At 44.3% G+C, this 144,179-nt stretch overlaps 2 protein-coding genes across 6 annotated transcripts; one reads left to right on the top strand and one right to left on the bottom strand.

Annotated features, from left to right (window-relative positions):
- The first annotated feature begins 4,931 nt into the window (after positions 1–4,931).
- Positions 4,932–66,877, top strand: LYPLA1 (lysophospholipase 1). 4 transcript variants are annotated; one of them, XM_069957588.1, is made up of 17 exons: positions 4,950–5,190; positions 7,514–7,545; positions 9,125–9,190; positions 10,387–10,434; positions 14,565–14,635; positions 17,769–17,842; positions 19,522–19,623; positions 20,758–20,934; positions 45,097–45,159; positions 51,129–51,234; positions 52,524–52,611; positions 53,563–53,711; positions 57,353–57,409; positions 57,851–58,005; positions 60,953–61,099; positions 65,802–65,873; positions 66,287–66,877. In XM_069957588.1, exons 1-17 carry the CDS (start codon positions 5,122–5,124, stop codon positions 66,293–66,295), a joined length of 1,485 nt encoding a protein of 494 aa, XP_069813689.1. In that variant the 5' UTR covers positions 4,950–5,121; the 3' UTR covers positions 66,296–66,877. The 4 variants fall into 4 exon arrangements, with proteins under 4 accessions (XP_069813690.1, XP_069813689.1, XP_069813688.1 ...); XM_069957587.1 differs by lacking the exons at positions 4,950–5,190; positions 7,514–7,545; positions 9,125–9,190; ... (3 more) ...; positions 19,522–19,623; positions 20,758–20,934 and adding an exon at positions 42,226–42,414; XM_069957586.1 differs by lacking the exons at positions 4,950–5,190; positions 7,514–7,545; positions 9,125–9,190; ... (3 more) ...; positions 19,522–19,623; positions 20,758–20,934 and adding an exon at positions 42,227–42,414 and having other exon boundaries at positions 53,560–53,711.
- Positions 66,878–74,576: 7,699 nt separating this feature from the next.
- Positions 74,577–118,723, bottom strand: RGS20 (regulator of G protein signaling 20). Of its 2 annotated transcripts, none has more exons than XM_069960037.1 (5): positions 118,082–118,723; positions 85,093–85,241; positions 80,954–81,040; positions 78,706–78,940; positions 74,577–75,515 (listed from the first exon to the last, which is right to left on the bottom strand). In XM_069960037.1, the coding sequence occupies exons 1-5, from the start codon at positions 118,184–118,186 to the stop codon at positions 75,315–75,317; spliced, it is 777 nt and encodes a 258-aa protein (XP_069816138.1). In that variant the 5' UTR covers positions 118,187–118,723; the 3' UTR covers positions 74,577–75,314. The 2 variants fall into 2 exon arrangements, with proteins under 2 accessions (XP_069816138.1, XP_069816139.1); XM_069960038.1 differs by lacking the exon at positions 118,082–118,723 and adding an exon at positions 110,708–110,782.
- Between the last annotated feature and the right edge of the window lie 25,456 nt (positions 118,724–144,179).

Genomic DNA, 144,179 nt, shown 5'->3' on the forward strand with positions numbered 1-144,179 from the left:
GAGATTTTATTGTAATCCAATATTTTTCATATTTATAAACTTATTACCAGAGAAATTCACCCCAATATTGATTGCCCCATTTCTGCAGTTTATAGATATACCCCATATGTGGCCCTATTGCGCTATTTGACACAACCACAAGCCTCAGATATAAGGGAGCGCCTAGTGAATTTCAATGGCTCCGTTATATTTGGTCATTTCTGACTGTACCACTTCAGGTTGGCAGAGGCTCTGGGGTGCCAAAACGTAAAAAACACCCCTAAAGGGACACCATTTAGAAAACTACACCCCTCAAGGAATGTAACAAGGGGTGCGGTGAGCATCTGGACCCCAAAAGGTGCTTCACAGATTTTCCTAACAATATGGCGTGAAAAAAGAAAAAATTATTTTTGACACTAAAACGTTGTTCTAGCCTTCAATTTTTCATTTTCACAAAGGGATGAAAGGAAAAAAAAAAACACAAAATGTGTAGCGCAGTTTCTCCCGAGTACGGAAATACCCAACATGTGGACATAAAGCGCAATTTGGGTGCAGGGCAAGCCTCCAAAGGAAAGCGCCAATTGGCTTTTGGAAGCTGGATTTCACTGGAATGGATTTCAAGGGCCATGTCGCATTTACAGAGCCCTCGTGTTGCCAAAACACTGGAAACCCCCCACAAGTGACCCCATTCTGGAAGCTACACCCCTCAAGGAATCTAACAAGGGGTGCAGTGAGGATATGGACCCCACTGGTGACGGGCAAAAATGTAGAAAAATGTGATGTGAAAGTGCAAATTTTAATTTTTTCACTTTCACGGCACATATGTGGCCGTCATCCCGGGGTAAATATCCTCACTACACCCCTTGTTAGATTCCTTGAGGGGTGTAGTTTTCAGAATGGGGTCACTTGTGGAGGGTTTCCAGTGTTTTGGCAGCACGAGGGCTCTGTAAATACGACATGGCGTTCATCATCCATTCTGGCCAAATCCAACCTCCAAAATCCAAATGGCGCTCCTTCCCTTCGGAGGCTTGCCCTGCGCCCACATGGCGCTTTATGTCCACATGTGGGGTATTTACGGACTCGGGGGAAATTGCTCTACACATTTTGTGGCTTTTTTTCTCTTTTAACCCCTTGTGAAAATGAAAAATTCAAGGCTAGACCAACATTATAGTGTAAAAAATGTAATATTTCATTTTCACGCCACATTGTTCCACATTGGTACCCGTCACCAGTGGGGTCCATATGCTCACTACACCACTTGTTACATTCCCTGAGGGGTGTAGCTTCCAGAATGGGGTCATTGTGGGGGGTTTCAACCCCCTAGAAGTCCCTAGGGGACTTCTAGTATAAGTGCACTGATCTCTCATAGAGATCTCTGCAGCATATGAGATAGGCACTCGTTTACTTCCGGCTGCTGCAGCCGAATACAAACGAGTGCCGTGCCAGGGACGGCGCCATCTTGGAGCAGTCCCCGGCCGGCTTCAGTTACGGAGATCGCTCCTCCGGGATAACATCCCGGAGGAGCAATCTCCCCACTAGACACCAGGGATGACCTCCGGTAATCGGATGCAGCTGTCAACTTTGACAGCTGCATCTGATTACTGTATTAGCGGGCACGGCGATCGGACCGTGCCCGCTAATACCTGGGGTCCCGGGCTACAAGCGGCACCCGGGACCGCCGCGGTTCAGAGCGGGGTCGCCGCGCGGCCCCGCTCTGAACGTCCCTAACGGCATCAGGGCGTAAATATACGCCCTATGTCGTTAAGGGGTTAAACTGGCAGCCCTGTGCCCAACGGGAGTGGCCTAGATTGTGTATGCATTAGGCTGGCACAACCTCTCTGTCCCTCCTACCCGCCCTCCTCATCATTAGGAATGCTCCAGGCAGATTGCTTCCTATTCCCCACCTGTTTCAGCCCGGCATATGGGCTGGATCGTTATGACACCTGTGCAAATGTTCAGCATGGAGAAAATGTTCCAGTGGAATTCCTAATGATGAAGAGGGTGAGGAGGAGGGACGGAGGGGTGGTGCAAAGTTAGGGCACGGGGCTGTAGCCTTAAAAGTATTTTTTTAGGACAATAACTGCCTCACCTGCCAAACGGACCCCAGGACAGATCTTGGATTAAAAGCAGCTATCCAAAGGTACAAGTGGTTTGGGGGGGGGGGCAGTTGCTTTAATGTTGCCTTAACATGTACAGTTTGATCAGTCCTCTAGCTCTGGAGGTGTCACTGGGGCTGGAACGGCCAGCCCCCATTTCATCCATAAGGCTGCCTATTGTTCAACACACACACAGAAGTGTAGATGATATTGTGTTTATGAAAATCAAAACAAGAGCTCCTGCACGTTGTGCCCAGCCGGCTCTTGCTCTCTCGCTTGCCTTGCACTGACTGACAGGTAAAATAAAAAAAAATAAGTTAGATTCCTCCTGATAAGGGGGATGGGAGAGGAGTGACAGTGCTGAGAACTGCTGCTCCTTGCTGCCATATACCTACAGCTGCCCCATTCATGGCACATATACATTAGCAGACTGTCAGAATGGGCGCTGACCTATATGTTCCATGGGCAGGCACAGGCCCCACTGACTTCAGGACTGAATGTAGTCAGCTAGTGACTAAAAGTACAGCGTGCTGCCAAAACACATACAGTACATTTGGGAAGATAGAGATAAGTGAATCTAGAGCACACTCTGGTTCATCTGAGCCATAGACTATATCCATGTTTCCAGGACTCCCTAGGGCTGCATCCAACTTCTTCAGCCACCAGTAATCAAATGCTGAACATTCAATTTTGGACGAACCAGAGCATGCTCGAGATTCACTCATGTATGTTCTCTCCGTGTTCGTGTGGGTTTCTGGGTACTTCGGTTTCCTCCCACACCCCAAAACATACAGATAGGTGAAGCGCTGAAGAACTGACCCATAGCCATTGGCTAACTACACTGGGCTGCAGCTGCAGAGACGTAGGTTAGGAAACACTAGGAGATAAAGGATAGCTAAAAGACTTGTATTTGTTCTGTGTTTTAAACCCACCTAAAAGCTCCCTGTGTTGGGTATAAGGCTGCGTGCACACTACGGAATTGCCGTGTATAACCCGCGGCGTATTCCGTCGCTCGTCCCCGCACGCGGCGGCGCGCTTTTCCGCCGGTGCCATAGACACTGTTCTGTGCACGGGCGGATTCCGCGTTCCGTCGAAAGAATTGACATGTCAATTCTTTTGGCGGAACGCGGAATCCGCCCGTGCATAGAATAGTGTCTATGGCACGGACGGAAATGCGCACCTCCGCATGCGGAGACGAGCGACGGAATACGCCGCGGGTTATACGCGGCAATTCCGTAGTGTGCACGCACCCTAAGTCAGTAACCATCCAGCAGCTGTACCTGCACCCCGTCTATAGAGTTCAGAGAACTGTATGACTTTAGGAATGGACTTAAGTTCCAATTAATCTATTGCACCCTATGTGTACTGCCAGTTAGCAGACCTTTACCACACATTCGCAGTGAAGTGGTAGATGTGTTTAAGCGAAATTTCAAGCGGAGTCTGTGCTGTGGACTCTGTGGAAATTTTGCACAGATTCCGCAGTGTGAATGGCCCCTTAAGAATACTGGTGCATAGAAGCAGGATTCTGCAGTCATTGTTTAGCTGCACCCACATGATTCATCTTTTTTCATGTCACAGAACAATAGGAGTTGACTAAAGGCCCTATTCCACAGGACGACAAGAGGAGCAAACGAGCGCTGTCAGCTATTCCACGCGGCTGCAGCGAGCGGGTGAGTGCGGGAGGGGGCGCGGGGAGCTGCCCGGGTGATCACTAGATTGTCCAGGCAGCCCATAGAGGATAGCCGCCGTCTGCTGCAGCTCCTATTCCACGGAGCAATGACCGCAGTTCGCTGCTGTCCCAGTCGTTTGTCTTTCAACATGTTTGATCTTTGCCTTAATCGTTCCATGGAATAGAGCCTTAAGACCCCAATAATACAGATATCTATGGTCTTTTAACAGGGAGTGCAGCCTGAAGGCCCTATTCCACGGGTCGTTTAGAGGAGCAATATCGTTCGTATTCGGCCGATATCGGCCGCTACGAACGATATTCGTCCCGTGGAATAGAGTGCAACGATCAGCCGACATCGTTCATGTCAGCTGATCGTTGCAGTCGCTTGTTTTTCAACATGTTGAAAAACAAGCGACTGATATAGCAGCGATCTGCTGCCGTCGCTCCGTTGAATAGTACCGTCGGCAGCAGATGCTGCTATATCCTATGGGCTGCCCGGACGATCAGCGATCCCCCGGGCAGCCCCCCCACCCCCTCCCGCACTCACCCGCGAGCGGAGAACGAGGAGCAAACGAGCGCTAATAGCGCTCGTTTGCTCCTCCAAACGACTTGTGGAATAGGGGCATTAGTGAGCGACCACAGAACACCAGGGAAGACCACCAGTATCCTGTAGCACAGCCAGTCCATGCTATGGCCCATCCACATTCCCGGGTTCTCCCTGCTCTGGGCATTCTTCTATGTGGTGACGTCACTGTATGCTCTCCTGCTATGCCTGTAGTAGGACATCACTATGAGGACAATGCTCTGCACCCCCTGCTTGTGCTGTATGGGGCATTAGACCTGCACCATAGACCAGTCCGGATCCCAGCAAGTTCATACTTGCCCACAGGGGCTGTCCCGCCGGCATACTGTGCGCAGCATCACTATAGTTCCCCACCGCCCTGCCGGAGCGCACAGTGCTGTAATCCGAGCAGCGCCCGACTGCTGTGCACTACTGCCGGGCTCACCCTCATCCATCACACGCTGCACCCTCGTGTCTGCTGACGTCACCCACCATTCCGTCTCCTCACTCCCCAAACTAAAAGGTCGAATGTGGCCCGCTTTGACTCCGCCCACAAAGACACTTCATCCAATCGCAGCCAGCCGTGTGGTGACGCGACGTCCCTGCCGTTCCGCCCACTCGCTGTAGTTCTGGGCTTAGCTCGCAGTTGATTGGCTGGCGGTTAGGGGGCGTGGTTGTCCTGGAGATACTGACGATAGTGACACGCCCCTCCTTGCGCGGCTTAGCTCCGGGTTATTGAAGGATAAGGGCTACGCAGCCGCGTACAGTCACAGATCACCCGGCACCACGAAGACGGCTCTGTGCACACTCGGTGTATGTGCGGCAATAACATGTCCGCACCTCTGCCTGCCATAGTGCCCGCCGCCCGCAAGGCCACAGCCGCGGTGAGTCAGTGCCCGCACCCCCGCCCCCCGCTCCCACCCTGCAGTCCTGCCTCACTTTCCTGCATGTGATCCCCAGCTTGTCCTGCCCTTCTGCCGGGCACCGTGCATGTCATAGGATCAGCCCTGTACTCCATGCTGCTTCTGTCTGTATCACTGGTCCCCAACCTGTGGACTCCCAGCTGCTGCAGAACTACAACTCCCAGCATGCCACAGGTTGGGGACCATTCACCTGTGTGCTGGGTCCTAGAGCCAGCTGCTGCAGAACTACAACTCCCAGCATGCCACAGGTTGGGGACCATTCACCTGTGTGCTGGGTCCTAGAGCCAGCTGCTGCAGAACTACAACTACCAGCATGCACTGCTCCTGGGGTATGATGATTGATGGGTTGTAGGGTCATGGCTGGGTCCATGTGATGCCTCAGTGACCGGCCGTCTCTGATTACCTGGGCTCGTCCACAGACAATGAACGGCCAGGACGTCGGCGCTGTCACCCAGCTATGTTATAATAGTTACCCCCGGGTGGTTCCATCCTTGCTGGCCACACAGCTGCAGATAGGATAGGTGGATGTGGGGTAGGGCACAGACAGGATGCTGCAGCTCGGCCTCACATATATAGATATAGGTTTTGTTTCTCAAAAATTCATTACACATTTGGATGAAGACAAATCATGGCGTCTTACTCTATGGCGATGTTCTGTCCTAGCCGTGTTACGTCTTGAGGAGAATACGGTGCAGAACGTTGGGAATGTGTTCTCTTGGATTGAAGGACCATAGGGACTGTGTGCACTAGACTCTTCTCTCACCAGTACCAGACCATCTCCTATCCACAGACCAAAGCAGGGATGGGGAACCTTCGGCCCTCCAGCTTCACTTTGGCTGTCCAGGCATGATGGGAATTGTAGTTTTGCAACAGCTGGACGACTGAAGGTTCCCCACCCCTGGAATAAAGGATAACCAGATGATGATTGGGGGTCTGGTGACTGGAGCCCCTGCTGGTCACAGGAATGGAGGAGCCTGGTCACCGCTCCGTTCATTCTCTATGGGACTATTGGAAAACCCACCCTATGCCTGGAGAGGGGGTCGATCATGTGTGTCACTACTCCATTTGCTTGGGACAATTGATCTTTGTTTTTGTGACTGGTGGGGGTCAGTCAGTGGTCAGACCCCTAGCAGTCATCTACTATGTGGGTCTCCAAACTTCAGCCCTCCAGCTGTTGCAATACTACATATGCCATCATGCCTAGACAGCCAAAGCTTTAGCTGTCTGAGCATGTTGGGAATTGTGGTTTTGCAACAGCTGGAGGCCCGCAGTTTGGAGACCCATGGGATACCGGATAATGTATGGTCTTGGCACAATCCCTTTAAAGGGATATTCAGGGAAAAAAATACAAATGAAGTATGGGAAGGTTGCCCTGCATCTTTAGCATGCAGTGTTCTTCATTGTTTCTTGTTTAGCCAATAAGTCCAGAGCTATATGCTTAGATACATATGTATATGAGGGGTCTCCCAATGCACTAGGCCAGAAAGAAGAATTGGGCAGGTTATATTTCCACACCATGGAGAGGTGTCTGGCAGCAGCTCACTCTCCACTCCCTACTGGAAATACATACTCTGCCATGAGGAGCGGGTGTGAAATTCAGGGTAAGGAGCGACAAACATTGTTGAAGGTGTCTGGCCAACTTCTCTGCTTGGAATGGTTTTGTTTTTCACAACTCTTTTACTTTGAGGATTGAATCCCAGGACTGTGACTCCATTGAGGACCACATGTCCTTCATGTCCTCAAAGCCATCAATAAGTGAGCTGTGACTCGGGTCATATGCCTTGCGTTATGCCATTCATTCCTATGCTGTTATGGCCACCATTGTCCTATAATGCAGTCCCTCGTGGAGGCTTTATTACACGCTATTACTTCCCTGCAGACCTCTATGGCTGCTATGCTCCCATTTCCTGCTGGAGGTGTTAGCTGTAAAAGCCGCCTAGGATGTCACCCCTGTCCCTGTGTCACATATTCTCCTGTAACGTAACTAATCTGCCGTCACACCCTGACGTTTCTTGTGAATATGTCTAAGGGCCCTATTACACCAATAGATATCTGACAGATTTTTGCAGCCAAAGCCAGGAATGGGTTTGAAAAGAGGAAAGCTATCAGTCTTTCCATTATGACCTGTTCCCTGTTTATAGTCTGTTCCTGGTTTCTGCTGGTGTAATAGGGCCCCTAGCTGGCAGTTCTCAGGTTACCATGTTATTGTGCTGTGGGCACTGCTCAGTTTTACTATAACATTGTGTGTTTATATGGATTAACCCTGTTCTCTTCTCTGCCGTAGGTTATATTCCTACACGGGTTAGGAGATACTGGGTAAGTATTCATGGATCAGTCCTCTCCTATGTGTCTACAGGTATATGTGTGCACCCCTCCCCCGGACTCACTCAGGAATGCTGCTTTGCTGATGCACCTTAGGGGAAAACCAGTGTGGTAGAAATGCTGCTGGTGAAATCAGTCTAAGCCCTGGTCACATCACATACCTACAATTAAAGGGCTTGTCTGGCTTAGGGTGGTATTACACGGGCCGATGGGGGCCCGATAATACCTGTAAACGAGCAGCAATCTGCTAGATCGTCGCTCGTTTACTGGGCCTATTACATCGTTTAACAAGGGCTGCAAGGACATTGTTACGGATGTCCTTGCAGCCCTTGTTTAAACTACATACATTACCTATCCACACTCCAGGGCTTCTCCTGCGGTCCGCTTCTCCACAGGTCCCGCGCGCTCTAGCTTCAGAGTGGCCACTCAGCCAATCACAGGTCGGGACTGCCGTGGCCTGTGATTGGCTGAGTGGCCTGTCAGCTGACAGCCCGCTCTGAAGCTAGAGCGAGCGGGACACGGGGAGAAGCGGACTGCAGGAGCAGCCCTGGAGCGTGGATAGGTAATGTACATTGCCAGTCGCCGGCCGCGCATGGCTATTACACATAAAATAGGTCAGAACCTATATCAACGATCAGCCGATGATCGTTGTATTATCGTTCCGTGTAATAGTACCCTTACAGTTATTTTTCCTAGTGCTTGGTACTGTGCTAAAATAATTATTAAAAAAAAAAAAAGATAAAAAGCAATACCTGCATCTGTTACCCTTACTGGTTTGTTTACCTGGCTGCAGTGAGGACATGACCATATACCTACATCACTGTTACCTGATGGAAGGCCATGGAGAAGTCTCTCGGTGAAACATATAAGCAGACAATATTAAATATTTTATAAAATTTATAAAAAAAAATTGTAATTATTTAAACTGTACATGTTTTATATATGCAAACAAAAAGCATTGCATTTGCATATGTCTCATATATGCTTTATTGCATTTGCATATATGTTTTCCTTGGAGTACAGTATAGTATGGTTGATTATGCCATTTTATACAAGAAAATAGTTTTCAGGTGGTAGTCAATAGTACACCAGAGAATTACCATAAGGTGAACAGGGCCTCCGTCACCTCCATCTAATATAGAGCTGTGTAGCGTTCAGTATTTAACACCTACAGTTTGCTTTTACGTTAGAATAGTCTTTTTGGCTTTGAGGACTTCTCAACGTCTGTTGCTACATTTGGGCAACACCAGATGGGCGTCTGAAGCTCTTGGCATGCACACTTGTAGGGACTGGCACTTGTGTACTGGGTAAAGCATGCACACAGGGAGCAATGTAATTGCAGGATTGCTGTAAGACTTTCTGTATAATAATCTCAGAGCATAGTACTGTAGTACCTGGTCATAATATAAGCCACAGTGCACAGGGCTACCTGCAGATCACCTTTACCCTCTGTATGTCATAACTGGGTGCTAAGCATTCATGTACCATATATATATGTGTGTGTGTATAATAAATATATATAATCACTGTGTGTGTGAGTTTATTATTATTATTTTATTTTTTTACCCCCCAGGCATGGCTGGGCAGAAGCTATGGCAAGCATCAAAAGTCCCCATGTGAAGTATATCTGTCCACATGCGTAAGTTTATCAAAAATAAGCTTGTCATTTAAAAAAAAAAAAAATCTACATTGAGTAATTCTATGCTTGTTCCATAACCGTAACTTTGTTGTAGTCATAATCTTATTATTCATGCTTGATCTTTATATTGCCTTCAGGTATACTCCCTTTACTTTCTGGCACAGATTCCCTGAGAAAGTTATCATAGCCTGTCATTTTCAGCTTATCTGCTATGATATAACAATTACATGCGTGTCTCTGCTTTAATGCCAGTGTTCAGCTTGCTGATTTCTGCCAGAAGTATCTTGTAACATCTTGGGGGGTTATATGCCTATAAAGCGTATCTCCTGTTATAAACCGATTTCTGTAAATCAGTAGTGCTGGAGCTCATAATATATCTTATTAGAGAAAAATGCCCTTTTCTCCATTTATCAGGCTCCCCTCCCCTGCCTCTCCCCAGTGCTGCTCATTTACAGTTTACTGATAAAATTCATACATTTTAGGCAGAGAGGAGATGGGTTTTGTGTTTAAATGATAGATAAGTTTATAGCTAATGCTAATAGAAGTCTATGGAGATGGAGGGGGGAGGAGGCGCCAACTGCAGAGAGAGAGACACACACACAAACAAACAAAGATACTACTGTTTCTACTGTCTCACCAAAGTGCCAGTTTCTAAAAGAAGCTGTACTCATCATCACTGCTGTATAATGTCCACCATGCTGCTGCCTGAGCATGACAGCAGCAGCTGCCTTTTGTCTGTGTGCTGCTCCCTCTTCTCCCTCCCCTCTCCATAGACTGTTATGGTCAGCAGCAATGATCTGTGAGCCGGAAAATCTTTCTCCTCTGGACCCTAATGCTCAAGAGGAAAGACACTTAAACGGGTTATCCAGTTTTAGAAAAATATGACCACTTTACTCCAAAGACTGCATCACTCTAGTCTCTAGATATGTGTGATTTGCAAATAAGCTCTATTTATTTCAATGGAGTTGCAGCCCCCCATCCAAACTGGAGACAAGTGGTGCTGTCTGTGGCACAAAGTGGCTATGTTTTCTGATGCTGGATAACCCCTTTAATTACCCTGCAGTGCCACCACAGGAGAAGTGCGGCATTACAACAGTGACCAGTCACATCAGTGAACTGTCTGTAATAGAGGACAGTTCCCTAGACGATGCACATAGAAATGCAGTCAGTATTTAACCAGTTATTTCTGCTTTCAGGCCCATCATGCCAGTGTCACTGAATATGAACATGGCCATGCCCTCATGGTAAGTAATTATATGCTGAGCCTGTGCAATGTCTTCATTTATTATTATGCTATCTTCCTATCTAGGTTTACAATTGTAGGAGCATATAGTTATATATGAAGAATAAGAATGACATGCAGCAATAGTAATCCTAATCCGCCATTAAACTATAATTCTGCTTTACAAGCGTCTCCTATTTGACAATTGGGCAGTGGAGACTAAGTCTGATTCCGTATAGTTGTTCTGCAGCCAGTCAGCAGAATGCAGGCTAATGTTACTGGCAGTAATAAACACCTACACCTCAGAAGAAAAACCTATCCACTTATAAGGTGGGAACCACTAAGCAATATAACACCTGCAATAATCCCACCATTAACTTTAAAAAAGAGATTCACAAGAGTTTTATGTCACATCAAATACTTTATTATAGATGAAATATTGCCCACAGTAAAAAAAACTCCAGATGGAGCAGTGAGGCGAAACTCACGTTGTGGTGACCTGGGGTCCTGTGTATTCTGCATAAATTTGGGGTGATATTTACAGGGTCCATATGACTCAGATTTATTTGCTCAACAATATATTGTACTGCATTTGCACTTTATACTAATGATGTCTTTGGGCATATGGCTGCCTAACTAATATGGGATTTATTACAGAGGCATCACAGGGGCATGTTTTGGTGTGTGCTTACTGAATTGTGCAGTTAAATTGATCTAGAAATGGGGGGAGATTTATCAAACATGGTGTAAAGTGAAACTGGCTCGGTTGCCCCTAGCAACCAATCAGATTCCACCTTTCATTTTCCATAGAGTCTGTGAGGAATGAAAGGTGGAATCTGATTGGTTGCTAGGGGCAACTGAGCCAGCTTCACTTTACACCATGTTTGATAAATCTTCCCCATGGTGTATATCCCTATTTTTCATGCATACTTTTTTAATTGTATTGCATTGTGCACTTTATATATTGGCAGCCATCATGGGACCCCAGTCCACGAGTTATTTTAATGGGTATTTTTTATCATTTTTAATGTGGACAATTTCTTGGTCTAAATCTTCGTAATCCACATTACTGTAAAATGTCATACTTTTGAACATTCTTTTTTTCTGGTGCTATATTGTATTTGGTTTTTCTAGATGCGCACACATTGATGTAGAAAATTTAGGCTTTTTTTATCTAGCTGCACAGCCCATGTCTGTATACAGATAATTCGGCAATGAATTGATGTTATGGGCAACATACATTATACTATGTATAACATGGTCATGCCAAGTCCAAGGGGGAGTCTCTCTATGCATCAGTTCTCTGCTCTGTCTTAGGGTGCCATTACACATCTGACAGATTTTTGAAGCCAAAGCCAGGAACAGACTATAAACAGAGATCAGGTCATAAAGGAAAGACTGCGATTTTTCCTCTTTTCAAATCCATTCCTGGCTTTGGCTTCATAAATCTGCCCGATAAATCTCTCTGTGTAAAGGCACCCTTAGAGGGAGGCTCTTCTGACATCTGTATGGTCTGCAGCTATTATTATTATTATTATTATTACGTTTTGGCCCATTGTGATCTGAAGGAAAAGCTGTGGCTTTCAAATCGCTGTATTAACCACAGTGACATCTCAATAATGTCACTATAGACTGTGTGGATACAATTTGCAGCACGATGAGTGGAGCTTTGTTTTTCAGCTCTCCTATCCAAATGTAGGCCAAGTATTAGTGATCCTTTCTTTTGGCTAGCTTAGGAGGTGTCGCCATATGCCACTGTATTAGATTGGCTGTTACTCTGGAGTCTCTCATAGATAACGCATCTGCCCAACAGAGAAAAAAAAATGCTGTATGTGCTTAAGTCCTCTTATAGCTGTCATGGTGTGTAATGCTGTCGAAAATATAAAAAAAAGACAAATGTTACGTTATTCAATGTTACTTTAGGATCCCCACTTGCATATGTTTTCTTTAGCTCTCATTCAGCTTTAGCCTTTCTGTTAATAACTTTGATCTTTGTGGACTTTTTCTCTTTTCTACTTTATAGGGGAACAAAAGTTAATTTGGTTAGAAGTGTAAACAGGATGGGTGAGATGGGGTTAGTCATACTGGGCCTGCCAAACTGGTTCTTAAGAGTGGAGTCATTGAAGCTGGTCTAGTGGTTTGCATATGGTCGTAAAAAGGGACAGTGACGACAATGCTGAGTGCAGACTGAGAGCCGTCACACTCCGCGTTACTAAAAGCTTTAGTGTTGTCAAAGCAAAACACGGCAGAAGCCTCAACTATTAACCTGTTGACATACAAGTAGATAGGGGATAACAAGCTCTTTGGTGGAGATCTAACCACTTAGAATGACTGGAAGATAACTGAGCACATGGTGGGCTCCATTTGGAAAATGATTTCCCCGTTCTAAAGATCACTGGTGGTCCCCCACCGATTAGCTTATTATCCCCTATACCAGGGGTGTCAAACTCACCGCCCTCCAGCTAAACGCAAAGCTTTGGCTGTCCAGGTATGACGGGAACTGTAGTTTGTAACAGCTGGAGGGCCACAAGTTTGACACCTGTGCCCTATCCTGTAGCTTAAAGTGACTGTACCACCAGGCCCAGGCAGAAGGGACGACCCACCCTTAGTGGGAAGAAACTCCAGCCCCTCTAAGGGTGGGTCGGCGAAATTTTTTATTAAAGTTTTGTATTGCCCGCTAAAACTTATACACATTACCAATATACACTTATTACGGGAAATGCTAATGAAGTGTTTTTTTCCTGCACTTACTACTACATCAAGGCTTCACTTCCTGGATAAAATTGTGATGTCACGACCCGACTCCCAGAGCTGTGCGGGCTGTGGCTGCTGGAGAGGATGATGGCAGAGGGATGCTCAGTGTCCCTCCAGTGCCCTGTGTCCCCCTGCCATCATCCTCTCCAGCAGCCACAGCCCGCACAGCTCTGGGAGTCGGGTCGTGACATCACCATGTTATCCAGGAAGTGAAGCCTTGATGCAGTAGTAAGTGCAGGGAAAAAAAGCACTTTATAAGCATTTCCTGTAATAAGTGTATATTGGGGATTTGTATAACTTTTGGGGAGCAATACAATACTTTAATAAAAAAAATTGCCGGACTTCTCCTTTAATGAGATGGAAATACATAGATAAATTTATAGATTTTTTTTTTTTCCACTCTTGGTGATAAGTGTATATGCCAGGGATGGGGAACTTGTGACCCTCCAGCTGTTGCAAAACTACAATTCCCATCATGCCCGGACAGCCGTTGGAATTCCCGTTGATGGGAATTGTAGTTTTGCAACAACTGAAGGGCCAAAGGTTCCCCATCCCTGGCATATGCCAATGTCCTTCTACCATAATCCTGTTTGCACCCCCTGACGCCTCTGTGACATGTCGGAATATGTAGCAGGAGAGTGTCTATTAACACCAGTGTCTAGATTTGCCTCTCATATAAAATCACTCCTCAATTTTAGTAATCCCCAGATATAAGGAAATGTTCCCTTTGTTATTACTTTATTGTAGTCCCTCCCGCTGAAGGTTTCCCTGTGATGATCTGCACTGGTGGACTTTGCAGTATAATAAATTGAATGTAGGGATAGTAAATGGATTAGATAGAACGGAAATGTTTACTGTCACAAAGAGATTAAGATGGAGTCTGCAGAATGAATTGGTCCGGTGCTCCTACAATCACCATAACTTGGCGAGGGAGCGTAATGGTTGGTAATGCGCTGACAATCTCTGCTATCTTTATAACCTATTTGTCTTGCATTGCTGCCATGTATATTTCCGCCTGGATGTATTAGGTGTAGCCCCCTATTTGCAGATACACCAGGTTGCGGAGCTCTCTGTGCTGCAGCAGCAGCTCAGGGACTCTGCACAGATCGGCTTCCTTCTAATTAATTTTTAAATGACAATGTAATTAAATATTCAGCGTCCACAGGGTGAAGCCGCTCAGTGTTGTCTGGAAACAACGGGACAGAAAATTAATGGTTCCTTAAGGCTTTAAGAGCAGCACTGCTCCGCTGGATCATATTAATGTTGCATTCACTTGAGATGTTTGCAATTGTATTAGGAAATATAATGATGGGCAAAACGGTGTGTCTCCTCTCTAAATACAACGAGTACCTGGGGCATCTGTAGTAATGACCTGTGTTTTATATGTTGTTGTTTTAGGTTTGACATAATTGGATTGTCTCCTGATGCACAGGAGGATGAGACTGGCATCAAGCAGGCGGCAGAGAATAGTAAGCTGGTTTCTTCTCATTGTACTTTCTAATTCATGTCTGTGCAGAAAATATTGCAAGCAAGTGCCTAGTGCACCTATTATTTTTGGGAAAAGGTGATTTCCAAATGCACAATATTTGAATTTGCACTTAAAGTAGAAGTACCAAATTTCTGCGGGGTCTTCTGTTTCATCACAGCTCTGCTGAATCTGATTTATTACTGCCTCTGGGTCATGTGACCTCTGATCAGCCATCATTGTGACTTTCAGATTGCAGTCTGCATCCTCTCCCTTCCATTTCTGCTATCCATCCCATGATGCATCTGTACAGCATCACATGGGTGTAATAAGTTTCTATGAACACACAAATGTATAAAAAATAAGCCATTTAATACATAAATAGCTGCAGTTGCAGATGTTACACATGAGTAGTTCCACAATTAAATGGACAGTCCCTTGTATATTATGCACTAATACACCCCCATCTCCTTTGATGGTGACCAAAATGGTGTTAGGTACCTTCCAGTCATGGTCTCAGCTGAGGCTAGCGAGAAGCAACATACCCCAGGCTTTTATGGTTTGGGTGGGGGTGTTGTGCTTCCAGAAATGTTAGTGTAGACATGGTCTAATGACCATGAATCGTATTGAGCAAAGTCTCCCAGGACATTTGCACATGGTAATCAAGCACAATAGGTACCCAAGTTTGGACAGCTGTACACAGTAATAAAACAATAAAAGTGACTTCTAATGTTGACGTATTGGGGGCGAAGGGGGTTATGGCTGTCATTGGTCAAATTAACAGTTGTTAAAAGAATGTGGCTATAGTTTGATTCCCACACACATAGGATTTATTTATAGACTGATTCTGATACACACAGCTAAGCATTCATGGACCATGTGTCTAGGGGTGTGTGTGTGTGTATATATATGGTGTGTATATATGGTGCTGAGACCCCCAGCTGACCTTTTCAATATACTCTGCTTCACTGGTTCCAGTGATCAGTGGAGGTGGGGAAGGGGGCTGTGTGTAGGTTCTGCCTGTAGGTTTTGTGGCTAGAAAGCCGTCAGTACCTTTTTCTAGCACTGATTTATATTTGTAGGCAAATATCTTTTAAAGTGATACCCCCCCCCCTCTCCTTTTCTTTAAGGGAGTAGTCTGGCAACATTTTTTGTTGTTTTTAAGTATTGTATTGCCCCCCAAAATTTATACAAATCACCAATATAAACTTATTACAGGAAATGCACATAAAGTGCTTTTTCCCTGCACTTACTACTGCATCAAGGCTTCACTTTCTGGATAACATGGTGATGTTGATGTCACGACCCAACTCCCAGAGCTGTGCGGGCTGTGGCTGCTGGAGAGGATGATGGCAGGGGGACACTGAGGGACACAGGGCACTGGAGGGACACTGAGCATCCCCCTGCCATCATCCTCTTCAGCAGCCACAGCCCGCACAGCTCTGGGAGTCGGGTCGTAACATCACCATGTTATCCAGGAAGTGACATCACCATTTTATCCAGGAAGTGAAGCCTTGATGCAGTAGTAAGTGCAGGGATAAAAGCTCTTTATAAGCATTTCCCATAATAAGTGTATGTTGGTGATTTGTATAACTTTTGGGGGGCAATACAATACTTTTAAAACATTTTTTTGCCGGACTTCTCCTTTAAGTTACTGATGAGAAAACTTGAAGAAAGTGAAGAAAGTCTTCCTTCACAGCAAAACCAAACATTTGACATTTGAATCCCACTGCCTGGAAAACATGGATGCAGCCTATGGCATCCAGGGTTCAAATGCCAATGGTTCGTCTTTCTGCATGTTCGCTCATCTCTACTAATATGACATAGATTTGATGCTCATATTTTGTAACCCCCTTTTAGCCCTCTGAGGATCTCGGTGTCTCCATGGCATCTTTTACCTGTGTTGAGGTGATCTTTAGACATCTGGCACTTTTCTAGGGCTGGAGTAAATGTAATAGTAATGACAATATGCAACAGAACAACAGAAGCACAGTGGGGGGAACTTTTCATTGTTTTCACCAGAAAACTAGTGTATAAAAAGTTGCACATTTTTGTTCAATTGATTACTTGTGCAAACATTTTACGCATTGGTAAATCCCCACAAAGTCTGTATAAAAGAACCCATAGAATCTCTGTAATTCCCTGTCTCGGTGGTGAAGCAGAGGGGAATGGTTAGTATCCAGCAGTCTATTATGAGTCACAGACGGCTCCTTCCCTGATCCATCTGCACCACAGAGGCCGTAATGAGATTCTAGCTATACCGGCTATGACCGCCTTCCCTATTAGATTATAAAGCAGCCGATCGACTGTAGTTACTGTTCAGAAGAAGCCGTCACTGGGTTAGTGAATTCACTTAGTAGTTGGCCCTTTTAACAACTGTGAATGGAGGACGGTGAATAGATTCATACATAGATTTATTTTAGCGTTGCCATCTGAGGGTGGGTTCACATTGTAACTTGATAGTATGGTGCACATATACGTTGGTACGTTGGTATAAGGGTTGCCTTCAAGTTAGCCAGTGACTACATTCAGGTCATTCCTAAACATTTACATTATTCTATGGGTTATCTATATGTTCCATACACAGAGGCTCAAAACTTTATTTTATCGATTCTTTGATCTTCAACATTTTTCTATATATATTGGTCTGAAATTTCCTATACAGTATGTTCGTTGTGAAGTGAAGAATTCCATTCCGTATCTAGTTTTTCCTAGTTTCCCACACTTTGCAGATGCCAGCCATGCAGATTGTGATCCTACATATGAGCACATTCTGCCGCCTGCGCTTTAGGCCTCTGCTTGCAGAAGTTGCTGTGCAATCCCTGATATTTTAGCAATGCTTCTCAAGCATATTTCTCCAGCTTGCAGTGTATTTATTCTGCCTACAGATTTGTCTATTAAAATCAATTGTGTAACTTGCAGCTTTACCACACAGTGGTTTCACATGCACAGTGAATCCCGCAGTGCGGAGATATGTGAGCAGATCTGGCTGTGTGTATGGTTCCTGTGATATCACGCCAAATGCGTAAATGACATAATGACATACATGCTGATTTAGTGTTAATGTTGTTGAATTATCATCCATACTAGTCCCAGTATGTTTTCCTGTATAACCACTGTTTATTTTTCCCCAATAGTTAAAGCACTAATAGATCAAGAAGTGAAAAATGGCATACCCTCAAACAGAATCATCTTGGGAGGATTCTCTCAGGCAAGTGTGGAGGGTCTTACAACTATTGTATTAAAGGGTTTTCTAAATTAACCAAAAAAAATTGCCTGCAAGCTGGAATTAGTGCTGTTGGTGTCTATCATGTGACAGATCTGGTTCCTTGGACAGAACAGAGCAACAGAAATAATGCAAATGTGAACAAAGCCCTATAGAGATATTGTCATTTTGTTTTGAGGGCTGTTTCAGCTGAGATTACAGCATGTGAAGCCGTAATAGTTAATATCATTGAATTAGCTTCTCGGAAACAAATGATCTACTTTCCGTTTGTCAGCATGGTCTAACAATAGCAAAAGTGATGATTCACGGCAAAGCAGATTCTAAGGTGACAGCTTATATGTCTACAGTTCTTCTTGCCAAAAGTGCCACCATAATACTAGAGAAAATGCTGATATCTCAGTGTGTAAACCAGACTTTAAAGGAACCATGTTAGCAGTGAGGGTAAAGTGCTCCCCTGCTCCCGCCGACTTCTGGTCCCCACTGCTCCCCAAAAGTATCCAGTACACGTGCCAAAAGTGCAGATAGGGACTAATTGTAAAGAATAACAAAAAACACAAGTTGCTGTAGCCCTATAGGGTGAATCAGTATGAAAATCCACGCGTTCTGTCTCCCAGAACTTCCTCATGGTTAGGTAACATAACCCATGATCATATTTTTATAGAGTTCATAGTCAAATTAGATAACATACACTTGGTACAGAAATGGAATACCTACAAGATGTGTAAAAGCTACTTGCTCTGATTGTGGTCACTCTCTATAGAAATCTATGAATGTCTCAGAGACTAACATGAGGAAAGTTACTTTGGCTATGTGAATTGTCAGTGCAGCAGAGACCAGAGCCATTAGCACAATGGGGAAACACACTAGGAACACCCAGTTAGGATGGGAAGCAGGGCAGCCTTATGCAGAGAGGGTCAGTACAATTACATGGTCACTTGAGTGCTTCTTTAACTCCACTGTCTTACTTGATAATTTTTACTTTTGGCTTGAAATGCTTTGTGAATAAACACTTGGGGGGAGATTTATCAAACATGGTGTAAAGTGAAACTGGCTCAGTTGCCCCTAGCAACCAATCAGGGGCGTAGCTAAGATTCATGGGGCCCCATAGCAAAAAACTGTATGGGGCCCCATAAATCCTCAAAGGTCCTTCATCCCTCTCCTGTGCCGTCTGGCAGGTCCTGCTCCTCTGTTCAGCCCGCTCACCCGGCACTACAGTGAGGGGGCTGAACAGTGCAGTGGGGGTCCCTCTTCCTCTGGACCCCTGGGGGAGCGGGGTACCTACCATGAAGGCAGGGCAGGCTTCCTCGGGCCCCCTTCATGCAGGGGCCCCATAGCAGTCGCCTTCCCTGCCTTCATTGTAGCTACGCCACTGCAACCAATCAGATTCCACCTCTCATTCCTTACAGACTCTTTGGAAAATGAAAGGTGGAATCTGATTGGTTTGTGAATAAACACAATCTTGACATGAGCTTTAGATCTATAATTGACTAGAGGGCAAAAGTTATTATGGGAATACCCCTTTAAATGTATTTCCAGGCATACACCTTACTGCATCTAACAGGGATTGGTGGTTATTACTGTATGTTTAGTCTCCTGTAATGTCTTTATACTGTTATCTTGTCTTCCATGCTCTCCATTATAACCTGTGCCTGTGTTTTCCATAGGGAGGAGCCCTGTCGCTGTACACTGCTCTAACATCAACCCAGAAGCTAGCAGGTGTTGTTGCTTTAAGCTGTTGGCTGCCGCTAAGAACCTCCTTTCCTCAGGTAATATAACACCGGCCATATGTTGTGTGTAGACAGTTCACCACTACCTACATTTTCAGAGGTAATCTTAAAACCTGGGTGAATTTTCATTACGAGTAGGAAAAAAATTGCACTTGTTAGGGTTATTTAAAGGGATAGTCCAGTAACACAACTGGGTAGTTTTGAAAATAAACACAGCATACTCACCTGTTCTGATCTCCCGCAGCTGTCATTTTAATGGTACTTGGTCCCAACTGCCCCCTGCTTCCTCTGATGTGTTGACCTTACAGCCAGCAATAACCCACCTCAGGCCAGTAACTGGTAAGCAGGCGTTTTCCTTTAGGGGACCCATTGCCATTAGAATGGTGGCTGCAGGGGATCAGTACAAGTAAATATGCTTTGTTTTCTTTTTTTATTAACAAAAAAAAAACTATAATCACTTTCTATTGCCACAATACCTTTTTAACATAACAGGGCCTTAAATTCTGAATTCTGAAGATGTCTGAATAGGGCTGCTAGTCTCTTGGTGTGCAGGAACAAACTCGAAGCCCATTTGGCAATTTATTCATAGATTTCTAAAAGTAATTACACAGAAACGGCAAAATACAGAGCTCAAAAAAAAAAAAAGACCAGTCAAAAAAGATGCTCCAGAATTCTTGTTTTATGAGGAACATCTAAACTCTCCTTGCCCATTTAACAAAACACTTGACTAAGTGTTTTGTTAAATGGGCAAGGAGAGTTTAGATGTCAACTTAGATATACAGATATCTTTAAGAGCAGTACTCCTGTTACATCTAAACTCTCCTTGCCCATTTAACAAAACACTTGACTTCCTCATAAAACAAGAATTCTGGAGCACCTTTTTTGACTGGTCTTTTTTTTTTTTTTTTTTTTGCAATGAATTGTTGTGTAACTCCTGCTTTGTTGGCATTTAATGGGTTATAAAGGTGGTCTGTCTGTCTAAACGTTATTTGTTATGTCAGACGTATTGGATTACATCAGTTGGGTAGCTTGGACAGTTGTCATTTTTTAAACATATTGGTCATCAATAGCTCAGAGTTTGATGCAACATTCCTACCAAAGGACCATTCAGATCTATAGTTTTACTTTATGCATGCACAGTAACTAACATGGTTTTATTTGCTTACATGCCAGGCTGCTGCTAATAGTGCCAACAAAGAAGTACCCGTTCTCCAGTGCCACGGGGAAAGTGATCCACTAGTTCCTCCTATGTTTGGTGCTATGACTTCAGAGAAACTGAAAACGCTAATAAACCCAGCAAATATCAGTTTCAAGACTTACCCAGGTTTGGCACACAGCTCATGCAACCAGGTGAATGAGTATTCATTATTATACTGATAAACTGACTTGTTATATAAATGAATGGCATGTTTTTTATTACTAAAAAAATTACTTCCCGTGCTCCAGCGTTGGTGCCTGCATACCTACAGTCTTGTCCCCGGACACTTCCTGGTTTGATAGAGTATCTGGGACTCTCAAACCAGGAAGTAACTTGGGGACCAGACTGTCGGTATGCGGCATTTGTTTGTATCACAATCTTTTTCCTCCTCGTCTTCGATCTATAAGGGGAGAGAAATAGTGAAGCAGTAATCACTCTAGCTTTCATTTTTCGGAGGTCTTTTTAATGAAAGAAGCAATTATTTTATGGGCAACTGCACCACTGTTTACCCATGTTAAGTTTCATAAATGTCACCCATGGAGATCCATGTGTCTCTATGCAAGTCTTAAATTGGTTGTCTGGTGTAAACTACTAATGATGCTGCAGGGGACATAGCAGTGTTGTATACTTACCTGTCCCTCTCTGACACAGCTGCCAGTTCCTGGGCAGCCTGCTGCTGTCCTCTTCACTTTTTCCGCAGCCGTGCCATTCTGACAGGAAATGGCTGCACAGCATAGACAACACTGTACTGTCTATGCTGAGTGGTCATTTCCTGTCGGATCGACACGTCTGCGGAAGTTGTAAAGATGATGGCTCGAGAACTGGCATTTGCAGTGGAGGAGGACGGATAAGTATATAGCACTGCTATGTCCCCAGTAGCATCAGAAATTAATAGTTTACGTTGGACAACACCTTTAACTAAATTCCTGGCCGTGTGTCCCATGCAGTCTCTGAAATCTGAAATATTTCACCTTGAATAATACATCATGGTAAATTGGCACGGGAGGAGACTATGCCCTCTTTACACCTGGCCATGCCCCGCCACCTGCCTACCCAACAGGCAGAGATTGGCGAAAACATTTTTTAAAAATTGTACAAACCAGCCAGCACAGGTATAATGTTTATATTTTTAGTCTACAGAGCTGTATTTTATTTTTTTTTTATTTGCATTATCTGTAGTTTTTATCAGTACTACTTTGAGGTACATGGGAATTCCTGATTGTTTTTTATTTTGTCAACTGGGATATGAGTTGACCAAACAAACTGCCTTTACTATGCGGGATAATACATTCACACACCCTCACACTCTTCATTCTTCAGTACTATTATGTCGCAGTGTACCTTAAAGGGAACCTGTCACCCCCCCCCCCCCCCCATGCCGGGGTGAAGGCCGCCTGACCCCCCGCTAGAGCCCCGGATACTTACCCCATCTCGCCAAGTCCCGCTCCTGGAGCTGGTTCCGGGAAAGAGACATCCTTGTCGGAAGCCCGGCGAGCGCGCTGCAGAAATGAGTCCGATGCCCATAGAGAATGACTGCTCCATTAATTCTCTATGGGCATCGGACTCGCCTATGCAGCGCATGCGCTAGGCTTTCGACAAGGATATCTCTGTCCCGGGGCTGGCTCCAGGAGCGGGACTTTGCAAGATGGGGTAAGTATCCGGGGCTCTATTGGGGGTCGGGCGGCCTTCACCGCGGCACGGGGGTGACAGGTTCCTTTTAATTTCTACAATCTACTCTTACTGCCGGCCAATGGCAGGCTGTAGCAAATATAGCAGCCACATAGCCCAAGGCTGCCATCCATGCCTTCGGCTGTAGTCTGCACCCACCAGGTATAAAGTGGCCTTGACTTCTGAGCCTCAGATCAGTTGAATATAACCAAATGCTGTAACTCTAGCACAATACTGTTGCCTATGACAGGGACTTATGAGGGTAACATTTTGTATAATACAGATTTTGTTTTTTCCCCACTAGGAAATGACAGACATCAAGCAATTCATTGAGAAGCAGCTACCTCCCTGTTAACTGAGAATGATGCCTTCTGGGATAGTACACCAGCAGCAGTCACTAGGCTCCTTTTAATGTCAAATGTAAAAAAAAAAAAAGTTTGATTTTTGAGAAGCTGCACATGAGGGTCGAAGAACTCAACCAGATTATTAAGGGGCTGGTTGATTTGGTTTTTGGTTAAAACAAAACAGGATATTTAAGCCCATAGCAAATGCAGACAATATTCCATGTAGTAGACTGATTGCTATATTATTTATAGCAGTGTAAGGGCTATATAAGTCATATAAACAAGGTTGTGTTCACATTAGAGAATCACAATCAGCATTGAAAGGTCTTCTCTACCTGTATGCCACTTGTACTTATTTCCATGTTATCCTGTTGACTGACAGTACAGATCCTTTTTATCTATTAGGATTTTAACCATTGTAACTTTATAGAATAAAGTCCTACGTAGCTGTTAGCAACTTACAGCATACATCCCATTTCATCTGTCTGACATTCACTGTCTTCTTACATTTTGTTTAAAAAAAACAAAAATCTGGAGCTGACTGATGACATAGGTGAGGCACTGGGTATAGGACTACAGATGACCGCTATGTTATAGCTCTGTTCAATCTAGATCACCTGTGGGTGAATGTTTTTCCGTTTCTCAAACAGTACAGAAATGGTTAAGATGTTAAAGGACCACTAATGCGACATATGCACAGTGTCAGTATAGGCTTTACAGTGTGTGTTGGGATTCGTTAGACTATTTCATTAGTTTATTGGTTGATTCTGAGGTCCATTTATGCTGTTGTATACTTGGGAACGCAGGAAGTTTAAATGGGGTTGGAAAAGTAAAGAAAATATTTACTGCTTAATTTGCCACTACTCCGGTGTCCCCCAAGGGTCGTAAAATTTTTTCAATAACCAGAAGTGAAAACCCTTTACTGTTATAAAACATATTTACAACATTCTACAATTAAAAGCCCTTAACCTTTTAAAGGGGTTGTCCAGGCTTAGAAAAACATGGCCATGTTTTTCCAGAAAAAGCACTACTCCTGTGCTTCGTTTTGGTGTGGGTTTTGCAGCTCAGTTGTATTTAAGTGAATGGCACTAAAATGTAATACCACACACAACCTGGAGGCAGAGGTGGCGCTGTTTTTGCAAAAATGTAGCTGTGTTCTTTCTGATCCTGGATAACCCCTTTTAAATAATTTGGCTGAACAGTTACATACTTAATTTTCAGTATATAAATGGCAGCCTCCCACTTCGGGACTCTCTTATGAGCAGGAAGCAGCTCCAACGAGCATCTCCTTGTATATCCTTCATTATAAGGACAGCTCTTTAAGGGGATTTTTCAGGCAAAAACCACTTTATAGGCCATCAGCCACTGATCTGTGGGGTGCAGACACCCCCACCATTAAGCTGTTAAGCATAGGCACCACACAGTGAATGGGTTCAAAAGCAGTTGCCTCCTATTGCTGTGTAGTGGCTAAATAAAGCTGCAGTCACATGTCTCCACCACTACACAGTAAACGGAGCCAACAGCTTCCAGCCTAGTTAACTGTGTAGTATGAGTGTTGTACAGCTGATTGGTGGGATGCTGTATGTCTGCACCCTGCCACTCAGTGATTGATTACCTATTCTTTGATAGGAAAACCCCTTTAATTTTAATTGTTTAATGCTCTCATTTCTCCTGGGGCGGCATTGTGGCATTAACACTTGCTGCCAAATTCCTTCACAAAATGTAGTTGATTATTGAAGGCCCCAGAGGCTGGAGATTCTATTAAAAGGAATGTATCATCAAAAATTGACCTATTTAAATCAAGTTTTTATGATAAACATTTTTTTAAGGATTTTGGTTTTAGTTTTCCATTGTAAAAATTATATTATAAAAAAAACCTGAAATCGAAATTGTGCAGTTTTCATTCTTACCACTAAGCCTGAAACTAGGCTGAGACATCCTTCTTTGTCTGTAATGATATAGAGGATGCTGCTGGAACGTAAACTCTACAGTATTGTAGTGAAAGGTGACACCAGTAAATAGAGAAGGCAATAGATGATGATCACAGCTCAGCCTCCCCTTCCCAGAGACATAACCTATGCAAAGGTCCAGGAAATGCCTCAACACTTTTTAGGTGCATGTCAATAGGGCAGCTCCTGTCATTTGGTGCTTGTATCTGTGAGGCTTGCTGTAAAACACATGCAGGACAATGGTTACCCCCATAATAATGAAAAAAACAACCAGAAAATATTAACGGATTACAACAAAAGTCTTTGGCTCTAATCGGTAAAAATTTTTGTCATACTTGTCTACTAAGAAACTTTTTTTTTTTTCCATCTGTGAAAAAAACCAAAATGTACCTTGTTGTCATTACACAATAAAGGAAAGCTATTTACAAAGCTACTTGACAGTTTATGCATTTATACTTGTAAGGAGAAGGACAGATAAATCTTCAAATTTAAAGAGCGGTGAAAAATACAACCAATAAGTAATGACTGTTAGAGTGAGCCATGAATATTATAAGTATCGGTACAGTACAGTCCTGCTATGGTTCCCTAACTTCTTCCATATACATAGAGAGAAACCTGCTAACAAGTAAAGTATTGGATCATTATAACGATATGAACAAACTCCAGCAGGAAAACCCCTCTCCAGCATATTAACCTGTGATTTATAGAAATTATTTGTAGCATTTCCTCATATCTCTTGGAATATAGGGGCTTTGCTTCTTCCTTTAGAGCAGGACACTATTTACCTATTTTACAAATTGGACCCCTGGTGTTACGGATATGCATCCCAGGTTATAAGATGTGGGGACATGGGAGTGGTGCTTTGTATTGATATTGTGAACTATGGCCATCCATGTGTTCTTCAGACTATTTATGCTGCTAGAGTACTGGAGAAAAAATACAATAGTATTAGACATGCGGGTGGCTGGTATCCATATACATTGGATACAGTTGAGTTGCAATAACTAATGGCCGCCTAGTGCCCCTCACATGTTACAGGACATGAAGGAATTTTTCCAGAGCCTCCCATTTCAATATTTACATGGCATTAACATGGTAAAAAGTGCAATCTACAATGCTTTGCTGTCTGGTTGGTCCCCCAGCTTTAAACCCGGCATGGCATTGCTATCTGCTAACATGGACTAGGCCAGCTGTTTCAGCCAAGCTAGCAGGTTAGATTTCTTTGATTGTCTCTTAGCAGCTTCAGCTTTACTCTGAACATTCACACATTTCAGATGAACATGTCTGTGTATAGCGTGTGTATTACAGCTGTCTTCTGATTTACTGGTTGTCTATGAGATTATATGTAAGTATGAAGTTATTTCGTATTCTAATTTATGCATCATTTCTTTAGTTGTTAAGATCTCTGCTTGCAGTCTTTGAATTGGTTTGGATAAAACTGTATCCACGTCATGTGCTAATGGTGCAGGTTCCTTACAGCAAAGTGGGCTCCTATTCACATCACACATTGCCCATATTATAACATCACTAGTACACATTGCCATAAAGATAAAAAGGTATGCTGATTCATGTATTGCTGCATACTCGGCTCAGATGTCGACTGCTGAGAGTGTCTGATTTATTTCCTGTATACTTTTCTTTTTTGTGCAGGACTCAAAAGCATGCTGTCCAGATGGGAAAAAGTATAGTTTCAGCAAGTAGACATAATGGGGGGGATTTATCAAACATGGTGTAAAGTGACACTGGCTCAGTTGCCCCTAGCAACCAATCAGATGTCACCTTTCATTTTCCAAAGTGTCTGTGAGGAATGAAAGGTGGGATCTGATTGGTTGCTAGGGGCAACTGAGCCAGTTTTACTTTACACCATGTTTGATAAATTTCCCCCAATGCGTGCGGACTTCTGACTCATTCTCCTGATCGGTCGCAGTCTGAACACTCAGGCCTTGACCGATCATGACTGTGCCCCTTTAATTTATAAAAGTAATTTATAAATTTACTCAATGTATAACCATGAGAACAGATCTTAGAACTCTGAGGGACTGATGCACAAAGTATATCGGAAAATTGTAGAACTCATTATACAATTCATTTAATCCAAAAGGAGCCAGAACACAATGTACTAGGTAAATAGAGAAGGCAACTATAGGAATATTGTGGAGTATAATGACTCCTGCATATGTGATGGTAAGTCATCTCATTGTACAGTTTACCAAGGTGGTACGGTCCATTAAATTGTTACTGTCACTTAAAAAAAAAACATGTCACAGACGTGTCAAATGTTTTAATTAGTCAGGGTCTGGATATTGAAATCCCCAATCCCCCCCCTCCACATGAATTTACATGAGCCCCCAAAAATAAGAGCCGGAATCTGGTTCCCATAAGCAAATCCTTCACTCATGTATATAACTTGTACTTCCCATATCCCCATTAGGAAGACTGCAGAATTGTACTGTATTACTGCTGTCCCATTTCCAAAGGTTTGCAGGAGCAATATGCTCAACGTCAGCTTTATTACAAATTAATTCCGACTATTTCCATCCTCGAATGTAAACCACACTATCAATATGCATATTTATGGTATGAAAGAACTTGTACGTTTCTCCTCATTTTGTAGACAGAACACAACTGCATATCTTTCATGTTTTATTAGATGTCATCAATGTTTCAAGATTAGCAATTCCCTTAAGCCATATGTTTTTATCTATAATGTTACATATTCCGAGTATAGTCTCCAGAATTCTTTCCTATTTTGTGTTTTATTCTTTTAATGTGAAAGGATACGGTGTCTATATTCTCTATCAAAATGCAGTTGTTATTTATACGAGCAGCTTTTTTTTTTTCTGTCGGAAGGTTTGGTATTAGTTAAAGGTGCAAATGTAGAATGGATGCGGTTATTCTGGTCGTGTTAAGAATATGTTTTAAATTGCAATTCTTTTTTTTTTTTTTCTAAACCAGATGTGAATTGGCTTACTCTAGGGCTTTTATATGATCAAGCTAATGATGAAAATAAATAACTCTTAAAGTAAGTTTTTGCCTTAATTTCTGACTAATTTGCCTTTTTTTGCATTGTTGTTATCTGGTACCATGTTCCTTGAGGCTGCCTTTATGTCTTTCATACAATATGGAGGCTGGATTCAGCAGATTGCAAGCCGGTTACAATTAAGACACAGCCTAAGGCCTTATTTACTTGTCCCGCAAAGTTTCTAACGTACTATCCACACGTTCCACTTTTTTCCCATATCCGCAATCTGGTCCATGAAAAAATAGGACATGTCCTAGTGCGGACCATGATAAGCCAATACAAATCTATGGGATCCATGTTTTTCTTTTTTTTTTTAAATTGTAAGTTTTTATTAATTTTTCCAACAATATATACAAACAGTCAAACAGACTAGACAGGTCATAAAAATTTCCCTGGAACAATTATAGTAGGACCGGATTTAAAAGGCACTTAACAGAGTCCAACTAGAGTACCGCCGGGGGATCCATGTTTTTCATGGATGTGACATTTACACTTGATGTGTATGAAAAACATGGATTAAATCTAGACAAAATAATATATATATGTATATATATTTTTTTTAACAGTTCCAACTTTTATACTGTTGCAGCTATTGACTATTTTTCATGGACCATAGAGTAAAAATAGACCTATATGTGGACCTGAAAAATCACTGAATGTGTGAATAAGGCTGAAGTAATGTTGCTATGGCTGGGTGTTTGACCACTGGAAGCTTCACTAAAGAGAAGCACAGGGAGGCCATGATCTTTTGAGCAAATGATCACTAAGTGATGACATATCCTAACATTTTGCATTTACACTCACCGGCCACTTTATTAGGTACACCATGCTAGTAACGGGTTGGACCCCCTTTTGCCTTCACAACTGCCTCAATTCTTCGTGGCATAGATTCAACAAGGTGCTGGAAGCATTCCTCAGAGATTTTGCTCCATATTGACATGATGGCATCACACAGTTGCCGCAGATTTGTCGGCTGCACATCCATGATGCAAATCTCCCGTTCCACCACATCCCAAAGATGCTCTATTGGATTGAGATCTGGTGACTGTGGAGGCCATTGGAGTACAGTGAACTCATTGTCATGTTCAAGAAACCAGTCTGAGATGATTCTAGCTTTATGACATGGCGCATTATCCTGCTGAAAGTAGCCATCAGATGTTGGGTACATTGTGGTCATAAAGGGATGGACATGGTCAGCAACAATACTCAGGTAGGCTGTGGCGTTGCAACGATGCTCAATTGGTACCAAGGGGCCCAAAGAGTGCCAAGAAAATATTCCCCACACCATGACACCACCACCAGCCTGAACCGTTGATACAAGGCAGGATGGATCCATGCTTTCATGTTATTGACGCCAAATTCTGACCCAACCATCCGAATGTCGCAGCAGAAATCGAGACTCATCAGACCAGGCAACGTCAAATTTCGATGAGCTTGTGCAAATTGTAGCCTCAGTTTCCTGTTCTTAGCTGAAAGGAGTGGCACCCGGTGTGGTCTTCTGCTGCTGTAGCCCATCTGCCTCAAAGTTCGACGTACTGTGCGTTCAGAGATGCTCTTCTGCCTACCTTTGGTTGTAACGGTTGGCTATTTGAGTCACTGTTGCCTTTCTATCAGCTCAAACCAGTCTGCCCATTCTCCTCTGACCTCTAACATCAACAAGGCATTTCCGCCCACAGAACTGCCGCTCACTGGATGTTTTTTGTTTTTCGGACCATTCTCTGTAAATCCTAGAGATGGTTGTGCGTGAAAACCCCAGTAGATCAGCAGTTTGAAATACTCAGACCAGCCCTTCTGGCACCAACAACCATGCCACGCTCAAAGGCACTCAAATCACCTTTCTTCCCCATACTGATGTTCGGTTTGAACTGCAGGAGATTGTCTTGACCATGTCTACATGCCTAAATGCACTGAGTTGCCGCCATGTGATTGGCTGATTAGAAGTTAAGTGGTAACGTGCAGTTGGACAGGTGTACCTAATAAAGTGGCCGGTGAGTGTGTATGTGTATGTATATATATATATATATATATATATATATATATAATAGATACACACACACACATCACCATAAACAAAAAGCAAACTATATTTTCCTTCACTAGTCCCCAGCACTGTCATGGAGCTTCTTCCCAATCCTTTGTTCAGGGTTGGTGTGTGCACCAGCCTGATCAGCCAATCAACGGCCGCAGCAGTTGACCAGCCACTAACTGGTTCTTGGGATTAACTGCCACCCACTCTGAGACCACACGTGTGGAGCGACCTGGTGTCCGTCCTCTAGCCACAAAACTCCAAACTACAGTTAAAGGTAATAGTGTGCAGAGAAGTGAATGCATACAATGTCACTAAACTAATAACACAATTGTCTTTTTCACTTTTAAGAGCATCCATAGAACATGTTGAAATTTGCAACAGTGAAAAGTGCTCAGTCATCCTGCCTTGTGGTCGCAGGCAGCTTAATGTCTGTGGCCACAAGAAGCTAGGAGTGGCTCTTCCTTCCCCATTTATAGCAGAGAAACACACAGAAATGCAGACTGAGCTCTGCACAGGAGTCAGGAGAGCAGGTAAGTATGGGTAGTTTTTTTTCTTTTCACCATGAAGAAGGGGATCTAGCTTCTATCTAATGGGGAAACCTAATTACTGGAGGAGACTACCTATAGAGGACATCTGGCTAATGGGGAAATTATGTGTAGGGAGGATCTTGCTATTGGGGAAGCTAGGCAGTGGGGATGCTGGCTAATGGTGAAAATTATAAATGGGATAACCTACTTAATGGGGGAATTTACACCTACCCCCTCAACCCACTTTACTGTGCGAGACACCAAAGGGGGGGGCATTATTAATGTTTGGAGCACTATAGGTGGGGTAAGATGAGGTGGCCGCTATAAAAATGCAGAGCATAAGATGTTTGACAGGTTCTGCGGAGATGAATTATGGCTTAAAGAAATTGTTCTGGTGGTCTGGGCCAAAAACTGAAGTGTACAACTCTGATCAGAGAAGACAACCCCTCAGTGGATTTAACATTACTGTAATCTCATAGGTTCTATATGGTCTGAAGTGGTAGTGATAGCATTCATGATGGGGCAGTATTATGTGAGGATATTCTTTCTGTACTGGGCGTTATGTGTAGTAGCAGTATGGTGGTAATATGGGGGCATGGTGTAAATTACAATTTCCACAGCATGCTCCTTCATGACAGCACCATGAATGGAGGATGCTCTGGTTGTCTTTATAGGGACAGGAACACAGACAAGTTTAAAAGGCCCCTCCCTAGGCACACCCCCAGTGCTTCCTGTCCCTACAGAGAGGACAGCAACTTCGTTCCTACTGAAGGAATCTTACCAGTGCGGTCTGCGGCGGCTGGGTCCCTTTAAGCTGCCTGGTGAGTGGGTTGATTGGGGTCTGCGGGGGCCTCCTTCCTTCCTTGCCATTCGGTGATTGGTGCCCCTCTGGGCAGAGGCCTCCCGAGTATTCAAGCCTCCGCTGCTCCGGAGAGACAGGAGTCTCCAGGCAAGATCGCGCGCGCTCCAGTGGGGCGGCCATCTTGGTGATGTCACCGGAAGTGACGCCGCGGCTTGTCCGCGACACTTCCGGAATGGGCGTCCGGCGCGGTGGCACGCGCGGGAGAACTCCATAAAGTTCAGCTGCAAGGTCTGCTCTGTCTCTCCCCCCTGCAGTTATGGAGCAAGTCCGCAATCCGGAGCCCGGGATGCCGGCAGTTAGTAGGGTACCTACCCAAAAGAATGTGACTTATGTGGACTTAGCCTGGGGGTAATTAGGTCTCCTCCTCTGGTTCTTTTTTAGGGCGAGCTGGAGACCCCAAGGAGAGAGTCAGCCAGGAAAAGATGTATTATGTGCAACATCGGGCAGACTATTTAAGTCACCATCAAATACTACCAGGGGAATGGTCCCTGAATCAGGAAGTATTTCAGATGCTAGTTCAGAAATGGGGGTTACCTCAGGTGGACCTTTTCGCCTCTCGCAAAAACAAGAAGGTAGAGGTATTTTGTTCTCTCAGCCGGTTAGACAGTCCTTGGACGCTGGATTCTCTGTCTGTCCTATGGAACATGAATCTAGCTTATGCCTTCCCTCCCTTCCCAATAATTCCTCTAGTACTGAGAAAAATCAGGGAAAGTCGGACCACGGTAATCCTGGTAGCCCCTCTTTGGTCGAAGACAAATTGGTTCCCAATGTTGGAGGAAATGGCAGTAGAGGGTCCACTGTCTCTTCCAGTGAGGAAGGATCTCCTACTCCAGGGCCCAGTAGTCTATCCAGGGGTAGAAAAACTAAAGTTAGCTGCATGGCTCCTGAAAGGGAGATACTAGTGCGTAGGGGCCTGTCCGATAAAGTAATATCTACCCTTCTGCTTAGTAAGAAAGGTTCTACCTCAGCTGTATACAAAAGATACTGGATAACCTTCTTGAACTGGTATAACCCAAAAACTCCTGACCTGGAAAGCCCTGATGTACCAGCTATTCTAGACTTTCTTCAAGAGGGCCTAGATAAGGGTCTCAGTCTTAGTACATTAAAAGTACAGGTTTCGGCTTTATCTAGCTTTTTTGAGACTTCCTTGATGGAGAACAAACTGATCAGCAGATTCATCAAGGCAGTATCCCGGATTAGACCTGCCCCTAGGAAACCGTTACCTTCCTGGGATCTTAACACGGTCTTAGTAGCCCTGACAGAAGATCCCTTTGAGCCTTTAGAGGCAATATCCATAAAGTTTCTCTCCATCAAGGCTGCCTTCTTAGTCGCCGTCACTACAGCTAGAAGGGTCGGAGAAATCCAGGCTCTATCCTCTAGAGAACCATTCCTGAAAATTTTAGAGGACAAGATAGTACTAAGACATGACTACACATTTACTCCCAAGGTCTTTTTGTAGCGCTCCAGCTAATCACAAGGAAAGGAAATTTCATTGTCTAGACCTGAGAAGGGTCATAATACACTACCTCAATACAACCAGATCATGGAGAATTGATGATAATTTATTTGTACAATACCAGGGTAAGAATAAGGGGAAGAAAGTATCCAAGGATACAATAGCCAGGTGGATAAAACAAGCAATAGCAGAGGGCTATAGGGCGCAAAGCAAACCTGCTCCGCCTGGCATTAAAGCTCACTCAACACGTGAGGTCTCCTCTTCCTGGGCAGAAAAAGCGGACGCATCACCTGACGAAATATGCAAAGCGGCTACATGTTCAAGCATAAATACGTTCATTAACCCATAGCTGCACCAGGACGTTACTGAACGTCCTCGTGCCGCTATGGGAGTTCAGAGGGGGGTCGCGCGGCGATACCGGGTGCCGCATGTAGCCTGGGATCGCGGCTATTAGTGGGCACGGTCCGATCGCCGTGCCCGCTAATCAAGTACTTAGAAGCAGCTGTCAAAGTTGACAGCTGCTTCTAAATACTTGCTCATATCCATCCCTGGTGGTCTAGTGGGGGGATCGCCCCCCACTGCGGCGCGATTGCGGGGGGGCGATCCCCGCATCCATCCCGGGCCGGTGTCTGCGCCGTAATGGCTGATCCTGGCTCGGCACTCTATTGCTTTTGGCTGCAGCAGCCAAAAGCAATAGAACACCGATCTCATGGATTCATGCAGTATAACTATACTGCATGGATCTCTATGAGAGATCAGAGTGCATATACTAGAAGTCCCCCAGGGGGGCTTCTAGTATATGTGTAAAGTAAAAGAAAAATTTATTTTTAATAACACAAAATCCCCTCCCCTAATAAAAGTCTGAATCACCCCCCTTTTCCCATTTTATAAATAAAAATAAATAAATTAATTAATAAACAAACATGTTTGCTATCGCCGCATGCGTAATCGCCCAAAATATTAATTAATCACATTCCTGATCTCACACGGTAAACGGCGTCAGCGCAAAAAAATCCCAAAGTGCAAAATTGCGCATTTTTGGTTGCATCAAATCCAGAATAATTGTAATAAAAAGCGATCAAAAAGTCATATATGCGCAATCAAGGTACCGATAGAAAGATCACATCATGTCGCAAAAAATGACACCTCACACAGCCCCGTAGACCAAAGGATAAAAGCGCTATAAGCCTGGGAATGGAGCGATTTTAAGGAACATATATTTTCTTTAAAAGGTTTTAATTTTTTACAAGCCATCAAATCAAATAAAAGTTATACATGTTACATATCGTTGTAATCGTAACAACTTAAGGAACATATATAACGAGTCAGTTTTACCCCAGGGCGAACGGAGTAAAAACAACCCCCCCCCCAAATAAAAAAAAAAAAACATTTTTTTTTTCAATTTCACCACACATATAATTTTTTTCTGGTTTCCCGGCACATTTTAGGCAAAAATTACATCTGCCATAGCAAAGTACAATTAGTTGCGCAAAAAATAAGGGCTCATTTGGGTCTCTAGGTGGAAAAATGCAGGCGCTATGGCCTTATATACACGAGGAGGGAAAAACGAAAACGCAAAAATGAAAACTGGCTGTGTCCCCTAAGGGTTAAACATTACCGACTGAACTTCGCGGCAAATCAGGACTGTGCATTCGGCAGAAAAGTCCTACAAGCAGTTATCCCTCCCTCGAGACTACTAATATGGTAGGTCTCCATTCATGATGCTGTCATGAAGGAGCATGCTGTGGAAATACAAAATTACTCTCACCTGTAATTCACTTTTCATGAATCCTTCATGACAGCACCACATTAATTCCCGCCCGATAGATGGGTTGAAGGAAATTGGGTGCACCTCTACTTATAATTTAGAAACACTGGGGGTGTGCCTAGGGAGGGGCCTTTTAAATTTGTCTGTGTTCCTGTCCCTATAGAGACGACCGGAGCATCCTCCATTCATGGTGCTGTCATGAAGGATTCGTGGAAAGTGAATTACCGGTGAGAGTAATTTTGTATATATTTTAGGGTGTACGGCATATACTTTAATGAATTTTGGGGGGTACTGTATGAGAGTAGTTAGTAGATTTGATTATGAGGGTTGAAATAATTGATCTAACTTTATATAATTAAATGGCTTTTCCGCTGAAACCTAACTTTTCATATGTTGCTGCCCATGGTGAGACTTTGGGAATGTGCACACTACGGAATCCTGGTGGATCACCTACTGTGCATTCCACAGCTCCCCCTCACACGTGGCCGCATTCATATCTGCCTGCACCATAGACTCCATTCTATGCACAGGCAGATTCCTCTGTCCACGTGAAGAATGAATGGGTTCACTCTTCACGTGGATGGCAGAATCTTCCTGACCATAGAATGGAGTCTATAGAACAGACGGATATGCACGCGGGGGCGAGCCATGGAATCTGCAGCAGGTGATCCGCAAGAATTGTATAATATGCACACACCCTAACAATTCATTCCATACTTGTTATCTATTCAGTCTTCTTTCTTCCAGTTTTTAGCTGCCTTTCTGCTGAAGACAAAAAAAAAATGTCTGAGCTGTTCTCCCTGTCCCCCCCCCCCCTCCTTTCTGAGTATGCAGATTTAATCAATTCACTGGTAGGCTTTATCTGCAACTTTGTAGCCAGGAAGATTAATCACATCAACTTGACCTTTAAATTCACCCTTCCAGCATTACAAAAAAGCTACAAAGTTGAAGCTAAAGGCTGGTAGGGACTTGTTTACATCAGCCGTCTCAGAAGGGAGGAGGGGGAGACGGAGAAAAAAGCTCATACACATTTTTTCTTGTCTTCAGCTGAAAGAAGCAGCTCAGAACTGGAGGAAGGAGATTGAATAGATAATAATAATAATCCACAAGTATGAAAGAAATTGTTAAGCCTCATTCACACTTCCTCAAAATTTGTCTGTAATTGCGGATCCGTCCCAATGACTTGTGGTTCTGGTAGCATTGAAGTCATGACAGGCTCCCTGTAGATCCAGGGGGCTTTATCAGATGCTTGCTTTGTGATGCTTTCCTAAGTTTATAAATACCTTTACGTCACTGCCATTATAACTTTCCAAATCTAAATCATCAGTAGATGGGATATAAAGCAAGTTTTTCAATTTACATTCTTTTTTTTTTTTTTCTCATGGAAAACACGGCACTTCCTGTTTTCTGACTTTTTTCCCTCAGGAAACAGAAAACAGGAAGTCCTGTGTATCCCAGGTCATCTGAGCGCTCACAGAGAGAAGGCAGTCATGTGATTGATGGACACAGTGAGCCGTGACTCTGTACTGGCCAGAATTCTGTTTTGAGTTTAGTGTGTTTTTTTTTTCAACCAGCACAAGTCAGATAATCTGCCTTCAGGAGAATGCACCTGAATTTCTGGTAAGTTTTCTTGTTTTACACCATGATAACAGCAAAAAAAAAATGAATGTAAATTGCAAACTTGCTTTATATCACATCTACTGCTGATTTAGATTTCGAAAGTTATAACGACAGTGACACTTTAAATATGACAGAAAACAACACTTTAGGCCTAAGACTTCGAAAAAGAAAACTTTTTAGCCTTAGTATAAGAAAATATATTGCTCTGGAGAGACATGCATGCCATTAACTGTCCTGAAATCAAAACAAGCCACCATCCATGTGACAGCATACATGGCGTGTTGTGAATGCCCTCAGTGTCCCATTAAATCAAATCACAGGGATTACATAAGAGCGATGCCACAGTGCCCTAGAAATGTCTTCTGTGCTCTCACGCTGTGTCACGTGCCAGTGTCTGAGAGGATTAGGCAAAGTGAAGAAAGTGGCAATAGTACTGGATACAAACAAGGAAGGAGGCCCAGGAGGTTCTTGCATTTGAAGATTAGGCTCAAATCACAGTTTTTAATTCCAAGTTTTGACACAAACACAGGAGCAGATAATACAAAAATATACAGTGTATCTGTCTTTAAATCTTCGATCCCTAAATTGCTGTGCATTCAAGTCAATTTACCTGTGGTCTGCACATATTACAAGTACAACAATATGCCCGTAATATACACGTGTGAAACTGGATCAAGGCTGATTTTAGAATATGGAATATCTCAAATTAAAGTGTCACTGTCGTGAATTTTTTTTTTTGCAGAAATCAATAGTCCAGGCGATTTTAAGAAACTTTGTAATTGGGTTTATTATCCGAAAAATGCATTTTTATCATGAAAAAGCAGTTTGAAGCTCTCCCCCCTGTCTTCATTGTTCTCCTATGGAGAGAGCTAAAGAAAAGACCAAAACAGGACAACAAAGAGTTAATCTACAAATCCCTCACGGGATATCTCCTGTGACAGTCACCAGTGACCTGTCTGAGCTCGGATTACAGCTGTCACCCAGCTCAGTGCCTGTAATCCTCTGTTATCTGCTTTCTGCTGCCGGCTAACTCCCTCCTTCCTCCTCCCCCCTCCCCTCTCCCTAGAGCAGACTGGGTACGACTCCTGCAACAAGTCACAATTTTCAGATTTTTCAGAGTGGATGAAAAAGAGGAAGGAGGGGGGGGGGGACCTGGGAAAAGGCTTTTTACATGCAGATAATGGCAGATTTGGCTAATAAACCCAATTACAAAGTTTCTTAAAATCGCCTGGACTATTGATTTCTGCAAAAAAAAAAAAAAAATACGACAGTGACTCTTTAAGGAGAGGGAACCAGGGAGAAAGCCGGAGCTGTTATACGCACTGTACAGTTCATATATCTGCACAGGAGTATAAAAGCATTTATACTATATGGAAGAACAGACAAAGAGGAGTTCCCAAGCTCTTGTCATGCTACAAGCTGCAATGCCTTTGTGCTCCCCCTCCCATCTATGTCCCAGGTGTGAGGAGACAGTTTAGGAGCAAAGAACCCTCTTTGCATAGGAGAATAAAAGCATGTTTCTACATTTTGAAAGAACAGATAAAAGATGAAGTACCATGTACCTCCTTGACCTAACAGTTATCTAAAGGCCGTATTATAAAGGCCTGATAATCTGGGGGAACGCCATAAAAAATGCATTTGAATTTTTTCTGGCATTTTTTTACTTTGTGTGAATGATCTTTTTTGTGGTTTAGGCGTTTTTGTGTGCTGAACTTTTTTCGGCTGCCATCACATGACTTAGTTGGTGGACCACAAAAAGTGATAAAAACACCAGGGAGAAAAAAACGCCACCGTTTGCCAAAAATGTCACACCCTCAGCAGGTGTTTTGGAATAACTGCTACAGAGCCTCAAGGTTAACATCTGGCCTCTGTAAAAAAAAATAAATTGTGTTTTTCCTAGATAACATGCACAGACAGCGAGCAGGGAGCAGCAGGAGGGGCCGCCCCAATGATCCTTACGGCCTATTGAAGTCAGTGGTGGCTCCTATTACACAGAGCGATGCAATGCAGATCAGCCGACATTGTCAATGTCCGTTAATTGTGGTCTTTCGACATGTCCTATTATACTAAACGATTATCGGCCTGAGTGGTCGGTAATTGGTCATGAAAGGCCGATAATTAGAGATGAGCAAAGCAAGATTTGCTGCGAATATCGCTGTCAATTTGCTTCGTTCTGTGAAGCGAATTCACACAGATTCACATCGAACATGCTGTCTGGAGCCTCACTGGGCGGGAGAAAGGGATTAAAGGGGTTATCCAGCACTACAAAAACATGGCCACTTTTCCCCCTACTGTTGTCTCCAGTTCAGGTGCGGTTTGTAATTAAGCTCCATTTACTTCAATGGAACTGAGTTTAAAAACCCCACCCAAACTGGAGACAACAGTAGAGGGAAAGTGGCCATGTTTTTGTAGCGCTGGATAACCCCTTTAACTACAATTCCTAGCACCTGTCCAGCTGCAGGCCCCTCTGTGATGTCAGCACCTCCCCCTCTATATAAGGCGGTTCGTTTACGGAGGTGGCCAGTTAGCTGTATGTGGTGGAGAGGGGCAGCAGGCAGTTAGAGCAGATGCAGATGGAGCTGTCAACCAAGTGTCCAGTTTACCAAATAACTGGGTGCCTATAGGAATTTACTGGGACCAGTGAAGACAGTCCATATCATTCACGCACTGGGCACTGTAAACTCCTAAGTTATACTAAGTTACTGGGATCAGTGATTGGAGTATGCGCCTTACATAATAAGTGCTCACACTCCACTCCTACTGTGTTCTAAAAATGTATTTCCATTAGTAATGGGTCACTCTACGTCTACATTAAAATGAAATAAAAAATCTTTTGAAATGAAATTGAAATTGGCACTGATATTGGTGCCACTTAAACTAAATGGGGATACAAAGGGTGCCAAGCAAGGGGAGGTGAAAGGGTACTTGACGGGAGATTGGAACGTGTTAAATGGTTTATTAGAAAGTTTATATGTGTTATGCCGCTTTTCCACCAAGGTCCACTGCTGTCCATGGCTGAAATAGGATGATTGGCTGGCTGATTGCCATTTTTTTACATTGTGATTTTTCAATTTTTTACACTTTTACAAGAATGTGTTAACAAATTTGCCCTTCTGTAATAGTTCCAGTACTGTAGCTACTATGATGTGATTGTTTTATTGAAATTCGTTAGAATTCGATTCGCGAATATTAACGGGTTTGACCAAAAATTTGTGTACCTCGTGAAACTAAATTTTTGCTTGCTTCGCTCATCTCTACTGATAATTTTGTGTAATAGGGCCTTAAAGGGGTTATCCAGTGCTACAAAAACATGGCCACTTTCTTTTAGAGACAACACAACTCTTGTCTCTAGTTCAGGTGCAGTTTGCAATTAAGCTCCAGTCACTTTAATAAAACTGAGCAGCAAAACCTACACCCAAGCTAAAGACGAGTGGGGCTGTCTCTAGAAGAAAGTGGTCATGTTTTTGTAGTGCTGGATAACCCCTTTAACATGGATTCCCTTTACATGTCCACAGCTCCTCTTTGCTCAGTAGTAGATAATAAGAGGCATCGGGTAAAGGTATATCTCAGCAACCTCCAATCACCCTGGTAACACTTCTACAGCTTTCTACGATATTACCAATGGAGATATCTTTGTTGCCATATGTTCTCAGCCCTGATCACTACAGACCGTTATGGTGAATCAGACCTCTTGACCTCTCCTATATTTCCTTCTTCCTTCTTTAGGTCTCCTCCTTGTCTACGTCTGCTGCTCAGCTGCAACTATCTCGGAGGAAGTATAGCATTATGCAGCATCTTCAGGATTACGTAAGAGTCATTATTTTTTATTCTTTATACTCCTATTTAATGAAGCCCAGTGAGCAATCCAATTTCTGCAGCCACTGGTAACCAAATGCCGCATATTCGGGTTTGCACATCTCTACTGTGCACATGTTGATGATTAGATGTTTTGTTTTATTGAAACAAAGATATGCATGGATTAAGGTTTAGAAGCCCAGTACAACCATGGCCTTAGGTTATACACTGATGCAGCTGATAGGAAGGCTTAGGTAGTCTAGGATAAACCTCTCTCACTGGTGGCTTAGACTGCTGCCCTATCCTTCCCTTGTGCTCAGGCTCAGACTGACCTACAATTCACCCACAAGTTAGAACAGCCCCAGCGGGACCTTCAGTGACATCATTGTCTCATTACATGTTTGGCAATACATCAGAGAGGATGAGAGTGGTGGAAAGTAGAGATGAGCAAACAGGGTTCGAGTCCATCTGAACCTTCGGTATTTGATTAGCGGTGGCTGCTGAACTTAAAGCTCTAAGGATGTCTAGAAAACATGGATACAGCCAATGACTATCCATGGTTTCCACATAGCCTTGGGGCTTTATCCAACTTCAGCAGCCACCGGTAATCAAATGCCGAAAGTTCGGGTTTGGATCGACTTGAGCATGCTCCAGGTTCGCTCATCTCTAGTGTAAAGTATTTAGATGTGACTGCTACCTTTGAGAAGGGGGTTGGGGGTCATGAAGGCAGTCTGTGAGAGCAGGGCATGACGAGAGAAAGAGGGGCCCAAGAGGAGCAGCAAGAGGAGGCCCATAGGACCAGTGTATGAGATGGGGCGGTCTTTTGTGGCTTGGTGTCTGTATTTAAGGGTCTTGTTTGAGGTATGAATTGATTTTTGGGTTTCTTGTGGGACTCCTTTATAAGTTTGGAATGAGGCCATTATTTTGAAATAACTTCCTGCTGTGATCTATGTCCTCAGACACTATTATATCGATATGATGCCCCAGTAGCATCCTTCACTCTCTTCCCTACACGGCTATCAGGTTGTTTCTACAATAAAGTTGGATTGCAAGATAAAAGGTTAGTGCCTCAAACTGTTTTTTCTCTTCATTATATACTTTATTATCTGGTGGTTGCACCATATCACTGAGCACAACCTACCACCAACATTGTGACAAGACGTCACCCAAGCTTTCTGTATTTAGTGTGTGCATCCGATGTGGCCAGAGTACATATGCAGATCTATGTTGTCTCTCATTGTTAAAGTGTACCTCTCATTTGTAAAAAGTTTTACGTGTCATAGAGACTTACCATCAAAATAGAGGTCCAACAGCAGCGGTCACAAATGTGTGCAGAGAATGCCTTCCGCTGTAGTGGAAATGGACTACATGCCGGAGGGTTTCCAATACCAAGTGGAGGCCATATAACTTCCCAAAAAGACTTGGTCCCACAGCATCCAGTAGTGGAGATTTGGTGAAATTTATTCAGACATCATACGTGAACAATGTCTGAATAAATGTCACCATATCTCCACTACTGGATGCTGTCGGACCAAGTCTTTTTGTCATGTTTTTTATTGACCCGGGACTGAGTGTTCAGGACGTACCGATTGTGAGAACAAGCAGGAGAGTACTGCACTGCACCACCACAGGTACACTTTAAAATATTCACCACAGAACTAAGAACCTGCATGGTATGGTGCAGCATGGACCCATCTATATTATGCTCTTGGATACATGTTTTTCTAGTTGTCGCCTTTGGCCGATGTACTATGGACACGTTGTGTGTTTTTATGGGACTTTGCCTGCATTCACATTCTGAGTTTTTGTTTTTTAACCCTTTTAGGCAGCGTTGACATCTTCGAAGGAGACCCGGCCGTAGATTTCCTTGTACTTATCGTAAGGAATAGTCATCATAGAGCTTTGCTTGCCGCCAAGATGACAGACAGGACAGGCAGCACTGGTGGTGGCCAGGCATTGGGTATGGCACTCCTGGCACTGGTTTATCTTTCTACTATAGAATAAAACACCATTTTTGACCAGCTGTGTACTCTGCCTTGGTGCCAGGAAAAGCAAACAGAAGCCAGAGCGAAGAGCAGAAGGATAGAAGCCATGATCCCAGTGTGAACACCACCCAAGTCATTTATCCTAAATGCAGCTTATTTCCAATAATAAAAAAGTTATAATACAATGTAGGAAAACGCTGCGATTTCTCGGAGGTACCAGCACAGCCCCATTCCGCAGATAGGAGCAGGCGCACCGCCCTTCCACCTCCAGCCGCTAGGTGTCGCACTGTTCTATGAGACTACACAAACGTTAGGTGAGTTGGGGAGGAGCTGACGTGAGACTCCATGGTGCCGTAACAGGAAGAGGCGGGGCTCGCGCTCAATGACAACATTGTGGCTTCGCTTTGCAGCAGTGTCGGGAGCAGCTTCCGGCCGGGGTGTGTGGAGGACGCTGTAAGCGGGAAAGTACCTCTTATTCCAAGCGTTGGTATTGCAGATCCGTGGTGTCCGTGGAGCAGGGGAGAGAGCCAACATGAGCGCGGCCGGCGGGGAGGAGATCATCCGTATCGCTAAGAAGATGGAGCGGATGGTGCAGAAGAAGAACACGGTGAGTGCTGCTCACTGTACCCGGTGTGTGAGGGGACGCTGGCTGCCGGGGAGGCTGTGCAGGCACCGTGCGGGCGGATGGGCACGTCCTGCGGACCGGGGGGCTCATCTACATACAGGAGCACACGTGACCCAGCTACCCACATACATCCTACTCGTCTCCACTCATCCTGCATCACTGGGTTACAGGGCTGCTCGGCCATTGCTGGTACCGGTGGTGCACCTGCACGTTGCTGGTATCGGTGGTGCACCTGCACGTTGCTGGTATCGGTGGTGCACCTGCACGTTGCTGGTATTGGTGGTGCACCTGCACGTTGCTGGTACCGGTGGTGCACCTGCACATTGCTGGTATCGGTGGTGCACCTGCACGTTGCTGATATCGGTGGTGCACCTGCACGTTGCTGGTATCGGTGGTGCACCTGCACGTTGCTGATATCGGTGGTGCACCTGCACGTTGCTGGTATCGGTGGTGCACCTGCACGTTGCTGGTACCGGTGGTGCACCTGCACGTTGCTGGTACCGGTGGTCACCTGCACGTTGCTGGTACCGGTGGTGCACCTGCACGTTGCTGGTACCGGTGGTGCACCTGCACGTTGCTGGTATCGGTGGTGCACCTGCACGTTGCTGGTACCGGTGGTGCACCTGCACGTTGCTGGTATCGGTGGTGCACCTGCACGTTGCTGGTATCGGTGGTGCACCTGCACGTTGCTGATATCGGTGGTGCACCTGCACGTTGCTGATATCGGTGGTGCGCCTGCACGTTGCTGGTATCGGTGGTGCGCCTGCACGTTGCTGGTACCGGTGGTGCGCCTGCACGTTGCTGGTACCGGTGGTGCGCCTGCACGTTGCTGGTACCGGTGGTGCGCCTGCACGTTGCTGGTACCGGTGGTGCGCCTGCACGTTGCTGGTACCGGTGGTGCGCCTGCACGTTGCTGGTACCGGTGGTGCGCCTGCACGTTGCTGGTACCGGTGGTGCGCCTGCACGTTGCTGGTACCGGTGGTGCGCCTGCACGTTGCTGGTACCGGTGGTGCGCCTGCACGTTGCTGGTACCGGTGGTGCGCCTGCACGTTGCTGGTACCGGTGGTGCGCCTGCACGTTGCTGGTACCGGTGGTGCGCCTGCACGTTGCTGGTATCGGTGGTGCGCCTGCACGTTGCTGGTATCGGTGGTGCGCCTGCACGTTGCTGGTATCGGTGGTGCGCCTGCACGTTGCTGGTATCGGTGGTGCGCCTGCACGTTGCTGGTATCGGTGGTGCGCCTGCACGTTGCTGGTATCGGTGGTGCGCCTGCACGTTGCTGGTATCGGTGGTGCGCCTGCATATAGCAATGTGTGGGGCAGATCAGGCATTGCTGGTAATGGTTGTGTGCCTGTATGTTGCTGTGTGTATGGGGGGGAATTAGTCATTGCTGATATCAATAATGCACCTGCACACGTGTGTGTGTGTGTGTGTGTGTCATCAGTCACTGCTGGCATCGGTAGTGCACCTGCACGTTGCTGGCGTTGGTGGTGCACCTGCACGTTGCTGTGTGTGAGGGCAGATCAGCCATTGCTGGTATTGTTAGTGCTTATGCACGTTGCTGCACAGGCTGCTGTATGTGAGGAGTTTAGGCTTCTAGTGTTGCTGAAGGAGACAATGTCTTGATATTTGATAGATAATTATTCTCCTGCTTAGGACTGTTTGTGGCAGTAAGGCTCAGTTCACACTCTCTGTATTTATGCAGGACTATATCACCATTCTCTATCAGACCACTATGGTGACCTACCTTATTGTACCTTGGTTTATGTCTGGACACGTGTCAGAGCTGTCATGCCACTGTGAATTCACCCTGAACATACAGCAGTCTCCAGCACAATAAAGCCCAGATGGAATATAGAGTGTGCTGCGCTTGTGCTCTATTCACTCTCTATGGGGCGTCCGTGCACTACAGAACTCTCTGCTCGGATCCCACTAACTGGCTTGCATAGGGCATAATTACATAAGATGGGGGAACTTGTTAAAGTTAATCTGTCAGTTACAATTCCATTTCAACACTGATGACGCTATTAGGTAGGTGTTATGTCAAGGAGACATTCATATGTCTGTCTCCAATTTCATACCATAGAAAAAGGCTTGTGTTTTTCTATGCAAAGTGTCCAAGTGTTCAGTCTGTCTCTTGACATAACGGCTATCCAACATTGTAAGCAGTCTGGAAAGATTCACTTTAAGTTAATAAATTTACCTACAGGTATACCCTCTTTAAAATCATTCTGTAACAAACTGAAAAGTAACAAAGTCACAAACAAAAATTAGTTGCACTATCCGTTTACAATGTATCTCACATAGTGCACTGCCTAGTAAATGTCGCCTCTGCACCTTACCTAGAGCTCTCACCATCAATGTATGTGGGCAGTTAACCCTCTAAAATGGTACCTGCAAACACCTCTGATCTCTGGCTTACGTTTTAGGCTGCAGTCTGTTCTTCACTACTGTAGAGCACAGCACTGTGGTCTTTTATCTTCAGATGACGGAGCCCGGACTCTATGTAATCGAGCACAGTTTTTTGTTATTTTTTACATGCTGATGCCTTCAGGATGTGTTTTTTTTTCTCTTCATTGTATGACAGTCTGTTATGCTTATTTGTGGCCATTTCTGTATATTTGTATTCATTAGTGATGTAATATGTGTTTTCTTTCCTCCTATAGGCTGGAGCGTTAGATTTACTTAAAGAGCTTAAAAACCTTCCAATGACTTTGGAACTTCTTCAGGTAAGTTTCTGAAGAGCAACGATGCATATACACATAAATCCACTGACATGTACACTCTGGCAGAGCGACAAAACCTTTCTCACATTTAGAAAGTGAATATGAATTATTTTGTATGAAATGGATGTAATTACAATGAGAAGCGCTGTTGTTTTGCTCAGGACTGTCACTCATGATATTCTGTATCATACTAGTTTCAGTTCAAGGGAAGTTTCACTTTAAGTGTAAGGGATTTTTCATTCATGCACTCACAACAGCCATGGTCTGCATGCAGCTATATTTTCAGTGAGCATCATCATGGGTGTAGGCAAATAGAATAGGACCTGTATATAATACTCTGAAGGTATACGGCTGTTATCTTGACAGATTTAGGGAGGGAGAGTGTAATATGCATGGACAAAATTGGGCCTGAGTTCTTCAACCTCTATTTGAAAACCCCTTTATGTGAGAGACCGTCATTGACATTGATATCTCCTTTGGGTTCATGATGCCAATGTGAGCGCAGCCTGTGAAACTGGCCCTTTAAAAAAAAAAAAAAAGGGCAGGGAGCATAGTCTATCCTGCGTCTTAAGGTCCTTTTGTTGGCCGTACCTGCCCCTTGCAGCGTATAAGGCTCTCCCTACTGTCCACCGACAGATGATAGTGGAGATAGGAGTGTAGCGTCGTGGAAAATCACTGCCTGACCACTTTGTTCTCAGAGGGATAAGCCCTGAAAGGGCGTTACTTTCAAGAGGCGGGACAGTTGTCCACAACTTTATGGGTGATGAGAAGGAAGCCTTGATTTATCTTTCAGACACAATGTGGACCATCTGTCAGTGTCAGGATGCATGCATACAGTCCAGGCTCACTCCTGCACATAACACTGTCTAAGGCTAGGTTCACACTGCATTTTTGCAATCCATTTTTTGCAGCAAAAAAAAAAAATGCACTTGTGTGCATCAGTTTTGATCCGTTTTTCCATCATCTTCCATTATAATAATAAAAAAAAATCAGGTTTTTTTTGACTGACACAAAAGTAGTGTCAGCACTACTTTTGTGTCCGTCAAAAAAAGCGGATCCGGTTTTTTATAATGTAAAAACGTATGCACACAAATGCATTCGTTTTTTGAAAAAAAAATAAAAGATGGGGAAAAAAAACGCAGTGTGAACATAGCCTTAGCCCTGACAGGGCATTATTTATTTCTCATGATGGATGATTGGAGAGAAGTGCAAAATACTTTTTTTTGTGCTCCCACTTCTTTAGAGACACTTCCAAGTATTTTTTGTTTCTTTATATATGAACAATCTATATTTGATTGTATTTTATTTCCTTTAAAATGAGTAGGTAGTTAAATTAATACTAATCTGTAAGGTATTTCTATGGGCATTAGTTCCAGGTCCGATGCCGTCAGCTGCTCCATATTATGCCTCTGGATTGTGTATGTCATGTAGGAGACAGAGCATCCTGCTGTGTGTCCTGTGTTAGTACTGAGCAGCTGACAGCCAGGAACACAGCTCCACTGTATCTCCCATCATTGTTTAGCAGGGAGCATAACTTTCTGTTATGTAAATATTTACTTGGCTTCAATATCGCCTGCTTGTATAGCACAGGGCATTGGCTTGTTTTGCCAAAGAGTGTGAGATGGCTGATTTAAAAAAAAAAAAAAAAACGTTGTTCCAGCCCCCCCCCCCCCCCCCAACCTTTCCCACTTATTTGGTGTTAACTACAGCCAGTAAGTCCTGTGTTGTGTATACGGGAGACACCATTGCAGTTAGAGACATATCTATAGTAGCAATACCGCAAGTAAGCAGAGTCTTATATACAGACTTCTAATAAATCTTGGATCATCTATTTTGGATGGTAAAATTGGGTGTGTCTTGGTGTGCAAATGTGTTTGTACTCATTTATGTGTGCATTTGCAGAGGTACTGTATGTGATGTGTATAATGAGCTGGTGTATTAATGCTTGATTATAGGAGATAGATATTAGTGTGTGTCTAGGGCTATTAATAGGGATGAGTTAATTTACAGTACTAGCGAAGTGCTTTGTTAACTCGGTGGTCAGCTTATCAGCCGGCTGCCTTTTAACTCTGTGCCACTCTGTTCCAGGTACTGGGAAAAGCTGAATCCAGTCCTGAGAAACTTCTCACTGTTTCCTACGACTGGATCTAGCTTTTCCCAGTACCCGAAGCAGAGCGGCACAGAGTTCCCAGGCAGTCGGCTGATAGCTGACCGCCAAGCTAACAAAGTGCTTCACTAGTACTGTAAATTCACTCATCCCTAGCTGTAATAGGTTGCTATTGATAAGTCACAGAAGGCTATGACCACACAGAAAAATATTTATTACATAAAATGATACTTAGCTGCAGTTACAGGTGGTACAGATGCAGAGTTGTTCCGTCCACAATGAAATGGTGAACCCCATTGTATATTATGCTCTAATATACACCCATCTCCTTCGATGACCAACCAGGGTGGTGCTGGACACCTTACATGGTCCCAGCTGAGGCTGACGAGAGGATACATACCCCTGGCTTTTATAGCAAGTTTGGGGGGGGGGGGGGGAGAGTGTGCTTCTAGAAATGTCTATGAAGACCACAGATGACCAAGAATGGAAGTTTCCCAGGCCCTGTACATATTTATCAATCACCAGTGGTACACTGTTTGACAATTATAGCTACAAGGTTTTGACAGCTGTACAACAACAGCAACAACACAAACAACAACTGTATCCTCTAATGTTTACTTTATTGGGGGGGGTTTATGGCTGAACACTTGACATAACAATGCTGGTTCCCATACCCATAGCCAAATACAAACCAATCCCACCTACACAGCCAGCTAAGATATATATCTATATATCTTTTATAACAAATAAGACCTTAAAACAATACATTCCTTCCTATCGCATCAATAAGACACTTACGTTTTCTGAAACCCGAGCTGTCACTTTGACATTCTTCTAGTCCCCACCTAATTATAATGAGACGACCTACAGCAATATAGTTTACCCTGGTATTCAGCTGTTTTTGTCCTGGATGCTGTCTGTCTGTAGAACTGAAAGTTTTAGGCTGCATTCCCACGTTCTGTGTTCCTTACGGAACACGGATGTGGAATGCCTGTAACGGGCTCTCCCCCACCCAGGCAACATCTGTAATTAGATGCTAAGAGCAGGGGAACTGTACAGATATGTGCCGCTCTGTAATGAATCAGTTGTGCGGCGCCGTCATTACAGAGCGGCGCATATCTGTACAGTTCCCCCGCTCCCAGCATCTTAATATAGATGCTGCCAAGCCAGGGGAAAGTGCGTTACAGGCATTCCACGTCCATGGAACATGGGAATGCAGCCTAAGTATTTATTTTTTACTGCCAAAAAAAACCCTGCAAAACTAAATTCTAAACATTGATTTTTCTCAAGAAATAATTGTATTCTATCTATCTGAAAGAGGTGTCCCTTTAAAAATGGGTTTAAACCTCTCTGGTTTGTGTGGTTGTTGATTTTTTTTTGTTTGTTCTATACCTGCTGATGGCGTATTTGTATGTACGTGATTTGTTTTAGCTAGGACTTTACTGTCGCTGTACTCACTGCAGTCATACATAATATAAGGAAGATAATGCTCCTCATTCTTAAAAGACCGAAATTGCCTGTTTTTTTTTCCAGCCGCACTTAATATCATACCAGCTGTGATTTAGAGGTTTACTATTGTGTGATGATCACTGCTGAGTGTGATGATCACTGCTGAGTGTATCATAAGGAGCTCACATGCTTTATGTAAACTCTACATGGAATACAGTTTGCACCACCACAGAGTAACACAGATGCACAATAGGTTCAGAGATGCGGCTTTGACACAAGCTGCACTTGTCACATTGCTGTTTAGTTGCTTGTTTAATCTAGATATATTAGAATTATTGGTGGCAATGCATAGTTTACTCGTGATTGTATGTTCTCCTACAATAGGTTATAATCCTGTCAGGATTTACTCTCCTGCTTTTCTCTCCTGCTCAAAATCCTATAAACCTATGTAACAGTGCTCTACCTCTTCCCTATTCTTCTGTCAGGTAACAGCAGATATCACTTGGCAGGTTTACTTTTAAGTGATCCGAAACTTTTATAGTCACATGTCACAGACTGTGTTTAATGTTGCTCCAGGTGCTGAGACCCCCCTTACACATGAACAAAGGGGCAGATGTGCTCAGTTGAGCATTGTGCCCCTTTGTTTCTGCCTCCTGACTACATGCAGAGTTTTGCTGAAAGTTTAGGAACTATTTAAAGTGTCACTGTCATTTGGATGCAAAAAAAATCAAACTTTCTTACCTATTAGTTTGCCCCCTGTAGAGCCTACACTTCAAATTTGGCGCCATTCTGCCGTTCCTAAGTCGAGATATAGCCCAATTTGTGCTGCTCAATGATGTGCAGTTTGTTCTTCTGGAGGGGGCGTGCCGGCCCTTTGAAGACGTCAGCTGATGCTGAACAGGAGACTCTGGTTCTCGGAAGCGAGCACGGCCAGCCAGCCCCAAGTAAATGATCTTTAGCCAATTAGCTGTCAGCAACGCTGTAGAACCTTCCCCTGCTTGTGCAAGGGATTTTACATGGGGACCACAATGCAGCCCCTGCCTCCCTCCACACCCAATCCTACTTCATATAGCTGTACAGCTGTGGTCCCTGTGCTATGTCTGCAGCAGCTTACCGTCTCCCTCCATCCTGTGCTCTGTCCATATGGCTGCTTGATTACATCCACCCCCGGCCATCCCTGCACTTGATGTCCCCCTCCCTCCCTGTGCTGTGTCTGCGTCCTCCTAACTCCCTCCGTCCCCGGTAGATGCCCACTATCCCTGCGCTCTGTCTCTGGCCACCTAATATCTCCCTCCGTCCCCGGTCCACGTCCGCTCAATATCTCCCCTCTGTTTCTGCACTTGTTGCCTCCCTCCCTGTGCTCTGCTTCCTAACTCCCTCCGTCCCCGGTTCGGGCCTCTCCCCCGCCATCCCTGTGCTTTATGCCTCTTTGCCTGTGATATGTCTCTGTGTGTGGCTGCTAACTATCTCCCTCCATCCCCGTGCTCTGTTAATATGGCCGCTGACTGAGAACGGTAATGGAGGGACATGGTTAGCAGCCACACACAGAGACATATCACAGGGAAAGAGGCATAAAGCACAGGGATGGCGGGGGAGAGGCCCGAACCGGGGACGGAGGGTGTTAGGACGCAGAGCACAGGGAGGGAGGCAACAAGTGCAGAAACGTGGGGGAGACATTGAGCAGACGTGGACCGGGGACGGAGGGAGATATTAGGTGGCCAGAGACAGAGCGCAGGGATAGTGGGCATCTACCAGGGACGGAGGGAGATAGGAGGACGCAGACACAGCACAGGATGGAGGGAGACAGTAAGCTGCCGCAGACATAAACATAGGACAGGGAAGGAGGAAAAGGCGGTCCTTCCCTACAGTCTGTGAACGCGCAGGCCTGCGCAGTTCACAGACTTGTATGTGGGAGCGCGCTCCTGTAGGCAATCAATCAAATGACCGCCTCACACGAGAACGCGCAGGGGGGAGGGACTGTAAGCAATCTCGACTATTTTTTCTAACTGAATCAGTCGAGATTTTTAGATTTCGACCAGTGGAGGCTAAAAATAAGAAAAAGCACCCCTGGTGGATAAATGTATAGCTATGAATTAGAGGGTGATAACATGAATATAAATAAATGAAATAAATTAGAAAAAGTCTTAGAATCGTTTTATCTATTAGTTTAGAAAAAAAAATTATTACGACAGTGACACTTTAAGGTCCACAAAAGCGAAGTGTGAAGTCAAGTTTGGTTTAAGCCACCTAGTCTAAACTTTAAAGTAAAGTAAACTTTAGTAGAAAAATCCTTGCTTGTACTTTGTCTTGCACATTCGTTCTCTAGTATTTAACCTAGTAGGTCTTGATTTTTTTTTTTAGCTGTTTCAATTCTTGAATGTGATCAAGTAAACTTTAATTTTTGTGTTCTTTATAGTCTACCCGAATTGGAATGTCTGTAAATGCCATCCGTAAGCAAAGCTCAGATGAGGACGTAACATCGCTGGCCAAATCGCTCATTAAGTCCTGGAAAAAACTCCTCGGTAACAGAAACTCGCTTTTATATGTACTATTTGGCTCCTAGATATGGACTAATGTTAAAAGCAGATATTGCAGCATCTTTTTCTTACAGTAAAGAGTCACTGTAATTAGACAAACTTTTGACATATCACAGAGACTTGTCAAAGGTTTTTATCGCTCGGGGTCTGAGTGTTCAGACCGCGAGCGATCAGGAGAGCGAGTCGGGAGACGTCCGCACTGCTGTGCATTCCTCTTTCTTTTCTGTGTCCTTGGGACTTAAAGGGAACCAATCACGCCGAAATTGCCCCCATTGATAAGGAAACGTGCTGGTACATCAGCCAGCACGCTTCCCAAACATCCCCCCCCCCTCCGTCCCCTCCTTTATTACCCCGTAATCTTACTTTTGTGATGTCCCGCGCCGTATGCTAATCAGCCCCAAGTAGTCAAGGTGGGCTGAACTAGTCAAGGTGGGCTGAACGAGTCACGGTCCCGGGCGCTGTAATCACGCCCAGAGGGGCGTGATTCAAAGACCTGCGCTCCGCCGACGTCATCTCTGGCTCGCGTTCACGTCGGCGGCGCGCCGCGTCTTTCGCATGCCGCGCATGCGCAGTACGGCGGGAGAAGACGCTGACGTACTGCGTGTGCGCGGCGTGCGGATGACGTTGTCGCACCGCCGTCTTAGAGCGCAAGCGTTGCCGACGTCTTCCGCACGCTGCGCACGCGCAGTACGTCAGCGTCTTCTCCCGCCGTACTGCGCATGTGCGGCATGCGAAAGACGCGGCGTGCCGCCGACGTGAACACGGGCCAGAGATGACGTCGGCGGAGCGCAGGTCTTTGAATCACGCCCCTCTGGGCGTGATTACAGCGCCCGGGACCGTGACTAGTTCAGCCCACCTTGACTAGTTCAGCCCACCTTGACTACTTGGGGCTGATTAGCATACGGCGCAGGACATCACAAAAGTAAGATTACGGGGTAATAAAGGAGGGGACAGGGGGATGTTTGGGAAGCGTGCTGGCTGATGTACCAGCACGTGTCCTTATCAATGGGGGCAATTTCGGCGTGATTGGTTCCCTTTAAGTGGCCCCATAGGCTTACATTTTGCAGCTGTCCAGGTCATGTAAGACAGAGCCAGAGGAGAATGCACTGCACACAGACCTGGCTTGTTCTCCTGATCAGTCATTGTCTAAACTTTTTCTAATTACAGATACATTTTATTTTTTTTTGCAGTTACATATTTTCTTTATACCTTGTGATTACATACCTGTTATAAGGAACTCAACATTTGTAAGTAGCCTATTTTGTAATATCTAGATGGCCCATCAGCTGAAAAAGAAGCAGAGGAAAAGAAAAAAGAGCAGCCCCCTCCTGCACAAAACAGTCCTGAAGCAAAGGAAGAGAGGTATTCTACCATTACTGCAGTTTACGGTGATATCCAGGATTGTTTTTAGATAAATGTTTCATCCAAAACTTTAAAAGAATTGGGACAATTGAGACAATAGTTCTTGTCTTCAGCTCTTGGAAGGGTTCTCAAAGAATTGTGTATCTGTGGGCAGGGACTGTCTGCATAGGCCAGCATCTTATAATGATTCAGCAATGTTCACTGACACTTCTGAACAAGGTGACATCCTGCCTACAACCTAGAAATATGTTTGGTGGATGGAAAAGTGTTCTTTGTATACATGAGAATGTCCAGACATTCACAATGACATTGCCAAACATTATAGTCATCTGCTCAGAGTTAGCGATATATATATGACCATATCAACTAAAGAAAAAATTGCAGAACTAATACGTGAATAAAACATATTTCTTTATTTAAATCAATAAGAAGTTACATAATTATCACCATGAGATACACAGAAGTAAAATAGGAATGAGAAATAAAATAGCCAAACACAGAAAGGAAGGGGGTGAGCACTGGCTACCAAACTGACATCTTACCACTCTACAGCACAGCAAGCCCGACATACGTTTCGCTCACTTCATCAGGAGATTCTGATGAAGTGAGCGAAACGTATGTCGGGCTCGCTGTGCTGTAGAGTGGTAAGATGTCAGTTTGGTAGCCAGTGCTCACCCCCTTCCTTTCTGTGTTGGGCTATTTTATTTCTCATTCCTTCTGTTTATAATTTGGGCTTGTACTTATTGTTTGCTGGGCAAATTAGTAGGTTTATTTTTATTCCACTATATACACTTGTGTTTGCCCTGTATGTTGGCCTTGCACATACAGGAGGTTATCTACAGGAGGTTAATTTGAATTGCAAACAAATTATTTTGTGGCAGACTTTTTGGGGGGGTTTCTGTCTTCGATAATATGACAAGTAACCCTTTTTCTCACTGCTATCCCCAGCAGCAGTTCCAGCAGTAGTTCTAGTGGGCGGAAAGAAGATTGTGCGGCTCCCTCTGAAACCTTCATCACGTCTTTTCCTCGCGCTCCCAGTACATCGGACCCCGTCAGAATCAAGTGTAGAGAATTACTTGCCACAGCTCTTAAAACAGGAGGTGAGTATTGTAAAGACGTGTATAGTGTTAGAAAGCCAAAAGTAGTTAAAGTGACCCTGTACCCACAATCTGCCCACCCCAAACTACTTGTACCTTCGGATAGCTGCTTTTAATCCAAGATCTGTCCTGGGGTCTGTTCGGCAGGTGATGCAGTTATTGTCCTAAAAAACAACTTTTAAACTTGCAGCCCGTGCCAAACTGGCGTGGCCTAGAGTGACTATGCATTAGGCTGGCACAACCTCTGTCCCTCCTCCCTGCCCTCTTCATCATTAGGAATGCCCTATGCAGGTATTTTCCTATTCATCAGCTGTGAGAACACTGCACATGGGCTGGATCGTTAAGGCCAGTGGCATTCCTAATGATGAAGAGGTTGGGCAGGAGGGACGGAGGGGTGGTGCAAGGTTTGGGCACAGATACTCTAGGCCATTGCAGTTTGGCACAGGGCTGCAAGTTTAAAAGTTGTAGGACAATAACTGCATCACCTGCCGAACGGACCCCAGGAGAAATCTTGGATTAAAAGCAGCTATCTGAAGGTACAAGCGGTTTGGGGGGGACAGATTGTGGGTACAGAGTAACTTTAATCAAGGAGTTTTCCCACTGTAGATATTTATGGCATATCCACTTATGTGGCCACCAGATCATGAATCTGGTGGCTAATTCACCAGATGGCATGGGAGTCAGTAATCTTATTTTAGAGTCAGGTGCAATTCCTAAAGGGGTGCCCCACATCTATCAGGCATTTCTTGTAGGTATACCATAACTGTCTAAGCTTTGAATTACCCTTTACCCTTTCACACATTTGGTAGAACAGTCTACCCTATTGATTTAATTTACATTAAAGAGGGTAATGGTGCATTTACACAGAGAGATTTATTTGACATATTTTTGAAGCCAAAGCCAGGAACAGACTATAAACATGGTACAGATCATAAAGGAAAGACTCTGATTTCTCCTCTTCCATTTCATTGCTTTGGCTTCCAAAAATCTGTCAGATAAATCTCTGTGTAAACACACCATAACTCCGTAAGGTTCTGGTGGGTTGTCAGGGGTGTCTGGAGCCATGCTTACCGCAAAGCATCCCACAGCTGCTGGAGGGGAAGAAGTCAAAGTGAACATAGTGATGATTGAAATTGTCCCACAAATGCTCAGTTGGATTCATATCTGGAGATCTAGTTCTACTTGTCATCCCTGATCTTCTCCCTATCAACATTTCTATATGTGTGATATATTGCATTGTCTTTCTAGAAGGCCCTATTCAACCCCGGGGAAGACTATCAGCATTTATTGGTGTACATGATCTGTAAGGATGGGTTCATATACAAATTAGTTGAGTGCCTACCACATGGATAAGTGGGTCCAGAGAATGCTGCAGAAATATTCCCCAGACCATAACGCTGCTGCCACCAGCTTGTGTTCTTTCATCTGTTTGATGGGGTAGTCAATGTGCCTCCTCTGGCAGCCTTTTACCAATCATTGAAGGCCCAATTCCAATACTGCCATGAAAATTAAAGCCATTGCAATTGCATCCTCAGTAGCAGGGGTGCAGTGACAATCTTTCTGCTTTGGTGCCCCATACGTAATAGCGTTAGGAAACTCTTTCAGACTCGCATCTAGTAGCCTCCCCATTCATTCTGGCTGTGAGCTGCTCCATCTGTCATATGTCTGTCCAAAAATGTAGCTGATACATATCATTGGCACTTGGGGCTCCACAGTTTCCACTATGCTTATTTGCTGTGGTGCACTCTATTCCTGTACAATACCCTTTCACCACAGCAGCATGTGAACCTCAGGTGCAGTGTAGATTGGCAATTCTGGACATTGCTGGATGCTAGCAACCTGTCAGTGCCAAAAGCGTAAAGGGTTTCCCTGGAATAAATGCTGTTGCCAGGGCTGTGGGGGACATGTAAGTAATGTATACTTACCTGTCCTGTTCTCCCTCGGCTGACAGTTCCCGGGCCCGCCTGGCCAACATGTGGACAACATCCACTGATGTGCATTCTCATAGGAAATGACTGCTTAGCATAGACACTGTCCGGGCTTTTTTTGGGGGGGGGAACTGCACGTCAGTGGATGTTGTCAAAATGCTAATAGCGACACAGAGGGCAGGTGATGGCCCTGGACAGGTAGGTACACATTACTGCCATGTCCCCCGCAGCCCTGGCAGCATGACTAATTAAGCATTAATCTTGGACAACCCTTTAATGTATGCACAGTGAATACGCCCTGGAGTAAGTGAACTGAAGGTTGAGAACCTCTGCTGTAGAGGGACAACAGGCAGCAAATCAGTACATTAGCTTAACTGCTAGACGAATCTGGACGTAAATGTACGTCATGGAATTCTGTCACCAGGCGACCCTGGACGTACATTTACGTCCTGAGTCTCTAGGGAGCTATGAAGCGCTCTCCGGAGCGGAGCGCGCTTCATAGCAGGTGGGGGCCGGTTGCAATCAGCAGCCCGACCCTCACTGTTAATGACAGGCTGCAGCGATCGCGATGCAGCCTGTCATTAACCCCTTAAATGCCGCAGCGTTTAATTGTAAGTGCCAGGGGCGCCTCATGTCACTTACCGATTGGGACCACCGGAGGTCTCTTACCTTCCTCCATGCGGTCTGATCGGCGCTCTGCTGATTGAGTCTGCCACATGCAGGCTCAATGAGCAGAGATCCTTTTTACACTGATCAGTGCTATGCCTATGGCATGGCATTGATCAGTATATGCAGTCTATTGCATGTAAAAGTCCCCCAAGGGGACTTAAGTGTGTAAAAAAAAAAGAAAAAATGTTTTTAAAAATACCCCAAAGCCCCTCCCCCAATAAAAATTACAATCACCCCCTTTCCCATTTGATAAATAAAACATATAAAAATAATTAAATAGATTAACATATTATATATCGTAGAATGCGTAATTGTCTGATCTAATAAAATATAACAATCGCCATCCTGAACGGTAAACGAAAAGAAAAAAAAATTCAATAAAAAGTGATCAAAACATCCGATCTACACAAATATGGTATTCATAAAAAGAACAGATCATGGCACAAAAATGACACCCCATACAGCCCGATAGGTGAAAAAATAAAACTGTTATAAGAGTTACAATAGGGCCATTTTATTAATAATTAATTGAGAAAAAAAAAAAAAAGATTTCAATAAAAAAAAATAATCAATAAATCTGTGTAAACCTGCATATGGTTGTGTTCGGGCTGACCTATAGAATGATGGTATCACGTTGCTTTTACCGTATAATGCATTATGTAGACAAAGGAACCACCCAAAAGTTACCATATTTAAAAAAAAAAGAAAACGCAAAAATAAAAATTTGCGCGGCCCACTGGGTCATTTTGGGCTGGGTCTTCAAAGGGTTAAGTAATACAAGTGTGTTTTTCGTTTTTTTCCATTTCCATTGTATCTGGATTTGGTTTTAAGTTGTAGTGTGAAGAAATTGAAATCTGAGGACTTTGTAATTTGGTGGAGGAGATCAATGAAAATCAGACATCACATAATAAACCAGAAATTACCTCTAGGCAGACTGCTCTTTCATGTTGTACATGACTCCTATGGACTTTAGTATTGTATGTATTTTAAATAACATATTTTACATTATTCAACTTCACATACATTTGCTTTGTGTCTCTTTTATAGATGACTACATTACTATTGGAGCAGATGATGAAGAGCTTGGAGCTCAGATTGAAGAAGATATCCTTTTTATTTGGGTCTTGTTAATGGAAACTTGAAATATCAGCTTAGTCAACAGTAACGCTGCCCTTACTTTGCAGCACATGATCTGTGAGCTGAGATATCCGTTCTGTGTATCCATTGGGCACTGCTCTACCTGCCCATGCGCCTGTGATTGGCTTCTCCCTTTGCACAATGAAAAGGAAAAGCCGGTCAATACCTGGCGTATGGGGACAGCGGCGCCTCTGAATATGGCAGACCCCTCTGATTTATGTTTTTAGCGAGTCTTTTATGGTTTGGTCCCACTTTTTGAAGTGTCTCCTCTTCCATGTACATGGGGTGGACAAATTCCTGTTGGAAGATGATCAGATTCTGCCGGAGGTGTATGTATTCTAGTATGCAGGCATCTGCTGGTTTGTGTGTTTGCATTATGTAATAGGTTATGACTTAACTCCTATGCACCTGTTCACCAAGAATTTAAGAACACAGATGCAAAATATAAGAACAGAGTGCGAAGTAGGATTGCCAACCTGAAGGATGCAAAAAATCCCAACTTGAGGCGAAATGTGCTTTGTGGCAACATCGCCCCAGATGTGTTTGCTAGGATGTCAGCAGAAGTAAGTACCTGGGCTCCGTGCACTTATTTCTTGCATGGAAAATCAAAGTCTTGAACCTTCTCTTCTATTAGGATTTTATGTGAACGTCTTAGAAAGCAGGTTTATTGAAGCAGCTTTTTTTTAAATTGATGTCTTTCTTGTACTCATGTTAGGGTTTATTTATCCGTTCCTGTGCTGAGCTGGAGCTCAAGTGTTTCTGTATGCTCCTGCTTATAAGATATTACAGTATATTAAAGGGAACCTGTGACCCGGCATTCCGACGTTGAGCCCGCCCGACCCCCTGGTGGAGCACTAGATACTTACCCTTTGCTGCAAGTCCAGCTCCTGGACCCGGTCCCCGGACGGGGATATCGGTGCCGGAAGGTGAGCGCACGCTGTATGCAAGTTACGTGAGATGAGTCCGATGCCCATAGAGAATGACTGGAGCCGTCATTCTCTATGGGCGTCGGACTCCTCTCTGGAGCACGTGCGCACAGCTGCTTATGGCGATATCTCCGTTGCAGGACTTGCTGCAAAGGGTAAGTATCCGGGGCTGCATCGGGGGGTCGGGCGGGCTCAGCGTCGAAATGCTGGGTGATAGGTTCCCTTTAATGCAGAATAGATTCAACTGCAAAATTAAATGTTACAACAGAGATGTGAAAATGTGACGGACGGCTAATATATAAACTGGAACAGGCTGTGCTTACAGGATCTGGAATAAAGTATAAAGCTCCCTGGTTTAGAAAGCTTAATGTATGTTGGTTTGCATTGTAGGAACTTGCCTTTGCACAGCCATGGAGTTAAAGTGAATGTACCGCCTTGTAATGCGACAACGAATGTACTACCTTGTAATGCAACTTTTATTTGTTACCCTGCCAGCGTGGTCCCTTTTTCAAAACGCTTCCTGGTTCCCACGCTTGGTGCAGTTTTCATCTTGTGCAGCGGCCCGCTGTATGCACTGGAGGGTGGACCCAGCTCCCCCCCCCCCCACGTTAATGATACACCTCCATTAGAATCGAGCAGGGCTGCGTCACCAAGGGGAGCGTATATAGTTACCCTGGGGGTTCAAGCCTGCCTCAAGTGCATACAACAGGCCGGTGCACAAGAAAAAAACGTCACAAATAGGGTGACGCTTTGAAAAAGAGACCACATCACTGGTTTGCATTACACGATCGTACAATTGTAAGGTAAAATTCTGGCTGACTCCAGCAGGCACTAGTGAGACACGCTCCATAAATATTTAGGCCATGTTCACGCAACATATAGAACGGCCGTTCTTGTCTCCTATTCTTCACTTGTGTGAATACTGAATATGAGCTGGATCGTTAAGGCACCTGTGCAATGTTCAGACAGGAGAAAATGTTCCAGTGGCATTCCTAATGATGAAGAGGGTGGGGAGGAGGGACGGAGGGGTGGTGCAAAGTTAGGGCACAGATACTCTAAGCCCCGGCCGTTGGGCACAGGGCTGCAAGTTTAAAAGTTGTTTTTTAGGACAATAACTACATCACCTGCCGAACGGCCCATGGGCCTGATTTTGTATACAAAGTTCAGTAGACCTAATAGTAAAGGTTCATGTGAAATACTGGCTTGTGAATCTGTAGAGTCTTCCAAGATTCTGTGCATTTGTCTTGGTTATTTACACCTAGGGCTGGGCGATTAATTTAATTAATTCGATTAATTTGCCCAGACAGTTAGAATCGATTAGATTTTTTGTGAAAATCGTAAATTCGATTTTCACAAACAATCATGGCGGGCGGCGCGGTAAAGTGTCAGGTCCGGGGAGAGTTGCAGGACGGCGAGGGGAGGTGCAGGGCCGGCATTCAGGAGAGATGTGGCACCGGCGGCTACAGCCTCTTCACAGAGCCGCGGCTGATCTGTGTCCCGCTCTCTTCCTGGCACACGTGCAGGTCCCCGGTCTGTGGAGGAGGCGGCACGGACTGCAGCAGAAGGTGATAGCGCCGCTGCGGGTCTTGAAGCTGTACAGCGGGCAGCGACACTATCTCCTCCTGCTGCAATCCCTGCCGCCTTCTCCACAGACCGGGGACCTGCACGTGTGCCAGGAAGAAAGCGAGAGCGTGAATGGGCTGGAGCCGCTGGTGCCACATCTCGCCTGCCTGCCAGCCCTGCATCTCACCGTCCTGCAACTCTCTCCGGACCCAACACTTTACCGTACCTGCATTAGGTCCGCATGCCCCCTCAGTGACCCCCAGTCTGCCCCCTCAGTGACCCCCAGTCTGCCCCCTCAGTGACCCCCAGTCTGCCCCCTCAGTGACCCCCAGTCTGCCCCCTCAGTGACCCCCAGTCTGCCCCCTCAGTGACCCCCAGTCTGCCCCCTCAGTGACCCCCAGTCTGCCCCCTCAGTGACCCCCAGTCTGCCCCCTCAGTGACCCCCAGTCTGCCCCCTCAGTGACCCCCAGTCTGCCCCCTCAGTGACCCCCAGTCTGCCCCCTCAGTGACCCCCAGTCTGCTCCATAACCACTTAGTGACCCCCCCCAGTCTGCTCCATAACCACTCAGTGACCCCCCCCCCCCCCCAGTCTGCTCCATAACCACTCAGTGACCCCCCCCCCCAGTCTGCTCCATAACCACTCAGTGACCCCCCCAGTCTGCTCCATACCCACTCAGTGACCCCCAGTCTGCTACACCCCTTCTCCACTATACCCCCACTACTACTCCCTACCTAGATGGAGGCACAAAGATCTCCTATCACATATTTGGGAAAACTACTTATATGGGGCACACAATGGGCTTGTCTACTACATGGGGGCACAGGGGGAGCACTGTCACACTGGGAAGCAATACCGTTGTCTCAAACGTAATTAAGATAGTATCTAATGCTGCAGGGAGAAAATGTCCTGTTTATTTAGCAAAAATAAAAAAAAAATCGAGATTTAAATCAATTTTTTTTTTTTCGGCCATATTGCCCAGACATATTTACACCCATTAACTTTTGTTCTTAACACCTTCAGGAAATGGCAAGTGATGAACTTAAAGAAATGAGGAAGAACCTGACAAAGGAGGCCATCCGAGAACACCAAATGGCCAGGACTGGTGGCACCCAGACTGACCTATTCACCTGTGGTAAATGCAAAAAGAAGAATTGTACCTACACACAGGTAAGTCTGGGCATGCTGCCCCCTTATTCCAGACTATTCTATGCCTTCCTGTATTTTATTCCTATAATGTCAGGATACTGCCTGAGCAGTGGTTGTCTTGTAGCTGCTCTCTTTAAAGCTGCTGATAGCCCCCTATTTCACACAAGGCACTGAGAAGGAAGGTGTCTCTTACCCTAGGGCTGGGCGATATGGGCACATGCGCACATGTAGCGGCGGTAACGATACCTGAACCATAATTATGACACGCCCCTTTTTGCAAACCACACCCACTTGCCATGCCAAACTGGCAATATCAAAAAAATAAAAAAGCTCACTGAGCAGCAAGCCATGGTTAGTCTATCATCATCATTATTATTATCATCATTTGTCATTATTAGGGGGTGTATGGCTATACAGGGGGGGCGGACAGGGGTGTATGACTGTACAGGGGGGGGGGGCCGACAGGGGTGTATGACTGTACAGGGGGGGGGGGGGCCGACAGGGGTGTATGACTGTACAGGGTGGGGGCCGACAGGGGTGTATGACTATACAGGGAGGCCGACAGGGGTGTATGACTATACAGGGAGGCCGACAGGGGTGTATGACTATACAGGGAGGCCGACAGGGGTGTATGACTATACAGGGAGGCCGACAGGGGTGTATGACTATACAGGGAGGCCGACAGGGGTGTATGACTATACAGGGAGGCCGACAGGGGTGTATGACTATACAGGGAGGCCGACAGGGGTGTATGACTATACAGGGGTACAGGGGGGCCGACAGGGGTGTATGACTATACAGGGGTACAGGGGGGCCGACAGGGGTGTATGACTGTACAGGGGGGGTGGACAGGGGTGTATGACTGTACAGGGGGGGGGGGCCGACAGGGGTGTATGACTATACAGGGGGGGCGGGCAGGGGTGTATGACTGTACAGGGAGGGCTGACAGGGTGTTTGACTGTACAGGGGTGTATGACTATACAGAGGGAGGGTGGACAGGGGTCTACGACTATACCGGGGGGGGGGCACAGGGGTGTATGACTGTACGGGGGGGGGGGCCACAGGAGTGTATGACTGTACGGGGGGGGTACAGGGGTGTATGACTGTACGGGGGGGGGTACAGGGGTGTATGACTGTACGGGGGGGGGGACAGGGGTGTATGACTGTACGGGGGGGGGACAGGGGTGTATGACTGTACGGGGGGGGGGGACAGGGGTGTATGACTATTGGGGGGGCAGGGGTGTATGACTGTTGGGGGGGTTACAGGGGTGTATGACTGTTGGGGGGGGGGGGTTACAGGGGTGTATGACTGTAGGGGGGGGGGACAGGGGTGTATGACTGTACGGGGGGGGGGGGACAGGGGTGTATGACTGTACGGGAGGACAGGGGTGTGCTACTATACAGGGGGTGGATAGGCGTGTATGTATGACTGTAGTTCCCTCAGTAACAGTACAAGGCCGTAACTTAGGAGGAATGGATGGGCTGCAGCAGGCAGGATAAGCTGTAGGAGACATTGCTGTGTGTGACATCCTGCCTGCTGCAGCCCATCCATTCCTCCTAAGTTACAGCCTTGTACTGTTTACTGAGGGGACTACAGGTCAGCTGCTGCTCCAGTTCTGAAATGCCGGCGTCCTTGCACACACTCATGTGCAGCACTCGCCGGCCGGATATGGGGGGCCTCGGACAGGTGAGGTAAGGTGGGGAGGCCTCGGACGGGATGGGACCGGACCAGTGGGGAGAGGGCCTCGGACGGGTGAGGTGGGACCAGACGGGTGGGGAGATCGGGCGCTCAGACAGGACTTGCGGCGGGGGCGGGCATTCTCACCTGGACCCTGCTTCTGCTGCTGCTCCTCCTCCTCCCCCACCTCCCGCTCTGATGCCGGCGTCCCTGCACATAACGTGCAGCGCTAATGCCGGGCGGCGCACGTGTGTGCGGGGGCGCTCTGACGGGACAGGAGAGGGGAGAGGGCGCTCTGAAAGGAAGATGGAAGTACAAAAATACAGCAGATACCGTACTGGCTAAGTTGAGGTCGGTTAACCAATGCCAGTGACGGTATCGGTATTTTTGCGGTATACCGCCCAGCCCTATCTTACCCTCATCCTTAATGCCCTTTCTATGCAGTTTTACTGTGTCCTTTGTCCGGTTAGGCTGTGTGGAGCACAGATCTGCCACTTCTAATGGTTCAGTGGAGCAGGCCAACTCTGCACTCTAGGGGGCAGGCCGGTGCTCCAAGCGGCTTTACCAGACAGAGGGACTACATTAAAACTTCATACTCAGCGCCCTGTACACAATAGGGAGCTATCAGCAAGTTAGATTTGTCTAACCTGCAGATACTTTCCATCTGAACACTCTAGAAACACTTGTATCTGGCCGCATTTTATATACTGGTGAAGGTACTATAAGCCTAAACGTTGCCAGAGCTTTACACTGGATGATTGTGAGATGGATACAGAGTAGTAGAAGTGGTATTTGTGAAATCCATCTTTTCTACACTGTATGTTTTTTATCTTTATACGGTGCATTTACACGTACAGGATCCGCAGCAGATTTTATGCTGTGTTCAGTTATTTAAATTAAATCTGCTGCGGATCTGCACCATCAAATCTGCTGTGGATTCTGTACATGTGAACACACCCATACAGTGTCAGTCGTTAATTTATTTTTATTTTTTTATTATTTTTTTTTTTTTTTTTTGCAGAAATCAATAGTACAGGCAATTATAAGAAACTTTGTAATAGGGTTTATTAGGCAAATATGCCATTATCTGCATTTAAAAAGACTTTCCCCAGGCCCCCCCCCCCCCCTCCTCTCCTTTCTGTCATCCACTGCAAATCTCGACTGTGGTCGGATCCTGTCTGGAGAGGGGAGGAGGGAGATTAGTCGGCAGCAGAGAACAAAGGATTACACAGCAGGAAGCCATTGAAAGCCAGTCTTCAGAGGTCAGAGAGGTCAGTGCTGACATCAGAGGAGAGAGGAGGAGAGAGATGTAGCTGTAAATTAACTCTTTGTTGTCCCGTTTTGGTGCCTCATCTCCCTCCACCCCTCCCCTCTTCATAGAGAACAATGAAGACAGGGGGGAGAGCTTTGCTTTTTCATGATAAAAATGCATTTTTCGGCTAATAAACCCAATTACAAAGTTTCGTAAAATCGCCTGTACTTTCTGCTAAAAAAAATGATATTCTACGAAGATTTTCTGTAGACATGAGCAAATCTTGAACAAGCTTGGGTTCATCCGAACCCAGAAATGCAACTATTGATTACCGGTGGCTGCAAGGTATGAACACAGCCCTAGGAAGTCCTCGAAAACATAGATACAGCCGGTGGCCTGCCTAGGTATTCTCTAAGGCCCCCTTCACACGTCCGGAAAACCGTCCGGATTTCCTTATAGGATTTCCGGACGCATAGACTTTCATTGGACACGGACACCCTTCCAGATTTTTCCGGATGGGTGTCCGTTCCGGAAAATAGGACCGGATTTTTTAGAACCGGTCCTATTTTCGTCCGGAAATCCGGCCCGGATGCCCCCATAGAAGTCTATGGGAGCGCCCTAGCCCCGGACACTTTCCTGATGCACATCAGGAAAGCGTCCGGAGTTCCACTCACCCGGACCACCTTCCGCCGCTGCTCACGGTCTGCCCCGGCCTCCTGCTGCCGCCTCCTCCCTCTTCCTCCACTACCTGGACCTCAGCAGCACCGACACACCCACCTTCCCGGAGCAACGACCCGCGGCAACCACCGGCAGCAACCACTCGCAGCACCTGCTGACAGGTCATGATGGGAGTTGTACTTCTGCAGCCTGTGGCCATCCAGGTTGCAGAACTACAACTCACACCATGCCTTGCTGACAGGTCATGATGGGAGTTGTACTCTGCAGCCTGTGGCCATCCAGGTTGCAGAACTACAACTCACACCATGCCTTGCTGACAGGTCATGATGGGAGTTGTACTTCTGCAGCCTGTGGCCATCCAGGTTGCAGAAGTACAACTCCCATCATGTCCTGCAACCTGGGTGACCACAGACTGCAGAAGTACAACTCCCATCATGACCTGTCAGCCGGGCATGATGGGAGTTGTACTTCTGCAAGCTGTGACCATCCAGCTTGCAGAAATACATCTCGTGTCCTATTTTTCTTCTGATCAGGAAATCCTGAAGGTTTTTCCTGATGGTTTCCTGAGGGTAAAAACGGATTACTGTCAGGAAATCCTGATACTTTCCTGATGACATTTGAGGCCTCCTGATCAGGATTTCCTGACAGTAAAAACTGACACAGACGTGTGAATGGGGCCTTACAGGGGATGTGGTTAGATTGCACTTCAATAAATCATGTCTGAAAGATCTTTTTGATAGACCCCCTCCTTATCTATAGCAGATATCCTGTATACTCGCCATCTTCTCTGAGTGACTCCCCCTCTAAACAACCACACAACTAAAAGCTGTCTTCTGAAAGAGGGTTTACTGTATTTACTGAAAAGGGCAGGTCAGGAGAGGCTTAGGTTCTCTGTATAGTACAGCCATTGCCTCGCTGCAATGCTGACACGATTAGCATGATGCCGCTGCTGCCTACCACCTATGATCATATTCTGCATTGATCCTCATGATGGTAACAGCTATATACAGGTATATAATGTAATGAATGGTATTGTAAACTGCTAATATGGATATTCACCATAGGGTATTCTTCATATACTGCAGTGCCAAATTGACACCGTTTGCTCTTATTAGGTCCAGACCCGCAGCGCTGATGAACCTATGACAACATTTGTATTCTGTAATGAATGCGGGAATCGGTGGAAGGTAAGACCTGTACTGTATGCTATTGGGTTATTGTATTGATAATTGTGGGTATGTTAGAGCCTTAATGGGTTATCCAGGCTTGGAAAAACATGGTTGCAAATAGTCGACCAAATAGTAAATGGAAGCTAATTGTTTTTCATCCTGATCACAAGTCCTCATTACGGGGTTACCTAGGTCCCACAGGATAAGCCGCCAATATTACTAATGATAATATATTTTTATAATATCATCAGTGGAGGCCTGATTCTGGACACCTCGGTGGATTGCTCCTTGGCTCGCCACCCAGTCTGATTGATGTGGTTTTATAGATTATAATGGAGAGTATCTGAGATCGGTTGGCTGGCGGGGGAGTAAATCTGAAGCAGAAAAAATACAACTATATATTAACTTTTTTCTTTTTTTTTTCCCTTCAGTTCTGCTAAGAGAAATCATAATCTGACACCAAAACATGGAAGAGGCCGTTTTGTAATTGGGAAGACATAGTTCTCTTCCAGAATTTTTTTTTTTAATTGAAGCTGGATTCAACTTGTGGGATCTTTTGGAATTTTAAGACCGAAACAGTTTGAAACTATTTTCTTTTGAAAAATCATGGAAGTCGCAATTTTATGGTGCAAGTTTAGAAAAAAAAAATCTCCTTTTATAACAGAGTCCACATTACATTTTATGGATACAGCTGTGGCATCTTGTGTGAACATTTCTAAATCTGTTTGACTTAGATCACGTCCCGATTGTATTGTATGCTTGATAGTCTTGCACCCTTGCAGTCCCCTGAGCTGTTATGAACATGTACATAGTTTGCAATGGTTTGTGGAAGAAATGACTATTCCTCCCAGAGGTTCAGTGCTAGAAACGCTCTAATCATGCAATAAGAGATGTTAACGTTGAGGCACCAAATTAAATTATTTTGTTAACTCATGGTTAGATTGACCTTCATTCCCGTTAAAAATTGTTGTGCTTAATTTTTGTTTTATATAGCTTTTCATTAAAACCAAGACTGTTTGTAATTACTGGATCGATTCTTTACTGGTTTTGTTTTTTTGTTGGGAGGAGGGGGGAATTGCATATAATAAATATTGATGAGTGAACCATAACGCTCTGCATTTAATTAGCGGTGGCTGAAGAAGTTGGATGCTGCTCTAGGAAGTCCTGGAAAACACAGATACAGCCTGTGGCCTGTGGCTGTCTCCATGTTTTACTGGATGCCCTAGGGCTGCATCTTTCTTCAGCCACTGGTATTAAAATGCTGAACGATTGGACTTGAGCATGCTCCAGTTGTGCCTATCTCTACTGACCAAATTTAAAGTGGTTTTCCAGAATTAGGCTAGGTTCACACAGTGTGTTTGCAGTCCATTTAACCTATACATTTTATGAGAAAAGGATGCAATTGTGTGCAATCCACTTAGATCGGTTTTTCCATGACTTCCGTTAAATAAATAAATAAAAAATAAATAAACACAACATCCATTTTAACCCTTTGAGGACCAGGCCCAAAATGACCCAGTGGACCGCGCAAATTTTGATCTTAGTGCTTTCGTTTTTCCCTCCTCCCCTTCTAAGAGCTCCAGCACTTTCAGTTTTTTATCTACAGGGCCATGTAAGTGCTTGTTTGTTACAGGAGTAGTTGTACTTTGTAATGGCGTCATTCATTTTACCATAACATGTATGATGGAATTCCAAATATATTATTTATGAAGATATAAATAGGTGAAATCGTAAATAAGAATGCAATATGGTAACGTTTGGGGGGTTCCTGTGTCTACGTAATGCACTATATGGTAACAGCGACATGACACTATTATTCTATAGGTCAGCCCGAACACAGCCATATGCAGGTTACACAGATTCTCTAATGTTATATATGTATTTTTTTTATGAAATCCTTTTTTTTGGCAATTAAATAGTAATAAAATGGGACTATTGTGACGCTTATAACGGTTTTATTTTTTCACCTACGGGGCTGTATGGGGTGTCATTTTTTCCGCCATGATCTCTAGTTTTTATTAATACCATATTTGTGAAGATCGGACGTTTTGATCACTTTTTTTTGATTTTTTTTTAATATATAATGTAACATAAAATCGGTAATCTGCGCACTTTTTCCCCTCTTTTCGTGTACGCCGTTTACCGATCACAATGACGCTTGTTATATTTTAATAGATCGGACAATTACGCACGCTACGGTATATTATATGTTTATCTATTTATTCATTTTTATATGTTTTATTTATATAATGGGAAAGGGGGGTGATTTAGACTTTTATTGGGGGAGGGGTTTTGGGGTAGTGTGTGTGTGTTTTGAACTTTTTTTTTTTTTACACTTTTGAAGTCCCTTTGGGGGACTTTTACATGCACTACTCTGATTTTTACACTGACCATTGCTATGCCATAGGCACAGCATTGATTAGTGTTATCGGCGATCTGCACGGAGGCAGGTGAGAGACCTCCGGCAGTCCGTTTTACCGATCGGGACCCCCGTAGTCACACTGCGGGGGTCCCGATCGGTAAGTGACAGGGGACTCCCCCTGTCACTTACACTTAAACGCCGCGGTCGCGCCGATCGCGGCGTTTAAGGGGTTAATGACACGCGGCAGCGCGATCGCTGCAGCGTGTCATCACCGGTGAGGTCCCGGCTGCTGATTGCAGCCGGCCCCCACCTGCTATGAAGCGCGCTCCGCTCCGGAGCGCGCTTCATAGCGGGAAAAACACCCAGGACGTAAGGTTACGTCATGGGTCGTCTGGGGACAGACTTCCATGACGTAACCCTACGTCCAGGGTCGTCTAGGGGTTAATGCTTTTTTTCTGTTTTTTTTTTTTTAGCGTACAGAAAACGTGGTTGGCCAAAACACAGTGTTAACCCAACCACTGGTTCCCTTTCTTGCAAAAACAGGTCATCACCGGGCACCTCACACTAGTTTGTATCTGACTATCCTGTCTTGTAATTCCTGTTAAGATAAACACTAGAGATGAGTGAACCTTGAGCATGCTTGAGTCGATCCGAACCCGAACGTTCGGCATTTGATTAGCGGTGGCTGCTGAAGTTGGATAAAGCCCTAAGGCTATGTGGAAATCATGGATATAGTCATTGGCTGTATCCATGTTTTCCAGACAACCTTAGCGCTTTATCCAAGTTCAGCAGCCCCCGCTAATCAAATACCGAACATTCGGGTTTGGATCGACTCGAACCCGGTTCGCTCATCTCTAAACACAAATTAGCTTTATAAAAACGTTAACAAATGTTTTTGTTTTTTTTTTAATAAACGGCAAGAAGAACTTGTCAGTTTAAAGTTTTGTAAGGCGATATGGTCCAGATGGTGTCCACCCCAGGGTTCTTTAAAGGGGATGTACCACCAGGTACATCCTCTTTAACCTGAACCCACGGATCGAACGGCGCCGGCACGGGGAAGCCGGTGATGCTTTCCGTTTTTCGGACCGAGGCCCAGTTCCCGTGCACGGCGCCGTTCTATGCACCGGAACCGGCCGTTGCTCAAGCACTGGAGGTAGGCCGGCCCACCCCCAGTGGGAGGGAATTCCCTCCCCTCCATGACGCGGCTCCCTTAGAATGAATGGAGCTGCGTCATAGAGGGTAGGGAATTCCCTCCCACTGGGGGCGGGCCGGCCTACCTCCAGTGCTTGAGCAACGGCCAGTTCTGGTGCATGGAACGGCGCCGTGCTCGGGTACCGGGCCTCGATCCGAAAAACAGACCACGGCACCGGCACGGCACGGCACCCCGTGCCGGCGCTGTTCGATCTGTGGGTTCAGGTTAAAGAGGATGTACCTGGTGGTACATCATCTTTAAGAACTTAAATCTGTGATTGCGGAACCAACGGCATTTGACTCCCGCTGTATCCCTGTTTTCAAGGCTGGACTTGGGCTATGATTTCTAGGCTGCATTCCTGTTTTCCAGGCGGGACTTGGGATGGAAACGCAATGGGAAGACAGCAGGATTCAAATGCTGATGGTTCTGGTTCAGACTAATCTCATTGATTATGTCACAAGTGTTGGCTGAAGGCAGAAGTGGATTACAATAGGTCAGTTTAAGGTGGTAGCCTGGTCCCTAAGCTCCTGAGGGGTCCATGACTGCAAAAAACAGACTTATACTTTCAGTGGTGTACTGTCCCTGTCTACAGTTCTGACATAATTTACAACAATTGCTGCTTTTTTACCTCAATGTTGCACAAATGAGGGCATCATGACATTATCCTGTACTATGAACACCACACTAGTGCTGCCATAGTTACGGTGGGGGGGCAGGCTTGGTGAACAGCTTGAGGCCTATAGTAAAGTTAAAGGGGTTATCCAGCGCTACAAAAACATTGCCACTTTCCACCTACTGTTGTCTCCAGTTTGAGTGGGGTTTTAAAACTCAGTTCCATTGAAGTAAATGGATGCCGTGGATATCACCTATCTAGACTTCAGCAAAGCCTTTCATTCGGTTCCCCATAAAGAGCTGATAAAAAAAGTTTGAGAAAATTGAACTAATCCATGGATAGTATAGTGGATTTGTAACTGGCTGAATGATAGATATCAGAGGGTGGTTGTTAATGGAGTGTATTCTTAGCAGAGACATGTTACAAGTGGTGGCCACAAGGGTCTGTTCTTGGTTCTATTCTTTTAATATATATGTTAGTAATATGGAAAATCATTTATCTTTGCTAGATAAGTGGTTCAAACAATTGAAACTGCAGTTCAGTGTTTCCAAATGTAAAATAATGCACTTGGGGAGGATGAATCCACTATCAGAGTATCATATCGGCAGTTCTGTGTTGGCAAAGACTTCAGAAGAGAAGGATTTAGGGGTAGTGATTTTTTTCACAGCCTTAAAATGAGTCACCAGTGCAACCAGGCAGTGGGGAAAGCTAATTGTATGCTGGGCTGTATGGCTAGAGGTATAACCAGTAGGAAGAGGGAGACTGTGATCCCACTGTATAGAGTTCTAGTGAGACCACATCTGGAATACTGTGTCCAGTTCTGGAGACCTCACCTACAAAAGGATATTGATAAAATAGAAGTGGTCCAAAGATAGGCTACAAAAATGGTGGACGGTGTCCGGCATAAACCATATCAGGAAAGACTTAAAAAATTTAATCTGTGTAGTCTGGAGGAAAGAGAAAGGGGGACATTATCGAAACCTTTAAATATGTTAAAGGACTAAATAAGGTTCAGGAGGAAAGTGTTTTATATATATTTTTATATATATATATATATATACTCCAAGAACAAAAGGACACAGTGAGAGGTTAGAATTTAAACATGCCGGGGATAAACATATTTCTTCTATTCTAAGGTTCTGCCAGCAAATTTCTGTTTCTATTAAAATTGATTTTTATTGTCCTTCAAACAGAGCCATCCTATCCTATTAAATGGTGCAGTCCCTCTTGTGGCCTGTAGGTGGCTCTTCTGCTCAGTTGTTGGACACATCTCAAATTATGTAAAGGAAATGTTTAATTGGTATTATTTAGGGCTCTCTTTAATATTGAATTGTTATGGAAACTTGATACATGGAGTATGTAGCCATGTAAAAGGAGTTTGTTTTCCCATTATTGGTGGTAGTATTGTTATTTCCTGGGTGCTGTACATATTTAACCTCTTCCTGATTTTCTGATGCAGTGACTTTATTTCCCACACTTACTATTTTCCATTTTATACTATCGACAGCACTGTATGAAGACTTATTTTTCGCCCAACAAATTTACAGTGAAGCATAAATAACAATATATAGGGAGAGAAGTTCCTGTCCGTGAGAACTTGCTGTCTAAGGGAAGGAGAAGCAGTGAAGTGGCTGCAGGGTACTGTAGGTCATAGCCTTTTCTAAACAGATATAGGTTTTCTTAAAAATGATCTACTCTTGGCCGCACACCTCTCCGTGTAATACAATCTAGCCTTGGCCACACAATCACAAGCGCCGTAATAGGCTCAGTAAAGAAGGTGTTTTTGTGAGTATTGGAGCTTTTTTATGTTATATTAATGGTTTTCTTGTTTTTACTATGATTGGCCTTGTACTCCTTCACCTCTCATTTGGGCCAGAACGCTAAAGATATGATGGACTCCTATATTGACCAATACCAGCCTGTCCCTGGCTGCAAAACTATTAACTCCTACAAAGATGGACCAAACTGTAAGTAAAATCATATAAACATCTTTATTAATCAGAAATTTTAAAAATACATAATGCAGATGAACTGGTTAAAAAGAGCCAATGGCCGTACACATAGAGAACAACCACACACAGGACAAGTAAATCAATAAGTAGAAAAACAGTGTAGTATAAACAGTAAGCAATGGATCTATGTTAAATATTGCACCATAGACTATATTCCAAGAGACACATTGCATGACCCCCCGGCCTTTAAAGTGCGAGTAATAATTGCATAATGCCCAAGTCCTTGTTGTGGCCAAACTGGAGGTAAAGAAGAGTATTATTAATATTACCTGTGGTATGGATGTGTGCATGTCCCCCTCCCACTTGGGCATTATGCAATTATTACTCTTTAAAGGCCGGGGGTCATGCAATCTGTCTCTAGTCTAATGTGCAATATTTAAAGAGGATGTACCACCAGGTACATCCTCTTTAACCTGAAGCAACGGATCGAACTGCACTGGCACGGGGAAGCCGGTGCCGCGGTCCATTTTTCGGACAGAGGCCCGGTTCCCGTGCAAGGCGCAGTTCTATGCACCGGAACCGGACGGTGTTTAAGCACTGGAGGTAGGCCGGGCCGCCCCCAGTGGGAGGGAATTTCCTCCCCTCCATGACGTGGCTCCCTTAGAATGAATGGAGCCCTGTCATACAGGGGAGGGAATTCCCTCCCACTGGGGGCGGGCGGCCTACCTCCAGTGCTTGACCACCGGCCGGTTCCGGTGCATAGATTGATGCCATGCACGGGAAACGGGCCTCGGTCTGGAAAACGGACCGCGGCACCCGCTTCCCCGTGCCGGTGCCGTTCGATCCGTGGCTTCAGGTTGAAGAGGATGTACCTGGTGGTACATCCTCTTTAACATAGATCCATTGCTTACTGTACTGTTACACTGTTTTTCTTCTTATTGATTTACTTGTCCTGTGTGTGGTTGTTCTCTGTGTGTACGGCCATTGGCTCTTTTTAACCAGTTCATCTGCATTATGTATTTTAAAAAGTTCTGATTAATAAAGATGTTTATATAACTTTACTTACAGTTTGGTCCGTTTTTGTAGGAGTTAAATATATGAAAAGACAACATGACTGTTGACTATTATATTAACAAACAGGGAGGCATAAACCTCTTCTAAAGTAAGGGGGGAAGGAGTCATCTGAGCAAAATGTAAGCCTGCTATTATCTGTGAAGAGAACAAGGTACCAATGGCAGAACTGTCACTTCTGTGTTTTTTGGCAAATATACTCCAATTCCAAAGTGCTGGGCTGTGATCCCAGGCCCTAAAGAAATCAGTTTGGTCAGAAACATGTGCATCAGTAGATTTCTAGAGATCATTCTTTAGGACTCTGGCAGTCTTCTTCCTATTCCTCTTCGGTAAGGGAGCGAGTACTGGACCTGCTTTGTTGCTGATGCCCTTTTACTTCCATATCTAGCTCTCCTTGTCTAAGGTTAGATTCACACTTTCTGAATCCGCCACCAATTTTACGCTGCGAATTCGCTGTGAAATCCGCTGCTGATCTCTTGCTTGTTAGTTTCTATGAGAGACAGCCCCCTTAACCCTCCCGCCAGCCGGAGCATACATTACCTGCGTGGAGCTCCAGCTTGCTTTGGGTCTCTCAGCGTCTGTACATCCCGCTCAGCCAATCAGTGGCTGTGGCAGGGCAGCGCACTTATTGGCTGAGTGGGACGTCCAGCCGGGAACCCCCGAAGCACGCTGGAGCATGGAGCAGTTAATGTATGCTCCGGCCGGTGGGGGTTAAGGGAGTTGTCACTTACTTACAGCGGCATGTCAATCCCACTGCAAGTATGGAACTAACAGGCAAGGGATCCGCAGCGGATTTCGCTGTGAATTCACAGCATGAAATCCATTGTGGATCCAGTACCTGTGAATCAGGCCTAAAGGTCTATATCTGGGTATTTGCTCCATGTGCTGCTGGGAGAGACAGCAAACCTTCTTGCAATGGCCCATAATGATCAGCAGCCATTCTGGAGGTGCGGTCAACCTAAATGGGCTGCAGGTACTGCCCCGTGCTACTACGCAGTGACAATGGATCAGGGCCCTGCTTCTCCAGTTCAGCAAACCAGCTGTGATTTTAACTGGTTCACACAAACCAGGGACAACTGGGTGGATCCCACACCTGTGGGAGAACATAATACATACTTTTTTCTTTTTTTTTTTTAAATCAAGGAGACAATCCCTGTCGCTAAGTTGTGTCTGAGATTCTCCCTTTGGGTATGTGCACACTGAGGAAAAGGTGAGGAATTGAAGGGGAATCAGCTCTTATTTCAGCTTGAAATTCCTCCAGTAAAATATGAACAGAGCAATGTCCTACTGTGTTCAATGGGATTTCCGTTCTGTTGTTCACACTGCAGAATTTCTCCCCGTTCACAGTGAGCAAGAACGTTGGAATTCCGCTCAGTGTCTCACTGTGAATGAAGGAGAGGGTGCGCATCCGCTGCCGCCGGTCTCCGCTCAAAGAAATGACATGACAATTCCGACGTTCTTGCTCAGTGTGAACGAGGCTTTTATGCTTGAAGAACAAACCCACTAGTGTTTGGATAAAACTATTGTGCTTTATTACAGTTTAGAATAGTTGTTTCTGTAAATGTCCATATTTTCTTCATTTCTTCCATTGCAAAAGAGGAAAAGTGAATATTTATTCAAAACCCTTTAAATCATTCACACATCAATTTTTGCTATCAGAATCACTGGTCTTCAACAAAAAGCCAGATTTGTTCTATGCCAATGGAAATTGTTCCCACTAGCATCCTGTATTCTGTTTTAATGTTGTGTGTATGTACATATGCATAGCTATATATAGACATACACACAAACCCATATCCCCGAAGACAAGTGGAAGTACCCTCCTTAATAAACAGATGGATTTCAGATCATATACAATTGTCTCAGTGTAATAGTCCAATCTAGTCCTAGGAAATAGACATAAACACATCAAGGCACTTCCACCAGGGTAACGCTTGTCTTTGAATATATACTAATTACTGTTGTAAAAATACAACTACTATATATATTATATTCTTTAAAAATGTTTCCATTTTTTTTTTTCTTATTTGGAAAATATCACTAAAATTGATCACTAGCTGCGACAGGCATGGCGATGAGCCATCAGCCGGAGACAATGTAACATAGTCCATATTAAAATATGCCTGAGTAGAATTTTCAGGTGAACGTCATGGTAGCTCTAAACTCCCTGCCAGGTGTAGTACCCATTTTTTTCCGTTTGCTTTTAAATAAATAAAAATGACAATAAAAATAATAATAATAAAAAAAAAAACACAAAACATCAACAAAACTAAGACTCGGTGGTGGTGGTGGTGGTGGTTTCCGATAAGGTCTGAAGGAGGTTTTTGTAGATTACAGAGTTCATAAAACGGGGGTAAGAGTCTCTGTGCATTAAGGTATAGATCTGGAGTTGCGCATCATCAAAAGTGTGTTGTGAGGGTTCCAACATGTTCCTGTTGATGACTTCTCGCACTCTGGAGTCCAGGCTGACCTGAAAATAAATAAAAAAAAAAATTCTTCATTTCTTTGTCGCTGCAACCTTTGCACAAAGAAGACGACCCCTAACTGATCCCCCCTTACTGTGAGCAGAGTAACGCTTGTGCATGCTGTGCTATAATAAGCCGCAAGCTCTATATACAAAATCATTGACGATAAGCAGCTCGGGTGATTGACAGCTCTGTTTTCTTACCCCGATTGCTGCTAATCATTCCATCTTACATTGTCTGAGAATATAATACCTGAAAGGTCAGGCTGCTCTAAGTATTATTATTCTCTTTCATACCAGGTCTTAAGAATTGCCCCTTGGGGGATCTCCCATGGAGATGGTCTTAAATGTCTTGCCATTGTTTATACCTGCAGAAGGGTCTCTCTCCTCAGTACATCTTCACAATTTAATAGCGCTAAAATCTATTTTTGTTTTACTGTTGTAGCTGAGATATTGGAATCCTAATAATAGTGTTTAGCTCGGTCCCGAGAGCTTTGCAGAGACCGTTCCATATGTGATTCCGTTCATATGTCATAACTGATGTGATCACACTTACAGCTAAGGCTTGTTTATCCATCAGTATGAGATACATCTGTCAGCATCATCAGAGATTACAACGCTGTGTCTGGAAGTTACAGAATATTCCCCATAGTGGAAATGCTCAATGTTTCTAGACCCTGGTGAAACCTTTCTGTATAAATCCACTGAGCATTAGAACTCACACACAGGGTAGAGCCTGTGCCGCGGTGCTCAGGGGCCGTATGGCTCTGCCTGCCCACGTATGTTAGGATTCCCTAGAAGCAATGCCATTTTTTAAAAAGAATATAACTGAAAACAAAATTGTATGCCTCACCGGATGCCAAATGTAAGTACGGTACAGTAAGGGTAGTATTACATGGGTGGACCCATGCCAATGTGAGCACTGATTTAAGGGGAAGTTCACCCAAAAAAATTTTCCCAAATCAACCAGTGCTATAAAGCGGCAGATATTTGTAATTTACTTCTATTTAACAAAATCTCAAGTCTTCCTGTACTTATTAGATGTTGTATGTTCTGCAGGAAGTGGTATTCTTTCCAGTATGGTGAGCAGGAGAGGTTTTCTATGGAGATTTGCTACTCATCTGGACAGTTTCTGTCACAGACAGAGGTGGCAGCAGGGAGCACAGTGTCAGACTGGAAAGAATACACCACTTCCTGCAGAACATACAGCAGCTGCTGGAAGCCTTAAGATCTTTTAATAGAGGTAATTTCCAAATCTCTGGCACTTGCTGGGACCAGTTGATTTGAAAGAAAAACATTTTGGGTGAACTACCCCTTTAAGTAGATTGGCACTTGACTAAAAAGCCTACAGTGAAGGAAATAATTGTTTGATCCCTTGCTGATTTTGTAAGTTTGCCCACTGACAAAGACATGGATTGTCTATAATTTTAAGGTTAGGTTAATTTTAACAGTGAGAGATAGAATATCAAAAATAAAATCCAGAAAATCTCATTGTATAAATTATATAAATTTATTTGCATTTTGCAAATTTAATTGTATCCCCTACCAACCATTAAGAGTTCTGGCTCTTACAGACCAGTTAGACGCTCCTAACAAACTCCTTACCTGCATTAAAGACAACAGTCTTAAATTGTCACATTCATAAAAGACTCCTTTCCACAGACTCAATCAGTCAGACTCTAACCTCTACAACATGGGCAAGATGAAAGAGCTTTCTAAGGATGTCAGGGACAAGATCATAGACCTGCACAAGGCTGGAATGGGCTACAATCCATCAGTAAGACGCTGGGTGAGAAGGAGCCCCGCGGGGCTCTCTTCTGAGCTGACGTCACGACCCGGCTGATGGACTGACTGCTCGGGCCGGGGCCGCTCTAGTCACTGATTGGCTGAGCACACAATTCAGCCGGGATGGGCACTTTGCCCCCGAGTTGTGATGTCATCTGGTGCGGGTCCCTGGTCAGGCGGCCCATCACAGGCTCGTGGAGAGATAAGTAAGGATTGGCTATTACATTCCTCTGCCCCTGCCTGTTTTTGAAAATGGACGGACTTCCCATTTAATGATTCAGAGATGATCTGCAAATAGGAGTGGATCAGAATTCCTCCTGACATGTGCGCAAACCTCATCATCTACTACAAAAAATGTGTGACTGCTGTGCTGCCAACAAGGGTTTTGCAACAAAGTATTCCTTTTTTTTCCCAGAGGGATCAAATACTTATTTCTCTCTGAATAATGCAAATAAATGTATATAATTTATACAATGTGATTTTCTGCATTTTATAATATATTATATATTAACCTACCCTTAAAATGATAGACTGTTCATGTCTTTGTCAGTGGGCAAAATCAGCTAGGGATCAAATAATTATTTCCCTCACTGTATTACACAGCTTGATTATCATGGGGTCAGAGCTACACAAATTATTTCTGGATCATCCTACAGCCCTTTATTTCCATCATTGTTGGCCACTAGAGATGAGTGCAATTTGAGCATGCTCAAGTCCGATCTTTCGACATTTGTATACCGGTGCGTGGCTGAAGAAGTTTGATGCAGCCCTAGGGAGTCTGGGAAAACATGGATACAGCCATAGGCATGTAACTCCATAGAACTAGTGGAGACAGCCATGCACTGTACTCGTCTTCTCTTCAGCAGTCTCAGAGACTTATGGTGTGTTTACACAGACAGATTATCTGACAGATTTTTGAAGCCAAAGCCACAAATGAATTTAAAAAGAGAAGAAATATAAGTCTTTTCAACCTGTTTTCTGTTTATAGTCTGTTCTTGGCTTTGTCTTAAAAAAATCTGTCAGATAATCTGTCTGTGTAAACTGTGCATGCAATAAGAGTAATAGTTTGTTAACTGGAGGACTGGTTGTATTGTGCCTTGGATCAATGGATAGTCTATGTTGGTAGTTTGGGGTAATAAGTAACAAGGCAGTTAAAATAGAGACTATAAGGCATGAGGTCCCTATAGTATGGGGCTGTGAAATAGGTTCAGTGATCAGTTGACAAACAGGCAAATGCTCACTCTCCAGCTAATAACATGATCATGAACCCCGATGACCTTTCGATCTGTGCCGTGTAACAGGCTCTATAAACAAGCTCACATCAGGCAGATCACTGCCCATCTAATGCCACCTTAAGGGAATGTAGACAAGTGGAAAACACCAGCACATACTGTATGTAACCAGGACGTACCTCTTTTGGAGATAAAATGGAGATGTAGTCCTCATATATTAGCCTGGCTTTCTCTTCTATTACATTTTTGTTGGATTCCTTTTTCAGATCCTCACAAGCCATCCAGAAGAGCATGTTCTCCTCACTGAACTCCGTTCTGAGAAATTCCCGGAAAGCATTTCTCCCAGCAGGGGTAGTCATAAGTTTGTCAAATGACTGGCCCCAAGAGTACACATCTTCCAGAGTAGGGGTTGGACTAAAGAGAACACAAAGTCAAGGTTTATTAAATGTTAACTAACACTGGTACCATAACAGTGACTAATAGACTTGGCCGAATAATGCCTGAGAGGTAGGTAGCAAAACATTAAAAGTCTATACACCTCAGCCGTTCTCGTAGAGCCCTGGTCCTACTGCACCTCCAGGATCAGGGTTGGAATTACCCGCATAGCCACTAACCAGGCAATTCCTTGTGCTGAACCAGTGGGTCCGGGGCTCTGTGAGAACGGTGGTGACAGTGGAATGAGGACAAGATCCGGAATGCCCCTTCAAATAGAGACTTATTATTCAACTGCAATAAGTAAGGAGTTGTATCGCATAAAAAAAACCACTGTTATCAATAGGTATGTCTGGTATTACAGATGTAATGGCACAGAGAGCCCATGGATATTGCACTGATATCAAATAAAGAATCAGAGATGCTGGTAGGTGGCTGTCTGGCTATACAGAGGGCTGTCTGCCTCCTCCTCCATGGTGCTATATTCACCTTCCATTATGGGCTTATGTGCCAGGGATGGTGCCTCCTCCTCCATGGTGCTATATCACCTTCCATTATGGACTTATGTGCCAGGGATGGTGCCTCCTCCTCCATGGTGCTATATCACCTTCCATTATGGACTTATGTGCCAGGGATGGTGCCTACTCCTCCATGGTGCTATATCACCTTCCATTATGGACTTATGTGCCAGGGATGGTGCCTACTCCTCCATGGTGCTATATCACCCTCCATTGTGGGCTGATATGCCAGGGATGGTGCCTCCTCCTCCTCCTCTATGGTGCTATATCACCCTTCATTGTGGGCTGATATGCCAGGGATGGTGCCTCCTCCTCCATGGTGCTATATCACCTTCCATTATGGGCTTATGTGCCAGGGATGGTGCCTCCTCCTCCATGGTGCTATATTCACCTTCCATTATGGGCTTATGTGCCAGGGATGGTGCCTCCTCCTCCATGGTGCTATATCACCCTCCATTGTGGGCTGATATGCCAGGGATGGTGCCTCCTCCTCCATGGTGCTATATCACCCTCCATTGTGGGCTAATATGCCAGGGATGGTGCCTCCTCCTCCATGGTGCTTTATCACCCTCCATTGTGGGCTAATATGCCAGGGATGGTCCCTCCTCCTCCATGGTGTTATATCACCCTCCATTGTGGGCTGATATGCCAGGGATGGCACAGAAAATAAACCAAGTGCTGTTAAGATGAGTCTTGGTTTACCAGCCTTCATTTGATTTCTTTGGTCATCCCTGACTCACCAACACAGTGTGCGCTCTCTGAGGCCATGTTCACACAACTTAATTTGTGTATTAATCACAGCCATTGTTGCTGATGTGCAACAACGGCCGAGATTAATACACAACTTACGTGCACAACATTCTGAGGGAATCCCGGACGGGAGTGTATACACATTGTATGTGTTTTGTTTTGTGTGGCCAATATTCATTGAATAGCATCCGCACAAGCCTGACAGTTCACACAATGGACAGTGCAGCTCCGGACGTACTCTCCATTGTGTTCAATGGTGAATTGGGATGCGGGAGCACAACGATGCACCCGCATCCCAATTCATCACAAATTAAGATCATGCGGCCGGTACTGCAGTTCTGCTGTTTCAAGTTGTGAGAACATGGCCTGATAGAACAAAGTGGACCCAGATTCCCAGACGATCCTCCAGTGGGTAGGTCCAACAATAATCCCACACCATTCATTGGAATTGCCCTCAGCTAAGAAATGGTTTACATTGTGCACAGACAGACTGCAACTTAAAGCATAAATATCCTGCAAACATGCCACCCGCAGAGGTGCCATACTGCAGGAGAGGATAAGGCTCCTGGGTCTATAAGTCCGAGGAGCAGAGTCAATGGTTAACAGCTCGTGTGGACAAGCTCACACAAAGGTGGTTGTCCTTAAAGTGAACTGATTCACATTAAAGTGACAGTATTCATCAGGTTTCTTAGCTTATTGTACTGCTCAACACATAGCTGCTACTTGCCTTTCTTCACAGTTTGGTATGCCGGCACCTCGGATTTCATTAGAAGACCTTCTTGTCCTCTCATCTTCTTGATTCCTGACTGTGAGACTGTAAAAGAGAATCAATATTCATATCGAGTCAGTCACAAACATTTACATATCATGTATAGTATGATATGAGGCAATACATAATATAAATCCATAAACAATTTGCATGGATGTGTTTGGAAGTATTTCCCTTACATAGTATATATCTGACCGAGCCTGGCACAGAGTACCCAACAGATTTCATGTATAAAAGATATAGAGGTGCCTATCATCACCCTCTGTCTCCTCAGATCTAAGAGATGGATGGATGGGTGGAAGGACAGAAGGACACGTATAAACATATATCTGTACATATATATATATATCTCCCATGGATGGTACTGGACATCTATAGACATTTAATCTTGTCTCCATAACTGCATACATTATACTAACTCTTTGCTGATTCTAGTAGCTTATGGTTCAGGGCTATTATTCAGAATATGTTAGCAAATTACCTAAAGGGGTTTTCCATAAATTATAAAAAAATTAATAAATAAAATGACTCGAAGCAGGAACTGACCTAGAAAAAAAAAACTTTACTAAGCCGCATATTTGCAACCCAGGTGCCCCCCTGCCAAGCCTGCTGCAGTGATATCACAGCACATATATTGTTTGTGTGACTGCGCCCCTATGGACAAGCGTAATGTATGTGATGTCACTGCAGTAGACCCAGCCGGGGGGGTGGGTAGAGCAGCGCTGGCAGATGGTGGTGGTGGGGTGAAGGTAATAAGGGAAGTAGTGATTTTTAGTCACTAGTCAATTATTTTTTTTACGAGTATGATCACCTTTGGGCTATGTTCACACACATATTTCCATCAGTCTTTTGGTGAACATAGTCTAGTAATTAAATTATTATTTGATATGTATCTATACACCCATTTATAGTTGCTAAGCATGGCATAGCCACTGCATCAACTCTAAAGCCCCTACATTAACCTGGTGCTACATAGGTTTTAACGGGAGCTGAATACATGATGCTGTAAGGGATTTTTTATTAAAGCAATTTTCAAAATTGCTTAAAGGAACACCATCAGCAGTTTAGAAGAATCTATATAACCTGCAGGTTATAAGATTCTTACCTTCATCCTCTGCCCTGTTTTCATGATATTAGCAGTTTATTCCTAATGAGACAATTTGCTGCAATGGGCGCAGGGCTTACACCTCAGCCGAGAGGGAATGGTGCACTGGGGTGGTAGTCCTGCCCTCTGTGCACTGAAACACTGAGGATGAGGGTAAGGAACTTACCTTCATCCTCAGCACCATGCACTCTATAGGGAGATATCCACAGCTTAGATTCTTCTCACCTGCTGTTAGTTTCTGTTTAGTATTTTCAGGTGTAATAGAGATAAAGTAAAATGACTGCAAGCTGCACATTCTCTTAACATATAAAGCAATAACCAAAATGTTTTAAAAGGATTTCATATTAAACTGTGGGTTCATATAGAGGAGTCCTATAGAAAATAAATCCCCAAGAGTATCAGGCCCTGGCCTTTGAATATCATGCCGTATAGAGATACCATTTGCTGGCATAGGCTCTGTGCATACAGCTTTCCATGTGCATGAGGCCTAAAATATGACAGCATAAAGCCCCTAAAGCTCAAATATGGGGGTCTGTATAATGTACCTTGTATGTTAATCTGTTATAGCCCTCTTGTTGTAGATTCTTATGTTATAGAGTAAGGTACTTACATAATAAACTGCTATTTAAGTGACATATGACGTTTCATATTTAGTCTCAGGGCAGTGAACATGTTTCTTATCTGTGTTTGTTCACATTTATTGCATGATTTGAGCTAACTATTGAGGGTATTCTATGTCTATATACATGTATTCATTGGGCACCCTGGGATTTAGGGAATGGAATATTTCTTCACGGGTGAGTGACATCTAGCTCAGGGAGCAGCTATACATACATGACGGTATAGCATTATTTCTTTGAAGGCATGTTGATAGAGTCCTCTTTGCCATCTGTCTGTTTGGCGTGGTTGATGTTAAATAAATGCCCATAAGCACGTACAGGAGAAGCAGGATGATATAGTTATATAACCATATACATTAATTACAGCCTCCTCAGTCCTACAGAGGACATTAAAAAGAACAAGCTGGCATATGCAGGAAAACTGCCTACAGCAAAGTGATGTCACTCCGCTCTATGTACCCAGCTCCTCATTTATCTGTGTGTAAAGCAGAATATAAAAAAGATACACAAATAAGCACAGCGTATGGGCTTAATCTACACAATACAACATATGATCTGTTCCGCTAATAAGGGTTTAAAGAGGTCCTGACAGTTCTCCTGATGAGTCTATCTAGTCAAATGTATGCCAAAGTATACTATACATATGCATAGGTCAGACCTGTGAATTCCATTAAACAAAACAATATAGGTCACATGTAATTTTATTTTCCAGTGTGAACATTATTGTCTATGTTAAAAATGGTATCCAAGACACACTGCACAAAAATTATGTCAACCCGCTCCAGGGATGTGCCATGACTAGTGATGAGCGGACATCCCGATGTTTGGCTCGGATCCTGAACACGAACATAAAAAAATTGATTGTGATCGGTTTGTGTTCACAGAACAAATAACGAACATATAGTAGAAGCGTACGTATAGGTCTACGCACATCTGTACAGATTATCAGGTGCAAAGTATAAATTACGCAGCTGTGTACGCATTTCTTTTGCATTCATTTGCAGATTGCGTACATTTTGGTCTAGTGTTATGTTCGAAAATTATCGTTATAACCATTCCGATCATCTAACAAATTGTTTGTGATTGGCGAACGCAAACAATTAGCGTCATGTTCGTACGAACATAAGAACATTAACGAACATGTTCGCTCATCACTAACCGTGACTTAATTGCAGCATTTCTGATGGTGACAGCGCTGGACCAGGAGTGGGAGGTGAGGTGAGTATTTTATTTTAAATTGTTCATTTTCCTGTGTTATTTACTTAAAGGGAATCAGTCACTGCCAAAATGCCCAGGAAGCTATACATATGGTGTAATGAAGCCTCATGCCCATCTTGCCCCCCCCCCCCCCCCCCCCGTTCCGGGGTGAAGGCCACCTGACCCCCCCGCTAGAGCCTTGGATACTTACCCCCTCTCACCAAGTCCCGCTCCTGGAGCCGGTCCCGGGACGGAAATATCCTTGTCGGAAGCCCAGCGCGCGTGCTGCATAGATGAGTCCGATGTCCATAGAGAATGAATGGAGCCGTCATTCTCTATGGAGCCGTCAGACTCATTTCTGCAGCGCGCGCGTCGGGCTTCTGACAAGGATATCTCCATCCCGGGACCGGCTCCAGAAGCGGGACTTGGCAAGATGGGGTAAGTATCCAAGGCTCTAGCGGGGGGCCGGGCGGCCTTCACCCTGGCACGGGGGGGTGACAGGTTCCCTTTAAACATGTAACTGACACCTATGAGCTTTGCACTTAGCCCCTTGAAAACGAATTGTGTAAATGTCCCAAATTGTATGCAAATTACCCTCAACTAGTCATGTGGGCGTTTCTCAATGCCTCTCTGGGAGTGTCGGCACTCAGGGCGAGATTCTCAATGCAGGAGCTTGCATGTCACAGAGGGGCCGTCCCTGAGCGCTGATGCTTTCAGAGAGGCGGGATTACAGACAACTCCAGTGCGCTATCCATGACTAGTTCTGTGCTGAGGAATTCCCACGTGACTAGTTAAGAGTAAGCTGCATACGGTGCAAGACATTTACAAACTCCATTTTCAAGGTGTATGTGCAAAGCTTATAGGTGTCAGTAACACGTTAGGAAAGAATGCACTGGGCTTCATTACGCTGTACATATAGCTTCCTGGGCATTTTGATTGGTTCTCTTTAAAATGAAACCTGTATGTAACCTGCTGATACCTCCTTAAAGTGTCTCTCTGTATATGGCTCTACCATCTGTAGGAGCCTTTCGCTGGTGTTGACAGGCTGGTCAATATCAGTAGTGAATCCCATACAATCAGTTTGGGTTTGGCCCATGATTTTGTATCTATAGTCCAGTGATCAGTGTGTATACTGTAAGAGTAACATCATAATATAAAAGGTGAATCAGACTTACCAAGAGCAGCTGCAACAACAGCACCAACAGAAGCAACAGGCATTGGATCCCCTATTCCCAACTCCCTGCGGTGCCTGAGAGGAGCTCACTGTCTCCTGGTGCACTGACATCTGCCGCTTGCGCATCTCCATCCGCTCTGATCCCATGGGCTGCAACCAAAGCAAACAACCGTGTAAGATAAATGAACAAAAATGACATGATAGCTGTTGAGAAGGCAACCTCTACACTTGGTTTTCTTTTTTTTTTTTTTATTTCCATAGACGTATATACTGGGCTTGGTGGATTGCTGTAAGAGTAAAGTGTCATGATGTTCCTGTGCAACAACATCACCTGCATGATAATACAGTGGTAGCCCTTTTGTTATTTGCCTTTGGCCCACCTAACTATACCATGACCATGTCTCCCTGTGAGATTTGTAAAGGCGGGAAAGAGGTAGTGTAGATGGCCAAGCAATTTCCTAAAGGCCCTATTACACGGGCCGATCAGGTGGAGAAAGCGAGCACCGACCTATCGGATCATTGATCAGCTTGCTCCTCGTTTCCTGCTCGCTGCCAGCGCTATTACACGTGCCGACAGCGAGCGGGTAAGTGCGGAGGGGCCGCAGAGAGGTGCAGGAGGGGCAGGGGAGCCCATTGGAGATAACGGTGGTCTACTCCCGCCGCTCCTGAATTTTTCAACATTTTTAAAGACAAGACAAGATCGTTGTCTTTTAATACTAGTTATTACACCAAGTTATTATCGGCCGTCATGGCCGATAATTGGTGATTGCTTTGTGTAATAGGGCCTTATATCATGACTGCTTTACAGACTCCAAGAAAACTACCATGACTAACAACTATTTCTTTCATTTTAGTAATTTAGGCCTAATGGGCATTAAGCTTCCATGTCTAATTTAAGTCAAATCCACTGCTGTCAAGTTTGGTGTGTAAAGGACCTATTATGGCCAAAAATAATGTAATAGTAATGTTAAAAGGCAATGATCGGCTGACATTCATGATGTCGGCTAATCGTTGTCTTTTAACATGTTAAGCCTTTCTAGAAGTTTTTTTTCCAGTATTGTTGCCTCCATATATGAAATTGTTGCAGATCCCACTGACAACTGCCTGTTAATAACTCAGTCCCCCCCCCCCCACACACACACACTTTTTCACATCTTCACAACCCATTTGCATCTGTCTGATATTAGAACATATGGGTGTGACAGAAAGGGACCCCACTCAGTACCCCATCCATTAGCCAGAGTGGGCGCCACGAACAGGCAGAATTTAAACATCAGCATGTGATACCTCATTTCCTACACTATGGCCACAGCAAGGGAAATAAACAGCCAGCATCAACTCCCTTCCCAAAATCAGCTGTTTTCTAGGAACTCACAACTGGAGCCAAACCCACTGCATTCATCTAATCGCTGTAAAATCTAAAATCTCGCTGTTTTCATTCTCACTAACAAGCCTAAAACTAAGCTACGACTTCCTTGTCTGTCCGTGGTGATAAGAGGAGGCTGCTGTAAAGTGATCTGACAGAATAACAGCGACAGGTGACACCAGTAGATAGACAGCACCAGTATAAGACAATAGCAGCTTGTCGCAGAGTATGCTCAGTAATGTTTTACAGAGTATCGGACAGGTCCCGTCTATTGTTCTCTATGTCCAAGGGGCTTGCTGTAAAACATATCACTAAATGCTGTTGAAACTGCTCAGGCAAGATGGCCGCTCAAGTATGCTTAAGGTTGGTTCATCACTTATTGTTATGTCAGTTTAGGTCACCTTTATTGGGTTACCTGGTAGTATCTACCAAGACTCAGTATATTGGTTTTCCTGGATACACAAGGAGGAATTTTGTGAAAGTTGAAGAACACAAGAGAAAAAAAAACACATTTCAGGGCTGCTAGAGGCGGTAATAGAATCCAATACTAAAAACTGCTGCAGTGATATCTGTAACTATTGATATTCTACCTGTACTCGTTAACTAAAAAGGCTGCTTATTGCATCATGTCGGCTCTTGTGCTGGATCAATTGGGAGTACAATGTAAGCTGATCATCATCCATCCTGTCTAATAATAATAATCAGGGATATTAACAACTTATAAGATCTTATAAATACAGTGCAACAAGTGTATCCTGTGTATACTGAAATTGTCAGAGCTGCTTCCCATCTGGTTATTGCTTTGCCACCAATCCAGGTTAACGTAGACAGGTCATTCTCTGCTCTCAGAATAATTAGATCAGATTTGAGGGCGTCCTTGGAGGAGGATCTCACTGAGACAATTCTCCTTTTGAGGACAAATTCATAGATTTCTGACTATTCAGAGCATACCAAAGGGCTCCAGCTATTGAATATTTACTTATAGGAATGTAACCTATTTGTTCAGAAATTGTATTCCAATTTAAGTAGCCTAATGACTGATAAAATGGTATAAAAGCCCAATTTTACCATACAGTAAATGTGCTATTACTAATTATTGGTGATTTATGAAGGAATTGGAGCCCTAATAATTAAAAATGTGGAATTATATTCTGTATTTGGGTTCCTGTTCCTAGTTTCAGGACACTTATATGAATAATACACACCTAAACAGCTCACTTCTTTGCAGCAGTCTTTCCAAGCAGTTAAGTACATGGTAGAGGCATCTCTATTGTCCAAATACAGAGTACGAATCAAAGGTCACGTGCACAATTTTTTATATATTTTTTTTTTTAAAAGAGAACATAGGAAAACAGGTATTTAGATTTCCAATGCTTATGTCATGTACCAGAAATCTGTAGAGGTATGTGGCCGCTCTTGGCTGTATACTGTCCATCTCTACCCTAAACATATGACGGCGTAGAAGAGGCACTGGCTAACATTTAAATGTGCCCATATCTTAATTTTGCCAAACATTTAAGGGCTCATTTATATCGTTATATTATGAGCTGTACTAGTCATAATCTGACACCCTTAAAGCCTTTGTGACATACCTCTCTCTACCTCCTATTTCATATGGATGTTTTTTTTCTCTGTGACATTCATACAGATGTCTACTGATGTCATTGTATGCTCCAATGGATACTGTAATGGAGGCACCAAACATATAGGCCCATAGGGATTCCATACAGACTCCTTGTGTGAGGTTCTGGCATATGTATAAGGTAATGCTCACATATGATTTACAGCTTTTGTTCTTAAAGAAAGCCATGATGCTATGCTGGATATGTCATAAGACAAATCCCAACAGTCCCTACTGAATTAAAATGTGGTCCACTGGGGTTTTACTCTGATGTTCATCATCTACATAGAGAGATTAGTGATGCAAACTGCGCTATTCTTACTGTTAAGAACTGGAGATGTTCCTGATGTTTGGAGAATGACCAATGTTATACCCATCCACAAGGAGGGTAGTAGAGAAGAGCCCAGTAACTACAGCCCAGTTAGCTTGACATCTGTAGTAGTAAAAAATAATGGAAATGCTTCTATAAAACAAAAAGATTAGTGATCACTAGAGATGAGCGAACCGGGTTCGGGTTCGAGTTCATCCGAACCCGAACGATCTGCATTTGATTAGCGGGGGCTGCTAAACTTGGATAAAGCTCTAACTTTGTCTGGAAAACATGGATACAGCCAATGACTATATCCATGTTTTCCACATAGCCTTAGGGCTTTATCCAACTTCAGCAGCCACCGCTAATCAAATGCTGAAAAGCATGCTCGAGGTTCGCTCATCTCTAGTGACTACTAGTCACTAAAAATCAACAAATTGATGGATCCAAGCCAGCATGGCTTTACTGCGGCAGATCATGTCAGACTAATCTCCTTGATTTCTTTGATTATATCAATAAAGTGCTGGATGAAGGTGGTGCCACGGATATTGCCTATCTGGACTTCAGCAAAGCCTTTCATACAGTTCCACATAAAGAGCTAATAGAGAAGTTAAATAAAACTGGACCTAATCCCTGGATAGCTCGGTGGATTTGTAGTCGGCTAAAGGATAGATATCAGAGGGTTGTTGGTAATGGTGTATATTCCGAGCAGAGACTGGTTACAAGTGGTGTGCCACAAGGGTCTGTTCTGGGTCCTATTCTTTTTAATACGTTTGTAAGTGACATAAAAGAAGGTTTGGTAGGTAAAGTTTGTCTGTTCGCTGATGACACAAAAGTGTGCAATAGGTGTCAGTAATATAGGAAATGGTTTGGTTTTGCTAGATAAGTGGTCAACACAATGGAAACTGCAGTTCAATGTTTCCAGGTATATAAAATAATGCACTTGGGGAGGAGGACGCCTCTATCCGAGTATCATATGGGCAGTTCTGTATTAGCAAGGATTTCAGAAGAGAGGGATTTAGGGACAGTGATTTTGGACAGCCTTAAAATGATTGCAGCCAGGCGGTAGGACAAGCTAATGGAATGCTGGACTGTGCAAAGACGGGTTACAAAAATGAAAAGTCTTAAGCATAAAACCTAGCTGGAAGGACTTAGAGGGGTATTCTTCCCAAAAACATTATTGCAATACTATCATACTCAAAAGAGTATTCACCAAGCTGTAAAATAGTGCATTTGGCTGTGGCATTCTGAGGCGTTCAAGTTCTTTGGAAGCTCACTTACCCCATCTAAATGCTAAAAATCGTAATCCTGCCTTCTACTTCATCTCGCTCCTTGTTTGTTCCCACCTCCCAGCTGAAATGTGGATCATGTGTCCTCCATCTCAGCAATAGGCTGGGTTGTAAGTGCTCACGGCCCACGGCCCAATCCAGAGCACTGATGTCAGTGGTGGGCCCACTGCAGAGACAGAGGACAGCTGATTTATGTCTTCGGTGGGAGGGGGACAGAGGAAGGAGCACTTTTGTAGTCCTGGTCTCCAAGTTTTTGTCCAAGTCTGGAGCTGTGCCCCAGCTGCCCAAAGAGTACACATGTACATATTCCCTGGCTGCCTTCTCATCCCCAGATGTCCTCCCACCCCCGTCTGTCCTCTCTCCCCGAGCTGTCCGGCAGGCACGGCGGACCCCTGTGTCCCTGCACCAATGCAGAAGGTGAACTGGATGACATGATAATAAGAAAGGAAATAATATACAATCTACACTTTTTCAGCAGAATCGCCTCAATACTACACATATAGCAGATACTATAAATGAAATTCTTTGAGCTGCTAGTAATAATTTCATATGCAATAAAGAACACAAAGCTATTAGGGAAATACACGTTCTTTCCATGTTTGTGTAACACAAAAATGACCATAAAGCAAACAGGTATTTACAATCTCCAGACGTGACACTAAATCACCGGTATTTAGATTGCAAATAAAAAGACAGTGAATAAATAAGATGAAGAACTGCCTGTAGTGACAGGAAAATGAAGCATTGTTCACATGGTGCATTAGACAAATGTTTATGGGTAAGATGAAACAATTTGCATGTCAGCTACCAGGTGCACAGGCTGCAAATAGCCAAAGGTGAGTACAATCCTCTGGGGAGCAAAGTTCTGTAAGTGCAATCATTTCTAATATAATCACCTTCTGCAAACCTGGTAAAACATAACATAATACCATAACACCATATAATCCGCTGTCACAGCACTCAGCCCTGCCTGTGATTCATGGCTCCATCTCTGTGTGCTTTATATTAGGGGGTCACACTGGTTTCTGGTACTGACACGAGATGGTATTGTGCATGCACATTGCTCCATGTCACTGCCAACGTTTCGATTCTCTCACAGAATCATTGTCACATCTTGTTTTTCTTACACATTTTTTGGAATAAAACTACTCTTTTTGCACCTGAGCTGGCGTGCTGTGGACTTTTTATGGTTATATATTGGGGATATACTGCCAAGGGACTTTCTACCTCCAGAACCCGCATCATTGAATTTGGATGTGCAGCTTTTTCTATCTATCTGATAGTATAGGAGTAGGTCAGAAAGAAGCACAATAACGTGTACAATAACCCAGTGTATGGTTAGCTGAGTCTGTAAGTATTCAGCACTATTTATTAACAGCAGTGCCCACTGGAAAATGGCACCCTTAGAGAGCAGTCAGTTCCTGTCTTGTTTTGCACATATTCCCCAGCGGACACTGTTTTTCTTTTCCACTGCTCGCACACGGGTTGTGATTCTGCTGACGAACAATCTGCCTTTGTTATGAACCTCACTGTATCATAGACTGACAGAATGCGCTGTAGCCCACTGCTGCCTAACTAGCCCCCCTCTTATATTAGAACTAGAGTAATAATTCTGTTTACATGACTTATTCTCTCATTTTCTCTATCCATGGACAGAATACACAAATAGTCTTAAATAACCCCCTACCAGTGTACTCCCACACTGGATTTATCAATGGGTGACATTTGCAAAACTGTAATGGTGTAAGCAATCTCATATGGCTTCATACTATGGGGGAGATTTATCTAAAATGGTGTAAAGTGAAACTGACTTAGTTGCCCCTAGCAACCAATTCTACTTTACACCAGTTTGATAAATCTCCCCCTATGTTTCTAGAGGTAGTGCTGTCACCTCTATTGGTCCTGGTGATCATGTGACTGCCAGGGGGGCTTCTAGTATAAGTGTAAAAGTACAAATAAAAGTGTTATTAATAAAAAGCCCCCTCCCCATAAAAAGTTTGAATCACCCCCCTTTTCCCATGTTATAAATAAAAATAAATAAACATGTTTGGTATCGCCGCGTGCGTAACCGCCCAAACTATTAATTAATCACATTCCTGATCTCGCACAGTAAATGGCGTACTCAAAAAAATCCCAAAGTGCAAAATTGCGCATTTTTGGTCGCATCAAATAAAAAAAAATTGTAATAAAAAGCGATCAAAAAGTCGCATATGCGCAATCAAGATACCGATAGAAAGAACACTTCATGGCGCAAAAAATTAAACCTCACACTACCCCATAGACCAAAGTGCTATAAGCCTGGGAATGGAGCGATTTTTAGAAACATATATTTGTTAACAATGGTTTGAATTTTTTACAGGCCATCAGATACAATGAAAGTTATACATGTTATATATCGTTGTAATCGGAACAACTTGAGGAACATATATAACAAGTCCGTTTTACCCCAGGGCGAACGGCGTAAAAAAAAAGACAAAAAAAAGAAATGCTTTTTTTTTTCAATTTCACCACACTTTGAATTTTTTTCTGGTTTCGCAGTGTACTTTATGAAAAAATTCAGCCTGTCATTGCAAAGTACAATTAAAGGCGCAAAAAATATGTGGGTTTCTAGGTGAAAAAATGCAAGTGCTATGGCCTTTTAAGCACAAGGAGGAAAAAAATGAAAATGCAAAAATTTTAATTGGCCCGGTCCTCTAAGGGTTAAATGAATTTTTCTTTGTTATGAAAGCACATACATACAGATGAGAGGTGTCTCCTTGCTCTAAAGCTATCTGTCTATCAGTGTCAATAGTTTGGAACCTGAATTGCACCTGAAAGTTTTCCTTTAGGCTATGTTCCCACACAGTATTTTTGCTCAGTGTTTTGGTTAGTATTTTGCAACCAAAATCAGGAGTGGATTGAAAACACAGAAACACACTGCTAAAATTGAGTGGATTGACGCCAATTAAAAGCAAATAATAACTGTTATTTTAAAACAACGGCCATTTGCCATTACAGAGGTACCTTGGTTTAAGAGTAACTTGGTTTAAGAGCGTTTTGATTTAAGAGCTCACAGTTTTTCAAAATTGTTACTTGGTTTAAGTGAATTGCTTTGGTTTAAGAGCTCCCAGTACTGCGTGGGAGGGGGAGTGGGGAAAGGGCATAGTCTGCACAGCGGGGTCTACAGCCCTGTACTCTGACCCAGGAAGTCTCCCTCACCTTCCAAATCATAGCAGATCCACTTCAGGCTGGGGCTTACATCAGGGGACAGGACTGTGGAGGTAATCTCTCCATAGCTGTAACCCCTCTCTCCCCGGACAGAGTGCATGTATGTGCCCACATCTGCCCTGCTCATTCCTTCATGCTCCCTGCAGTCTCTGTCAGCCCTTGTGTTTCCCATCCTCTCCATTACTGTACAGTAACTTATAATATCACATATTCTGCTGTTTCTAAATGTTTATTTCATCTGTTATTCAGAATAATAAATCATTTGTGGGGTGTGGAACCCATTTTCTTCATTTCAATGATTTCTTTGGGGAAAATCTGCTTTGGTTTAAGAGTGGATTTGGATTACAAGCACAGTCCCGGAATGAACTATGCTCGTAATCCAAGGCACCACTGTATTTGCTATTAAATGGCGGCCATCCACTCAATTTCAGCAGTGTGTGTACATAGCCTTTCTGTGTTTTTAATCTACTCCTGGTTTTGCTTGCAAAATACTGACCAAAATACTGAGCAGAAATACTGTGTGTGAACATAGCCTGATACTGCATTGTTATAGCGACAGATTCCCTTTAACCCTTTAAGGACATGGCCCATTTTCGTTTTTACGTTTTCGGTTTTTCCTCCTTGTGTTTAAAAGGTCATAGCACTTGCATTTTTCCACCTAGAAACCCACATGACCCCTTATTTTTTGCGTCACTAATTGTACTTTGCAATTACAGGCTGAATTTTTGCATAAAGTACACTGCGAAACCAGAAAAAAATTCGAAGTGTGGTGAAATTGAAAAAAAAAACGCATTTCTTTTATTTGGGGGAAATGTGTTTTTACGCCATTCACCCTGGGGTAAAACTGACTTGTTATGCATGTTCCTCAAGTCGTTACGATTAAAACGATATATAACATGTATAACTTATATTGTATCTGATGGCCTGTAAAAAATTCAAACCGTTGTTAACCAATATACGTTCCTTAAAATCGCTCCATTCCCAGGCTTATAGCGCTTTTATCCTTTGGTCTATGGGGCTGTGCGAGGTGTCATTTTTTGCGCCATGATTTGATCTTTCTATCGGTACCTTGATTGCACATATACGTCTTTTTGATCGCTTTTTATTACATTTTTTCTGGATTTGATGCGACCAAAAATGCGCAATTTTGCACTTTGGGATTTTTTTGCGCTGACGCCGTTTACCGTACGAGATCAGGAATGTGATTAATTAATAGTTCGGGCGATTACGCACGCGGCGATAGCAAACATGTTTATTTATTTATTTATTTGTTTACTTTTATTTAAAACCTGGGAAAAGGGGGGTGATTCAGACTTTTATTAGGGGAGGGGGCTTTTTACTATTAACAACACTTTTTTTTTTTTTTTTACACATATACTAGAAGCCCCCATGGGGGACTTCTAGTATATACACTGTGATCTCTCATTGAGATCTCTGCAGCATAGATATGCTGCAGAGATCCATGAGATCGGCACTCGTTTGCTTTCGGCTGCTGCAGCCGAAAACGAACGAGTGCCGAGCCGAGGACGGCGCCATCTTGGACGCGTCCCCGGCCGGCATCAGTAACGGAGATCGCTCCTCCGGGACAAGGTCCCGGAGGAGCGATCTCCCCCACTAGACACCAGGGAAACGTTGCCTCCGGTAATCGGAGGCAGCTGTCAACTTTGACAGCTGCCTCCGATTAGCTAATTAGCGGGCACGGCGATCAGACCGTGCCCGCTAATAGCGGCGGTCCCGGGCTACACGCGGCACCCGGGATCGCGGCACTTCAAAGCGGGGCCGCCGCGCGGCCCCGCTTTGAAGTGTAAGTGAGGACATAGGACGTACCGGTACGTCCTATGTCCTTAAGAGGTTAAATATAAAGACAACATTTGAGATCCCATTTTGTCATCCATATGTATTTCAGTTACATCCTTGTACTTTATGAATGAAAACAAACAAACAAACAAACACAAAGACAACCACTAAGGGCCCTATTACACACACAAATTTATCTGGCAGATCATTCAAGCCAAAGCCAGGAACAGACTATAAACAGAGAATAGGGCACTGAGATTTCTCCTCTTTTCAAATCCATCCCTGGCTTTGGCTTCAAGAATCTGTCAGATAATCTGTGTGTGTAATAGGGCCTTAAGAGTGGTAAGAAAGTAACATGCCAAGACACTAGCTTTCTATGTTACTGGGCCTTTAAATGGATAAGAAAAAAACCAACTAAGTCTTAGATATCCCAAACACTTGCAATCCTTGTATCTGCAACGTCCTACACATATAATTACACTTACTAAACAATGCAGCTGGCAGGAAATTACACAGCATTACACCCAGAACAATGACAGAGTTTTAACAAATGAAGTGGCCTTGTGTAATGACATGTCATTACATCATCAATGACATCCGCCTCAGCTGCCTTTACTACTCTTTCCTGTAAATACAAAAATACAGTATACATTATGGTTTAGTTGTATGCACTACAGTGACATGATTCATATGGCTTATACTCAGCTTTTCTTTTTAGCTATACTTGCTCTTAAAGAGTACCTGTCATGAAAAATATCTTTTGACATGTCCAAAGGCAAGTCCAAAGTTATTGATCATGGTGGGTCTCTTTGGTGAGACCCACTGTGATCAGGGGATATAGCTGAGAAGAGAGCACGTCAGCAGAACGATCCACTCCCCGGCTGACTGATAATTTGTTTTACAGCATGATAAAAATAAAAAAAATAAAAAAATAATGAATGTATATGGTAAACTTGCTTTATATATCGCATCTACTGTTGATTTAGATTTTTGAAAGTTATAACGACAGCGATGGACACTGATGGACATAACCAAAGGCCACAATTTATTAGTAAGTCTTTATCTCTCAAAAAGGACATTTTCAGAAATGCTTCTACATTTAAAATATATTTAACCCCTCGAAGACCCAGCCCAAAATGACCCAGTGGACCGAGCCAATTTTGATCTTTGCGCTTTTGGTTTTCCCTCCTCCCCTTCTAAGAGCTCTAGCACTTTCAGTTTTCTATCTACAGGGCCATGTAATGTCTTGTTTGTTACAGGAATAGTTGTACTGTGTAATGGCGTCTTTCTTTCTACCATAACATGTATGATGGAACCCCAAATATATTATTTATGAAAATGTAAATTGGTGAAATTGGAAACAAATAAATAAAAGAGTGTAACTTTTAATGGGTTCCTGTGTCTACGTAATGCACTATACAGTAAAAGCGACATGATACCACTATTCTAAAGATTCTCTAATGTTTGTTTATTTATTTTTAATTAAATCTTTTATTTATTTTTTTGCAATTAATTAGTAATAAAATGGCCCATTTTTACTTTATTTTTTTACACACTTTAAGTCCCCTTGGGGAAATTTTACAAGCAACCAATAGATTGCATACACTGATCACTGCTATGACATAGGCATAGCATTGATCAGTGTAATAGGCGCTCTACTCATTGAGCCTGCCCGTGGCAGACTCAATCAGCAGAGCGCCGATCGGACCGCACGGAGGAAGTTAAGAGACCTCCGGCGGTCCAACACATCGATCGGTTAGTGACAGGAGCTGCTCCTGTCACTTACACTTAAACACCGTGATCGCGCCGTGATTGACAGTGAGGGCCCAGCTTCTAAATGCAGCCGACCCCCACCTGCTATGAAGCTCGCTCTTCTCTGGAGCACGCTTCATAACCAAGCACATACCTGTTCGCCCAGGGTCGTCTGGTGACAGGTCAAGTCGTCTAGGGGTTAAACTGTCACTGTCGGAATAACTTTTAAAATCTAAATCAACAGAGGTGCAGTCTCCTGAAGGCAGCTTTTTGACCTAATGCTGGTTAAAGAAAAGTGACTAAACACAGAAAGTCCCGGTCATCTGCGCTCACGGAGAAGGCAGTCCAATTCCATTTTCTGTAATTCTTTATTCACCTCACTATTGGTGCGTTTACACAGACAGATTTATCTGACAGATTTTGGAAGCCAAAGCCAGGAATAGATTTGAAAAGAGGAGAAATCTCAGTCTTTCCTTTATGACATGTTCCCTGTTTATAGTCTGTTCCTGGCTTTGGCTTCAAAAATCTGTCAGATAAATCTGTCTGTGTAAACACACCATATTACTCCTCAATTGTAGCATGGCTTTGGCAATTTATAAGCACCTGAAAAAGGAAAATGCCCAGCTGTTCCATTTCCAAGAATATTGCTGAACACCCTTGCAGAAATTGTGCAGCCGGACGAGAAGGCAGAGATGTTTACTATCCTCTCTGCCTTCCTGGTCACTGTGTACATGGGACTCAATAAACGCTGAGTACGGCAGATCAGCAGACACCCATAATACTTCCTGCTTCTGTCTGTGATCATGTGGTGCTGAGACAGGAGGAGCTGGGTCTTAGCAGCCCCAGATAAGCTTTGTAGAGAGCATCAAGGACTGTATACCAGCTATGAGGGAAATAAAATAAAAAAAATGGTAGTTCACCCAAACTGGTGCCAGAGATTTGTAATTAACTACTATTAAAAAATCTCAAGTCCTCCGGACCTTTCAAGCTGCTGTATGTTCTGTAGGAAATGGCGTATTCTTTTCAGTCTGACACAGTGCTCTCTGCTGCCATCTCTGTGACAGAAACTGTCTAGAAGAGTAGCAAATCCCCATAGAAAATCTCTAGTGCTTTCCAGACTGGAAAAAATACCACTTCCTGCAGGACATGCAGCAGCTGATAAGTACTGGAATACTTGATTTTTTTTTTTTACAAATCTCTGGCCCTTTCTGGTACCAGTTGATTAGAAAGAATGTTTTTTGTGAACTACCCTATTAAAATAGCCTCAAATGTTTTTCTTATTTTATTTTCAGTGCATCTTAATGGGGATAACCATCTTGCCCAGTTTTAACAGCATTTAGAGATATGCTTTATAGCAAACTCCATGGACACAGACACAATAGACTGACCAGACCTTATTTATTGAGACAGGAACCTTCTCTGTGCATTCTCTGTGATCTGTACAGGGGGAATTAGCTGTGAGCCTCAGCTACTGTTATCTATCTACTGGTGACACCTTTTACTGCAGAGTTTCCCAACCGGGGTGCCGTGGCACAATGGAGTGCCAGAACAACCCGCCCGGGGTGCCGCGGGAACCCAGTGGGAAATGTGACACTGTCGCTTTAATATCCCTAGAAGCTGCAGCAGCGCAGCTTCTAGGAAAACACCAATCACTTTGATGTTATGCCCGCTAACAAAGTGAGCAGGCGGAACATTAAAGTGAACAGAATGTAGGAGCAGGACCTGTCAGCGTCCTGCTCCTAGATTCAATCCCATAGGCCGCCGACACTTTGTGCCAGCAGCCTATCAGACTCTGGGACGTGACCTCTCCGGCAGGTGTGATGATGTGACGTCATCAAGCCTGCCGGAGGTTCCGTCCTGGCCGCTCGCAGGATGGAGCCCAAAGAGGAAGAAGAGCTGCTCCCTGCAGCCACACAGCCCGGATTAGGTGAGTATGATGTTTTTTTTTTTTTTTAAACTATTGGTGCATATTGGTATACTGCAGGGGGGCATTATTGTATGGGGGCATACTGCAGGGGGCATTATTATTGTATGGGGGTATACTGCAGGGGGGCATTATTGTATGGGGGTATACTGCAGGGGGAATTATTATTGTATGGGGGCATACTGCAGGGGGAATTATTATTGTATGGGGGTATACTGCAGGGGGCATTATTATTGTATGGGGGTAGAGTGCAGGGAGCATTATTATTGTATGGGGGCATACTGCAAGGGGCATTATTATTGTATGGGGCATTATTATTGTATGGGGTATACTGCAGGGGGGCATTATTATTGTATGGGGGCATACTGCAGGGGGCAATATTATTGTATGGGGGCATTATTATTGTATGGGGTATACTGCAGGGGGGCATTATTATTGTATGGGGGTATACTGCAGGGGGCATTATTATTGTATGGGGGCATACTGCAGGGGTGCATTATTATTGTATGGGGGCATTATTATTGCATGGGGGTATACTGCAGGGGGGCATTATTATTGTATGGGGGTATACTGCAGGGGGCATTATTATTGTATGGGGTATACTGCAGGGGGCATTACTATTGTATGGGGGTAGACTGCAGGGGGCATTATTATTGTATGGGGGCATACTGCAAGGGGCATTATTATTGTATGGGGGCATTATTATTGTATGGGGGTATACTGCAGGGGGCATTATTATTGTATAGGGGCATACAGCAAGGTGCATTATTATTGTATGGGGGCATTATTATTGTATGGGGGTATACTGCAGGGGGGGCATTATTATTGTATGGGGGTATACTTCAGGGGGCATTATTATTGTATGGGGGCATACTGCAGGGGGGCATTGTTATTGTATGGGGTATACTGCAGGGGGCATTATTATTGTATGGGGGCATACTGCAAGGGGCATTATTATTGTATGGGGCATTATTATTGTATGGGGGTATACTGCAGGGGGCATTATTATTGTATGGGGGTATACTGCAGGGGGCATTATTATTGTATGGGGTATACTGCAGGGGGCATTATTATTGTATGGGGTATACTGCAGGGGGCATTATTATTGTATGGGGTATACTGCAGGGGGCATTATTATTGTATGGGGGTATACTGCAGGGGGCATTATTACTGTCTGAGGGCAAAGCAGGGGGCAATATTATTGTAAGGGGGTACACAGCAGGGGACATTACTACTATGTGGGGGCACAGCAGGGGGCATTATTATTGTATGAGGGTACACAGCAGGAGGCATTATTAGTATAAGGGGGCACATCAGGGGGCTTCATTAGTATATGAGGGCAAAGCAGGGGATCCTAAATACAGGGGGTAACCCACATTCCTACTCGCTTTACTGCATATAACACCAAACGGCGCAGTTACCACTGTATGGGAGCCTATAGGGGGGAGAAAGGAAAGGAAGTTCCTAGAAATGTGTGGAGCCTGAGATGTTTGTCTCTCAGGTTCTGAAGAGATTAAACATAGCTGGAAGAAATCATCATGGTGGTCTGGGCCAGATAGAGAGGAAAAGGGAAGGTGACACCTCAGATCAAAGAAGGCGTCACCTGTGAGTTACTGTATGACGGTTTTTCGTATTTTGTAGAACATTATCTAGTAGGGGTGCCCAAAGGTAATTTTTTTTCCCAAGGGGTGCCCCGAGGTTAAAAAGGTTGGGAAGCACTGTTTTACTGTAATACTGTCTGTGGTGATAGGGCGGACACTGCTGGATTATTTATGATATATAATGGAAAATTAAAAAAAAAAAAACTGTTTTAAGCGAATGTACCATACCATCAGGTACCTACATTCACTTCAATATTACCCATGTATAGAACGGTGCTGGGACAGGGAAGCTGGTGCAACGGTCGGTTTTTTGAACCGCGGCCCGGTTCCCGTGTACGGCACCATTCTATCCATGGGTACCGGGGCTGAAGCACAGGAGGTGGGCTGTACATGGGAACCGGGCCACAGTTAAAAAAACAGACTGTGGCTTCCCCGTGCCGGCACCGTTTTGTACATGGATAATATTTAAGCGAATGCACCTAATGGTACTTTCACTTTAACATGATAACCTAAAGTGTACCTGCCAGGATGGTGGCTTCCAGATTAAAAGAGAAGTCCTGCCTTTTTGAAAATCCTGCAGGGGGATAACAAGTACAAACTTACCTCTTCCTATGCCCGCGGTGAGTGTTGGGACTGGCCATGGGACCCCCGCCAGGATCAGGGATCTCTGGCGCTGACACATCACGACGAGGCTGATGATCTGGCCGCTCAACCAGTCAATGACTGGGGAAGGACACAGCTCCAGTCACTGATTGGCTAAGCGGTCATACGATCAGCCAGGACAGGCTTCCGGTGGGGGTCCAGAGGCCGGTCCCGCCACTCACCACAGGCAGGAGAACGGTAAGTTTCTGCTCCCACTGCCCCTGCTGGTTGATGAATTTTCAAACTGTCCGGACTTCTCCTTTCAGCGAAGTTGTCTATTGCTACAAACTACGCTTGGTGGAAATGCCGGTGACCTCCACTGGATCAGCAAGGAGGTCGTGCTCATGTCCATCATCCATGGTTCATAGTTGTGAACTTCCAGATTACACTGGCAGGTACACTTTGTTTTAAACAATAGGGTATTTTATGATGACACAGTCCCTTTAAGGGGGTCACCAGTTTATGTCCTATATTTACCTTATTACCACCAACTCTTTCTAGAAGATTTAGAAGAATATTTCAGAATGTATTTAATGCAGAGGAATTAAACTGATCCCAATCTCCCCATTACATGCAGATTATAAAATACTGTCTTTAAACTTTTAGATACAGCTGCATGCAAAGATCGGGGGGATAAAAGTTATTTTCATGGACAAAAGCCGCTTACTGCTGTTTGATTTAATCAGTTATAACATTTATTAATTCCACCCTGTACCATTCACTGCAGGATAAGAGACAGAAGGACAAATACTCCTCACATCCCCACCTCCCTATGCTTCATATAACAGTATAAGGAGATGGGGGATTGTCTCATAAAACAATAGTAAGTAAAAAAAAGATATCCATATGTGAAATCAATCAGTAAATCCCAGTATACTGTTTCCATTTGTATTATAATACATAGGGTGTGGCAACGGCAAAACTGTATATAGAAGATCACCGTACACCCATTAGGCCGGGTTTACATATGTCCGGCGGTGCGGCGGCGTTTCCCTCCGGCGCAGGAGAAAAACGACGGAGGGAAACGCATCATTGAACTGATCCCATTGTTTTCAATGGGATCGTTCAAAATGTGAGGCGGTGAACTAGTGGCCGCCACATCGCCGGACCGTCGGTGCATTAGGACGCATCTTCGCTGCTCCGGTGATGCGGCGCCGCACCAATTCAATCGAATAGAGCGCCGGATGCCTCGCCGGGCAGGACGCATGCCGTTCGGCTCTGGCATCCGGCGTTCAGGCAAATAGTAGCACAAAATAAACACATCTCTCCCCCTGTGTGCTCTCCCCCTCCCCTATAGTCCCCCCTTAGTCCCCCAGTAGTATATCGCCCCCCCTGTTTCTCCTCCAGTAGTATATAGCCCCCCTGTTGCCCCCCCCAGTAATATTTAGCTTCCCTGTGTGCTCTTCCCCAATTAGTATACAGCCTCCCTGTGCGCTCTCCCACAGTAGTATATAGCCCCCCATGTGCGCTCTCCTCCTCCCAATTAGCCCCCCTGTGTGCTCTCCCCCTCCCATATAGCCCCCCTGTGCGCTCTCCCCTTGTAGTATATAGCCCCCCTGTGAGCTCCCCCAATTAGTATATAGCCCCCGTGCGCTCCCCCGCAAATCCCATTGAAAATGACAGGAAAACATACTTGGAAAAAAAATGTCAACTGATGAGAGCAACTTGTGACAACTGATGGGAACTGATGACAACTGATGGAAACTGATGGTTTTTAATGAAAAGAAGGATAGAAAAACTGATCCCAACTGATGCATTTTTGGCATCAGTTGTGACATCTGTTGTGGTCAGTTTTTAGGCAAAAAACGCAACTGATGCCAACTTATATATGTAAACCCAGCCTTAGAGAACAACCATGATCTATATTTTTGCCATTGCTGGAAACAGCTGTTAAAGGGAAACTATCAGCACATTACAAACATCCAACCTGCTGATATCTCCCTAAAGTGCACGGGGCGCTGAAGATAAAGGTAAGTTTCTTACCGTCCTCCTTGGGGCTGTTTTCGTGATATTAGCAGTTTATTTCCTATGCTAATATGGCGGTTCGGTGCACTGGGGGCGGGGCTACCAGCCTCAGTGCACAGTTTCACCACAGCCAGCTGTCTCTTCTAATGAATATCAGCAGAGCAGGCAAGCCGGGGCAGATTGGTGCACCACCCCCAGTGAACCAAAACGCTTCATTAGCATAGGGAATAAACCGCCCCGTGCGCTACAAGGACATATAAGCAGGTTAGATGCTTATTGCATAAAGCAAGTTAAAGGGAATAATGTATCTTTATAGATAATGGGGGAGATTTATCAAACATGGGGTAAAGTGAAACTGGCTCAGTTGCCCCTAGCAACCAATCAGATTCCACTTTTCATTCCTCACAGATTCTTTGGAAAATGAAAGGTGGAATCTGATTGGTTGCTAAGGGGAACTGAGCCAGTTTTGATAAATCTCCCCCAATATTTAAAATTTTTTAGAATGCTAAATAAAATAGTTCACGCAAAAGCAGATGAGAGGGTAATGTAATCTATTTCTTTCATTTCAGCAATTATTTAGTATCTCACAACCTGGAATCCCACCCATCACCCATCTGCATGACAGGTCATCCTTAGGCTATGTCCACACACCATAAACTAAAGGTAAATATATATATATATAGCGTAAGGGTTTAGGGGAATATATATATATATATATATATATACACACACACACACACACACACACTAAATATATTATAGCTATATATGCATCTATACATCAGCCAGACCAATGCTATTAGAGCAGAGAGGTGGTTGGTATCCCAGAAAATTATCTGTCAACAATGGGAAGGAAAGAACAGTATATTAGGAGAGACCAGTTTGCTAAACGATCTATTTTCAAAAATATGTAACTTGACGAGTCCTAGCGGTATAACTATGTATATTAACTGAAATGGGAGTACCCCTTTAAGTAAATTCTACTCCAAACTCCAGTACAATAATAGAAATAATACATTGAAAAAATAATGTGATCAGAAGCATTGATGATTTAACACAAGGAGCAGCTATACAGATAGATGACATGCAGCTAGTACTGTGATAATTGATAAGAGACCTATGTACTGACTGTAAATGTGCAGCCTCCTATTGCAGTGTGGTTTGTATTCCCTTGATAGAGACGGGAATAATTTTACATGGTTTTGAGGTTTGTGTAGATGGTTATTAGTTGCTGTGCATTTCACTATGAGAGGCCAACTACCACAAGATATATACACAAATATAGTCACATGGCCACTGTGAATTCTGCATCATCCTTTTAGTTTAGTATTATTATAGCAGAGACTATCATGTCTAATTTTAGGCTGACAGATTTGTATACAGATTCATAAAAGCCTGAATATGGGAATTACCTTCAAACTGAATTTTTCCTGAATAAATTCTGACAAGGTTGGAAGAGCATCAACACTGCTCCTTGTTGTGATACACAATCCTTAATATTCATATAAAAACTCTTCCCAAAACATTAGCGTTTTTCAGAATATCTAGCAGGTAGTAGATGCCCCGATGAAAACGTAGGTCTACAATCACAATCACGTTGCAGAAAGGAAACTGGGCTGGGTATCTCCAAAAAGTATGTATCAAGTGTGCCTTCTATGTGCTGCATCTCAGGCACCTGGAATCCCTGACTATCTATTCCCATATGCCTGTCTTATTAAAGTGAATCTGTGGGAGGGGGGTTGGAGTGGGCATAGGTTCACTTTAAGGCTTGGTTAATGTCTTCAGCATAGGCTTCGCATGTAGCATCTGGCCAAACAGGTGTCCAAGGTTGCACAGACTCTTTCATTAACAATAAGGTAATTCATGTCCCAAATATGGGCCAAACAATAGTTTGCCTATTTTTTCAACAGCATGGATCCCAGCCATGACCCACATCTGTAACGCGTATGCATGTGCATATGGGGCCATAGACTTAAACAGGTCTGTATTCTGTGCATATTTGCGGGGTCCACTTAAAGGGCTTTAGGCTCTGTGCATATGTCCATAATACGGTTCTGTGCAGGTGCCATACTGAAAATGCAGTGCCATGGATGAAACTGAGAAGCCTCATAGCTCCTGAAGGGTATTGTTTCTCCTTGTGGACACCTCCAACCTATAACTTAGAAGGTAGCAACGAGTGGAGACCGCTTTCTTTCTTTAACATGTTGCAGATACAGCAATGCACCTGGTTTGGTTACAGGGAAATTACAGTTTGAAAAGTTAAAATATTGAACTTATGTTAATAGAAAGAGACTAAGAATATTTCCTGGGACTTGCATTGCAAGCCACAAATGTGAACACTCATAGAACGTCAGCAGTTTTTGTAACCGATTTAATAATGCTGATAAACACCTGGCCAAGAGGTTTTCATTGACTCGGTGTTACTGTGTAAACTTATGAAGAAGTCCGTACATATATGTATAATCTCGGCTGTTTTAAGCTTGTTAAGCAGGGTAGATAAGCAGATAATTGCTTGGAGAATAGGATCCTGCGTTTGTATCACCTATTTGTCTGCTTACTCTAATTACACAGATTACTCACCGTAAGCCTGAGCCACTGGGTAAGCAATCAAGCATCACACAGGTTAACCTAGATATTCATGAGGGCAAACTGTGTGTCCGCAGGGGTAACCACCTCAGTGTCGGGGTTTCTGTTACAGTATAAACTGTACCAAGCTAAAATTTTTTACTTAAATGGGACATTTATGGCATATTAACAGGACATTAAGGGTGCCTTCACACGTACCGGATCCACAGCGGATTTCACGCTGCAGGTTTCATTCCGCTGCGGATATGTAACCCGGCCCCTTTAACCCCCGCCGCCCCGAAGCATACATCACCTGCTCCAGGCTCCTGCTTGCTTCAGGGCCTCCAAGCATCTTCCGACCGTCAGCCAGTCAGTGCGCTGCCCCGCCGCAGCGCACTGATTGGCTTGCCACCGGGAGATGCAGGGAGGCTCCGAAGCAAGCAGGAGCCTGGAGCAGGTGATGTATACTCCAGGGCTGCCCCCGGCCCAGAGCATACATTACCTGCTCGGCACCGCGGCTGTGTGAAGCTCCTGTCTCCCCTCGCTCCTCATCAGCCAATCAGTGCAACACAGCCGCGGCGCCAAGCAGGTAATGTATGCTCGCGACCGGGGGTTAAAGGGGCCGGGTCACATATCTTCAGCAGAATGAAATCCGCTGCGGATCCGGTACATGTGACGGCACCCTAAATGATCTGAAATACAGGTGTCTTAGTCTCAGTAAAGAGACAGTAAAGGGCCCTATTACATGCCACGATAATCCAGGGGAAGCGAGCACTGGATTGTCAGTTCAGTGCTCACTCCCTACTGCTTGCTGGCTCCCTGCTCGCTGCCTGTGCTTTTATACGCACAGAAAATTATTGGGGAGCAGAGGGAGGGGTCACCAAACCATCCTTGGGTCATTCGGGCAGCCCATTGAAGTCAACGGCAATCTGCTGCCACCACCTGTATTGTACAGAGCAATGTGCCGCAGACTGTCACTAACATGAGCAAGATCTTTCTGCATGTTGCAAGACCATGATCAGCGGACATCGTGCATGTCAGCTCATCCCTGTCTTTCAACATGCGCTATTTCACCGAACGATTATTGGCCTGAATGGTCAGTAATCAGCCGATAATCGTTTAGTGAAATAGGGACTTAACACGTAAGCATGGCTCTCCTTTGCAGTGCAGGGTTTACGCTATTGCTCTTTCATCACTCCCATAGACTATCCTCTGAGTCTGTACTCTATATGGTCAACACGGCCATTGCCCAATAGCTATAAGAGGATCCTGACTCCCTTGGAGATTTGAGAGTTGCAAACAAAAATGTATAGTATATTTTGCAGGTCTACCCTTTTAAATTTCCTTTTCACCTATCAACAGCAGACCTGTACTGTGTATCTAACATCTAACATCAAAGACGTTTCACAACATGCAAATCTGCCTTATAACAAAAGCCAATATTCAATCAACCAGCAAAGACGGAGTCCTGTGGTAACTACAACTTAAAGTAAGTGTGCTGTCTGGCTTCCTATGTAAGAGCCAAACCATAATACATATACAGTACATGGCATGCAATTTACCTATAAATATTTTTTTTCACAGGATTTTCATGACAAAGTCAGCAGTAAATTGTGTGAAATTTTGTTATAGTGTGGAGGGAGGAGGCATGCATGCTGCAGCTCTGTCCAGCCTCTACAACTCTTGAGCTTAGAAGAGGTTCTATACTAATATCAAATGGAACTAGAGAGACTGGTGTTGAGATGGGATCAGCATACTTTCTGAGGGCTGTGTAATGGATGTTATGTTACATGCTCCCTTCTGTCCAAATGATACCTGTCTCTTAGTTGAAAACTGTTTTCAAAGTTATAAAATCATGTTTTTCTTTAAAGCTCAAGTATCATAGAGGTCAGACTGAGCTGCGGCATGCTTTGTTTATCAATCATGCAGGACAGAAAGGGGAGGGGGAGAAGGCATGCATGCTGCAGCTAAGCCTGGTCTCTACAACACTTGAGCTTAGAATGAAAACATGACAGATTCCGTTTAAGAATAAAAACAAGCTTTTCCCATGGACTATACAAAAACTTTTTAGGGGGCTTGTTCCAGATTTTGCATTGGGGCCCAGGTGTTTCCAGTCTGTTTTCCTAGCTCCAGGCCTATTACATGTTTATCCCACATCTAATCGGTGACAACATTTTAGTCAATTTTCTTCAGTAATTCTTAAATTACGTTTGCGATTACAGATCATTGCCCAAAACTATGAATGAATGTAACCTGCGTCTACTGTATGGACGCCTGACTCACGCTGTTTACTGCTGAGTAGTGCGCACTGACTCACAAACTTGCTTCTACTTGGAATGACTAATGCCATAGTTTCCATTGGAAGATGCTTCCTAAAATTTACCTCTGACTCACACAACAAGTCCTTAGGATAACAATGTAAAGACGTTATACTAGTATCAGAAGCAATAACCTGACTCATGAGGTAATTCCTCACACATTCCAGCTCACCTGCCTGATAACGCTACAGTAACGTATCATACAAACCCATTTACAATGTGATTGCAGTGAAAGATGAGAGTCAAAGACAATACTGGATAACAGAGTTTCATTAACATCTCTTACATCTAATAGAGATGAGCATACCTCGGGCACATTCGGTTCCAAAGAAGTTGGATGCAGCCCTAAGGCTGCCTGGAAAACATGGATACAGCCATAGGCCATAGGCCGTATTCATGTTTTCCAGGACTCCCTAGGTCTGCATTCAACTTCTGCAGCTACCGGTAAGCAAATGCTGCACGCTCACGTTCAGATGAAACCGAATGTTATCCTCATCTGTAATCACTAGGCCAAACAATAATTACAAACTTCTTAAGGCTATGTTCACACTACGTATATGTCCGGCCGCATATTTTCCGCGGCCGGACATATACGTATGAAACTCCGGCCGGGACTTTACGCAAGTTGCGGCCGGATACGTACGGAACGCAAACTTACGCCCGTAGTCTACTTACGCTTCCTGAGCGCTCTTCGTAACGATCTGACAGTGGTCTTTTACTTGGAAATCTTCACCTAGCCCCGGACACCCCACAGAACCTTTTGGATCGGCACAAAAAGCTTTCAAAATGAAGAAATCACCACTACGTACGGGACCGCATGTAACGCTACGGGCGTAAGTTACGGCATTTCCGTCCCGAAATAATGGTCTGGTTCATTTTTTACGGCGCCGCATACGATCTGGGCGTAAGTTCGTACGTAGTGTGAACTGTGCGGCCGTAGATCGTATACTTTACATTGTACGCAAACTATGTAAGTTTCCGGCCGCTTATTCACGGAACGCGCTACGGCCGGAAACTTACGTAGTGTGAACCCAGCCTAAAGGTGCATTCACATGTACAGGATCTGCAGCAGATTTGCTTTGAATCTAATCTGGGCCATCAAATCTACTCCATTAAATCTGCTGCAGATCCTGTACGTGTGAACGCACCCTAAAGGGTATTTTAATCTCATAAAAGCTAGCATGTGCCATCACTTTATTGGCTCTGGCCTCTGGGACCCCCACTGATTTTGAATGAAGTAGATGCAGCACCCTTTAATTCCATCCAGAGCAGGGTCCCTGCTACCTGACCCATTCAAGTAAAAAGGACTGTCTGCAGTTCCTTGCAGTGGTTGGGAGTGTCAATATCCAGCATTACATCCCCTCCTTGGCATCCCACTAACATGTATAACTTCTAGACAGCGCTTAGGCCTTTGATAGGCACCAGGCTGTCCATAGAAAACCCTCAGAGCTGGAAAACCCAATGCTGGGGTTGGCAGGCAAGTGAAAAGGGGAATTATGTCTTTTTACGATTTTTTTATGATCTGCATTGAATGGGTTAACCATTAACCAAATCTATTGGTTCAGGCATTACTAAATGCTAAGGCTAATCTTGGCAGCAAAGAAGAGAGGGGGGAGACAGGGGAGGACCGGAAGGATGTGACAGGAGGAACAGAAAGACGGTTATTTAAGTCCTTGCAGAAGAGGCCAAATCTATTAGAAGGTTACAATTATTACCAGTAGTAGTTATATTTATACTGGCAATGCCATTCCATGGAAATCTATCTTGTGTATGTATGGAATCAAGCAGCTTCAGACGCACTAGAAATGTGTATCTGATGCTGTCTGCAATATACTGACCCATTTATTAGTGAATGGTGATCCGTGTCGCTATTGCAGGTCCATAGTAAGACCTCTCATAGTAAGACCAGATCACAGCTCTGTAACACGTACGGACATGTAAGCAGGGTCATTCTCACTAATAGGTCAGTAGTCTGGCCACAGTTGCAGACAGATTTTACGGATGTGTGAATGCAGCCTCAGGCTTTGTTCACACACCTATATTTTTGTAAAACCACGGCCATTGTGCAACGGACATTATTTTTACGGAAATATACGTGTCATTGCTGCCTAGGAATCCCGGCCGGAGTGTATACACATAGTATACGCTGCGGCTGGGATCTCTTGCGGCACCGCAAACAACTGACATGTCAGTTTTCTGCGGCCGCTATTCATTGAAATACCATGAAAACCATGTCAGTGCACACTATGAAGCGAGCAGGTTCGGCCGCTCGCTTCATAGCATGTAGTGGAGAGTTCTGATGCGGGCAGGCACGGATGCGCCCACATCAGAACTCTACGGCTGAAAAATCATCCAGCTGGTCTCCTTTGGTACACGAATCATACTAAACACACATACTAAAACACAGCTAAAAAGGCCATCTGGCTATCCTCGAGACTGTCCACCAATATTAGATTGGTGGGGGTCTGACCCCCTACACTCTCTTGTCTGAATGTGAAGCCCTGGTGAGCACTGCAGCATCTTCCCTGCATAGTTTTTCTTCTCTTTGCATTGATGCACTATGTGTAGCTCAGGTGCAAGGAATGGCAGCAATAGTCCTTTCACCATCAATTTTAAAAGGCTGATAAGCCCTACAAAATACATCTGCTAAATGAACACATCCTCTGTTAACTGGAGGCCATGTCCAATATCAGACTGACATACCAGTCCTGTTAGATGAATGATAGCTGGTCATACTCTTGTAAGCTGCCTCACTGTATATCACTGTTAAGAACAATTAATTTCCTCTAAAGTCAATGGTAACTATTGCTTGAGATTGATTCTTGCTAAGGAATGTAGCTTTCCTGAATTTAAAGGGAACCTGTCGGCACTTTCATAATGCCTTGCGTCTTTGGTTGGGGGGGGGGGGGGGGGGGGGTATTTCCAACTTCTCCCCACCCCATCAGCTTTGATTAATTTTTCCCTGTTTGAGATTAATAAGATATCTATCAGATAGGGCAGAGAGGAACTGCTGGGGACCGTCCTCATGGATCAGGCAGCATGTATATGATTATGGTGATGCTTCCCAGCCTGTAACCTTGACTTACTGACATGACAACAAAGATACAAAATCAACCCCTTTAGGGTGCCGCATGACACTCCCACACTTCTAAAAACCTCTGACATGACGTCCTGGTGCCCCACCCCTTTTTTATTTTTCACAAAGGATGCCATTCCTAGGTGAGCTCTATAGCAGCCTCAAGGCCTATCTTTTTGGTACCTTTGCACTTAGTCGGCAATGATTTGCACCAACAGTGGATGTACACTGGGGAGATATATCAAACATGGTGTAAAGTGAAACTGGCTCAGTTGCCTCTAGCAACCAATCAGATTCCACCTTTCATTTTCCAAAGAGTCTGTGAGGAATGAAAGGTGGAATCTGATTGGTTGCTAGGGGCAACTGAGCCAGTTTCACTTTACACCATGTTTACACTATGTTTGATAAATCTCCCCCTTTGTATATATGTGGCCTGTGCTGCTATTTCCTAGCTGCACCATAGGCAAAAACCTGACAACGGCCTTTGTATATAAGCTGCATGCAACTTGCCGTACATAACCAATAACAGTGAAAGACCTGCCAAGCTAAACTTGTAGTTTTGCTAACTGCGGCCATGTTCATACAATGTATAAGACCGGCCGTTCCGTAACCCGGCCGGTCTCTGAAAAGATCATCCCGGCCGATACTGCAGTACCCTCCGGATGATCTTTTCAGCCTCTTTAGAACTCTCCAAAGCACACTATGGAGCGATCGGCCGGAAGCCGCACGCTCCACGGTGTGCACTGACATGGCTTTCTACGGCCGGTATTCACTAAATAGAAAATTGACATGTCAGTTGTTTGCAACGCCGCAAGAGATCGCGGCCGGAGCGTATACCAAAAATATACGTTGTGTGAACATAGCCTGCATCTGTATACATAATTTTTTAGGTAGGAAATGCTTTAAGATCAGATAGGTGTGTGAGGTTTCTGCTCTTTGTGTCAGAAATAGCTGCAAAAACCAGGGTTTACACTGGCTGCCTCTCTCCTATCACCTCTCACCTCCTATGGCGCTTCAGTTTCCCTTAAGAGATGAAGTGACAGACATTTGCCGTCATCCCAGCTTTCCTTCCTAATGCTTGAGGAAAAAGATGTCAGGTTCTGCAGTTTTCCTTCTATACAGGAAAACCATGCTAATGCTATGTGGTTGAACTGGTAGAGAAACGGACATCTGCGATCTACCTATGGCTAGATATTCACAACACCCAGAGTATTGTGTGTAAATGAGTAGTACTATCCATGACCATTACCTAATGTGTACTGTACATGCCATTTTTCACCTATTTCCCCCCTGCAGACTTATCTGTAATTTTCAGTTGTCCCTGAACTACTAGGTGGAGACTAGCTGCTATGATGTCTCCCATACACTGTGGACACATACAGAAGAAGAGATACTACTCCCCTATATCTCTATAGCACATCCTCACAAGCAGCATGACATTATAGTGCAGTGCTGAGCAGTGTAAGCTATGCATCCAGCACTGAGGTGAGATATAAAACTTACAAGAACTTTTAGCTCCACTTCCGCAGACGATAGGGTGGCGGGAGCATGTTGCGGGCAGTGATCAATAGCCACCTGAGGTTACAGCGACAACGGGCAGCTATTGGACACCGTGGCCAGGTGTAGTTACACTATGCCCACAATATACTCCTGCCCACCTCTCGTCTATGGAGGTATCAGCACAGATGGGCAGATAGAGGAAGTGGAGCGCTGGAGGGCAGAAAAGGAAGGACTTTTCCTGCTGTCCGGATAATCCCTTTAACTTGTATTGGCAGCTGTAACCTGATATTTTAGAGAGCTGATCCATCTGAAAACTTGAAACACTTTTTCCAGAGTGAATGATGAGTATATGAGAATGTGTGGAACAGGAAAGGAGTCTGAGAAGGGAAGCAAGAGGCCTATCTCTTATAAGATGAAGTTCCCACATTTTCTTGTAAATTAGATTTATGCAAATATTCTTGAGATGATATTTGCCATTTAAGGTGGTTAAGCCTAATAAATAAAGAACAGATTCTTTTATTTTAATCTTGAACAAAACCTTTAACTTGCCTGCCATCCTCTAGTTTACTCTTTCATATCATTTTACGAGCCCCGTAATATGTTCACTCAGCATGACATTATGTAGGATGGGTCTCTGTACTTATCAATTTGGCAGAGGTTGTCACAACTACCACTAATATTGCTAAATCACCGGACGTCAAGGACCTTATAACCCTATGTTTCTTTGGCTGCTCAGTCCACTGTCCTCTTGAAAGGAAAGGCAATAACAATCTGCTTTTGTACAGCCATATTCCCACTAGTATTTTTGATTGTTTGCCTTTTGTTCTTCTTTCTATGTATATGTTCATACAATTTCTCAGGGAGACCAGCCAACGATAACACCGCCAGTTGCTAGTTAAACCACTCAATGCAGTGAAATCCTAGGTGCATTGCTCCCTGGGAAACCTGGCTCTACTAGGCATTGCTCCACACTGATGAGGGGCAACACTCCAAAACAGCTGTCAGTAAATGGATACCTGGCCTTGGTTTTTCCTTGTCATTAAATTGACTTATAGGGCCACTCAATGTGGTGGTTTTGGTGGTTTCCCTACAGGAGCCACCCCTTGGCTGGGTCCTTCCTGGAGGGATATCTGACTAGTCCTGTGTTTCAAGACTCTTAAATGAGGCTCCACGGATCCTTTTTTTTGCATTCACTGCATTGAGTGCTTTCACTAGCAGCTGGCGGTGTTATGGTTTGGCTGGTCTCCCTGAGATCAGCGATTTGTTTCTCTTATGGCTCTACAAGGCATTGCTCCCACCTAGCCAGAATCCTGCTCCACATTGATGAGGGGCAACACCCCGAAACAGCTGTCTGTGGATGGATACCTGGCCTAGGTTTTTCCCTTGTCATTACATTGACTTATAGAGCCACTTAACATTGTGATTTTGGTGGTTTTCCTACAGGAGCCACCCCCTGGCTGGGTCCTTCCCGGAGGGATATCTGGCTAGTCCTGTGTTTCGAGACTCTTAAATGAGGCTCCACCTCAAATCTTAATACAGAGCACTTCATACTAATCAAGTAATATATAATGGACAGGATCCTCCCCCTTATCTATTACAAAAAGAGGTTCTGCAGCAGTTGAGATGGGTATAATAAGTCTGGCTCTGGTCACAGAACTCCTTGGTGAAAACTGATATTCTTATATCTTACAGTAGGGTTACTTACCCCTCATATATTATAAGAAATAGCAACCAATCACAGTACAGTTTTTTCCCCCCTAAAGTGAACCTGTCACCCCCTGACCACCTGCCGAGCTGGTAGCACCACTGGTGAAAACATTTAGAAAATACCTTTGTAGCAAATATCTGTGTAACTTTAATAAAAACAACTTTTTGGAGGGGTCTGTGAAAATTGTCAAGGAGGCGGGGCCTAGGATTTCCCAGGCCCTAGCACCGCCACTCCTCACTTTGCTGTATGCCTACTCCTTTGCATAATCAACAGCCAGCAAAATCTACAAAAATGTTTTCGGGCCATCAACAGCTGAAAAAAGGACCTTGCAGTTAATTTTACGGGTCTAAAATTAGGGCAGTAGATTATTTCGGTATGGGAATTACCAGCTGTCTTCCAATTGTGTTCAATAGAACTTAACAATTAAATACGGATGGAAGAATAGAAGGAAAGATATAATTGATAGACAAAAGATTAAATAGATGCTACCATAGAAAGAAAAATAGATAGCTAAAAAATAGATGATTTATAGATAGATAGATAGGAGACAGATAGATAGATTATACCTCAGGAAATGTCCCTATAATCATGTGCGGAGGGGGAGGCTATTATGTAATAACTGCATTTTATAACAACCAACCTACAGCTTCATAGTAAGTGTATACACTGTGGCGTGCTATCCCCCAGCACATAGGGTTACCGCAATGCTATGTCTACAATGGACACACAGTGTATGGGACATTAGTAAATATGAGATCAACTTCCCTATAACATTAATTGCTTCCTATCAATAGAGGAGAAAATACTCCTGTAACTTAGGCACATCAAACTACAAGTTGCAGCTCGGCCTGCAGGGCAGGTAAATACCAACAATAATCTTATGGGTGAAAATTGTGGTTTACATAATATTCAGTGAATCATAGTGACTATTCTATGTAGATATGTAGCCACGATAAGATAAGATATGATGATGTTTTTGTTGTGATTTTCCATCCCATGTGAGGGAATTATATGGGGCACCAGGGAAAGAGATCAATGACGAAATAGAAATAAGACAAGAGGGAAAAAAAGGAGCTGGGAGGATGGCGCCTCGTGTAATCCTGTTACATGAAAATGAGTGAATTAAAAGTATAGGTGGACTCTCACCTTTTAGCCCCTTGGGCTTTGTGCGTATCACCCCACTATGGGGTATCTTGTAGCGTCGGATGATGGCTGCCGGCCGAAGGATCCAGGAAACGGGACTCTCCCAGTGTCGGGACCCGTGGTTTCATGCAGTAGACAGAAGAAAAAAGTACCTGGGTAGGTATCCTGGCGCTGCCAAAAAATCCTTCACAACGAGTAGAGTATAAAACATAAAATGGCTGATTTATTGGATAAAATCAGTAAAAATGTACATAAAATAAGCAATTACGCGTTTCGGGAGTTGCATCTCCCTTCATCAGATTGCATGTATGCCATGTGCCAAACAGCTTGTTTATATGAGCTGAAAAAAGGCGCCAATCCCGCCTAGGGGGCGGGGCTAAGCAATAGTAAACAGTGAACAATAGTAACATAATGCATCAAAGGTGGACCAAAAGAGTGTGGTTTACACTACACAGCATGAGTGGTTAAACATGTATTCATTCATAAACAGGCAGGAAAAGGGGGTTTGAAACAGAAACGCGTAATTGCTTATTTTATGTACATTTTTACTGATTTTATCCAATAAATCAGCCATTTTATGTTTTATACTCTACTCGTTGTGAAGGATTTTTTGGCAGCGCCAGGATACCTACCCAGGTACTTTTTTCTTCTGTCTACTGCAATGACGAAATAAGCTTTGCTATATCACTCTCTTTAGATCAGTGTTCCCCAATCGGGGCTCTCCAGCAGAGGCACATTTACAACTCCCATCATTCTTTGATAGCCTGCAACTGTGCATAATGAGGGCCATACGTTTGCAATAGCTGGAGAGCCCAGGTTTGAAAACACTGATCTAGACTGTGGAGTGACATGTAAGGCACTGATCTAGACTGTGGAGTGACATGTAAGGCACTGATCTAGACTGTGGAGTGACATGTAAAGCACTGATCTACACTGTGGGGTGACATGTAAGGCATTGATCTACACTGTGGAGTGACATGTAAGGCACTGATCTAGACTGTGGAGTGACATGTAAGGTACTGATCTAGACTGTGGAGTGACATGTAAGGCACTGATCTAGACTGTGGAGTGACATGTAAGGCACTGATCTAGACTGTGGAGTGGCATGTAAGGCACTGATCTAGACTATGGAGTGACATGTAAGGCACTGATCTAGACTGTGGAGTGACATGTAAGGTACTGATCTAGACTTTGGAGTGACATGTAAGGCACTGATCTAGACTGTGGAGTGACATGTAAGCAGCACTCAGGTACTGATCTAGCCTGGAGTGACATGTAAGCAGCACTCAGGTACTGACCCAGACTACAGTGAAATTGATCTAGACAGTGGAGTGACATGTAAGCAGCAATCAGGTACTGATCTAAACAGTGGAGTGACATGTAAGCAGCACTCAGGTACTGATCTAGACAGTGGAGTGACATGTAAGCAGCACTTAGGTACTGATCCAGACTACAGTGACATGTAAGCAGCACTCAGGTACTGATCTAGACAGTGGATTGACATGTAAGCAGCACTCAGGTACTAATCTAGACTATGGAGTGACATGTAAGCAGCGCTCAGGTACTGTTCTAGACTGTGGAGTGACATGTAAGAAGCACTCAGGTACTGATCTAGACTGTGGAGTGACATGTAAGCAGCACTCAGGTACTAATCTAGACTATGGAGTGACATGTAAGCAGCGCTCAGGTACTGATCTAGACTGTGGAGTGACATGTAAGCAGCACTCAGGTACTGATCTAGACTGGAGTGACATGTAAGCAGCACTCAGGTACTGATCTAGACTGTGGAGTGACATGTAAGAAGCACTCAGGTACTGATCTAGACTGTGGAGTGACATGTAAGCAGCTTTCAGGTACTGATCCAGACTACAGTGACATGTAAGCAGCACTCAGGTACTGATCTAGACTGTGGAGTGACATGTAAGCAGCACTCAGGTACTGATCCAGACTACAGTGACATGTAAGCAGCACTCAGGTACTGATCTAGACTGCGGAGTGACATGTAAGCAGCACTCAGGTACTGATCCAGACTGCGGAGTGACATGTAAGCAGCACTTAGGTACTGATCCAGACTACAGTGACATGTAAGCAGCACTCAGGTACTGATCCAGACTGCGGAGTGACATGTAAGCAGCACTTAGGTACTGATCCAGACTACAGTGACAGGTAAGCAGCACTCAGGTACTGATCCAGACTAGTGACATGTAAGCAGCACTCAGGTACTGATCCAGACTGCGGAGTGACATGTAAGAAGCACTCAGGTACTGATCTAGACTGTGGAGTGACATGTAAGCAGCTTTCAGGTACTGATCCAGACTACAGTGACATGTAAGCAGCACTCAGGTACTGATCTAGACTGCGGAGTGACATGTAAGCAGCACTCAGGTACTGATCCAGACTGCGGAGTGACATGTAAGCAGCACTTAGGTACTGATCCAGACTACAGTGACATGTAAGCAGCACTCAGGTACTGATCCAGACTGCGGAGTGACATGTAAGCAGCACTTAGGTACTGATCCAGACTACAGTGACAGGTAAGCAGCACTCAGGTACTGATCCAGACTACAGTGACATGTAAGCAGCACTCAGGTACTGATCCAGACTGCGGAGTGACATGTAAGCAGCACTTAGGTACTGATCCAGACTACAGTGACATGTAAGCAGCACTCAGGTACTGATCTAGACTGCGGAGTGACATGTAAGCAGCACTCAGGCATTTGGTAGGATGGTCTCTGCCGCCTGCACTGGATGCCTGCACAAGGCGCGATGTGCTGCGGCTGCTGCTATACATACCTGAAGAAAGCCTCCAGATCAGCAGCAGCAGACATCACTCACCAGATGCAATGGAGAACCTTTCCCTAATTCCGCTATCACATCCAGCATCAGCAACCACACATATACCAAGTGCATTGTACACTGTATTCAGCAATACGGCCCTTCACCCTCATTGATGCAATGCACAATCTCCAGCCTGCAGCTCCACATCCCCCCTCTGCTGCACTGGGTGCCCTCATTCCTAATGCCCAGGGCACTGATGTAAGACACAGCAGATAGAAAGATGGAGCTCAGTGATGGGGAGAGAGGATCTGCAGCCATGCAGCCAGGGGGGTAGGATGCATTGCTGTGTAATACAGCATGACGATGATGATGATGGAGATGATGATGATGAGGATGATGATGGGCACCATGCTCCTATATATACTTACAATGTCACCATCAATGCTGGGAGATAGCTGGCAGTCTTTGCCCTGGTCACATCCGTTGAAGCTGGGCTGCTCACCCAGGGCTGGCTGCTCATCCCCCATGCGCATGCGTCTCAGGCTGCCGCTACTGACGGCTCCTCTTATTATTACGGCGATTCCGATTAATTCCAATGCTAAATATTCAGCCACCAAAAATATAAGGTCGTGTTCGGTAAATGGTCGGGCGGCGGCGGCAGGAGCAGGAGGCGCAGCCCGGGGACGGCAGTGATTGTGATCCGGGAGTGAGGGAGAAGTGAGCCGTGAGTGGCAGCAGAGGGCTGAGAAGCGGCTGCTCTGTGAGCTCAGCCTGCACCGAGTCCCTAGACATTAGAGCAGCGCACCCAGGGAAGGTGTACGCACACAGCAGTGCCCGTCAGCCAGCCTCATGCATACATAACGCATGTGGGCGCATCATGCCACGGGGAATAGCTGCTGAGTGTGCACGGGCGCCTAGGAGCGGGCTGGCGGGTCACATGGCACACAGGTGGATGGAGCCGGGTGTCGTGGAATGATTGCATTGCTACTGCTGCGGCGGCAGCGCACGGGTTAATCGCCTTATATGGTCATTCCCCTCGGGGGCTCGCGCGGCCGCCGTCCCCTCCTCACACAGCGCTGTGCACACACACGGCGGCTCGCACGGCTTTCCTGCAGTAAAAAAAAAATTGAGTTGATATATAAATAACATTCACGTCACTTCCTTTGGTGTCACCAGAGCAGAAATCAGGGTTCCCTGGTTACTGAGGGAGAGCTAGACGGCAAGGGTTTGGGAGCAGGAGGGGAGGGAAGTCCTGAGGTCTGGGCTCACCACAAATCACTTCATGGTGGCAGTACTGAGAGAGTACATGGTGGGTATACAGAGATAGGACATGGTGGGTATACAGAGATACTACATGGTGGGTATACAGAGATACTACATGGTGGGTATACAGAGATACTACATGGTGGGTATACAGAGATACTACATGGTGGGTATACAGAGATACTACATGGTGGGTATACAGAGATACTACATGGTGGGTATACAGAGATACTACATGGTGGGTATACAGAGATTCTACATGGTGGGTATACAGAGATAGTACATGGTGGGTATACAGAGATAGTACATGGTGGGTATACAGAGATAGGACATGGTGGGTATACAGAGATACTACATGGTGGGTATACAGAGATACTACATGGTGGGTATACAGAGATACTACATGGTGGGTATACAGAGATTCTACATGGTGGGTATACAGAGATAGTACATGGTGGGTATACAGAGATACTACATGGTGGGTATACTGAGATAGGACATGGTGGGTATACAGAGATAGTACATGGTGGCAGTACTGAGGGAGTACATGGTGGGTATACAGAGATACTACATGGTGGGTATACAGAGATAGTACATGGTGGGTATACAGAGATAGGACATGGTGGTTATACAGAGATAGGACATGGGTCAACAGTGATAGGACATGGTGGGTATACTGAGAGAGTACATGGTGGGTATATAGAGATACTACATGGTGGGTATACAGAGATACTACATGGTGGGTATACAGAGATAGGACATGGTGGGTATACAGAGATACTACATGGTGGGTATACAGAGATACTACATGGTGGGTATACAGAGATACTACATGGTGGGTATACAGAGATAGTACATGGTGGTAATACAGAGATAGTAATTGAAGGGTATACAGAGACAGGACATGGTGGGTATATGTTGGTAATACAGGAGAGCTGGAGGACTACTGTGGCTACCACTACATTGAGATTTCTATTAGGCAATAGCAGGGTAGTGGTGTCTGTAGCTGCACATTTGCCCTGCAGGATTGAGGGAAAGCTGGGTGTCAACCACTGTTTAAGTTGTGATCAATAGGATATGCCAATATTGAAAGGGGATAACTAGGTGATCAGTGGGGGGCTGTTGTCTGGGTGTGGAGGTCCGACAAGAATGGATGTGAGTTGTCCCCTAAGTAAATGGACAGACACCGCACATGCTTGCATCTATGGGACTGCTGCACATAGCAGAGTCCAGCGCTCAGCAGTGTAAAAAGTGACTGAGCATGTGCACTGTCACTCCATTCAGCTGGGGGACAACTGACGTCCACTCTCGTAATTCACAGACGTCCCGCCAGTCTTCCTATGGGAGACTTAGGACCCAGTTCTTGAGTATTATCAGTAAAGCCCTCCCATTTGTATACTAATCTCCGAGCCTTACTGGTGGGACCACCCTTTTATACACTTTTCATGAACACGTCCACGTCAGCATGAAGCGTCCCAGAATTTTCCTAAAATTTGTTGCTGCTACAGGTTGGGGAAATTACAAAGCCTAAAAGTTGGCGAATGACACCAATTTGCATCCTGCCAATTCACGTCTGAAACTTTTTATACACAGATTCTCTAAAAAATTAAAGGTGGAATCTGATTGGTTGCTAGGGGCAAATGAGCTAGTTTCACTTTACACCATGTTTGATAAATCTCCCCCACTGTGTTTAAAGACAGGTGACACATATACTGCCATTATATTGAGTGTGCTGTTTATTGTAGGCTGTGCTACCTTAATGGGGTAACTCCAGCAAAAAAATTTCTAGATTTCTAATTTACTTTTATTAAAAAATCTTATCTTCCAGTACTTATCAGCTGCTATATGTCCTGCAGGAAGTGGTGTATTTTTTCAAGTCTGGAAAGAAAACACCACTTCCTGCAACTGAAGTATTATAAGATTGTGTATTTTTTTTATAGAAGGAAATTACAAATATTTCCTACATCAGTTGATTTGAAAGAATTTTTTTCGCTGGAGTACCCCTTTAAGGAGCTCTGCCAATGTGCCTAAAAGACCAAACAAGAGAGGAGGCATGTTGTCTGATTTTAACATCTTTCCCAGCAGGAGCCTTGGTTTGAGTTGTTCTATCACTTTGTGGATGTGCAGCACCAGTGCCTACAGAAAGCTTTCCCCCTTCCCCGGTGATGCCTTGTTCAGGACCTTGGACAGCGGAGACTTGCTGCTCTCACCGTGCACACTGGCGGCTGGCGTTCATTTGTCAGCGGTTATCTCTATCTCACACGTCTATGACACGGATGGCGGCTGCTTTTATCAAGCACTTTGCACATAATAATGGACAACACCCTCTCATAACTTCCTTATTTGTGCCACACACCACCATGGCAACATATTTTGTTCAGACTGTATAAGGTTTGTCAGGGCATTCAGGTGTGCACATGTATATAACCTGTGTTCAATATTTGCTTTTTGTGCTCTTTTTTTATGTGCTTACAGAATATTATAAAAAAATCTCAGAAACAAAATTATTAGGCTGTGATCACACTGTGGTCCGGGGGCCTCTGTCTGCAGACTTACAGATCAGTGTTATTACAATGATGCTTGCTTTGCTGCAAAGGGTGCCTTTACACAGAGAGATTTATATGACAGATTTTTGAAGCCAAAGCCATCAACAGACTATAAACAGAGAACAGGTTATATAGAAAAGATTGAGATTTCTCCTCTTATCAAATCAATTTCTGGCTTTGGCTTCAAAAATCTGTCAGATAAATCTCTGTGTAAAAACACCCTAAGTCTAGTCTATGAAAGACGAAAGTATAAGTTTTGAAAAGCGTTGTCTAACCCCCTTTAACCCCCCTTTAGACGATGCATGACGTACAGTTATGTCATGGATGTTTGCCACCAGACCACCCTTGACGTAACTGTACCTTATGGGTCTCAAAGGTGCTATGACGTGCGCTTCATAGCAGGTGGGGACCCTCACCATTAATGACAGGCTGCAGCGATCGCGCTGAAGCCTGCCATTAACCCCTTAAATGCTGGCGTTTAAGTGACAGAAGCAGCTTCTGTCACTTACCGATCAGGACCCTTGCAGGGGACCGCCGGAGGTCTCTTACCTTCCTCCGTGTGGTCTGATCAGCGATCTGCTCATTGAGCTTGCCACAGGCAGGCTCAATGAGCAGAGCGCCTATTACACTGATCAATGCTATGCCTATGGCATAGCATTGTACAGTGTTTACAATCTGATGATTGCATATAATAGTCCCCCAAGGGGACTTAAAGTGTGTAAAAAAAAAAAAAATGTTTTTTAAAATACCCCAAAGCCCCTCCCCCAATTACAGTTAAAATTACACCGATATCCCATAATATAAATAAAACATATAAAAATAAATAAATAAACATATTATATACCGTAGCGTACGTAATTGTCCGATCTATTAAAATATAACAATCGTCATAGCGAACGGCGTAAACGAAAAGAGGGAAAAAAGTGCCAGGGTTGCAGATTTTTTGTTACATTATATATAAAAAAATGTTTAAAAAGTGATCAAAATGTCCGATCTACACAAATATGGTATTAATAAAAACTAGAGATCATGGCGCTAAAAAAATTACACTCCATACAGCCCCATAGGTGAAAAACTTAAACCGTTATAAGAGTCACAATAGTCCCATTTTATTAATAAACAAAAAAAAAGGATTTCATAAAAAAAATATATATATATAAAACAAGAGACTCTGTGTAAACCTACATATGGTTGTGTTCGGGCTGACCTATAGAATAATTCAATCATGTCACTTTTACCGTATAGTGCATTACGTAGACACAGGAACCTCCCAAAAGTTACAATATTGCATTCTTTTTTTACAATTTCATCAATTTCACCGCTTTTGTGTCCTGTGATTGAACACCGGAATTCACGTGCTTCAATGCGTGATTTCTGCATTCAATCACAGGACACAGGAGAGGAGTCACAGCAGAGGCTGACGTGAGCACAAGCCGGATTTGAATGGCTCAGCAGGACCGGAATGAAGCAGCGGCCACTGGACACCGATCAGCTGTGGTGAGTATACACTCCACAGTACTGGCTGGATGATCTTCAGCTCTGATGAGTTCTGATGCGGGCGCACAATGGAGCTCCATAGTGTGCACTGACAGGGTATTTTGCAGCCGCTATTCATTGAATAGTGGACGCAGAAAACTGACATGTCAGTTTCTCGCGGCGCTGCTAGGCATCCTGGCCGGAGTAAATACTTTACTTTTCCTCTGAAGATATTGATACTCTGCTCTGTGCTGTAAGGAGTACTATGGGCGTTAAGGACATTGAGGAATCATCTCACATTCAGGATGCTGGGTTAAAACCTAAATAGAAACTTGTGCTTCCAGTACATGATGGTACGGTATTAAGTGTCTTATCCTGGATTAGTGTCGGGATCCGGAAAAAAAGACTATTGAACATTAAAGAATTCAGGGCTGGATTTCTCTTTAATGAGGTGGAAACTAAATTCTGATCTGAGGCTCCTAAGACGTACAGGTAGCCAAAGTGGTTAAGAAAACCTTCTTCCCCTTTGAGGATGCTTCTAAATTAAGACTCAATGGAAGATGGAAGGGTTATTAAGGAAAGTGTTGGATTCTACTACTGCCTCCCTTAAAGCGACTCTGTACCCACAATCTGCCCCCCCCCCCAAACCACTTGTACCTTCAGATAGCTGCTTTTAATCCAAGACCTGTCCTGGGGTCCGTTCGGCAGGTGATGCAGTTATTCTCCTAAAAACAACTTTTAATCCTGCAGCGCTGTGTCTAACGGCCGGGGCTTACATTTGTATATGCATTAGGCTAGCACACCCTCTACGTCCTTCCTCCCCACCCTCCTCATCATTAGGAATGATCCAGTCACATTTACTGCTGTTTGAGCTTTGCACAGGTGTCTTAACGATCCAGCCCATGTTCATTATGCACACAGGTGGGGAATAGGAAGCAATCTGCCTGGAGCATTCCTAATGATGAGGAGGTTGGGGAGGAAGGACAGAGAGGTTGTGCCAGCCTAATGCATATACAAATGTAAGTCCCGGCCGTTAGACACAGCACTGCAGGATTAAAAGTTGTTTTAGGACAATAACTGCATCCCCTGCCGAACAGACCCCAGGACAGATCTTGGATTAAAAGCAGCTATCCGAAGGTACAAGTGGTTTTGGGGGGGGGGGGGTCAGATTGTGGATACAGAGTCGCTTTAACCTCAATATTGCTGCCACAGCAGGTGATTACCTTCACTACAGATGCCAGGCTATTGGGGTGGAGTGCCCACCTAGGAAGCCAATTCCTACAAGGTTGATGGCCAGACAAGATTTGTTGCTGCTCCTCAAACTATCAGGAATTAAGGGGAGTTTTCGAAGCCTTGAAAGCAACAGGGGTTTTCATTCATCACAAGCATGTAAAGATATACTCAGACAACTATTGTTGCCTTCATCAACCAACAAGGGGAAACAAGACACAACTCCCTTTATCTGGCAACAAAAATATTCCTGTGGGCGGAGGAGAATCTACAATCTGTCTCAGCTAGGGATCTCAGAGGGGTAGAAAATGAAGTTGCAGACTTCCTGAGTCAACAACCTCTCCATCCAGGAGAATGGAGTCTAAATCAGGAGGTGTTCCAACAGCTAGTGGAGTGATGGGGATCTCCCCAGGTGGATCTCATAACCAGCAGAAAAAAAAGAACGGTTCCCTTGTTCTTCTCACTGGATCAAAGAGCACTGCATGCTCTTCAACAACCATGGAATCACAATCTATCATATGCATTTCCTCCTCTTCCTCTGATAGTGAAAGCTCTCCAAAAGGTCCTGTCAAGGTGAACTCGAGTTATATTCATAACTCCAGTGTGGCCAAAAAAGAGGCTGGTACTCCCTCCTAAAAGATCCATTCCTAGATCCTTCTACCTCAGAAGGACAACCTTCTTTTCAAAGAAACTTTAAACTGCCCAGGTCTTCAGCAACTCCATCTTGCAGCCTGGCTTCTGAAAAGTCCTATTGTCTCCGGAAATGCCTCTCACCACATGTGATCAATATTTTACTGGAGTAAAAACGATGTCAATGCCTCCAATTACTTAAAGAACTGGAAGAAGTTCTTTATTTGGTGCAAGGATTCTCAGATTCCCCTAAATCCTAATATACCTCAAATCCTGGATTTTCTACAGGAGGGCCTTGACAAGGGACTAGCTCTTAGTACCCTTAAGGTTCAGTCACTTTTTAACCTCTCTGTGCTTCCTGTTCCCATTAGGATCAAGTATCCAAGGTGCTGTCATATTATCGGTAGAGTCATAATTCTGACATTTTTCTGACTATCTTTTGATCATAATGATTTTTATTTCATTTTTTTCTATTTTATTATGGGGGGGGGGGGGGCTACAACATTCCAGCTTCTATTCTACTAACAGCATTTAGAGAATTGCTTAAAAGCAGAAGCATAGACATAGGAAACAATAGACTGGAGTCAAAACATTGACTTCTATGGAAAAGTTTTATAGGCATGCTCTGTGACCAGAGCAAAGGTTTATGTGTAGAGGGAGGAGGTAAGCTGTGACTATCACTTTTTGTGAATAGTGGATCTTGGTTTATCTTTATACCGGTATCACTGTGGTAACCCAGGGTAGCCAGGTGGTATTAGCTAGAGAAGGTGTTGGTGTACCTATTCAGCTCTTGTTAGGGGGCCTGAGTGGTATGTTCCCTCCCCGGGTTCCAGACACTCACCTTTTAGAGAAGTGTTGGTGCAGAGGAACCAAGTCCAAAATAGACTTAAACAGTAAGAACTTTTACAGTAGTTGTCTCTTGCAGTACACGTTATAACAGTTTGTTCAATAAAGGTGCAAAAATACATTAAGTTTAAAGCTGCTGACTGAGATCCCTCTTAGATACTTTAGGTACTTGAAATACTTCAGACTTTTGAATTACTGCCACACACAGGTATACTGTATAGGGTACTTTGAAAAACCTTTAGGATTTCACACAGTGTTAGAATACTTTGGAATAAGACTTGACATAGACTTGACAGACAGGGGGGTACATTGCCAGACACTTGGATACTCAGTTGTAGGGGGCACTAACCACCTTGAGTCAGTGGTGATAAACTTGAAAGTACCTGTTCCCACAGCTATGAAGATCTGCCTATTGCTGCTTGAGGGCACTGAGTGACATGATCCAGGATCACATGCCCCTGATAGTGGGTACAGCTAGCCATTAGGATTACCCTATAGGACTTAGCGAGTTTGCAGCAGAGTTCTTGGATTTACTTGCTCTTACCTAATTGTTGATTTGTTCTTGCTCCTGTCTCAGTTATTAGGGCCCTTGAAGAAAAAGATATAAGTCCTTGCTCCCTGTGCATAGTAGCCTCACCGCAGTTATTACTAACCCAGCATGGCTAGCCCTGGAACACTTTAAATCAGGCAATCTGCAACAGTAGTGGACCAAGAATGAGAACCTGGCCTCCAGGCCAGGTATTGGTAGGTACTTCAGCAGGGACAACAATTTCTCTCTCTGGACTCTGACTAGACTGAACTCCCCCACCCCATCTGCTGTACCACCATAAATAGGTCTCAGGGAGCTATCTGATTGGGGGAGACATATCAAGAGACTATCAATCTAACCTCTAATAGGTTGGTGTGACTAAGGAGGGACTAGTGTGAGGCGTGAAGTTATACAGAACAGGAAATTTCAGCTTATTATTTGGCTTAGCCACTAGACTAATAACTTTAAGAATTAATTATATATAAAATATAATATAGATAGTATAATGGAATATTAGAAATAAAATGTGTTCAAAGAGTACATGTCATTGAAATAACTTTTTCATCATGGCTGTGATCAGAACATATAGCTGGGGAGAGAGCACAGCAGCAACATGATCCACTTCCCGGCTGGCCACTAATTCCGACAATGTAACCTCATAAACTTACATTGTTTGAATAAGCCATTACAGAGATACTGCTGGGGAGCGGATGGCACTACTGCTGCTATCCCCTTATCCCAGTGGGTCTCAGCAGTGATGACATGTCAAAAGTTATTTTTATTGACAGGTAGCCTTTAACATTACGTTCTGATTACACATTCCCTTTAAAAGTAGGTTTTCAAATTATTCACACAAATGTTGTTTTGTCCACGTTGGGCATCAGGTCATTGCTGTATGTAAAAAGGATTATTATAGGGAATCTGTCATCAGAAAATTGAAGTGTTCATTCTAACCTCTAAGCCTAATAAAACACTGACACTTGCTGTTCTGTCATCTCCTTATCATCACAGGATTACAAATAAGGGTAACACCTATATATAGGTAACAAATGGTCCACCATTTATAATAGGCCATGGTCACAGCTCCCCCTCCCTTTCCCTGCACAATTACCTCTACACGGGTCTGCATCTTTCTATGGAAGTGAATAAACGTCTCTAGACTGCAGGTTCCTATGGTCTATGTGGCTGCTGTAAAATACTGTGTACAAAGATGGGGGCATGCACTACCAAGTGCCGAAACTAAGAAAAAGGGTGCTTTCTAACACATACCAAAAAGACTACACCGCACCACAAAAGAAGAGAGGGGTATGTGACATAAAGGAGCACTCCAAGATGTAGAAGGGTACGAAAATATGTTTATTGATTATCAACCAAAGACAATTTATAAATCAATGACACAAAGACTGGCGAAGGGATGGAAATCCCTACACATTAAAAACAAGCACACGGTCCTAAAGTCCAGCTCAACTAACCCTCATTGGTGTAAACACAATACAAACAGTGCATAATAAATCAGATATCATAACCAAAAATAAGAAGTATATCTAACTGTTTGTGTCATGTGAATGGGTGACTGCAAGAAAAAAGTAAATGATGCATGACTAACAACAGAGATGTAAACCATCAAAAAAACCTATCACCAAATGTAGAGGGAGAGGAGCGATCCGTGGCTGCCCATGATGCCCCTACGCGTTACGTTCCACCGGAACTTCGTCAGGGAGAGAGCTTCTTATTTTTGGTTATGATATCTGATTTATTATGCACTGTTTGTATTGTGTTTACACCAATGAGGGTTAGTTGAGCTGGACTTTAGGACCGTGTGCTTACCCGGGGGTCCCCTATATTGTGTGGGTCCCACCATGTGTTTTCCCTTGTGGGAATTTTAATTGTTTTTAATGTGTAGGGATCTCCATCCCTTCGCCAGTCTTTGTGTCATTGATTTATAAATTGTCAATAATCAATAAACATATTTTTGTACCCTTCTACATCTTGGAGTGCTCCTTTATGTCACATACCCCTTTCTTCTTTTGTGGTACGGTGCTGTAAAATACTGGTAACAGTGACTCAGACAACATGACTGTAGATTGTAAGCCCTCAGGGGCAGGGTTCTTTCACCCTATGAACCAGTCATTTACTTTACTCATGTCTCTCTCTTAGGAGAGCTCCTCAAAGCATTTTTTTTTTTTAGAAAAGTGTTATGAGTATGAATCTTTAAGATGTTGAATACCTTTTTTTGCTTTGTAGTGAAAGAAAAATCAGAGTATGAACTTTTTTCTTACATAAAACTTGATATATACAAAAGGTCATTTTCTAACAATACTTTTTCTTATAAAGTGAACTTGTTAGGTGATTTTTACAGTTCAATCTGAAGGCAGCATATAAATGAATAAGAGAAGTTGAGCTCCTTTATCATATGTTTATATGTAGAAATCATCCATTAGCTTCATACAAAGCAGAACAATCGTCTTTTGAATCCAGCTGTGTGCCCGTTCCGTGGAGACTCCTTTAATGACGCTAAGGGGCATGAGGCGATTATCAGCAAGAAGCATTGCCAGAGATGCTTGTTCAGCTGATAATTGGCCTGTGTAAACGTGTCAGTGATCAGCCGAGGAGTGGGAAAATGCCCTTACCTGAACCTCCACTATTGACCATGTGGTGTACCCCCGGGGTGATGTTGCATCGGAGGAGCGGCCGGTCACTTGCTAGATGTTGAGGTGTGATGCTACTTCTGTGGTGGTTGGCCGAGATACAGCCGTACCTCGAGGTATTAATTTGTGACGCCAGTGCCTGGAGGGCACACAGGTTTGATGGCATGCCTGCTTTTATTTTACGAGGCCGGTTGCACCCTTTTCCCCTGTGGTCAGTGTCCTGCCGGGTTGCTAATCAATCCCTTGGGTTAGAGTGATCACGGATGGCCAGAGTGGTGTAGTGACCCTCCCGGACTATTGGAACCGCGACCCACAGAAAGGGATAGTGTCCCAAGGTTGCGATGTGTGCTGTGTAGGTGGACTGCGAGAAATCACAGAGTCTCTTAAAGGCAGTTAAGCCGGTTTACTATTTGCAAATGTGCAGCAGGTAATATAAAGTTAATGATATGAGGTAAAGATATGAGTTCTCTGGATAAAGTACTTGAAAAGACACTTGACAATTGTTCCAAATAAATACTTGACAATACAATGACCAGTTCTGTAGTGAAAGTGCAGGGTAGGATATAGTCTTGTTGACTAAGCAGTGCTGAGTAGTACGAAGAAACAGAGTAGCAGAGAGGAGGATGCCGTGAGAGTCTCAACCCATGTAGTACTGTGCTCTGCCGGGATGTTGGAGGAAAAGGTAGAATACTTAGAAGAAGAAGAACATCTGTGCCTTGACTTAGAGTTAGTATTCACACCAGACCTTGTTACCTGGGATGAGCGGAATGCTGAGGGTTCCCTGCTGACAACTGCGCTGCGAGATAGAGTTCATAGGCTTACTGCATCTTTGCTCTATCTAGATCAATTCCAGGCTCTTTGGCTTTAGTGGATACTGTCCTGCACTGTAACTTCTCCTTGTCCACGGCGTGGGTTGAGGTTGTTTCTGGCTTGTCCTCTCCTAAGAGGTTTTAACACTGCATGGTGCTGTGTAGCGTTACTAGTAATAAAGTTGTTAGAGGTGTACTGTCTTGTGTCCTTCCCATGCGGGGTGCTAGCTAAGACTGAATTGAGGTACGGGGACCTGGCAGAGGGCCAGGGCCCAGATAGGACCACTGTGGAGAGCTATCTGGCTTTTTGGGGGGGGAGGATGGAAGGGTGGATAAAGCAGAAACTCCATTTTAGCAACCTTGAGGCATAAATAATAATTATCTGTATAATATCAGTCAGTTCATATATAGTTCAAATCGATATAGTTTTCATGTTCTATTACTAGTTGTGAGTGAAAGCATGTTTTAGGCTGGGTTCACACTGCGTTTTTGCGGTTTTTAAATGGTTACTTTTAACTTACACAAAAACATGGTCAACCACGTTTTTGTGTACACTTAAAAAAAAGAAAAAAAAACATCCGTTTTGATCCGTTATATGTTAAACGGACTGCAAAAATGTAGTGTGAACCCAGCTTAACTGGGAAAAAAATGTGTGGTGTCACCATTCTATTGTATTTATTGATAAAGCTGTAAAAAGACTTTGTGAGACCAGTTGTATTTTTGGCACCACCTTAGATGTAGCAGATATGGGTGACTGTGTGATATAAGGGGCTGAGCTGCCAGGAATGCACTGTATGACTCGTGATCAGCGGCAAGAGAATGACTAATAAATACGTTTTGAGGAGTATTTTCCTCCTAATAAGGAAATAAAGCATTTTATTGAAATGTGTCAGTTTTCCTTTGAGCGTCACCAACCACCATATGGATTCTTCTGTCTATGCCGCACTCCTAAAGCCCAATACCACTCTTATCTAATTTCCCAAAGTGCCTAGAGCTGCCAGCTTGATTTAGTAGAACACAGAGTTGTGCTACAAAACCTCCTGAAGACCCTGACTGGAGATATGTACATTAGCTGGAAAAAAAACCCTCACCAGCATTAGTCACACTCACTGCGCCAGGTTTTTGAGGCTTTGAGGGAATTTTTTTTTACTCCTATAGGGCCATTTTTTATTTGAATAATAGCCTATATGCAAAAACAATGCAAGTTTATCCCCGTTATTCTATGCTCAATAACTGATAATGACAGAGTGACAACAGAATCATTTAACTACAACTAAAATAGTGCAATGACATAACTATTCATACGTTTGTCAACCTCCATCAGCTCCAGGAAGGGTACAGTTTGCTTTTATATCCTAGCTATTTGATAGTGTCTGCAGCTTTAAAACACCAATCATTTTCTAAATGAAGCTACATGAGATTTAATTGTACTGCAGTTACCATCCTTAGAGTCCATGATAGCTGGCCTATTAGTATAGTATTAGGATATAGTGTATAGAGTGCTCTAAACCAGTGTTTCTCATCCTTCCTTATCCATTAAAATATGAAGGCAGTGTATGAGTATCCCGTAGAGATGTAACTTGACCCTCCTGGGTTACATATATATCACATGTTGAGAAGCTAGGCTGTAAACAGTCTATACCCAGTTGACTCCTTGAAACAGCAGACATGTTGCAATAAGGCTAGGTTCATATTGTACGTAAGCCAGTTTAGCTTTACATTGCCTCAAAACTTACATCTTACCAATAAGATTCGGTGTTAAGAAATGAAACAGCATTTCCGCCTACTGTGTGTTTTACACCACAAGAAGAGCACATCTTAGAACTGCAAGTCATTTCTTTCCGTGATCTCGGTGTTCTAGTCACTCCTCTAATGGATTGGAAAAGCAAATTAAAGACTCAGCCTCAAACCTCTGATATGTCCCCTGTGCATAATTTCCCATTATTACCTGAATAATTTCCTTTTTTCCATATCTATGTGGCTGCCTGGGTTCTCAGTTGCACTAGGTTGTGTAACTAAATTCACAACAGATCATTACTAAAAAATCTATAGGATGGCTCTCTGTAGTGGAATGAATCAATTGGATAGCTGAAATTAGTAATGTACATTTGGTATGTACATTATTGAAAGCCACATTTCTCATTGCGTGTTGACCTTTTACCCCTGTAAGTGGAATGTATACTTTGATCTAGTATTTAGCATGGATCTGACTGATTCCCAGAAGGGATTGGGTCTTTAATTGTTTGTGCTTTCAATTGTAAAGCTAAAGTCAATGGCATCTCTCAATGCCTGTAATATATTCATTAGATTTCAGTACAAGAAGGGAAACATGGCAGATTACCAATGTTACGGCCGCGGCGGCGTCCCGCGTTCCGGGCCGCCGCCGCGACCGCTGCCTGCCCTATGCAGCAGCCGGTGTCCATAGTCGGGGACCCGGCGCTGCTGTCACCTCGGCCCCGGGGGGCGCCTCACCTCTCCACGCTCCTGTCTCCCGCTGTGCCGGCCGGCGCGCGCGTCCCCGCCTCCTAGGGCGCGCGCGCGCCGGCTGTCTCAGATTTAAAGGGGCAGTGCGCTCCTAATTGGTAGTTGCACCCAATCACTCCCCTATAAATCCCAGCATGCCCTGTCCTTAGTGTGGGAGCCTCTACATGCTTCCCATAGCGTTTGGCCCAGCCCCTGTTGTTCCTGAGTCCTATCTGTTACCTGGTCCCAGTCCCTGTTCCTGAGTCCTATCCGTTACCCGGTCCCCAGTCCCTGTTCCTGGTTCCTGTTTCCCAGCCACTCCATCTGTTCCTGCGTTCAGCCTGTCACGTGCGCTCTCACCTGCAGACCTTTGCCAGTGCCATCTCCTGCCTACTGCTCCTGCCACGCCTCGCCTGCCGTCACCAGCAACCAAGCCAGGGGTAGCGACCTGGGGGTCGCCCGCCGCAGCAAGTCCATCCCGCCTTGCGGCGGGCTCTGGTGAAAACCAGCGGCCCCTTAGACTCCGCTCCCTGGTGAGGTTTGTGCCATCGCTGGTGCCGGTCCAGTGGATCCACTACTCCAGGCGTTACAGTAGGCTCCAACCATGGATCCCGGCGAGGTGCCAGATCTCCGTGACGTCGCCAGAGTGGTCGCGCAACAGGCTCAACAAATCCAGAAACAGTCACAGCAGATCCAGCAACTCACTGCCGCCTTACAGCAGCAGACTACTGCCCAGCGCACACCATCTCCTGACGCTGCTTCTTCACTCCGACTGGCCCTCCCAAGCAAGTACTCTGGGGACTCTAAGTTGTGCAGAGGATTCCTGACTCAGTGCACCATGCACATTGAACTTTTGAGTAGTCAGTTTTCCACCGAGCGCTCTAAAGTGGCTTTCATCATCAGCCTATTAGAGGGTAGAGCCCTGGCCTGGGCCACGCCACTGTGGGACCGTGATGATCCTGTTGCTGCCAATCTCCGGGCCTTCCTATTCGAGTTTCGCTCCGTCTTTGAGGAACCTGCCCGTGCTTCTTCAGCCGAGACTGCTCTCCTCAACCTCTCTCAAGGCAGCTCCTCTGTTGGTGACTACGCCATCCAGTTCCGCACCCTGGCAGCTGAATTGGACTGGAACGAGGCCGCCCTATTGGCCACCTTCAAGAAGGGCCTGTCTAGTCGTGTGAGAGACGTGCTCGCTGCCCGAGACCTGCCTACCTCCCTGAACGAACTCATTCTACTGGCCACCCGAGTTGATACTCGTTTTTCGGAGAGGGAGGAGGAGGTTCGGCATGAACATTTACTAACCCGTTCCCGTCGCCATCCCCAGCTGGCGCCAGTTTTCCAGAATCCTGACCTTTCGATGTCCCAACCCTCTCCTGAGATTCCTATGCAGGTGGAACGGGCTCACCTGACGCCTGATGAAAGAATCCGGCGCCTGGAGCAGAATCTCTGTCTCTATTGCGGTGGTTCCGATCACTTCCGGCTGGGATGTCCCCTACGTCCCCAAACATCCGGAAAATGCTCGCACCTAGGTCCGGTGGGACAGGTGTCCCTAGGTGTAAATGCCACCATTCCAAGTCTGTCTATGCCAGTTTCCATCCGGACTCCCTCAGGACAAAATCATCTGACTACTGCCTTCCTCGATTCGGGGTCAGCAGGCAGTTTTATTGCGGCAACATTGGTCCAAAGATGGCGGCTACCCGTGACCCGACTAGCCAGGCCCCTGACTATCTCCTCGGTCACGGGCGAAATTCTTACCGACCGTGTGTACTACCAGACCGCATCTTTAGTCCTCCAGGTGGGTCCTTCACATCAAGAAGAGATATCCTTCTACGTCCTGCCCCATTCTTCCCCCGCGGTCCTCCTGGGACTCCCGTGGCTACAAGAACATGCCCCTCAGCTGGACTGGAGAACCGGGGAGATTCTCAGTTGGGGTCAGGACTGTTCCCACCAGTGTCTCAAGTCACCTCAGACCAAGTGTATTATGTCATTTCCTGTCCCGGCCAAGCCTCTATCCGGCCTACCGGCAGAAGACCAAGACTCGGCGGATGCCTTCTCTGCCGAGGTGTACCCTCTCCCCGTACCCAAGACTAAGGTCGTGTTCTCTCACCACCGGAAGAACTTACAGAAGGTCCCTTGCCACGTTATACCGCCTGATCGCCTAGTACCAGTCGTCACCTCCACTCTTCAGAGAGTACCCCCCGGAAAGACTCATGTTCACCCTGCGCTTCGAAGAGGTATTTTGAACTGGGGACATTCCTCGTTGGAGGCCGGGCACCCGGGAGTCCGTAAGACCGGCCAACGGATCTCTCGCCACTACTGGTGGCCCAGCCTATCCCAAGATGTCAAAGACTTTGTGGCTTCCTGTACCATTTGCAGGCAAGAAAGAGGGGGAGGCCAAAGGGGGGGGGTACTGTTACGGCCGCGGCGGCGTCCCGCGTTCCGGGCCGCCGCCGCGACCGCTGCCTGCCCTATGCAGCAGCCGGTGTCCATAGTCGGGGACCCGGCGCTGCTGTCACCTCGGCCCCGGGGGGCGCCTCACCTCTCCACGCTCCTGTCTCCCGCTGTGCCGGCCGGCGCGCGCGTCCCCGCCTCCTAGGGCGCGCGCGCGCCGGCTGTCTCAGATTTAAAGGGGCAGTGCGCTCCTAATTGGTAGTTGCACCCAATCACTCCCCTATAAATCCCAGCATGCCCTGTCCTTAGTGTGGGAGCCTCTACATGCTTCCCATAGCGTTTGGCCCAGCCCCTGTTGTTCCTGAGTCCTATCTGTTACCTGGTCCCAGTCCCTGTTCCTGAGTCCTATCCGTTACCCGGTCCCCAGTCCCTGTTCCTGGTTCCTGTTTCCCAGCCACTCCATCTGTTCCTGCGTTCAGCCTGTCACGTGCGCTCTCACCTGCAGACCTTTGCCAGTGCCATCTCCTGCCTACTGCTCCTGCCACGCCTCGCCTGCCGTCACCAGCAACCAAGCCAGGGGTAGCGACCTGGGGGTCGCCCGCCGCAGCAAGTCCATCCCGCCTTGCGGCGGGCTCTGGTGAAAACCAGCGGCCCCTTAGACTCCGCTCCCTGGTGAGGTTTGTGCCATCGCTGGTGCCGGTCCAGTGGATCCACTACTCCAGGCGTTACAACCAATCATATAGATGTAACATATAGCTGATAAAGAACGATACAGACCTCAACATAAAAGTATCAAAGTGATGTACTGTGCATTAGTGACCAAAGGCTTTGTATTGTGCACAATTCTCTAAGGAGCTGGCTCTGCATTGTGCACTAGTCAATGCCTTTTTCTGTATATTGGTCATCTGATACTTGTGATAGTACATCATCCAATGTTAGCATTGCCTATAAAAATTACAATGACCAATCTATAAAATAACCTGATCGGAAAACATAAGCAACGTTGGGTCTGAAGAACATACTATGGCCATTATGTGCTGTAATACGAGCCATTCTGTAACCCTCAGCATAACTATGATATGCATCATATGCTTACAGCTGTTAACTACTTGTAACTTATAGTGTCACTGTCATTTTTTTTTTTAAAGAAATCAATAGTACAGGCGATTTTAAGAAACTTTGTAATTGGGCTTATTAGGCAAATATGCCATTATCTGCATTCAAAGAGACTTTTCCCAAGTCCCCCCCTCCCTCCTCTCTCTCATTCACTGCTTATTATCATGAAATGACAACTCTTTTACATCAGTCGAGCCCTGTCTGTTCTATGGAGAGGGGGGTGGGGGGAAGTAGGGAGATTAGTTGCCAGCAGAGAACAAAGGATTACACAGCGGGACCTGTGTAAAAGCCGGTATTCAGAGGTCAGTGCTGACTTCAGAGGAGATAGCCCGGTTGTAGCTGTAAATTAACTTTTTGTTGTCCTTTTTTGGTGCCTCATCTCCCTCCATCCCTCCCATCTCCTTAAGAGAACCATGAAGACAGGGGGGAGAGCTTCAAACTGCTTTTTCATGATAAAAATGCATTTTTCAGCTAATAAACCCAATTACAAAGTTTCTTAAAATCGCCTGGACTATTGATTTCTGCAAAAAAAAAAAAAATTATTAAATGACAGTGACACTTTAAACCCATTCTCCCAATCACATCTAACAGAAAATTATTTCATGTGCTTTATGTAGCACATCAGCCCTAATTTCCACTGTCCGCATTATTTGTGCACATCTTTTCATTCCCTATAGGGAATTTATTGTGTTGCTTTAAAGTCACAAATAATGGTACGTTACATATATGCAAAATTAGCTGCAACTTTTTTCACCTCTTTAAAAGTGATTGAGTTTGGCCTGAAAGATTGAGTGCCAATCTTGTTGATCAATGCTCTTTTGCGTCCGTACACAGCCCCATATCGGGCCATGTAAAAGGACTCTTAGTAAGTGTGGCTTACTTCACAACAAGACTAATGGATGTACTGTATGAAATGCCAGTCTTCATAAACCTTTCCCTGTTGTCAGTGTATTTAAAGAGTCTAGTCGTGCGTTTACATGGAACGATTATCTTTCAAATTTACGCGATAACGATGGCATTTGATCAATAATCGGCTCGTGTTAACACAGCAAACGATCAAGTGACGAGCAAGAAATCGTTCAATTTGATCTTTCATCATGTTCTCAAATCTTCGTTGGTCATTCGCTAAAAATTTGCAAATGGCTTTCACCGTCTTTCACCGATTCACCCTATGTGTTAGATGGGCTTAAGCGATCTTAAAAGGGTCGCAATAACAAATTTTCCAAATGATATATAGTTCCGTCTAAACGCTGATTGTTATAAAAAACACATCATTACTTCGAAATCGTTAATTGTTCGATTGGACAAATTATCGCTCCGTGTAAACGCAGCATAGGAGAAAACAATTTATAATCTATCCAAATTAAATTTGATTGGTGCCAACACCCGGCTTCCCCAGTCAATCAGCTGTTTGGCACCTACACTATAATGAGAACACAGTGGGGAGCCGTCTGCTCAGTTCTGTGTGTAGCTGTGGCATTGGTATAATGCAGCCTAGGCTTACTGTATCACGGACACCAAGTAGTTGATTGGCTGTGGAAGTTGGGCGTCTGCATCCCGCTGATCAACCATGAATAGTCACTTCTGTGGATCAATTGTTTTATCCTGAATAGACATGAGTGAATACGATTCGATCGAGTAGGTATTCGATCAAATATTGCAGTATTCGAAAGAGTCGAATTCAATCGAGTAGTGGGAAACATTCGAAAGCCCTCCCATCGCAGTTGGCGCTTTTTTAAATCCAATGACCATGCAGGGAGGCCGTGAGGGACCCTGGGAGTACGCAGGCAGCGCGAAAACAGCGTCTACCCTCATTGGATAGCTGAACCACATGACCTCGAATCTTTAATACTTGGCTCCCGCCTCTCGACTGTAGATGACCTTTCAACCTAGCCAGGAAAAAATCTTGCAGCAGGGAGAGATGGGTTTTAGTAGCGTTTTGGTTAGGCAGGCTTACTACAGAACCCAAAAGTCCTTTTCAGGGCTAATATCCAGCGAAAAAGTCATCTCTGAATCAAAAGCTCTTCTCAGTGCTAAGAAATAGATGAAGCTGTATTCATTCCAGTACCCTGTGTGTACAAGTGACTTATAGTGTCCCTGTTTAACACCACTAAGGGCACGTTATACATATTGTTCCAGTAGGCCACTAAGGGCACTTGATATATACTGTTTCAGCAGCCCAGTAAAAGGCACGTGATACATATTGTTCCAGTAGGCCACTAAGGGCACTTGATATATACTGTTTCAGTAGCCCAGTAAAAGGCACGTGATACATATTGTTCCAGTAGCCCACTAAGGGCACTTGATATATACTGTTTCAGTAGCCCAGTAAAAGGCACATTATACACATTGTTCCAGTAGCCCACTAAGGGCACTTGATATATACTGTTTCAGTAACCCAATAAAAGGCATGTGATACATATTGTTCCAGTAGCCCAGTAAAAGGCACGTCATACATACTGTTCCAGTAACATTCGTACAGCATTACGCGTTATACGCGCGAATAACATGACGCTCTGCGCACGCACATTGGAATCATGTATGTAACACTGCGCAAGAAATACGAATAAAATGTGTGAACATTGCCATAAATGTTTGTAAAGCGTTCACAAATATTTTTCCTTCGCAAGTGGCATTATACTGCGATTTTGGGGTGTTGGGTGCACCCAGGCATGCTCCCCCTAATGTCCCAGTGTCATTCCGGAAGTGTTTGCATCGTTTTGGGAGGTTTCATGGGGGACTTGGTGACCTCCAAGTGGTCGAATTTTGATTTCCAAGTGCTGCAAATTTTTTTCCCATAGACTATAATGGGATCGAATACTCGTTCGAATAGTCGAATATCGGTGCCTATTCGATTCTCGAAAGTCGAATATTTCACTACTCGTTCATCTCTAATCCTGGACAATACCTTTAATTATTTTATTTAAATTATTAAATTATGTAAATCTGGGCTACAAGGTAATCACCCCTGGCATCCTCCAAATCATTTGCTGTAGTAGAATACAAAATGCACTTTGCAAGAGCCTTTTAGTGTTTGAATGGGAATAATTTTAAAGGCATTTGTGGGCCAAGTATAAAGACTTTATAAGTACTAATGTGTTCAGACAGAGCTATAAAAGTAAAGAAAGGTACTCACCTGCCCTAATACCCCCTCCCCTGCCCACGCCCCTAAACTGGCTCTGTTTTAGTAGTACCTGTGCCTGCTTTGCCGCTGCTGATAGGTAACTCTGTAGCCCTCCTCAGTGTCCTATGTGTTCTACAGATATCCTTAAAAGGGTACTCTGGAGACAAAAAAAAAAAAAAAAAATTTAATACATTGCTTTAATAAAGTTACATTACTTTGTAATATAACTTTACTAAAGAAATGTATTGCTTATTTACAAACATACTTCTGGGACCTGGCAGCAGTAAGGGGGGACACGGCCCCTCTGCAACCACCACGGTTTGTGCTGGGCTATAATCCCTGCAGTTCCTGATTACATGTTCTGGGTTTCAGCAGTGAGACCCACTGTGATCAATAACTTTTGACATACATGTCAAAAGGTATTTGTAGTGACAGTGCCCATTTAAAAGAAAATGTTCCTGTGTGTGATTTTTGCTGTTACATTCTGGTTTTTGTATGCCGTAGTATTTTTAATTCCTTTCTTTGCACAATTTCATAATGTTGACTCCGAGCTTCTTAAAGTTTTCCCACTTGAGAAAATTAATACCCAGTTGCATAGATCTGTGAAACTCTGTAGAAGAGAAAGTTTTTGAATTTTTAGATTGAACACGTTAGTCCCTAATGGGTTAAATGAGCTGTTAGAGCGAGTGTAGTACTAGTCTTCACCAGTAGGTGTGGTTTACCTGCATAGGTGTTCTGTGGTTTTTTTTTTTGTTGTTTGTTTTGTTTTTTTGTTTTTGTTTTTTTTTTGGGGGGGGGGGGGGGGGCAGGAACTTGGAGTGAAAACACAGTAATTTTGCAAATATTTTTAATATATTTTTTGTCAGTTCCACTCCTGTGTTTGGGCTTTAGGTACTGACCAGGGTACTGTGTGTGAACATGGCCTTAGGATGAGGTTACGTCGAATGTGTCTATAAGTAGCTGCTATAGACGTAGTACAGGAATCCCAGATTGAGGTCATTTCTGTCAGCGAGGTCAGAGAGATAGGGGGATCATATGAAGTTACATGTTTATATAATAGACTCATGTGTAGGTGTATGTTATTTCCCTGAAGAAGGGCTTCTAAATTCTAAATACACGTTGGAGTGTTAATAAATGTAATTTTAAGGCTTTCACTATTGGAGCATTCCTTGAAGCACAGTCAGCAAGGAGCTATTATAGCAAAAGTGGGACAGCTTGACTTACAGCATTCACAGGACGGAGTGTACGGAGCAGGAGGATACTGGGGGGAGGTGTCCTGGCTGGGGGGAGTAGTAGTCAGTGCTCTCCTCATATGAGTGAGTAAAAGACTTTGCTGCAAGTGTATACTTCATGTTTTAATCAAAGAATTGTATGTTCTTCACTTTTTATGTTTTCTTTGTTTTCTTTTATTCTTAGAATCGCCAATAGAAATGAACACATTAGGTGGACATTCTGACAGGGAATCAAAAGAACTCCAGGGGGCACTGCAATAAGTATATAACCAGTATCCAGACACAGTGATATTATCTTTTAAAGAGGATGTACCATCAGGTACATCCGCTTTAATCTGACTCAGGGATAGGACGGCGCCATCACGGGAAAGCTGGTGCCGCGGTCCGTTTCTTGAACTGCGGCCTGGTTCCCATGTACGGCGCCGTTCTATGCATGGGTACTGAGCCGGGACTGAAGCACAGGAGGCCGGCCGGCCCGCCCCCAGTTGCAGGGAATTCCCTCCCCTCTATGACGCGGCTCCATTAGAATCAATGGAGCCGTATCATACAGGGGCGGGGGATTCCGCCCACGGGGGGCGGGCTGGTCGGCCTCCTGTGCTTCAGTCCCGTTCAAAAAACGTACCGTGTTACCGGCTTCCCCGTGACGGTGCCGTCCCATCCCTGGGTCAAATTAAAGAGGATGTACCTGATGGTACATCCTCTTTAAATTATTTCATCCGAAAAATCAGAAGAACTGATATTATAATGTTTAAAGGAACCACTAAGTAGCATTTTCTTTATAATGGGAGTTTTTTCTGGAAGCATATTTTAGTGAAGTAATGAAAATACTTTCAATAATAGCAATATCAGTGCTATGTTTAGTGCATGACTCTGTTAAGAACCAGTGCTAGAAATATACTACAGCTCACAAGCAGGTGTCAGCATTGCACCATCTCTTCACAATGAAGAAGAGAAGAGAACAGAGTTATAGCTTACTGCACTGTTTTAGTTTTTACATTTCTGTTCATAAACATAAGGAGAAATATATATATATATGCAGTGTGACTATATATGTATGCAGTCATACAGGTCATAACAAATTGAGTTGCCTTCTGCAGAACCTTTTTGCTGCTTAGGTTAAGGCCTTGTTCACACAATGTATTATTTCAATAAATAATGCCCATTGTCGCAGTTTGAAAGTGTCAAAATGACATTGTTTCCTGTGGAATCCCAGCCGGAGTGTATACACACTGTATACACTCTGGCTGGGATTCCATGCGGCCGCATTGAAATCATGACATGTCAATTTTTTGTGGCCTCTATTCAATGAATAGCGGGTGCACACAATTGACTGTGCAGACAATCTAAAGTGCGGCTAAGGTATGAGGCAAAGGTATACTTGTCTGTACTGAGCAAACGTATGCTAAAGTCTACTGCCACATAGGCATAAACATATACCTTATTTTTCGGCGTATAAGACGACTTTTTAACCCCGACAAATCTTCTTAAAAGGTGGGGGTCATCTTATATGCCGGGTATGGTCGCCCCATACGGTGGGGGAGCTTAAAAAATGTCCCGCATCCCCACCGTATGGGGCGACCACTATAAAAAAAACTGTTAACTCACCTGGGGCCCGTTCCCGGCCTCCCCACGTCTCCTGGCCCGTTCCTGGTGCAGGCAGTGTGACGTACACTGACTGCGCCGGGGATCCCCAAAGCCCTCCCGAGCAGCCGAGTGTCTCATCGGAGAGGCTGGGAAACACTCGGCTGCCGGAAGAGCTTCGGGAGAATGACAGATGCTAGAGAAATACCCGAAGCCTCTGTCATTCTTCCGAAGCTCTCCCGGCAGCCGAGCGTCTCCGAGCTCTTCCGATTAGACGCTCAGCTTCTCCGGAGAGCTTTGGGGATCCCCGGTACAGACAGAGTACGTCACACTGCCTGCACCAGGAATGGGCCAGGAGACGCACAGAGGCCAGGAACAGGCCCCAGGTGAGTTAACTGTTTTTTTTTTTTGTTTGTTTTTTTAATATAGCTGCAGTTAACCCCTGCATGACCAGTCAGGCAGAGGTTAACATCTTCCAGCAAATAAGGCGAGCCCTTGACAATCTTCTTAAAAGTCAGGGGTCGTCTTATACGCCCAGTCGCCTTATACGCCGGAAAATACAGTAATTTGGGAACATTCTGAACTGCATAGAATGTTTTTTACCTTGACATGTGTCCTCAAGGTGCAGATGGGTGACCCACGTACACATCATTAATCTGATGATGCGTTTGCCAACCTCTGACTCTCCAGCTGTTGCCCAGCTCTCACCATGCCCTCAAATTCTGTCGCTGAGGCTTCCATCATCATTCGCAGATCTCATTACGTGTACCATGTAATGCAATGTACTTTCTACTATGTTTATTTTTTTTACAAACATGATGAAACATAATGAAAACAGATACCAGGGAAAATCTTCCCGATCCAGCTTATTGTAGATAGTTTTATTATTGTACTCATTTATCTATTTTAGGCTGGGTTCACACTATGTTTTTCCAATCCGTTTTTTTCTTCCTTTTTTGCAAAAAACTGATGCATTTGTGTGCATCCATTTCAAATGATTTTTCCATTGACTTCCATTATAAAAGAAAAAAGGATCAAAATGCATTCTTTTTTTAATGTACACAAAAACGTAACTGACCTTAATTTTGGGTATGTTAAAAAAACCGATGTGTTTTTATCCATTTTAATTATAATGGAAGGCAATGGATTAACGGATCGAAACGGATGCACACAACTGCATCTGTTTTTCTATCTTTTTTTTTTTGCAAAAACTAGATGAAAAAAAACCCAGTGTGAACCCAGCCTTAACTCTTTATTGATCTTATTTTTTTTTAAAGAAATATTGGGTGAATTAATAAAAACAGTTTAATCCTTAGAGAAGGTATGTTAAGTCTAGACAGTCTGGGGACCCTATTACATGGAGCAGTTAGCAGCTGGACAACCAATATCATCCTGTGTAATATGCCAGAGTTCAGCCAACAAATGAGCAAATGCTTATTCTTCGGCTGATCATTTCAGAAAATCCTTGTTTGTTGGCCGCACATCTCCCTGTGTAATAAGGGATGTATGGCCAAAGAAAGAAACGGTGGGTACAGCTATGAAAACAACTACGGCGGGTGCAAAGCAACACATCCAATATAACATAGCAAACAACAAAAAAAGAGAACAGCAAATGTGTTCTGAAATAGATTGCAAACACAATGATGAACCAACTAATGTAAATATTTATTAGTTACAAAAAAACATTAAAAAAATGACCAAACATATTCAATACAAGGTCTGATGAACCTCCACAATCATTGGGGTAACACCATAGTACCAGCAAGAGACAAATAAATAACCTGTACAAAAAAGTAACCAATATAGAGAAACACTACAACACTTGAATTGAAATAAAAATCACACTAAACCATATCAAGTATATTTAAAAAGTGCCATGTGCCATAGAATAGTGCCATAATATAAAGCAGAGAGACATCGCTCATGGGCCCACGCACTACAGCCCTTAGAATGCACCAGAAGTGGGCTAAAAGTGTAAAAAATCATTATATTATTCAAATTTAAGTGATAATCGTTTTGGGTAAATGCAGTCAAGGATCAAACGGCCAGCAAGAATTTGTTCCTGTGTCTTTGATTGTTGATTTTGTGCTGACCCCCAATTCATTGTTAGTCTTTCGCTAATCGTTCAGTGTAATTCTACATCATTCACTCTTTTGCTGGGAACGGATTGGGTAATTGATCATAGTGACGATCATAGTAATAATTGTAACTTACGACTATCATTCTGTGTAATATGGCGGCGGACGGTTTCAGGAAGCTCTTGTTTGAGATTGTTCAGCGTTTATCGTTAAAAATCGTTTATTCTTATTTGCATTCTATATACTGTCTTACTTCCCTTTGCATTTTTTAATATACTGTCGTACTTCCTGTTGTTTAGGGTTTCTAATCAACAGGATTTGTATAAAGGGTCTTTCTCTCTCTCTCTCTGTATTCTCGTATAATTGGCCATTACGGCCATACACCAAATACACAGTACTCTGGGTTATTACTTTTGGATTTCAAGTTGCTGTTCGGGATCTCCAGCACACAATATAAAGTTGTGTTTAACAATCTGGTTATATAATAGTAAACACCAATTTATCATAAACGAAACACCCTGTAAAACATTCCCTATGGCTTGTCTGTTACATCAGGGTACAATTATA

The sequence above is a fragment of the Dendropsophus ebraccatus genome, chromosome 2, assembly GCF_027789765.1.
Source record: "Dendropsophus ebraccatus isolate aDenEbr1 chromosome 2, aDenEbr1.pat, whole genome shotgun sequence".
Taxonomy (NCBI): Eukaryota; Metazoa; Chordata; class Amphibia; order Anura; family Hylidae; genus Dendropsophus; species Dendropsophus ebraccatus.

Excerpts from the sequence above, each read along its gene's own strand:
- LYPLA1 (XM_069957588.1), top strand. The coding sequence starts at position 5,122 with ATGTGCGGCAATAACATGTCCGCACCTCTGCCTGCCATAGTGCCCGCC. Across the intron at positions 14,636-17,768 it reads CAAGCAGGCGGCAGAGAATA|TTAAAGCACTAATAGATCAA; the intron begins GTAAGCTGGTTT and ends TTTCCCCAATAG. Across the intron at positions 52,612-53,562 it reads CCTGAAGCAAAGGAAGAGAG|CAGTTCCAGCAGTAGTTCTA; the intron begins GTATTCTACCAT and ends TATCCCCAGCAG.
- RGS20 (XM_069960037.1), bottom strand. The coding sequence starts at position 118,186 with ATGCGCATGGGGGATGAGCAGCCAGCCCTGGGTGAGCAGCCCAGCTTC. Across the intron at positions 85,242-118,081 it reads CCAGCATTGATGGTGACATT|CCCATGGGATCAGAGCGGAT; the intron begins GTAAGTATATAT and ends CTTTGGTTGCAG. Across the intron at positions 75,516-78,705 it reads CCATTTTATCTCCAAAAGAG|GTCAGCCTGGACTCCAGAGT; the intron begins GTACGTCCTGGT and ends ATTTATTTTCAG.